This window comes from Bufo gargarizans, chromosome 1, assembly GCF_014858855.1.
Source record: "Bufo gargarizans isolate SCDJY-AF-19 chromosome 1, ASM1485885v1, whole genome shotgun sequence".
Lineage (NCBI taxonomy): Eukaryota > Metazoa > Chordata > Amphibia > Anura > Bufonidae > Bufo > Bufo gargarizans.
The window spans coordinates 506,348,096-506,492,274 of NC_058080.1; the positions used below are offsets into that span (position 1 = coordinate 506,348,096).

The 144,179-nt window shown below is 43.8% G+C and overlaps 1 protein-coding gene across 3 annotated transcripts; it reads right to left on the reverse strand.

Annotated features, from left to right (window-relative positions):
• Positions 1-1,756: 1,756 nt before the first annotated feature.
• Positions 1,757-109,493, reverse strand: MORC2 (MORC family CW-type zinc finger 2). Of its 3 annotated transcripts, none has more exons than XM_044275231.1 (27): positions 106,622-109,493; positions 105,929-106,195; positions 86,127-86,180; positions 85,992-86,026; positions 81,200-81,268; positions 76,367-76,457; positions 75,225-75,333; positions 65,347-65,506; positions 65,129-65,240; positions 57,375-57,500; positions 56,944-57,023; positions 53,490-53,572; positions 47,883-47,968; positions 40,365-40,505; positions 38,259-38,413; positions 37,846-37,974; positions 33,675-33,780; positions 32,884-33,016; positions 29,062-29,133; positions 28,628-28,990; positions 24,842-25,015; positions 16,569-16,680; positions 13,662-13,803; positions 13,103-13,276; positions 11,927-12,020; positions 4,355-4,543; positions 1,757-2,070 (listed from the first exon to the last, which is right to left on the reverse strand). In XM_044275231.1, the coding sequence occupies exons 2-27, from the start codon at positions 105,994-105,996 to the stop codon at positions 2,002-2,004; spliced, it is 3,126 nt and encodes a 1,041-aa protein (XP_044131166.1). In that variant the 5' UTR covers positions 105,997-106,195; positions 106,622-109,493; the 3' UTR covers positions 1,757-2,001. The 3 variants fall into 3 exon arrangements, with proteins under 3 accessions (XP_044131166.1, XP_044131174.1, XP_044131182.1); XM_044275239.1 differs by lacking the exon at positions 106,622-109,493 and adding an exon at positions 106,382-106,503; XM_044275247.1 differs by lacking the exon at positions 106,622-109,493 and adding an exon at positions 106,466-106,490.
• Between the last annotated feature and the right edge of the window lie 34,686 nt (positions 109,494-144,179).

Here is a 144,179-nt window from a genome sequence, read left to right on the forward strand (position 1 = left end):
TCATCTTCTTGATTGAGTTTTCCGCATAATCCATTGATTGTATATCTCTCACAGATTTAAAGCTGTATTGCATCATATTCTTGTGTTGGTTGAGTAGTGTTTTGTTGGTATCATATAGTGGTGAATTCTGGGTACTGCATATCATTGTATATTATTGAAATTTATGTTGATTCATTTTCGTTTGTATTTTAACCTATTGTATAATAAACCATTTATATTTTTGCATAGACGCTTGTACCCTGTTTTACTGATTGCACAAAATAATCAGGTTCTTGATTGAACTCTTTGAGATGTTTATGTCCATCTAACGGGTCAATATAGTTTGCATAATTTTTCTTTTGACCCGATAATTTTTTAAAAATATTTATATAAAGCATTTGCTTTATATACCCGACAGCTGGATCTCACAGGCTCTCCCGGAAGGCAGCATCAGGTTGCCTTCCCTGCCATCGGGTCCCCGTCACAGCAGCGCTGGGACCAGATGGCCACCCCGCACATCCGTGCAGGGGTTAATGCGCCAGCATCGGTGATTTCACTGATGCCGGCACATACAGCAGGGGTCCGGCTATCAGTATCTGCCAGACCCCTGCCGCTGATCGGGTGGGCGCAGCTCCTGCACCCGTCCCGATCACAATGACGTACATGTACTTATCTGGTCCTTAAGTCACGTCCAGAGATGACATACATGTACGTCATGGGTCCTTAATGAGTGAAAGTAATTAGAACTGTTGAGGCAATCCAGCTGGTTAAACACATGTCTGGTTTACTTACCTGACAAGTAGTTTGCCTGGTTTACTTACCAATCTTGGAGTATGTGCTGCCAAAGCAAGCACCAATATTGTCACGCAGCTTCTGCCAACACCTGCATACAGAGCGTTGGTAAGTAGAGGAGAAAAGACCCCATTCCAGCTGCTGACTTTTTCAGGCGCACTGAAGTGTGACCCTGCTGAACTCCACATGCACAGAGGCATGGTTAAGGAACAGCGGATCTAAGCTCCATAAACCCATAGCCTTCTATAGTGAGGTAACCACCAGCTACATTACTCCGCATAAGAGGTACCATTTATAGGGTAGGAAGGATATGGATGAACCCAACGATCGAACGCAGGTCATCAGAGAACCCACTTATAGGCTCAGACTCCACAGAGTCATGCAGCAAGCCATGCACCGCCAGGTGGGTTCTGGGCTGCTAAGGGACCTCTACCTCAACAGGTTTTAGCAAGGCTATTCGAGACCTGGAAGGGGAGGCCCAACACCCCCCGATCCTAGTGCCAGCCTTAAGTTCTTGTAGAGTCTCTTCAACCCCAGAGCAGGGAACCTCTCTGCGTCCTTCCAAGAAGAAGACCGGAAGAACACTGGTGAATGAAGGTGGGAGGGACCTTTTTAACCTCTCTGTTTCCTGTCCCAAGAAGGTCAAAGGGGAGCATCCTCCTGTTGTGCTGTCATGAGGGATGAACTCGAAAATACTGTCACTCTACCTGCCTTTTTTGGTGTCTCACAACCTAGAAACGATTGACTACACTATTTAATACACTCGCTCTCTATTCTACAAACTGCAATATTAGGTCACTTACCCTCTCATGTAAGCGTTAATTACACAACGATTAAATACATAGCACATAGTGGTAATGTAAAACTTTACTCTGTCTCAGTTCAATCTATACATTTTAGCATTTAACTTTTTTATAGAAGTTTGTAAATGTGTCAGATTATGTGCCAAGTCATACTGTACATTATAAAAGAGACAAACGACAAGTCGGATGGACCTTTTTTAATAAATCACCCAGGCTCGGGTGTTTCGGTTTCCAATAAAAAATAAATATTTATAAACAAGGGTTCAAGAACTACAATTTTTAAAACTTTCAGAAAAGCACATGCCTGTTAAGTAAAAACGATGGAAACATTTTACAAGAAAACATTGACTTGAGACGTATACTGGCTTCCCCCCTTGGTGAATCAACTTCTATCCATCAGAAAGTAGAGCAAGTTGTGTAGAATAATTCAGTCTCCTCTTGCAATAAGATCCTCAATATAAGCGTCCAACTCATCATCCGTATTTATATCAATATCCTAGAAAGAAATCAAGAATTTTGCAAACTGACATTTGTAATGAGACAATTCATTTTCTACATTGCTCTCTGAAGCTGGAAAACCAAATGCTCTGTTTCTACGAGTTGGGACCGATCATAAACATATTCTAGCAACATCTATTTTCAACCCCAAGAAAGGAATCCTAGGGATATCCAATTATGATATACACAGTGATCAGTTTGATCACAAAATATCCCACTGGGGATCCTCTCAAATATAAGTTAAAACTTAACCTTTATTTCCAAAAAATTATAAAATAAATAAATGCCCAAAAATAACAACCAATATAGGGGAAGGGGGAGTTAAAACTATCAGCTGAGTAAGACTACTTTCACACTTGCGCTTTCCCTTTCTGCTATTGAGATCAGTCATAGGATCTCAATAGCGGGGGAAAACGCTTCTCTTTTGTCCCCATTTATTGTCAATGGGGACAAAACTGAAGTGAACGAAACGGAGCCCCCATCATGCACAGAATAACGCTGCAAGTAGCGTTTTTCTGTCCGCAATGTGGTGTGGAGCAAGTCGGATCCGTCATTACTCACAATGTCAGTCAATGGGGACAGATACGTTTTCTGACACAACAGTCTTGGCTAAAGACAATACAACCGGATCCATTCATAACGGTTGTTTTATTATGACGGACAGTTTTATGAGGCTGTTTAGTATACAAGCACAATCTGTCAATATTAGTCAGCGGTCAGCTTTCCCCTATATTGGTTGTTATTTTTGGGCATTTATTTATTTTAACATTTTTTTTAAATAAAGGTTAAGTTTTAACTTATATTTGAGAGACTCCCCAGTGGGATATTTTGTGATCAAATTGATCACTGTGTATATCAAATATATTCTAGGCGAGGGTTATTCTTTTCATATAACTTACATTGTGATCTTCCTGAATTTCATCTATGTATCTTAATTAAAATGGCTGCTCATAAATATTCATTAGGGTCCAGCCCTCTTAGAATACATAATTAAGCAGCTAGCTTCCTCTACATGCAGTTTGCCTTGTCATGTGGCCTCACGTACACACTGCTGCTACTTAAAAAGGGTTGTCCGGTGAGCTAAAAAGAAATAGAAATATTTGTATTGACATCAGTGAAGCAACTTACCCACACGACTGTCATTTCAGTTTCTCCCCCACAGCTTACCACTACCCACAAGACGGAACATCTTTACCATGAATGCTAGATACATTGCCTGCCAGTTTCATCAGGGCAGTCTCTAAGGACATATTTATAGTGGCACTGGTGGTTATTGTACATGGGGAAAGGGGCTAATGCAGTCAGCAGACGTCTGACAATGCACTTCACCAGGTATGACTGAAGGACCTGTAAGCAGTTACGTGGTAGCAGGAGGTCACCCTGGCCTTCTTTGATCAGGAAGTGCTGGACAGTTCCTCGGCAATATTTAATTTTAAAAAAGTTACATAGTACAACACAGGAAATCTCCGTACACTGGATAGGGTAAAGTAAGAGCTGAGAACTCAGCAGAACTGAGCCCCATTGCACCAGGTCAGAAAAGGAGAGTTGGTCACACGTGTGCAGTTCTTTCCATTCACTTCAATAGCTCTTCCGAAAATAGCTGAGCCCTGTGACTCAGAGCACTCAACTATTTTCAGAACTACTACTGAAGTCAATGGAGCGCTATGAAGTGACCATCATGTTCATAATATACGTACATTTTGTATCTGCCAATTGTATGGCAATTTTGTTATTCCTGTACAACCCTGCTATTGTCTCAATGCAAACATGTTAAAAAAAATAAAATTAAAAACATCATTTTTGGGTGGGTCATCTCTCAATTTATTAATAATTTAAAAATAAATATGAGTGTCGAGATAACCCCATTAAGGTAGTTGTGCATAATTAACAATCCTTATTGTAAGCAAGGTCTACCCCACCATGAGACAAAATGTAGGGAGAGAAACCCAACAATCGGTTGAAATCTGGGGGAATGTGTCAGCAAATGTTTAATATCCCTGTAGTACCACTGCAGGAAAAATAAAGCATTATACAGCTCTCATCATAATCAGTCCATGTACAGACATGCTGGGCCTTCCAGACTGAGGATCAGACTCTGATCAACTAGTAGATGAAGGTCTTAAATCAGAGAAACTCCTCAATTGACCCAGAATTCCCTGAGTATCTGAATATGGCCTTTACCAACCAGAAAATCTCTTGATGCTGAAAGACCATTTTCAAAGAAAATAAAGCTCTCAAAATCCACAAAAGAAAACAATTCCTTACAAAACACCAGACCTCACCTCTTGTACTTTCTGTAACAGCGACACAATGTTGGTCCTTAATTTCTGCAGCTTTTCTTCACTTTCTTTGCATTTCTTTTCTGCAGTGCGCTGCATCTCTTCACAGGTTTTCGCACGAAGGTCAGCACGGCTCTGGTATGAGTTGCACAAGTTCTGCAGACCCACTTCATACTGCTTAAAGTAATCTTTCTAAAAGAGAAGAGCGGACAACTTAAGGAATCAGATACAGGATAGAAGCGGTCTGGTTCTTATGGATGCAGGATTGTTTTATTCTTCCTAGTGAGGCCCCATTCACATGTCAGTGTTCAGCATCATTGATTTTTATCTAGACATAGAATGTGTCGGCAGATAAGAACCATTTGGCCCATCTAGTCTGCCCAATATACTGAATACTATGAATAGTCCCTGGCCCTATCTTATATGAAGGATAGCCTTATGCCTATCCCATGCATGCTTAAACGCCTCCACTGTATTTGCAGCTACCACTTCTGCAGGAAGGCTATTCCATGCATCCACTACTCTCTCAAAAAGTTAATACTTCCTGATATTACTTTTAAACCTTTGCCCCTCTAATTTAAAACTATGTCCTCTTGTAGCAGTTTTTCTTCTTTTGAATATTGTCTCCTGTTTTACCTTGTTGATTCCCTTTATGTATTTAAAAGTTTCTATCATATCCCCTCTGCCTCGTCTTTCTTCCAAGCTATACATGTTAAGGTCCTTTAATCTTTCCTGGTAAGTTTTATCCTGCAATCCATGTACCAGTTTAGTAGCTCTTCTCTGAACTCTCTCCAAAGTATCAATATCCTTCTGGAGATATGGTCTCCAGTACTGAGCACAATACTCCAAATGAGGTCTCACTAGTGCTCTGTAGAGCGGCATGAGCACCTCCCTCTTTCTACTGGTAATGCCTCTCCCTATACACCCAAGCATTCTGCTAGCATTTCCTGCTGCTCTATGACATTGTCTGCCTACCTTTAAGTCTTCTGAAATAATGACCCCTAAATCCCTTTCCTCAGATACTGAGGTTAGGACTGTATCACTGATTTTATATTCTGCTCTTGGGTTTTTACACTCCAGGTGCATTATCTTGCACTTATCAACATTAAATTTTAGTTGCCAGATTTTTGACCATTCCTCTAGTTTTCCTAAGTCCTTTTCCATTTGGTGTATCTCTCTAGGAACATCAACCCTGTTACAAATCTTTGTGTCAACAGCAAAAAGACACACCTTACCATCGAGGCCTTCTGCAATTTCGCTGATAAAGATATTAAACAATATGGGTCCCAGAACAGATCCCTGAGGTACCCCACTGGTAACAAGACCATGGTATGGTTTCCTTTAATTTCCCCACTATTGATGTCAGGCTTACTAGCCTATAGTTGCACTTGTTGTGCAGATTTTAGGAACCTTAGCATGTCAATTGCGATTCAGCATTTTCAGGTGGTTTTCCCCATAAACTTCAATGGGTTGTTTACATAAACATAAAATCCGAATGATAATCCGCAACAAAAAAATGCAAAAAAATGCACAGAAAGACACACCAAAACCGTGATAAATAGTGCGGATCAGAAAGCCTACATAACACAAATGCTGTTTAGTAGCATTGAAAAAACCACCATCATTGTACATTTCGATAAAGTAGCCAAATGAGGCAGAATTAAAGGGGTTCTGCACTTTGTTTAAACTGATGATCTATCCTCTGGATAGATCATCCATAGATCATCAGCATCTGATTGGCGGGGGTCACACACCCGGGACCCCCGCTGATCAGCTGTTTGAGAAGACAGCGGCGCTCCAGCAGAACTGCGGCCTTCTCACTGTTTACCGCAGGCCCAGTGACGTCACGACTAGTATCACTGGCCTGGGCACGACTAAGCTCCGTTCCCTTGAATGGAGCTTAGCCCCGCCCAGGTCAGTTGATACAAGTTGTGACGTCACTCGGCCAGTGGTAGGAGCCATAAAAGAGGACGTTGGGAGCGGTAGAAGATATTTTACCCCCCCTGAGAAGAGATATGAGAGAGTACGCCAGGAGTGTGGATGTAATTGCTGCCAAACAGGATGACCTGGAAAACCGGGCCCGCCGGAACAATATTAGAATAGTTGGCATACCTGAGAGAGCTGAGGGGAACCAGAGTTTTTTTAAACCTGGCTCAAGAATCAGTTTGGAGCGGAGGTGCTGACGCAGTTTTTTGCTATAGAGAGAGCTCATAGAGTTCCCACCAGACCGTTACCGCCGGGGGCGCCTCCGAGACCCATGCTGGTAAAATTGCTGCATTACAGAGATCGGGACATTATTCTGAGGAAGGCCAGGGAGCTGGAGGATCTTACGATCGATGGAAATAAGGTGTCCCTGTATCCTGACTTCTCCCAAGAAGTACAAAGACGGAGAGCAAAATTCCTAGACATAAAGAAACGACTGCGATCCCTGAAGGTTGCGTACTCCATGATGTATCCTGCCAAATTGCGGATAGTAGCCCTGGGGACTACAACTTTCCATGACAATCCGGAAGAAGCGAGGAAATGGCTGGACCGGAAACTGATGGCCAAAAGAGGCGGTGATAATCGGCACAGTCATTAATGAGGATGTGTGGTGTGTTAGATGGTATGGGTGGCAGTATGACTGGCAAGACTGTTATTATTAATAGGGGTTCAAATGTATAGAATGTAATAGCTCCTGTTTAAAATGCTGGTTGATAATGGGGGAGACATCCTGTATTGGGTTCAATACCTCCTGGTGCAGGTGTATGTCGTATATTTGCTAAGTATAACGTGAATTGTTTTTTTTTTTTTGGGGCTGTTATTTCCTATAGATATAGGTGTTGCAGATACCGCCCTACATCTGGGGTAAATAGGCTTACTATTGGTGCTTAGCCTCGGAGGCGGGTGCCAATTGTATCCCACGGGCCTGATAATTCGGGTGTCTTTAGTGGGGCCCTGTTGTGGTGGCTAAAGTGCCCCTTTCTGTTGTTTTTTTTTTGGGGGGGGGGGGGGGGGGGGGGGTTAGTTGTCTGTTCAGTCTATAGAGAGGGGAAAGGAAGGGGGGGGGGGGGGGGGGCTCCTGTATCTGATAGTTAGAGTCTGTGAGGTGTGACCATGATTTCTCAAAGTTCTACAGTTAGAGTCCTAAAGCGTGAAAAGCGGAATATGTTATGCCCTTTAATAATAGAATCCCGAGGCTACATCCGATTTACTGACCTGATGACTAAACTATTATTATGGTAGGGATAGTCCACTTCCTTAGCTGGAATACCAGAGGGGTGAAGGAGTGTAATAAACGGAGGGCTATTCTAGATAGTGTCAAACAGCACTGCCCTGTGATATGCTGCATCCAGGAAACGCATTTACTGGAGGACCAAACAAAACTGCTCAGTCCGCATTGGGCTGGACATTGCTATCATGCTACATACTCTACATATGCGAGGGGAGTGAGTATTTTAGTACACAAATCCATAGCATTTACATGCATCTCGCATAGGATAGACAAGGAAGGTAGATATATATGCCTACATTGCACGCTGTATAATGTCTCATGTGTAATAATAGGGGTTTACATCCCTCCGCCTTACTCTCCGCAAGTGCTTAAGGCTATTCTAAGCTACTTGACGGAAGTACCGGACGTCCCGGTCATAGTTATGGGAGACTTTAATAATATTGTTAACCCTGCACTAGATAAGATGGGAGGGGGATCACAATCTCCTGGGTGTGGCCTCTCGCCATTTGGAAAGCTTCTGCAGGAGTCCCTCTTGTTGGATTTCTGGCGATTGAAAAATCCATTGTTGAAACAGTATTCATGTGTCTCCTCTACCTATGATTCTTTATCAAGGATTGACCTCATATTGGGGAATGCTAGTATGGGGCACTTTATCAGGGATATCAAATACCTACCTCGTAAACTATCGGACCACTCTCCAGTTCTGGCGGTTGCTGATTTTCAGCCCAGCAGGATAAGGAGAAACATGGTTTGGAAGTTTAACCCGCACTGGCTGTATGTGTTAACAGATCTGGGAGGAATAGGGGATAAACTTAAGGAATATTTTGACATTAATCTCCAATCGGCATCTAAACTAGTGGTATGGGACGCCATGAAGGCATATCTAAGGGGGCTACTAATAGTGGATATCAATGCTAAGAAGACCGTAACTAAACTGACAGTACAAAGACTGACTACCGCGGTGGAGCTCTTGGAGGCAGCGCATGTCGCTGCTCCAACAGTGGACACTGAGACGCAGTGGAAAGAGGCGCAGGAAAAGTTGAATGAAAAATTGCTGCAGAACGCAAAGAATAGGAGATTCTTTCAAAAGCAGTCCTATTATGAAGAGGGCGAAAAGGTGGGGAGAATGCTGGCCTTAATCTCCAAAGCCCAACAGCAGACATCATATATAGCGGCGCTTAGAGATTCCGAGGGTGTGCAAAGGGATGACCCCGACAAGATAGTTCATATTATGCAGTCCTTCTATTCCTCATTGTATAAATCTAAGATAACAGCCTCAGATGAGGAAATTCGAGAATTTTTACTGCAGTTGCCGCTGCGTACCCTGTCGGGAGAACACAGCTCCAAAGCCCTGGAGGAGGCCTTAGGATCCATGTCTAATAATAAGGCACCAGGGAGGGATGGGCTACCACCTGAACTGTATAAAAGGTTTTCGGCCATTCTCTTGACGCAGTTGCTGGAGGTTTGCAAGGAGGCGAAGGAAGCGGGACGCCTACCTGCCTCGATGAATTAGGCTGTCATTGTGCTTATCCCGAAACCCGGTAAAGATGACAAAGAAGCTGATTCCTACAGACCTATCTCGCTCCTGCAGACTGACGTGAAACTGCTGGCGAAAGTGATGGGTAACAGGTTATATCAGGTTATTACGATGCTTATTCACACAGACCAGGCGGGCTTTATGCCAAATGCCTCCACTCCTGTCAATGTCAGAAGACTTTTTATGAATATTCAGGCGAGCCAGGTCCACACCTCGTGTGCGGCGGTCGCATCTCTTGATGCGGCCAAGGCATTCGACAGTGTGGAATGGCGATATTTATGGCTAGTACTGGAGAGGATGGGCTTTGGACGCCAATACATTGAATGGATACAACTCTTATATGCATCCCCGAAGGCTGTGTTGTGAATTAGCGGGGCTTTGTCGGATCCCTTTGAGTTGCATAGGGGGACGAGACAAGGGTGTCCCCTGTCCCCGCTTTTGTTTGCGGTGGCAGTGGAGCTCTTGGCGGAGGCTTTGAGACAGGCGATCTCGGTGAGGGGTTTTCAGTATGGGGAGCTGATTGAAAAAGTCGCTCTTTATGCTGATGATCTACTGCTGTTCATGGAGGATTAGAGAAATTCCCTTAAAGGAGCCATGCAAGTTATTAATGACTATGGTGCAATGTCTGGTCTCCATATTAACTGGACGAAGTCTGTAATAATGCCATTAACTAACGGAGATGTCCCGATCCCGGAGGACGCCATGGGCCTGACGATAGTTTCATCCTTTAAGTATTTAGGTGTCCAAATAACCCCTGATACTAGGGATTACGAAAACCTGAACCTAACGCCTTTACTAAATAGATTCAAAGATAAGGTGAATACGTGGATCAAGCTGCCGCTTTCCATGGTAGGAAGGACCAACCTTATAAAAATGATTTTGATGCCCCAGTTACTGTATCTTCTCCATAATGCACCTTGCTGGATCCCGATCCGTTTTTTCGATAAAGTGAATGGCCTGTTTAGGGATTTAATTTGGAAGAAGGGGGTCCCTCGAATTAAACTTAGTACCCTAAGACGACCTAAAACAAATGGAGGTCTGGCTCTACCGGACCCGTGGTTATATTATTTGTCGAGTCAGTTACAGCATATTAGATAGAGGATGGGGAGATATAGAGAAGGTGAAAATAGTGAGATTTCTTGTAGGACGGACATGTTTGATGTCTGCATTGGAAGATGGCACCTTCCATACTAAAGGGGGTCAGTATGGTGTACTAAGCACCATCCACAAGGTGTGGTGGAAGGCCAGAGATATAACAAAAGTCTCTGGATATACGGCGTATACCCCAATTTGGCCTAATTCTATGTACAAGGAGTTGGACAAACTTACGGAATTACGGGTGTGGAATTCATATAACCTTAATAGAATGACTCAGCTGTACTCGGAGGGTATATTGAAAGAATTCGCACAGCTACAACGGGAATTTAATATCCCAAAGAAATTCTTATATTTGTACTTGCAGCTCCGACACGCCATAAAGACGCAAGACAAGTCTGAAAAGGTTGCCCCCGCACCAAAGCATAGTATTATAGATCTCACAGCGACAAGTGGTACTACTAATGGAGTTATTTCACTTCACTACAGTGTATTTATTGATATTCAAGTTAAAAGCGCACCTTTACAATAGTATGCCAAGTGGAAATCCAACATATCAGACCTCACTGAGGAACAGTGGGAAAAGGTGTTAGAATATTGCCCGTTGTTAGCTGTCAGTGAAGCACAGAGAGTCTCCCAATTGTACTTATTGCATAGGGTCTACAGAACACCAGTGGTCTTGAAAAAAATGGGATATAGGGACAATGACCTCTGCCCAAGGTGTGACATGTCCAGTGCAGACTTAATTCATCTCATGTGGAATTGTCCAAGACTAAGGCGGTATTAGACAGAGGTCATAGAACTAATAAACACTGTTTTTGAGGTAAGCCTTGCCGTTGCACCCTTAACATGTATATTAGGGTATTTTGAGATATTGCCGGGCATGGCAAAAAAGAAGTTGGCTATTGGGCGGGTGTTATATCAAGCTAGGAAAAGTATTGCATTCCACTGGATAGATATATTGCCGCCGACGGTATGGGAGCTGGAGGCTAGGGTACACAATCTGGTTAAAATGGAGAAATACGTCTATCAGAAGAGAGGGTCCATAAAAAAATTTGAGACGGTGTGCTTTTCCTGGATGCAGCATTACAGTGGTATATTTAGCCCATAGGCCAGTTATACTATAATGTGTTGTTCTGATATTTCTAGATATTGAAAGCAGGGAGGATATGAGTGTGGAGTGATCGGATGATAAATGCTGTTGGGATGAATGTGATTATGAGATAGGCATGTGATATATGACTTGGGATATAGAGCACGATGTATGCATGGTGAGTGTATGGTGATTTACTGCCGGACTCACTACCAGATCGGTGGACTCTGGACTCGATTGGTCACAAGACTCTGGGAATGGGAGGATGGGAGGGGGAAGGTAGGGTTACCTTTGTTCTTAATATGCTTGTGAAAATCAAATAAAAATATCTGATTAAAAAAATATATATATATATATATATATATATATATATATATATATATATATATATATAATAAATCAAAATGGGCTCCCCATTTTGTATCGGTCATTTAGATATATATGCATAGTTTTCCGTAATGAATATGGTGATGGTTTTGGTTGGTTTCGGCACAGCCCCTGCTGCACCCCATCTGGTGTACTTAGCATAAAAAAGTTTTAAGGAGACAGTTATAGGCAGTAAAAAGCCTAATATGTCCAACACTGTCCTATGTAAGAATGGATAAAAACTTGGGTGAATTTATTTTCATCACTTACCAGTGGGAAAGCTATAAGATCCTCAGCACTCATTGTACTCAGTTCACTCTTGGTTATAGGAAAATTGGGTGGTAAAAAATATCGTAAGCAGTTCCTGAAATAGAGAGAAATGACATTACATCACACTGCATTTAGATGAATTCCTTCACACACCTCTATTATAGATTTTATAAAATCCTAGCACTAAACACATTGGAGAGATTTATAAAAACTGGTGCAAAGGAAAACTGGCTTAGTTCACTATAACAACTAAATTTATTATTTTATTTTTTCAAAGGAGATCTGAAAAATGAAAGGATGAATCTGATTGGTTACTATCGGCAACTAAGGCTACTTTCACACCTGTGTTCGGTGCGGATCTGTCTTGTATCTGCACAGAAGGATCCACACCGATAATGCAAACGCTTGTATCCGTTCAGAACGGATCCGTTTGCATTATTCTTTTTAAAAAAAGTTTAAGTCACAACGGATCCGTCCTAACTTATATTGGAGGTCAATGGAGGACAGATCAGTTTTCAATTGCACCATATTGTGTCAGTGAAAATGGATCCATCCCCATTGACTTACATTGTAAGTCAGGACGGATCAGTTTGGCTCCGCATCGTCAGGCAGACACCAAAACGCTGCAAGCAGCGTTTTAGTGTCCGCCTCCAGAGCGGAATGGAGGCGCAACGGAGCCAAACTGATGCATTCTGAACGGATACTTATCCATTCAGAATGCATTGGGGCTGAACTGATATGTTTTGGGCCGCTTGTGAGAGCCCTGAAACGGATCTCACAAGCGGACCCAGAAACGCCAGTGTGAAAGCCTAAGCCAGTTTTCCTTTTCACTAGTTTTGATTTAAAATAAAATATCCCCAAGTACTTTTTCTACTTACCTCCACTTCATCCCTTCATACAATTATGTGTCCTCCTAGCTCAGGACTATATGTCATATTCCATAACTCCTTGCCCTATTCTCTCCCAGTAACCCATGTGAATTACGGTCTGTGAGACTATACTCTGCAGTCACAGAGACAGGAAGTGACGCTATATGATAGACAATTGTCAATCATTTTGAGTAGCACACAGGACTGCAATCAAGTTATAGGGAAGACTGTTTTTGTTTAATTAACCTAAAATTAAGCTTCAAATTAACGATGCAAATTTTAAAATGCAAAAAGGCTGTCGGCTCACCGGAGGACTTGTGTAAGTTGTTCCACAGGAGCAAGGCAGGCGCTGGGCTCTGTTGTGTCAGGCTCTATTCGGGAGTTCTCAGAGGTAGAAGGCTCTGCCTGTTGTGTATCAGGCATCTGATGTTCTGGTGATGGTGGCCTCATGAGTCTCACATCATCACTGTCTTTCTCCACCCTGAAATCACATACTATAATGTCAAGTGTCTACCAGTGTACCATATACCTTCACCTTAAGGGGGTTGTCTGAGATTTTAATATTGAAGACCTATCGTCAGGATAGGTCATCAATATCAGTTCTGAGAAGATCTGAAGAGAAGGCTGCCTTCTCTTTAACCAACTGATCTAGAGGGGGTGCTGGGTGTCAGACCCCGTCCGATCTGATATTGATAACCTATCCTGAGGATAGATCAATATTAAAATGTAAAATAGTGTGTATGTAAAATAGATATATACATCTTACTGCCTTTAAGTAACTGTGCATCAAAAGCACACATTGCCATGCTCAATCTTCTTAATACTTTAAAAGTCCATAAACTGAAAGTTTTTATAGGGTACAGTACCATCGATCACGTGGCGTTGTATCTGTAGGAACATAATCAAACTTCACTTTCCAGCGAACAGCATTTTTTCCAGTCTCTACAGTAGTGACACGTCCTGTGAACCACTCCTTGTTTACGCGCACTTCTACATGTAAGCCTTTATCTGCAGAAAAAAAAATAGGCTTATACATAAAGGGGTATCCCTGAAAAAGCAATGATCACCTCTCCAATGCCGAAACCCCTACCAATGACTAGAACAGGGGTCCTGTTCGCAAGGCATCTGAATGGAGTGGCGTTCACCCATTCATGCACATGCTCCATTTAAAGTTCATGGGACTGATGGAGACACAGTACAGCAATAGGCTATGTCATCAGTTTCACAGACTTTGAATGGATCAGCAGGGCACATGCATCACCACCATTATTTCAAATATAAAAGTAATGGGGGCTAGGGAATTACATTCTAATGACCTGTGAACTGTGTCCCAGTGCTGGAGCCCCCAGCGATCATATATTTAGAACCTATCCACAGGGTAGGTGATATCTGTGGTATATCGTCTAAGGGCCCTTTACACGGGCCGAGAATCTCATAGATCATGGCTAATGAGCATTCATAGCAACGCTTGTTTGCGATGATCTGCCATTGTAAATGTACTGCCAATTACCTGAAGAACGAGCGAAACACTCGTTCGGGTAATTGGATCATTGGTGTGAACACAAAAATCCTAATTTCACAACTGTAGATCCTGCTGTGAAAACATGATCCGCTGCTGGGAAACAATAATAGCTCCTCCCCATCTCTGGAAGAGATCTCCTCCTCTAGCGAGCAACAGATTGTCAGGAAGGAACGCTTCTCTCCCGACAATCTGCTGGTACATCATCCTGTGTAAAGGGACCTTAAATCTTTATAGATTACAAATAGGGATGAGTGAATCGACTTCGGATGAAACATCCAAAGTCTATTCACATAAAACTTTGTTTCAATACTGTACGGTGTGAGCGCTCGGTACTGAAACCAAGTTTAGAAAATGTTTTTTTACAGTAGAAATAAATTTATGAAGTTATTACGCGAAGTCTCGCGAGACTTCGCGAAGTAATAGCTTTGGCTCATTGGAACCAATACATTCTAATACTGTACGGAGCGCTCGCTCAGTACAGTATTGAAACTAAGTTACAAACTTACAAGGATTACTCAGGGGTGTGGAAGTCGTATCGGCTGATGCCCGGGACATGCAGTTCCAGGCGCCGGGCAGGTAGTTTGTTTAGTAGCTTAGCCCTGCTGTGGGCAAGTAGCAGGGCTGAGATGGCTTTGTTTACAGGAGCAGTGGACGCAGTGGATCGGCGACGAGCTGGGCGTGGAGAGGCATTCCCATGATGATAGGGACGCTTTAAGTTAAAATATACCATCGGATTGGAGAAAACTCAGATCCGATGGTATATTTTAACTTCAAGTGTCCCCATCACCATGGGAATGCCTCTGTGTTAGAATATACCATCGTATCTGAGTTTTCACGATAATTTTCCGTTATAACCATGTTATAATGGAAAATAATAAAGTGAAGTTCGGGTCCCCATTGACTTTAATGGGGTCCGGGTTCGGGGTCAAGTTCGGTCCCGAACTTTGACCTGAAGTTCGGCCGAACTTCACCGGGTTCGCTCAACACTAGCGGTGACCGAGCAGTAGGCGTAGAGCAGTGACGCAGCCCCGGAGACAGAGCGGGAGGGGGTGTTGTGTAGCGACAGCGTGAGGAAGAAGAAATTACAGAGCTGGAGGGGTGGAGCAATGAAAGGTCCTGTCACGTCTCCGGCTCAGGGGAAGGAGCAGTAACAGAGCCAGGGGCATTGATAGAACTCTCAACTCTGCCAGCATCCCTCAGAGGACCCCCTTTCTGCAGGTGTTGTCAAACTGGGAGGTGAGGGGGTTCCTTTCCATGCCACATCAGCAGCTAATTTGCCTGAATCACCTAGAGGTACAGGTAGTAATGTGCTAAGAGCAAGAGTGTGCACTAAACCAATTGCTGTGATCACATTAAGGCCTCGTTCACACCAGGCAGTGCGTTCCGGCCTGATTATGTCCAGAATGCACTGCACCGCATTGCGGCTGGCTAACTATATTGTGGGGCAGGAGGGGGCGTAGTGGTCTGTTAAAGTGACTGGCACCATAACCATGCCCAACCGCTGCAATGCGATCGGCTGCTAAGGATCGCAAGGCACATTATGCCTGCGGTCCAGTCCAAACAGACCAGATCGGACCTCAGGCATTATTGTGCCTTGCGATCCCGTGCATCCGATCGCCTGCGGCTACAGTGCCATTCACTTCAATGGATCGTCACGCCCCCTCCTGCCCTACAACATAGTCAACGGGCCGCGATGTAGTGCATTCTGGACAGAATCATCTGGTGTGAACAAGGACTAAACTTAAGAGTCATTTCACACCACAAAGACTGGAACGCAAGCCAGCCACCTCCCTACATAAGGAAGCGTGGAGGTGCATTTAAATATGGTTTTGGTTTAAAATAATTATTTCTATCAGGACAAGTAGATTGTCATGAGGGACAAGTAGATCGAGCCCCCGCTTTAGTCCTTCGACAAGTAGTTTTTTTTAAAATTTATTTCCACACCCCTGTTACTATATAGGTTCAGTCTGATCTTGAGTAGAACCTGTCACCACAAAATGCAGCGCTAACAATACTACTTGACCATGTGCAGATCTGACATCCTCTACCCAAACAGATTTTTTTCCTGGACTATGTTTTGATACCACCTTCAGCTGAATAGGTAGTCCAAGGATTGTCAAGTAAAGAAATGTTCCCAAGCATCAGAATTTTCCTAAATATTGCTGTCCACTTACATATTTTTACTAGACAAATGGGGGGGGGGGGGGGGGGGGGGGGGCACATAGCATATATGTAAGGTCTCATTAGTTACCTTTCTGAGCTGCTTTACTGGATACAACATCATCCACCTCTGGGCTGTCCAACTGCAATGATTTCAATGACACATTTGAGTCACGGGGAGTGTCAGAATGTGTGGGTAGATTCTGCTCCAAAAAATGGAAAAAATGATATGCGGATCAGCATTTATAAATATCACACATCCTCCGTAGTTTCATTACAATGCAAATAATTGTGAAATGCTTTAAATCACAATTCAGCGTATTGGTTAATAGACAGTACATTTTGGATCGTAGCGTTATTTGGCAATTATTCATGTTTTTCAACACATCAGGACACCCCCTCTTCCCTCCATTCAGAGAAAACAGTTAGGGTTATATAATAAGGGACTTATAACAATTTTAGTCGAAAAATAGTTGCAAGTACCTTTTGTAACCGGCCACAAAGCTGGTTTTACACAGTGTTCAGCAGTTGGGTGGGATGGGGGCCATGCTGGCACTCAGAAAACTTATGCCTGGAAACAGGTGTAAATGTCAGCAAAAAAAATTGTTTCTTCGACAGTTAAAAGGACTGCCACAGATGCACTTAATTTATGATGAGGATAAGGGCTATGCACAAGGCCGTATTTTCGGTGAGCATCAGATCCACGTTTTTAGAAGATTGGATGCAGACCCCAAAAATAGAACATATCCTGTTCTTGTCCGTTTAGCGGACAAGGATAGGACATTTCTAAAGGAGTAAAAAAAAATAAAAAATATTTATATTTATATATATATATATATATATATATATATATATATATATATATATATATATATATATATATATATATATATATAGGCAGACTCTTGGTGGGTATCAGTGTTTTGCAGCAGAAACAGATGGGGTCCTATGCAGGAGCCCTAAATTAGACGATTCTTGGAGGCAGCGCAATGGGAAAAATAAAAGTGGTGTAAAAATCATAAAAGCCATTAGAATTCCTTCACACAAATATGTTTTAGCTTTTAATTTTTACCACTAAAAAGTACAATAAAAACTGACTGCAGTTTTTTGGGCCTATTGTACTGGTCTTTTATTTCTAAGCAAATGTCCTATATTTTCAGACCTTTTTATCTATAGGGAAACAAATGGAAAAATAGCTGAAAAAAATTGCATTACTTCAGCAAGCTACATAATAAAAAAAAAAGCTAAAAAAAAAACAAAACACACCAAACACAAAAAAAACTAACAAATAAAAAAAAATTTAAAAAAAAGGAGCTAGCAACAAATAATAATAATAATTAAAAAAAAAATCTAGTATGTCTTGCATTTGATATTTCTCATATAGTATGTTCACATGGCGTACTTTTCTGCACAGAAAACCGCATGGCATCTGAGCTGAAACTGCCTCCAAAAGTATTCAATGGGAGTCCATGCCACCGTTCACATGTCCATTCTTGGCGCTTTTACCATAATGACACCACAGGAAACTGCAATTCAGTGGAGTTAAACCCGACAGCACAACACGGCAGAAATTGCCATTAAAAACCTGTGTGTGAATCCACCCTACTGAGAGTAAATGGATTACCGCCAATTGCTGGCATGCACCTCTACTTGCAACTTAAGCCTTCTTTCATACAAGTGTGTCCTGTGCGGAAATCACGCTCCCTGTGTGAGCGTTATTTCCTGTTATGGACACGGCTTGTTTCACGGGACCACAGGCATTCCAATGATTTATAATGCTGTGTGTCTCTGCATGACCTTACTACTACAGAATTTCTGCAACTGAAAATCTATTCCATGTCTCCGAATGGGGTTATTTCTGCAGCCTTCGAACAAACTCCAATGGCGAACTCTGCTATATGCAACTGCGTAGTAGACAGCCATCAATCAAAAAGGAGATTTTTGTATAACTTACCAGTTAAATCTCTTTCTCGCTCTTCCTTGGGGGATACAGACCTTGGGTATAGCTCAGCTCCCTAGGAGGCGTGACACTAAGTAAAACTGTTAAGCCCCTCCTCCATCAGCTATACCCTCAGCCTGGAGATAGAGGCTACCAGTTGCGTGTCCAAGTAGTGAAAGGATAACAACCAACAATGGAAACAACCAGCCAGCAACCCAACGGGGCGCCAGACCATAACCCCGTAACCAAACACAGAAGGGTGGGTGCTGTGTCCCCCAAGGAAGAGCGAGAAAGAGATTTAACTGGTAAGTTATACAAAAATCTCCTTTTCTCGCCCATTTTCCTTGGGGGACACAGACCTTGGGACGTTCAAGAGCAGTCCAAGAAGGGAGGGACCACAAACCCAAGGCGGACCACCACCGGAGCATCAGGAAACCGCTGCCTGCAAAACCAGGCGGCCCAAAGCAGCATCCGCTGATGCATGCGTATGCACTCTATAGAACCTTGTGAAAGTGTGCAGAGAGGACCAAGTGGCTGCTTTGCACAACTGTTCAGCCGAGGCCCGATGCCTCTGCGCCCAGGAAGCCCCGACTGCTCTGGTGGAATGAGCAGTGACGCTGAAAGGCGGAGCTCTACCCTTGGCTCGATAAGCCTCAGACACCGCCAGTTTAATGAAACGGGCAATAGCCACCTTGGAGACCGCCAAACCCTTGCGCGAACCCTCCGGAACCACAAACAGGGAGTCCGTGCGCCGAAAGGATCCGGTGACCTCCAGGTAAATCTTCAACGCCCTGACCACATCCAGACGGTGCAGTTCCCGTTCTCTGGGGTGGGAAGGAGAGGGACAGAGCGACGGAAGGACGATGTCCTCATTGATGTGAAAGGCGGAGACCACCTTTGGCAGGAAGGACGGGACAGGCCGAAGCACAACCTTATCCTGGTGGAAGATCAGGAAAGGTTCGGAGCAAGAAAGAGCCGCTAACTCCGACACCCGTCGGAGAGATGTGATGGCCACAAGAAAGATGACCTTGCAGGACAGAAGGCGAGGGGAGACCTCCCGTAAAGGCTCGAAGGGGGCTGATTGGAGCGCCGAGAGCACCACATTCAGGTCCCAGGATGGAACTGGAGGGCGGTACGGCGGTACAGAGTGAGCCACCCCTTGTAAGAAGGTCTTAATTGGCCCCAGAGGGGCCAGGGGACGCTGGAGAAGAATAGACAGCGCCGAAATCTGTCCCTTCAGAGAACTGAGGCTCAGCCCCAGGTCCAGACCCGACTGGAGGAAGGACAGGATCGTGGGAAGAGAAAACCGGAGAGGTGGGATGCTCCGGGACTCACAGAACCCCAGATAGGACCTCCAAACCCGATAGTAGATCCTAGAGGACACGGGCTTACGAGCACGGATCATGGTGCGGACTACGTCCGCGGAGAAACCCCGTCGCGTTAAGACGGCGGTCTCAATAGCCACGCCGTCAAACGTAGCGAGCCTAAATGCTCGTGGAAGATCGGTCCCTGAGAGAGAAGGTCTTCCCTGGAGGGCAGTGGCCACGGTGCGTCTGCCAACAGCAACATTAGGTCGGCGTACCAAGACCGGCGGGGCCAATCCGGGGCGATCAGAATCGCGGGAACGCCCTCTGCCGCGATCCTCCGAAGAACCCGTGGCAGGAGGGGGAAAGGAGGAAAGACGTACAGAAGGGAGAATTCGCGCCACGGAAGGACGAGCGCGTCGGCGCCGTACGCCTTCGGGTCCCGTGCCCTGGCCAGGTATCGGGGGACCTTGTGGTTGAATTTGGAAGCCATGAGGTCCACGTCGGGGCGACCCCAGCGAAGACAAAGGGCTTCGAACACCTCTGGGTGCAGGGACCATTCTCCCGGGTCGATGGTGGACCGGCTCAGGAAATCCGCCGCCCAGTTGTCCACCCCCGGGATGTAAATCGCGGATAAGGCCGGCACGTGCGCCTCCGCCCAGAGGAGAATGAGGGCCACCTCTTGCATCGCAGCAGCGCTGCGAGTGCCTCCCTGATGGTTTATGTATGCCACAGCCGTGGCATTGTCCGATTGGATCCGAACAGGGTGGCCCCTCAGTAGATGGGTCCAGTGTCTGAGGGACAGAAGAATCGCCCTCAGTTCCAGAATATTGATTGGAAGTCTGGACTCCGATAGAGACCAAACGCCCTGGACGGACCGGGGAGGGAAAACCCCCCCCCACCCCCGTAAGCTGGCATCGGTGGTAATCACCAGCCAGTTCAGTGGGAGGAAGGACCTCCCCCGTAGAGGGATATGCAACCACCAGCTGAGGGAAGCCCGAGCCAGGGGAGGCAGAAGAAAGGTCCTGTCCAGACTCCTCGGTGATTTGTCCCAGGCCGACAGAATTGCCCTCTGAAAGGTGCGGGATCGGAATTGTGCGAACGGCACCGCTTCGAAACAGGCAACCATCTTCCCCAACAACCGCATGCTGGATCTGAGGGAAGGGCGGTGATGACGGAGGAGACTGCGAACAGACCCGCAAAGGGCCAGACGCTTGTCCGACGGGAGGCGGACCTCCGCCAACTCCGTATCCAGGAGCATCCCCAGGAAGATCAGCCGTCTGGAGGGGGTAAGGGAAGACTTGGGGTGGTTGATGATCCAACCGAACCGCGTCAGGGTCTCCAGAGTGAGTCCCACACTGCCGGATGCCTGAGAGAAGGAGGGTGCCTTGACCAAGATGTCGTCCAAGTAAGGGAGAAGAAAAACACTTCTTGAACGCAGAAGGGCCAAGACAGGGGCCAGGACCTTGGTGAATACTCGAGGAGCCGTCGCCAGACCAAAGGGAAGGGCGACGAATTGGAAGTGATCGTCCCCCACTGCGAAGCGCAGGAAGCGGTGATGACATGGAGCAACCGGAACGTGGAGATATGCATCCTGAACGTCGATTGAGGCCATGAAATCCCCTCTTTCCAGGGAGGCCACCGCGGACCTGAGAGACTCCATCCGGAATCTCTGCAGTCGGAGAAAACGGTTCAGGCGCTTTAGGTCCAAGATCGGTCGCACTGAGCCTTCCTTCTTGGGAACCACAAAGAGGTTCGAGTAGAACCCCCTGAACCTTTCCGTCGGAGGCACGGGGGCGACGACACCCTTGTCCGTTAGAGAGCGAATGGCCGTGAAGAAGGCGGCCGCTCGTACAGGATCCCGCGGAGGACGGGACCGGAAGAAACGGTCTGGCGGAATGGACGCAAATTCGATCTTGTATCCGCAAGATACAACCTCGAGCGCCCATGCGTCTGAGATGTGGGCCCGCCATACGTTCCTGAACAGTAGAAGGCGGCCCCCCACCCGGGTGGGTGGGGGCGCACCTTCAGGCAGAGGGCTGCTGGCCTGTGGGAGCCCGTGTGGGCTGGGGCTTGCGCCAGGTAGATTGCGTCCGAAAAAACGGCTTCTTGCGTCTATCCTGGGCTGGGCCAGAGGAAGAAGAACCGGCCGCGGGTCTAGACCCGGTGGGCTTGCGAAAGGACCGAAAACGGGACGAACCAGCGCGACCACGGGGGGCGCCCCTCGGCCTGGACTGGGGGAGGTGAGTACTCTTCCCACCCGTGGCCTCAGATATAAGTTCGTCCAGACGGGTTCCGAACAAGCGGGAACCCGTGAATGGTAGGCCAGCCAAAGAGCGTTTGGAAGCGGCGTCCGCCGCCCAAACCTTCAGCCAGAGTTCCCTCCTGACAGAAACTGCCAGGGCAGAGGAACGGGCAATGAGGGCACCCGCATCAAGAGAGGCCTCACAGACAAATTTTCCGGCCTGGACAATTAGTTGGGCTAAGGAACGGAGGTCCTGTAGAGGGACGTCCGACCCTAACTCCCGTTCCAGTTGCAAACCCCATTCAGAGACCGCTTTACCAGCCCAGGCGGAGGCAAAGATCGGTCTAAGGGCCGAACCAGAGGCAGTAAATATGGCCTTGGAGAGGGATTCCGTACGACGGTCCTCAGCAGACTGGAGGGAAGATCCGTCTTGTACAGGAATAGTAGTGCTTTTGGACAGGCGAGCCACGGGAGGATCAACCTTAGGCGGGGACGTCCACGTGGTCACAGAATCCGCTGGAAAGGGATAACAAATGTCCAGCTTTTTGGGTGTAACAAAGCGGACGTTAGGCCGGGTCCAAGCCTTGGACACCACAGAAGAAAAATCAGCGTGGATGGGAAAGACCTTGGAGGCCTGTCTGGGGCGAAGAAAGGACACGCCGGCCTGTTCAGAGCTGGGGGGGTCATCGTGTATGTGAAAGGTATCACGGATGCTAGTGATAAGATGCCCCACCGCGGACGCCAATTTGGACGGAAGCTCTGAGTCCATGTCCACGTCCGAATCCGCCAGTTCTCCCTCAGAAGGCGTATCCCTTTGAGAGGATAGACTTGACTGAGCTCGCACGCATGGCGGAGAGAGCGAAGCATCTGGAGAAGATGTGCGCTCAACCCTTGAACGTTTCTGAATATGCCGGGCCCTGGAAGATTCGCTGGGAGGCAGGGAATCAGTGGGGGCGGCAGAAACGGTAGTCCCAGCGGGTGCGACAGGGATTGTGGCAGCCTGCGGGAGAGGCGGTCTATCCACGAGACGGCCCACTACGTGTGTAAGGCTTTCCACCGCCTGAGACAGAGACCTAGCCCAGTCAGGGGGTTCAGAGGCACCGGGGGGCGCAGCGGAAAGCGGGCCCTGCACCGGGGCCTGACATGCAAGGCAATGCGGCTCAGATTGCCCACGCGGAAAAAGTTCCTTGCAGGCGGTACAGGCATGGTACCAGGGTTTGGGGGCACCCGTGGGATCTGACATGTTGAAAAAGTGGTCGTACCCTGATACAGAGACCACAAGGGGTTGCAGCAGCTATGACCAGGAGGGTTAGGAGAGGGTTAACTGTCCTACCAGTGTCAGAAGAACGTCAGGAGTGAAGTCCAGATCAACAGCTGCAGAAAGGCAGCAACAGCAGAGAGCGTGCGTCCCAGAAACGCAATCTATGCACCAGGAGTCTCCCACGTGGCTCAGCTTCCAGAACGGAGTGAGGAAGCGCGGCAAAAAACCTCAGCAGAGGCGCGGGAAGAAGCTCCGCCCCCTACACGTTTGAATGTCTCCTGTGAAGGAGAACGTAACTCCGCCCCCAATGACGCGCGCGCGCGCGAAAAAGAGCACGCCCCCTGCTGCCGTGACTCTCAGGTTTATGCAGGAGCGTGAGAAACGAAAACCTTTGTCCGTAGAATAAGGCCCGCAGGCCCAAGTGCGCGGCGATATGCAGGTGGGTGACCTCACCGAGCCTCCTCTGTCACAATGTCCCCCGCCGAGCCCGAACCGCCGATGTCGGGCCTAAGCCCCGCCCCCCGATCACGCACGGAGCGGCGGCGGCGGGGAGGGAGAAGGATGTCAGGAGAGTAATCCGGGCCCTATAAACAGCGTGGGAATCAGCCATTGGGGAGCGGAAGCAGCCGCAGATGGGGAGATCTACAGAGCGCTCAAATGACGACCACGGGTGCCCCCCCAAACCCAGTGCAAATAGGGACAGGGTATGGGCTGGAAAAGCCATCTTACCTGTCTTCACCCTCAGTTCCTTCCAGCAGGGTCGCCCCTTCAGCTACTGGCACCGCAGTGGCAGGAAGCTGGGAGAGGGGCTTTGCGTGCGGGCGACCCCCTAGCTGGCGGGATGTAGGGGAGCCATTGCTGCCCAGATCCCCTATTGCTTCTGTGGGGGAGGCAGCAGTGCAGATAGTTGGCACTGGCGCAGCTCACCCCGGGAGAGCAGAGAGGCCCAATGCGTCTCTGGTATCCCTAGGAAAAAACAAAAATAAAATAACAAATTAGAGAAAAAATTACAACAAGGAGAAAACAGCCCTGCAGTAGCAGGGAGTGTCTTGCCTCCTTGGACACTAAGCTAAAACTGGTAGCCTCTATCTCCAGGCTGAGGGTATAGCTGATGGAGGAGGGGCTTAACAGTTTTACTTAGTGTCACGCCTCCTAGGGAGCTGAGCTATACCCAAGGTCTGTGTCCCCCAAGGAAAATGGGCGAGAAAGATGATTTTTGAAGAAGACATTGTTTTATATGGATTCTTAAAGACTTTTATATGGATGTTAGTGACAAACTGTTGAGGAAACTCCATTCACAAGCATTTAAAAAAAAATCTGCTGTGGAATCTAGGAATGCTGCAGATCAAATCCAAAGCATGCCCAATGGGTTACGTATTCTGGTCATGATTTTGCAATAGGTGAAATCCACAACCAAATCTGCAGTGAACACATTTAAACTATAGTAAGGATTTTCAGGCCAGTTCTGTAGCACATTTGATACCGAACACAAATTGCAAATGAATGTGAATGAAAAAAATTACACTTTAGAAACTGCAGCAATATAAAGACTTTTATAAAAACCAATTCAGGTACCTGAGGAAAGATCAAATAAAATAATAAGATGACCATTTACCTTTGCCTCTTCCTCTTCATTCAGATCTTTTTTCTCTCGTTTCACTAATACTATCTTTGATCGTTTAGTCTTTTCAGGTTTACGCGAAGAGACCAGTTCCTCCTCCTCCTCCTCTTCTTCCTCCTCATCATCAATTACTATCTGTTGTGAACTTCTTTTTCTCACACTGCTTACCTGAATTTGGAATCAAACAAATAATAAGCAACAATATCTTTATGTAAAAAATAATTTATGTTGTCTGTTCTTTATTCAGGACCAAAACAACTGGTCCAATCTGTACCAAATTTGGCATATAGATTATTCTGGTGCTTCCAAAGGTTTTAGACTGGGTTTCAGCTCTCTAGGACCTAGCGTTCTTGAGGTATTTACAAAAAAAATAATAATATGAAAGAAAATATGGCACAATCACATGACCAAATAGAAGTTTGCAGGTCCTTCATTCTTACCTTTAATACCATACAGTCACATGACCCCTATTGGCCAATAGAACCTTGCAGGTCCTTCATTTTTAGCCTCACTGACATACACACAGTTTAACACCAGGATCCCATACCAATCCAGCCATTTTTTCCAGTGTTCTGGGGCCACTGAGGATGTCAGTATAAGGTCTTATTCATATGTCAGTGTTTGGTCAGAACAGGAGGAAATCTACCTTATCTCTGTGTAGGCTTCATTTCTGATTTTAGTTTACAATCAATTTCACGCACGCTGTAGATGTCACCAGTATCGGGGGCTCTGTGCATGTCACTCTTATGGGGGCACTGTGCATGTCACTCTTATGGGGGCACTGTGGATCTCACTCTTATGGGGGCACTGTGGATCTCACTCTTATGGGGGCACTGTGGATCTCACTCTTATGGGGGCACTGTGGATCTCACTCTTTTGAGGACACTGTAGATGTCACACTGTTATGAGAACAATGTGGATGTCTTTTAACCACACAAACAACAAATTAAATATCACTGTTATGTGCTCTGTGGATGTCACTGTTATGAGGCACTGTGGATGTCACTGTTATGAGGCACTGTGGATGTCACTGTTATGAGGCACTGTGGATGTCACTGTTATGAGGCACTGTGGATGTCACTGTTATGGGGCACTGTGGATGTCACTGTTATGGGGCACTGTGGATGTCACTGTTATGGGGCACTGTGGATGTCACTGTTATGGGGCACTGTGGATGTCACTGTTATGGCGGCACTGTGGATGTCACTGTTATGGCGGCACTGTGTATGTCACTGTTATGGCGGCACTGTGTATGTCACTGTTATGGCGGCACTGTGTATGTCACTGTTATGGCGGCACTGTGTATGTCACTGTTATGATGGCACTGTGTATATCACTGTTATGATGGCACTGTGTATATCACTGTTATGATGGCACTGTGTATATCACTGTTATGATGGCACTGTGTATATCACTGTTATGATGGCACTGTGTATATCACTGTTATGATGGCACTGTGTATATCACTGTTATGATGGCACTGTAGAAGTCACTCCTATGGAGGGCACTGTACAAGTCACTGTTATGGGAGCACAGTGAAGCAAATTTCTTTATGTTACCACTAGCAGATTTACTCGGCTTCACATGGGTGTATTTCATTGTTGTTTTTGTGTGTGTAGTTAACCCCCTGTCTACCACTAAACTACTTTATATGTCATGGCAGTAAGCTCTTAACTGTAACCCGTGACGCTGCAGATCACTGTGACCGCGCTCTCATTAGACAGCTGTGGTCACAGTAAGGAGTGCCGAGACCTGTAGAAGCTCTCTCTCTGCGTGGCATCATTGTAGTACCCTGCTACAATGATCCATTGCAGTGTAAAATGTAGAAGCAGGCAGGGGAGTGCTCTTCTTCATGTGAGAACGCCCCCTGTTGGAAGTAAAATTAAATGTGAGCCTGCAGGCTTTGAATAAATCCCTTGCTGCTGTAACTGTGGCAGGAAGGGGTTAATCTACTTTTTTCATTTAAAAATTAAGAAGAGAATTTTTGAAAAAAATTAATAAAAAGTGAAATAAAAAAATGTAAAGTTATAGCTGTAGTTACTAGTTTTAGCAATAGTATTGCAGACTACGCGCACACACATTCCCCCCCCCCCTTTTTTTCTTTCCTATAAAATTTTAATAAAATATATTTATTTATTAGTTTCAGCAATGGTATAGCTGACTGTGTGTGCAAATTTTACAAATGTACACACTTTACTTTTCTGCTTTCTTAAAAACGCATGCACGACTTTTGTCTCCGCTTCAAAAATCTTCCTCTGAGCAGAAACCTAACGGACCCCATTACAGACTTTAGGGCCAGTAGGCTCCATTTGGCTCAGTTATGTGCTGAATCCGTCCTTTCTGTTAACGGAGCGGGAGAACGGAAAGGTAATTATAATAAAAATAAAGCCAAAAGAAAATACCTGCAGGTTGTTGTCTTAGTCCATACACCACAATAACGCCTCAGTGATACTTGTAAAAGCTTTGAAATCAGTGCGCCAGAAAGGCTGTGTGTGTGCTGTGTGACATCCACCACGGATTTGCTGCAAAAATTTCTGTATCAAATCAGCAGGGACATATACACCAGCAAATCCACAACAAAGCAAATGATCCATTTTGGATTTTCCTGCAGAAGCTTCTTCAGACAACCACGCTCTGTAATACATGCTGGCCATGCTGTGGTGAACCATCCAATGTCTGGTAATCATGCTTTGTGCCTTCTGGTGACTAAAACTTGTCTATTCCAACTTGGTGGGCAAAGGGACTGCTGGTCCTAAAATGACTGCAGAGTACCCAGCATACTTTCAGCAGCTACATGCGGACACTGGCCTCCCTTTGCATCAAGCAGTGGCACACAAGTAGCACGGGCAGCACCCAAGTGCAACAGGAGGTGGGACCCAGGGAAAGCATGGATGAGAAGTGCGGGGCACAATGCAAGGGGTGACAGGAGAAGGGCAGATGGCACTTAAGAGGAGGGAGAGAGGAAGTAAGCAGAGGGAATGTGCAGATTTTACTGTGCATTCACAGGTAATCCACAACAATTGGGTATTGTTGCAGAAATTTCACTTTCCTATTGGGGGGCAACCTGCAATATATTAGCATCCAATCTGCATTACAAATTGATATGCTGCAGAGTTAAAAAGATTTCCTCAAATCTCATTCACTTTGCCATTACTATATTCAGCTGGATTTTCTATACAAACTGTGAATGGAAAATCTGCAGCAGTTACGTCACATGTGAACAAGCCTGGGGTGAAAAATAACTTGCAAAATGCTGAACATAACCTAAGAAAAAAACGGTAATGTCTCCCATACATATTGCAGCCCTGCAACATGTCAGCTGTTACAGATGGACCTACTTAAAGCTTGGAGTTGGTCAGGATCCCCCACAGTTGAAGTCACAGTTTTATATCTAATATATATATATATATATATATATATATATATATATATATATATATCTCTCTAATGAGGACATATTTTAGCCACCCATCCAAGTAGTGAAATCTGACAATGTGGTCCTCAGGCAAAGGATTGTCTACCCTTGCAATAAAGCAAACCTGGCATAGCGGACTATAAACTTTCAGCAGTAAAGGATAGCTTTCCTAGAAAGAAATATGTATTATTTCATGTCTTCATTTACAGCCCACCCTAATACTCTCATCATCCTGCTCCCCGGGAACATAAATAATGCTGCCTTTGGAAGGATAAAAAGATTACTAATCTTTTAAAAGAAATAATTTTCAGAAATAACCTCCCCCTCCCAACCCGCCATAAAATTGGACAGTTTTGGAGCCTCACCATAGGGCTTTTGCTTGGTGCTGGTTTCTTTGCTGCAAGTGTCTTAGAGTTCTTCACGACTGGTGGTGTTGGTATAAATTTGGAGGTTTTAGCAGTTTGTAGCACAATAGGTTTTGAATTGGACACTGAAGATTTTACAGCTGATGTTATTTTGTTCACAGTTTTGGCAGTGTGACTAGATTTGACAAGTCCTGGGGATGGAGCTTTTGAGGTGCTAGCCTGCTCAGAGCTCAATATTCGCTTTATTTCGGTCCTTTTGACTGTGCTGCTAATCCGTGCAGGTGGAGGTTTAACAGCCTCTTTCAAGACCGCAGGAAGAGGTGGGGATCTTGGCCTCAATGGTCGACTTACTGCAACAGGACTCTACCAAGAAAATTATAGTCAAAAACTGTTCATAGACTTATGAAATGGAGAGAGAAGAGAGAGCTTCTTACCTCTGTGGGGCGAGTGCTAACTTCCAATGGGAGCTTTTTCAAATCTGCACCTGAACGAACAGTGGAGATTTTCTGCAAAGAATTAAGCAATTTGTGAATTATACCAGCGAATGAAGTAATTAACTACGGTAATTTATTTAACTGGAGCAGTTCCAATTATTACACTAAAGTATGGAACTGTTGTTTAAGTAATTCTTTACACATATATGTTAATGCCAAGAATGGCCTAGACCTATCTTGACCCAGGTATAAAGTGTGTATTAAAACTTCACTTTTAATTCGACATAATGATAAAACAGCTGTGAGCCATAACAAACAATTAAAACACTTGGTTTCCACCCCAAAAAGTTGACGACTAAGTTGCTGCCAGGGTGAGATGTGCACTATCTCCTATTCACCACAACTATATCTGCAGAGCTTGAACATGGGGGGGCAATGTGTGGATAGACTAATGTAAGCAAACTACCTGTAGTTGCCTGCAAAAACTGATTGTGCACATCTCCCTCATCCTGGCAGCAACTAAGTCGTCAACTCTTTGGGGTGGAAACAAAGTGTTTTAATTGTTTGTTATGGCTCACAGCCATTTTATCTTGATGTCGAATTAAAAGTGAAGTTTTAATACACACTTTATACCTGGGTCAAGATAGGTCTAGGCCATTCTTGGCATTAATATATACAGTGGATATAAAACGTCTACACACCCCTGTTAAAATGTCAGGTTTCTGTGATGTAAAAAATGACAAAGATAAAACTACCTGAAAATATTGGGCTACATTTCGAGATAACAACTAAATATAGGATGGTCTACGTTGTCCCTGAAGTATACACTTTAAAGGGATTGTGTCACTTCAGCAAATAGCACTTATTATGTAGAGAAAGTTAAGGCACTTACTAATATACAGTTATTATCCATATTGCCTCCTTTGCTGGCTTGGTTAATTTTTCTATCACATTATACACTGCTCGTTTCCATGGTTACGACCACCCTGCAATCCATCAGCGGTGGTCGTGCTTGAACACTATACAGAAAGCCTATGTGCGCTCCCACGGACCAGGCCACCAGAGAGTCCAGTGCTTTTTCCTATAGTGTGCAAGCATGGCCGCCACTGCTGGATTGTAGGGTGGTCGTAACCATGGAAACAAGCAGTGTATAATGCAGAGGGGATAGGATAGAAACTTTTAAATACATAAAGGGAATCAACAAGGTAAAAAAGGAGAGAATAGTTAAAAGAAGGAAAACTGCTACAAGAGGACATAGTTTTAAATAAGAGGGGCAAAGGTTTAAAAGTAATATAAGGAAGTATTACTTTACTGAGAGGGTAGTGGATGCATGGAATAGCCTTCCTGCAGAAGTGGTAGCTGCAAATACAGTGAAGGAGTTTAAGCATGCAAGGGATAGGCATAAGGCTATCCTTCATATAAGATAGGGCCAGGGTCTATTCATAGTATTCTGTATATTGGGCAGACTAGATGGGCCAAATGGTTCTTATCTGCCGACACATTCTATAATGTGATGGAAAAATGAATGAAGCCAGCAGAGGAAATAATATGGATAATAACAATACATTAGTAAGTGCCTGGCATTAACATCTACATAATAAATGCTAATTGCAGAAGTGACAACACATTTAACTGGTCGTTAACACATAGTTTAATAGTATCAGTCACAAAAATACGTATGGGCCACTCGTCCTGGATAACAATCTAGCTCTAAGGAAACAGACAGGAGCATGATGACATAAAAACATACGTACCCTCATCTATTCTCCGCCAATAGGTCAGGGATATACAGCTCTCCAGTCTTGTATGTAAGACCTGAGCATCGCAGGAGAGACTACCTTGCACAATGCCACTAATGTACAGATCAATGAGGCAGCCTTTCTAACATAAGATCAATTGACACCTCCATTACTGACTGAAGCACTGCGCCACCAATGATACGACTTTTCCTACACAGAGCGGCGCCTAGCGATATCCCAGCACTTACCATTATTCCTGGGCGCCGCTCCGTTCACCCGCTGTGCCTCATTAGTGTCTCCTCTCCTGCTCCATATGCTAATTATTATTGGAGCAATGGGGAGGAAACATCAGCTTCTCTAGTGGGCGTTCCTTCTCCCTGTGCTGCGATTGGACAGCGCTACAGCCAGGGAGAAGGAACGCCACTAGAGAAGCTGATGTCTCCTCCCCATTGCTCCAATAGTAATTAGCATATGGAGCAGGAGAGGAGACAGTAATGGGGCACTGCGGGCGAATGGAGCGGCGCCCAGGACTAATAGTAAGTGATGGGACATCGCTGGGCACTGCTCTGTGTAGCCTAATACTTAAAGTCTGGACCCAGAAAAAGTAGACTTTAACACATAATACAGGAGGCGGGTGCCGGCAGCAGAATCGCATTGCCGGCACCCTGCCCCTGACAAGGAGCTGCGATCAGCTGCAGTTAACCCCTCAGGTGCGGCACCTGAGGGGTTAACTGCCGCTGATCTGCCAGTACCCGCCTCCTGTATTAAGGCTGGGTTCACACCTGAGCGTTTTACAGCGCGTTCCTACGCGCTGTAAAACGCTCAACAAGGAGAAACCAATGCTTCCCTATGGGAATGGTTCTCACCTGGGCGTTTTACAGCGCGTACAATCGCGCTGTAAAACGCCTGACGCCCCAAGAAGTACAGGAGCTTCTTTGGGGCGTCTTGTCGCGTGTTCCCGTACATAGACTTTCGGGAACGTGCGACAATGGGCGTTCGCTTGTCTCTGTATGCGCGATTGCAAACGCCAGTACAATCGCGCATACAGAGCGCTCCATCGCGAACGCTCAGGTGTGAACCCAGCGTTAGGGGTAATTATCATTGGTGGCGCAGTCTCTCATCCCCCCCCCCCCAACCCTATTAAAATCATTGGTGGCACAGTGCGCCGGCCCCTCTCAACCCCCTCAGTATTAAAATCATTGGTGGCAGTGGTCCCCTCCCCCTCATTGGTGGTACAGTGGCAGCTTCTGATCGGAGCCCCAGCTGTGAAGCCCTGGCTGCCATCCTGTGTGCACAGAGCACAGAGCAGCAGGGACAGTGTGAAGTCCTATTCACCCTGATAGAGCTCTATCAGGGTGAATAGGACAAGGGATGAAAAAAATCCCAGGTTCTAGCCCCTAAGGGGGGAAATAGTTATTAAATATGTCAAAAAAATAAAAATAATAAAAAAAACCCCCACCAAAATATTAAGTATGAATCACCCCCTTTTCCCAATTTCACATATAAAATGTATATATAATAAACATATTACATATCGCCACGTCAGAAAAGTCCAAACTATTAAAATATTTTAAAAAAATTATGCAGAGAACGCCGGAACAAAACATTTTTTATAAAAACTGCGCGTTTCGCCATTTTTCAAAATGCGGAATGCACGTGGCTTTTTTGGTTTATTTTTTTCGCGTGGTATAGAATGGTATAAAGTATCGCAATACTTTTTCATGGTATCGAAACAGAATCAAACATTTGGTATCGCAACAACTCTAGAACGCACATTGCCGGTGTCCGTGTTTTGCGGATCCGCAAAACACATATGGACGTGTGAATGGACCCCAAGACTGGAGAGCTGTATATCCCTGACCTATTAGAGTATAAATGACCGTACATATGTTTTACGTAATCATCCTGCTGTCTCTTCTCTCAGAGCCTAATTGTTCGGTATCCAGGCCAAGTGGCCCATGCACATTATTGTGACTGATACTATTAAACATTCTCAGGCAGTTACAGTGTACATTTAAAGATTACGTTTACATGCCACAACTATAATAGGATTAATCATAACCTACTAATCTGTATTTATTACCTGCAAAGATTGTAGCTTCTCCTGTTGTTTTTGGATCTTTTCACTTAGAGTTTTTTTCTTTTCTTCCTGGGATACAGTCTCTTTCTTAAGCACTCCGACAGGAAGTTTCTGTTTTAGCTCCACATACTCACATCTGAAATCAGGACAGCAACGTACTTCCATATCAGAGAAATTAACATATTTTTCACACATTTAAAGCACACTTCCATATTTTTATACACATCTCCATTGGCCATAGTGAACCACTGACAGAAAGTCACAAATTTGAAGAGGAGACCGGTTATGCTTCCAGACAAATGTCTTAAGACTGGAATCATTACATTTTTCGTGTATTTATATATTTTTTTCAACTAAAGTTAGGACTAGATCCATAAAAATACAATATATCTAATGCTGAACTAAACGGATGTGTTCTGGTGATTTAGCAGTTGCACACTTGGTGACTTTCCTAACACCCTCTTCTTCAGTGATGGGTCCTAAATGTAGAACATGACAGCGAGTAAACTGCAAGGCACTAGGTAGTAGAACTAAAAACCCTGGCAAACAAGGACTGACTGAACTACACCAATTGCTCACGTTACTATGTGTGTTATGGTGGCATTCAATGCTTGCATTGTGAAAGGTTAAAAAGGAAATAAAGACAGTTTGGGGCAGAGAAATTGGTGATAAAGCCACATGCACAGACATTTTAAAACCATCTAGTCATCACCATATTTATGTATCTATCGTCATACCATCTACCACTATGATTGTAGTAAATGCTAAAGAAACAATTGTATCATTGTACGGACCTATATTGATCTGTGTCAGGATTCATTGCGCAGACCCATGTATCTGGGTATTCCTTCTCTACAGCACTAAGCTGGAAAGGAAGAGTCCGCCATTTCAAGCATAGATCTGGAAGAAAAATAAATAATTGGCAAGGAAAAGGGTCAGTAATTAAAAAAATATATATGCCCAGAAGAGGGGTCGCCAACAAAAAATACATTTCAAATACATGTAATTTTAACCTATGTACAGATGGAATAGTTACATTATACATTAACTTTGGAGAGGTTAGGGTACTTTCACACTTGCAGCAGGACAGATCCGACAGGCTGTTCACCCTGTCTGATCCGTCCTTCCGCTATTTTGCTGTGCCGTCCCCATTGACTATAATGGGGACAAGGGCGGAGCTCCGGTAATACTTCCTGATATTACCTTTAATCTGGCAGTGCACGGCGGAAGGCCGCCGGACTAAAAGTACTGCATGTCTGACTTTTTAGTCCGGCGGCCTCTCACTGCGAACTGCTGTGCTGCTCCTGAACTCTGCCCCATTATACTCAATGGGGACAGAGCAGCGGTCCGGCAAAATAGCGGAAGGACGGATCCGACAGGGTGAACAGCCTGTCGGATCCGTCCTGCTGCAAGTGTGAAAGTAGCCTAATGCAATATACATGACTAGTCATTGTTGTAGATTTTCCCAAACTCCAAAAAAGCTAAAGAGGTTCACCTAAATTTTGAAAGGGGTTTTCCAGATGGTAGAGATCAGGTAAACCTGTTAGAATGGCTTATACTCACCTGACCAAACCCCTGCAGCTCCCATTCTGATGCTTCCCGAGTGCCCCACTGGTTGTTACTGCCTGGTTCCGCTCAATGCATAACTGTGACAATCACTGGCTGCTGCAGGTCACTGCTCTGGCCAGTGATTGGTCGAACGGTCACATTTCCTGCGCCCAAAAGGAAGCAGAAACTGGCATGGGGTAGGGCTGCAACGATTCATTGATGTAATCGATGCAAAAAAAAAATCCTCCATGCAGTTTCCCTTCATCGAGGATTTGTTTAAATCACATGATCACTGAGCGTGAGTGAAGAGAAGCCTCTCACTTACCGCTCCATGGCCTCCCGTCCGCACCGCGCTGCCAGGGCCTTACGTGCACACATCGTCAGCACGCTGGCTGACGCTGTGTGTGACATTAGGTACTGCCCAGTGCATGCCGGGAAGTGGGAAGAAGATGCGGTCCGTCTCCTGCGGACTCCATGTTAGCGCACTGCCAGGAAAGGCAAGTATAAGTTAGCAGGGAGACAGATGGCATGGAGGCACTGGGGGAGGAGGACATGGCAATGGATGGCATGGAGGGGCAGATGGCACTGGGGGAGTGGGGGACATGGCATGGAGGGGCTTATCTGATGGCAGTGGGGGATATCACATGGCAATGGATGGCATGGAGGCACTGGGGGAGTGGGGGACATGGCAATGGATGGCATGGACGGGCTGATGGCACTGGGGAAGTGAAGCTGAAGGCACTGGGGTGGGGTAGAGCTGAAGGCACAGGGAGAACAGAGCTGATGGCATGGGGGGAACGGCGCTGGTGGCACTGGGGTGAACTGATGCACTTGGGCTGATCGCACAGGGGAGAACGAAGGGTGTTGGGGACTGATGGCAGGGGGTCTGATAAGTTTTTATAAAGGAAAACAGTCTGTTAATTAATTTTTTTCTTATTAGAGTACTCGATTAATCATAAAAATAATTGGTAGAATACTCAGTTGCTAAAATAATCGTTTGCTGCAGCCCTACATGGGGGCACGGAAGCATTGAGACAGGAGCAGCAGGGAATTGGTGAAGCATTACTTTACTTTTAAAGGCCATTCAGACAACTCATCTAATATAAATATGATTCAACATGACAAAACTCCTGTCCCTCTCTGAAGGCCTGATTAATTTGGCACTGGATAAATTGCTAGGGGCCAATAAAAAAGACTGTGGTAGTTAGACAGTGTAAAACAGGTCAGACTAAACTGGATTTACCACTGTTCAGAGATTCATTTTAGAAGAAAATATTTCAATTTTTTTTCTAGAAATTAGGTCCCACTGATAGCACAAATGTTTGCTACATTTAGGCCTCATACAGTTCGCAAAGCATTGGCACCGACCACCGACCACCCTCTGCAGACACGGACCTATTCACTTAAATGGGGTCTGTGATCCGCATCCAACGGTCCGCACTGCAGAAAACTAGGGAATGCACTACTTTTTTTGTGGTGCGGAGGCACGGACAGAAAACCCATGGAAGTGCTTCCGTGAGCTTCTGATCCGTAGCTCCGTTTCACACCACACTTTCCAGATTGCGGACCCATTCAAGTGAATAGGTCCACATCTGTGATATGGTGTGCATACGGCCAGTGCCAGTATATTGCAGACCCACTGTTTGCGGGCCCCAATACAGGCACTGACCTGCTGTGCATGAGGCCTTAGAATGAGATTACATTAGAATATATAAAGTGGTTTAATCTTGTATTTTGTTCTTTTTCAGTCTGGGCTACCAGTTAATCCACACACCGCTTCATATTAGAAGCTGTAAATATGATGTCTCTGTCTGGCAGCTGAAAGAGAAGGCCCTCAAATGCTGCTGCCTCAACCTGATACGCATTGAAGAATTTAGCAAATACACAAATAGCACGGAAGAAACTTTTAGGAGTTTAAACCAACTAAATGTCAGATGCACAGACAGAAGACTGTTAAATGTAATATTTATTTCTAGATAAATTTGAAGCCAATACTCAACATCCAAATTAAAATCCATTAACGTTTAAAAAAAAAAAAAACGTATACGTTACATGGATGCGCCAACAGATGCATCACAGGATTCCATGGTAAGAAAAAGTATACATTAATGTATACATTTTTTGCTGGATGCTGCAGGATGGAAAAGTATAGTGCAGGCTAGGACTGGCCCACAGGGGTACAGGTGAATCCCCCGGTGGGCCCCTGAGCAAGGTGGTCCCCTAGTCTCTGATCCCCTGTACAAGTGGCACATGACACAGGAGACTTACTGCACTACAAACATATATTCAATGTACAGCACCTCAACCAGCTTATGTTCATATAAAAAAGTGATAGATTATTAAAGACACTACTCAGTTTATTATTATAGACACGATCAGAGCTGAGATGACTTCTAGTTATAGAGGAAAGCTACCAGTGTCCTCTTCTCCCCAGGACCTACTTTCTCAAAGTTGCTGCAGGGCCCCCTATATTCAATCATCTGGTAGCATCTTGCTGCTGTGTGAGCAGGTAATATTTGAATGTATCCATACGGTGGGCCCCCAAAATACATTTTACTGGTGGGCCCTAGGCACCCCAGTCCGACACTGGTATAGTTTACTATGTTTCTGCACCCCCCCCCCCCCCCCCCTCAATGTATATGTTAAACATAGGGCAAAACCATGATGTAGATTCAGCCTTAAATGATAACTGTCACACTTGGACCCTAATTTCAATTTTCATATATGTAGTTACTAATAGCATGATGTTCCAGAATCAGTTACTATTAGACTGACTTACCACACATTTAATAAGATTCAGCCCTTAGCAACCAGTCTGCATAAAACTGCAATTTCACTATTCAGTTAAGATGGCCGCCACTGCCCTCACCCCGAGGCTAATCCCGCCTGCCCCACTAGCCAGTAACAATAGCCCCCCAAAGGTCTCCCTTCCCTGGTCTGCGCTGCTTCAACTCTACTTCTCCAGCTCTACTAAGTGAGAGAGCGTCTGCCAAGCGCAGGGACAGGGAGAAGTGCACAAAGCCCAGGCACTGTTATCAGCTGCTGGGGAGGACCTGGCTTTAATCATTTACTTACAGTCCCTGGCTGTCTGTAATCTGACCTTGCAAGCAGCCTGCTTCTGCGTCCTCTGTCCTTCAACAGATAGACGGACCATGCCTAGCAACCCTATTTTAAGCACAGGTAAAAATAGGCAGTACAGGGAACAAAACTGTGGAATCAAGGGGTAATTGAATACACAGTGAAAAGTTGAAATAGGGCCACCAAGGAGATATTAATCACCACAATCCAATACTCCAAAGAAAACTAAATACGACAGTTATCCTTTAATGGTTATGTAGTTGTTGATATCGCCAATCTGAGTCCTACTTCTGAATTAGTAAATCAGACTAAGCAATAACTAGAAACAAAGGTACTCACCGCACTGAATAGTGGTTGGGATCTCCATGGCACGTCTTCGCTTATACCTTAGCTCAGTAGACGGAGGCTGATTCCAGTTTGCAGATATGTAACCAAATTCATCCCAGAATTTTACAATGCCCTTCTCAGCTATGGGAGAGAATAAGGAAAGCAAGGTAGTCAATTTTTGCAGTCAGTGAAAGCAGACAATGAAGTTGGAATTCACCAATGGGAACAGACAGGGGAGTATAATAGGTTTATTTTACTCAGACTACAACCATAAAACTAAGGAGTTTGATGCCACAGGATACGGCTGGTCCAGCAATGTGCAAGGTTTTCCCTTATAAATGAAAACATGACACATGTGTGATTTAAACAACACTATTCTATTGTGTCAAGACAAGCTAACACAGAGTTTTACAAACATAATTCACCTATGCCAATATCTTTCCAGTACTGCGCTAAGTGCTCCCCCATAGCTTTCAGAAGGTGTCGGTACTCCTTAGCATCAGCGAAGTCTTGTTTGTTGTGTGTGGGCTCCAGAACAAGATAAGGAACATCAACAACCCCTACTACTCCTCCACAGGCACTAGAAAGAGAAACAGTCAAAATGATTATATGTATGGCCTGCAGAACATATGCCAAAAAAAAAAAAAAAAAGCTTCCGAACAATCAGCAGCAAGGATGTTAAACATTAAAGGGGTTGTGCCACTATAAAACATTACATTTATGTAAATCAGCACGTTAAACGGGTTACTTTTGTAACTTTGGTTACTTTCTGTTATAAAAATGCTTCAGTAGTTAGATATTCTATTTACTTCATTATAATGGTGCCCCTGGTGGTAAATCTGTATAGTTATGTTCATGTCCACATACTGAGGTTACATCCTTCAGTCACCAGTCATATCTATTGTTAGAAACTGTGACAGTTACAGGGAGAGAGCTGCAGCAGAAAGGAAGAATTAGTAAAGCTTGTAATTTATACATTTATATTTTTGCTTTTTCTACCTCCTATGAACAGCTATAGGTACAGGAGGGAGGAGTTACCAGTCACTGACAGCTATCCCTGCATGCACACTTATACATACAATGCTATCACTCATTGATAACACCTCCCTCCTGTACCAACGCTGTTCACAAAAGTTATGGGGGGTCATAATAAGGCGATGAAAAGAAAAAAATAGTATTTTTCCCAAAGTATTAAAACACAAGAAAAACTATATAAATGTGCTATTGCTGTAATTGTATTGACCCGGAAGAATGAAGGGCATCGCTCAGTTTTACCACATAGGGAACACCATAAAAACGAAATCTATAAAACTAAAGTGAAATTGCGTTAGTTTTTTTTTTTTTTTTTTCATTTGGAATTTTGTTCCCAGCTTCCCACAATATTTTATGCGACATTAAATGGTGCCATTAGAAAGTACAATTTTGGTCCACAAAATACAAGCCCTCATATGACTGTGAACAGAAAAGTAAAAAATGTATGGCTCCAGGAAGTGAAAAATGGAAGTGCAAAAACGGAAGATCACCCAAGGCTAAAAGGGGTAATATTGATGGCTTTTCCTCAGAAGAGGCCATCAATATCTGATTGGTGGTCCAACACCCCGCACTCATGCCAATCAGCTGTTTCAGAGTAACCCTGGAACCAGAAGTCAGCGCCAGAACCTCACAGCATTGTCCATTGTGTAGTGGACTAGAACTGGTAACTGCAGAGCTGTACACTGAATACGTGTGGGGTGTCAGAACCCCGCCTATCAGATATTGATGACCTATCCTGAGCCTATTAGATCAGTGTAGGTCTGACTACTGGCACCCCCACAATCACATGTTCTGCAGTAACTATGGCGCAAAAACCACATACAGCTCTGTCCAGTGCTAATTAAAGGGAACCTGGCACCATGAAAATACAGTCTAATCTGCCAGCAGGAGAAGCTGAGCAAATTGATATATAGTTTTAAAGAAGAAGATGCAACATAACTTGTATTTCATTTATTGAAATTCCGGCTCTGTCTGGGCTTTGAAGTCCAGGAGTTGGTCCTATCAGTGACTGACAGTTATCCCTGTATACACTGTGATAGGGAAGACCGTCAATCACTGATAGGACCGCCTCCTTAAACTTCAAAGCCCAGAATGAACAGGAATTCAAATAAATTAAATATAAATTATACTGAATCTTTTCAAATTATCAATCTGCTCAGCTCTTCCTGCTCTATAGTATGCTGCCTGCAGCTCAGATGCTACATTCCATGTGACAGGTTCCCTTTAAAGCCGTGCTGCTCCCACTGAATAAAATGGATGGAGCCGTGTAGTTTAGCCACCAGAGCTACTGTAGGAACAGTTGATGGGCAAGGTGTGCCAGGAGTTGGACACCCCACTGATCTAATACTGATGACCTATCATAGGGAATCAATTTAAACATCTCAGAGAGTCCCTTTTAACAATTAAACTTCATCTATGCTTTTCTTAAAGAATATAAGAGTCCCGGAGAACCCCTTACAATATATTAATCTGGTTTGTAAATACAAAGTAATACTTACATTCCTCCTTCAAGCTGAGGTCCCACCTTTTCATACATTTTTATTAACCGACTACAGTTGTACACAAACATGCCATCAAGTTCACGCTGCTCGATATTCACTCCAAAGATAAAATTTAACTCCTTTGGTTCTTTCAGGGCCCTAAAAGCAAAATATGCACAAAGTGCTTTAGTAGCCTATCACTTCCCCTTCTTAATGGCACATTCTTTCAATTGGCAGAACATCAGTTGTGTGCTCTTCCTTCAGTAACTGGAGAGAATTTGCAGAAATAGAAAGCAAATAGGAAGCCATTTTTAACATTGTCAGCAAATGTCATCTGTCAGAGAATACAGAGATATATAGATGTATGCACATAATTCCCTCTTTCCCTTACACAGTCCACACCTAGACTTGGGGTCCATGTCACCATCATAGCCCCTCTCTTATGTTTTAAGTGCTACTTATCATGTGCTCTTTATGCAAATTACTTCTGTAAGGCTCAGTTTCCACATTCAGATTTTTTGATGGTTTTTTAGTTTTTGAGTTAAAGGGAACCCGTCACCGGGATTTTGGGTATAGAGCTGAGGACATAGGTTGCTAGATGGCCGCTAGCACATCCACAATACCCAGTCCCCATAGCTCTGTGTGCTTTCATTGTGTAAAAAAAACGATTTGATACATATGCAAATTAACCGAGATGAGTCCTGTCCCTGACTCATCTCACGTACAGGACTCATCTCAGGTTAATTTGCATATGTATCAAATCGTGGTTTTTTTACACAATAAAAGCACACAGAGCTATGGGGACTGGGTATTGCGGATGTGATAGCGGCCATCTAGCAACCTATGTCCTCAGCTCTATACACAAAATCCCAGTGACAGGTTCCCTTTAAAGCCAGCAGTAGGTTCAAAAACAAGAAGACTGTCTTTCATTTATACATTTCCTCCATTTACAATTCATTCCTGGCTCTGGTTTTAAAAACGACAGAAGCAAATCTGAATGTAATTACATGAATTATGGAAGAATGATTTACAAGGTATAGTGCGAGATGAGATATACTTCACTGAGCGATTCCCTATGACTGGCAGAGATTGATGGTTGGAAAGGGAAAGGTATCAGACTGGCACATAATGCGGTAGAGGGTACTGTAAAATATGTTGCACAGCTCAAGGAGAAGTTCAGACTTCCTCACTTGAACTTTTACAAGTATCTTCAGTTGCATTATGCTTTTCCTGTGGGAAGTTAAGACAAATTGCAGGGAGATACTGGGCCAATTGAGGAGCAGCACTGTGTGGACATCTTTGCAAGAATATGTCAGATGTCTGTTAGTGAGGGGTATAGACTATCCCATTTGTATTTAATTCATACTGGTTAGGGCTCTATGTAATATTGATGTGTGTGCTGATTCACTGTGAGACTTAGTATAGGGGACCTTAGATCTGTAAGAGTTACACAGTTAGGGCTCATGCATGCGATCGTTGTTGTTTTGCGGTCCGCAAATTGTGGATCCACATAACACAGATATCAGTCGTGAACATAGAACAGTCCTATCCTTGTCCGTACAATAATAGGACTTGACGGAATCAGTTCCATTTTTTTGAGGCCCCACTGAAGTGAATAGTTTCATTTCCGAGCCACAATAATAATGGAACGGACACAAAAAAATATGTTTGTGTGCATGAGCCCTATGTGTGTGGAGTTTACCTCTAGGATTGCCTGGATATGGACAATGCAGACAGAGTTTGCAGGGCTTTGCAATTTATTGGACTTGGATTCATATTGGACTAAGGCCCGGAAGAGTTGTTAAAGGGGGTTTATCGGAATGGGGTGGGTGAGGGTTGTTATGGTTTGTATCTAAAAAAAATAAAAAAAATCTGTAAAATCTATAATATAAAAATCTATAAAAATATGCATTTGAAAAAACAAGATTTTTGTGAACTCACCTGTAAAATCTCTTTCTCGCATAGTTAATTGGGGGACACAGGACCATGGGTATAGCTGTTTTCTGCCACTAGGAGGCGACACTAAGCTGAAAACTGTTAGCTCCTCCTCTGCCAGCTATACCCCCTCCAGCCTAGAGAGAGCATATCACTTTGTGCCCTAGCAGTAGGAGAAGTAGAAAGTAAACTGAAAAACAAACTAGAACCGCACACCGCTGTAGGACCAAATCAGGACCGAGGTCCCAAACGGCAACCGACTACCTCTACATGCTGCACTAAGAAAATTGGGTGGGTGCTGTGTCCCCCAATGAACTAAGCGAGAAAGAGATTTTACAGGTGAGTTCACAAAAATCTCGTTTTCTTGCTCGTATCATTGGGGACACGGGACCGTGGGACGCCCTAAAGCAGTCCACGGGGAGGGAAAACCAGAATCCCATGGAAAACAATTCCCTTGCGGAAGTTACTACACTGCAGCCTGCAAGACCCTGCGGCCCAGAGCAGCATCCGCCGAGGCCAGAGAATGCGCCCGGTAAAATTTTGTGAACGTGTGCAAGGAGGACCAAGTCGCAGCCTTACACAATTGAGACGACGATGCATGGTGAAGGTGAGCCCAAGAAGCCTCGACCGCTCTGGTAGAGTGGGCCGCGATCCCAGGGGGAGGTGCCTTGTCTAGGAAGCGGTATGCCTCGGCAATCGCTGACCGAATCGCTGGCAATCGTCGCCTTGGAGGCCGCCAATTCCTTGCGAGGACCTTCAGGGACTAAGAAACAGAGTTCGTACGCCGAAAAGGATCAGAAACGGACAGATAGATCCTCAAAGCCCGCACCACATCAAGCCGATGGAGCATGCGTTCTATCGGATGAGAAGGCTGCGGGCAGAACGAAGGGAGAACAATGTCCTCGTTGACATGAAAGGCCGACACCACTTTCGGCTGAAAAGAAGGCACTGGGCGGAGCACCACTTTATCTTGGTGAAACACCAGAAAGGGCTCCTTTTAAGAAAGGGCTGCCAGTTCCGACACCCTCCTGATAGACGTGATGGCCACTAAAAAGGCCACTTTCCAGAAGAGCAAGCAAAGAGACCTCACTCAAAGGCTCGAATGGAGCGGCCTGGAGTAAGCCCAAGACCAGGTTCAAGTCCCAAGAATGGGGGACGATAAGGAGGCACGGTGTGAGCCACCCCCTGCAGAAATGTCTTGACGGGGCCTAACCCAGCCAGGGAACTCTGGAAAAATATGGACAGGGCTGAGACCTGTCCCTTCAAAGAAACTAAGCACAAGTCCAAGTTCAAATATGGACTAAAGAAATGCCAGAATAGGAGGAAGGGAGAACCGTCTGGGAGGGAGACTGCGTTCCTCGCAGAAACGCAGGAAGGACTTCCAAGTCCTGTAATAGATTTTTGACGACGTGGGTTTTCTGGCCTTAATCATCGTTCGAATGACCGTTTCAGAAAATCCTCTCCGCCTTAGAAGGAAGGTTTCAATAGCCACGCCGTCAAACGTAGCGTATCTAAACTCTGGTGGAAGATCGGACCCTGCAAAATAAGATCGGCCCTGAGCGGAAGAGGCCACGGTGTGTCCCCTAGAAGGAGAATGAGGTCAGAGTACCACGCACGGCGAGGCCAATCCAGGGCGATCAGGATGCCCTCCATCCTGATTCTGCACAGAAACCGAGGCAGAAGAGGAAGGGGTGGGAAGACTTACAGGAGAGAAAAGCCATCCCATGGCGCCACAAGGGCGTCTACGTCGTACGCCTCGGGTCTCTTGCGCGAGAGAAGAAGCAGGGAATCTTGTAATTGAGTCTGGACATCATCAAGTCCACGTCCGGTCGGCCCCAACAGAGACAGATGACCTTGAACACTTCCGGATGGAGGGACCACTCCCCGGGGTCCACCGTCGTCCGGCTGAGAAAATCAGCCGTCCAATTGTCCACTCCCGGGATGTAGACCGCTAAGATCACCGGAACGTGTAGGATCTTTGCGGATTCCCCCTTGGTGGTTGATATAAGTTACAGCCGTGGCATTGTCCGACTGTACCCTGAGTGGACGGGGGTCCAATGCCGAAGGGACAGATAAATGACCCGGAGCTCCAAGATGTTGATGGGCAGTTTGGACTCCGATGGAGACCAAACACCCTGGACTGTCTGGGTGGCGAAGACCCGGCCCCAACCTTGAAGGCTGGCGTCAGTGGTGATGACCGTCCATGTCACTGGGAGAAAGGACTTCCCCACTTCCAGGTGCGATCCACCAACTGAGTGCTGACTGTACCTGTCGAGACAGGTGAATACTCCAATCCAGGGATTTGTCCCAGGACGACAATATGGCACGTTGAAATCACAGGGTGTGAAATTATGCGAATGAAACTGCCTCGAAGGAGGCTACCATCGCACCCAGTATCCGCATGCAATTACGAATTGACTGGCTTCGGCGCTGGAGGAGCAGACGAACCGACCGCTGAAGATTCAGCCTCTTGTCCAGGGAAAGGCGTACCAACGCAGCGCCCGAATTCAATATCATGCCAAGGAACCTGATCTGCGTGGAGGGACGCAGGGAAGACTTCTGCAGGTTCACCAGCCAGACGAAGCGAGAGAGCGTGTCCAAGGTGCTCCGTAGACTTCCTTCGCACTGAGCGACTGTTGGAGCCTTGATCAGGATGTCGTCCAGATAAGGGAGCAGAGTAATGCCTCTGGAGGAACTGGAGTTATCACACCCCGTGCGAGGAGGGATTGAACCGCCTGGAAGAATGCCGCAGCCCGAACTGGATCCCTGGGGGGTTGTGAGAGGAAAAAGTGGTTGGGAGGGGTGGATGTGAACTCGATTTTGTAACCTGAGGTTACGACGTCAAGTGCCCATGCGTCCGAGATGTGAGCCGGCTAGGTCTCCTGAAAAAGGAGAAGACGACCCCCCACCTTCGTGCGGAAGACTGTTTGCCGGAGGGGGAACGTTGCACGCGGGCGCCAGGCTGGTTTGGGTTTAAAATACTTTTTTTTCGCCCTAGGACGAAATGTACGCTATGTTTTTGGCTGTGGAAGATGGGTGCTCTTTCCATGATTTCGTCCAGTCGGGTAACGAAGAGTCGGGACCCAGCAAAAGGAAGGCCCGAAAGTGATCGCTTAGAGGAGGAATCTGCCGCCCAAACTTTAAGCCAGAGTTTTCAGCGGATAAATACCACGAGGGCCGAGGAGCACGCGACCATAGCCCCAGCGTCCAGGGCCGCCTCACAAAGATATTTCCCTGCCTGAGAGATTTGAACTGCCAAGGATTGGAGCTCAGCTGGGGGGAGATCCGCCGCCAAGTCCTGGTTCAAACGGAGGGCCCACTCCGAGACCGCCTTGGCCACCCAGGCAGAAGCGAAAATGGCCCGTAGTGCTGAGCCGCTGGCTGCAAAGACGGACTTGGCGAGAGACTCTACAAGACGGTCCACAGGGTCATGGAGAGAGGATCTGTCGGCTACCCGAATCGCCGTATTTTTCACAGGCGAGCGAACTGGGGATCCACCTTTGGAGGAGAGGACCATTTCGCCACGCACTCAGTGGTAAAAAGTATAGAGCAGGTCCCGCCTCTTTGGGACCAGAAAGCGCAGACCTGGCTGGTCCCATGCCTTGGCGACAACCATAGAGAAGTCATCGTGCAAGGGGAAAGTCTTGGGGGCATGCTTCGAGCGCAGATAAGAGGGAAGGTCGTCCTGCACCTGGAAAGTGTCACGGACGGCAGATACCAGGCTATCCACCATGTATGCAATTTGGGAAGACTGTTTCGGATCCACCTTAGAGTCTGAATCTGCAATCTCCCCCTCAGACATTGCGTCTTCCAAGAGGGAGGATGCCTGTAATTAGGAACCGGGAGGGGGGAGGATGCTGAGGCGTCATAGGAATGGTGTTCTGCTCTGGGACGCTTGTTAGGAGGCCTGCCCCTGGAGTGGACGCCCTGAGACAGTGCGGACTGCACAGGTGGCGATTTATCAACCAAACGACCCATGAGAGAAAGGGTGGCTTGGGATATCTTAGATAGGTCCTCCACTGCCCGGGACAGGGCCCATTCCCAGTCTGGTTCCACACTGACAGATTGGTCCAGCACTTCTGTGGGCTGGAGGGGGGTAGGGGATTGGACCTGCATGGGCGCATAGCATGCCAAACACAGAGAGTCTGCCTGTCCACGAGGGAACTTTACCTTGCAAATAGTAGGTGGCCCTGCGGGTGGCTTGAGGGGAAGTACTGATTGGGTCAGACATATGTGCTGCGATAGCGCTCAATGCTGGAGGGGGTAGCGATATTCCTACCAGAATGGCCGCAGAACCCAGGTCCTGTGTTCCCCGATCAGAGAGCTGCAGAGATCCGCGGAAGGAGGGAACGTCCCCGCCCCCTCAGGACGCTGAGGAGCATGACTGGCGCGAAACCGATGAGCGTCGCACGCTGCCATCTAGCCACGCCCCCCTGCCATATTTCGCACTCTGCGGCGCGTCTCCCGGTATAGCGCATGCACCAGGGCCTAGCGGCGGGGGAGGTGAGGGCAGATAACGATGCGCTGGGACGGAAAAAACAGCGTCCCCGGTGCCCTCAATAGCAGAGCCACCAGGCAGCTGGGCTCCACTTAAGACCGGACCCCCAGTTAACCCCCGCAAGCCAGCAGCGGCGTAATGGCGTCTGCCTGAAGTAGTGGAATCGCTACCCCCTCCAGATGACCCCCCGTTATGTCTGCTGTCCAAATCTGGGACCAGGCAGAGGGTTGAGAGTGGAGAGGGAGGTGTGCCTTCATCTGTGTTCTTCGCCCTTCCATCATAAACCAGCAGGGCCACCTCTACAGTCGCTGGCACTCAAGTGGCAAGGGAATGGTGAGTGAAGGGGCTGGAGAACAGGTGGCCCTTGCACAGGCGAGAGGCAGGGGAGCGAGGCTGCCCTGGTCCACCTTTTCTTCTTGGGGGGGGGAGGCAGGGCGGTGGGACAACCGAAACCGGCCAGCCTCCCTGGGTACACAGAGCGGCAATGCGACTCTGTTACCCATCCAGATGTTAAATTTAAGAAAATAAATAAATAAAAAAAATCAATAGAAGCCACTCTGCTAAGCAGGGAGGTCTGCCTCCTACGACACTAAGCCAAAAAATGGTATGCTCTTTCCAGGCTGGAGGGGTATAGCTGGCAGAGGAGGAGCTAACAGTTTTCAGCCTAGTGTCGCCTCCTAGTGTCAGAAAACAGCTCTACACACTGTCCTGTGTCCCCCAATGATACGAGCCAGAAAACAAGGAAACCCAGCCTTACAGTTTTCAGCTATTTCAATGCAGGCAGCGGTCATAAAAGCGGTAAAATTCAAGGCAAATACTACAGACAGGCACACTCGTTATCATTCACTATAGAAATCTTTATATAAAATACATCTAGATGTCTGTATTGGTATGTAAAATGTCCAATAAGGAAGATCCTCTCTCACTGTCATCACTGTCTCACTTGTTACTGCTACGGCTAGCCACATCACACACCCAACTGGATATGCCTTCATGTTCCAGGTACTGTTTCATGCTGAACAAATACATGGCATGAAAAACATTACAATATAACCACTAAGCTCTGTACACACTAACCTAGGTAACAGGTTTAAGTGCCTTACCTTTGCTTTGCCTCCTTAATACGCTTCTTCACATCTGCCTCCCGACGGGCAGTTATTGCAGCATTCTGTACCTGCCGGAGAGTAGCCTGAAACAAACCAAGGAAAAGCTCAAGAATGCAAAACCCTTGTTTTATATATGCAAGATCACCAGAGGATACACAAAGGTGAAGATACTGTGATAAATACTGAAGGTGATGGGTGATAAGAGATTTAAAGGAGGATCAAAGCAGAATTATGTAGGAGGTTCTTGGTTTCTCAGCTCCATATGCATGGAAATGTTTTGTCAGTGGTAATGTAGTTTTCCATAGACACAGGTGTAGTTTCTAGAGCTATCTTTATACTGTACAGTATTTGTTTTTACGCTGTTGTGGTATCTTTTGATGAACTGTAGTACTTGGTGCTGCTACAGGGGTTATATATATATATACAGGTCCTTCTAAAAAACATTAGCATATTGTGATAAAGTTCATTATTTTCTGTAATGTACTGATAAACATTAGACTTTCATATATTTTAGATTTATTACACACCAACTGAAGTAGTTCAAGCCTTTTATTGTTTTAATATTTATGATTTTGGCATACAGCTCATGAAAACCCAAAATTCCTATCTAAAAAAATTTGCATATCATGAAAAGGTTCTCTAAACGAGCTATTAACCTAATCATCTGAATCAACTAATTAACTCTGAACACCTGCAAAAGATTCCTGAGGCTTTTAAAAACTCCCAGCCTGGTTCATTACTCAAAACCGCAATCATGGGTAAGACTGCCGACCTGACTGCTGTCCGGAAGGCCATCATTGACACCCTCAAGCAAGAGGGTAAGACACAGAAAGAAATTTCTGAACGAATAGGCTGTTCCCAGAGTGCTGTATTAAGGCACCTCAGTGGGAAGTAAAAAGTGTGGCAGAAAACGCTGCACAACGAGAAGAGGTGACCGGACCCTGAGGAAGATTGTGGAGAAGGACCGATTCCAGACCTTGGGGGACCTGCGGAAGCAGTGGACTGAGTCTGGAGTAGAAACATCCAGAGCCACCGTGTACAGGCGTGTGGAAATGGGCTACAGGTGCCGCATTCCCCAGGTCAAGCCACTTTTGAACCAGAAACAGCGGCAGAAGCGCCTGACCTGGGCTACAGAGAAGCAGCACTGGACTGTTGCTCAGTGGTCCAAAGTACTTTTTTCGGATGAAAGCAAATTTTGCATGTCATTCGGAAATCAAGGTGCCAGAGTCTGGAGGAAGACTGGGAAGAGGGAAATGCCTGAAGTCCAGTGTCAAGTACCCACAGTCAGTGATGGTCTGGGGTGCCATGTCAGCTGCTGGTGTTGGTCCACTGTGTTTTATCAAGGGCAGGGTCAATGCAGCTAGCTATCAGGAGATTTTGGAGCACTTCATGCTTCCATCTGCTGAAAAGCTTTATGGAGATGAAGATTTGATTTTTCAGCACGACCTGGCACCTGCTCACAGTGCCAAAACCACTGGTAAATGGTTTACTGACCATGGTATTACTGTGCTCAATTGGCCTGCCAACTCTCCTGACCTGAACCCCATAGAGAATCTGTGGGATATTGGGAAGAGAAAGTTGAGAGACGCAAGACCCAACACTCTGGATGAGCTTAAGGCCGCTATTGAAGCATCCTGGGCCTCCATAACACCTCAGCAGTGCCACAGGCTGATTGCCTCCATGCCACGCCGCATTGAAGCAGTCATTTCTGCAAAAGGATTCCCGACCAAGTATTGAGTGCATAACTGAACATAATTATTTGAAGGTTGACTTTTTTTGTATTAAAACACCTTTCTTTTATTGGTCGGATGAAATATGCTAATTTTTTTAGATGGGAAATTTGGGTTTTCATGAGCTGTATGCCAAAATCATCAATATTAAAACAATAAAAGCCTTGAACTACTTCAGTTGTGTGTAATGAATCTAAAATATATGAAAGTCTAATGTTTATCAGTACATTACAGAAAATAATGAACTTTATCACAATATGCTAATTTTTTTAGAAGGACGTGTGTGTGTATATATATGTGTACTAGCTGAAGGACCCACTATAACAGTGACATCTACAGCACCCCGCCCCCTTAACAGTAAACCTCTACAGCCCCCCACCCCTTAACACTGCCCCCCCCCCCCCCCAACAGTCCCCTGTTCCTTCAAAATTGGACCTCCACAGCAGCCCATCCCCTTCACTTTGACCTCCACAGCAGCCTGCCCCTTCAACAGTGAGTTTCACAGCACACCACCCCCTTGACCATGACCAGTGGCCTTTCCAGCAATCTGCCCCTTAACATTGACCTCCATAGCGGACCATCCCCTTAACTGTGACCTCCATAGCAGCCTGCCCCTAGGGTGGCCAGAGGTCAAGTTTTAGGAAAATTGGAGTAAAACGGTGTATGTGGAGGCTAATGGCTGATAAGGGTCATGTGACCAAGCTTCTATTGGCTAATGCAGTTTTTCGAAATATCTCAGGAACGGTACGTCCTAGAGGGCTGAGACCTGGTCTAAAACCTTCCCGGACACCTGATGTACCTCTGGGCCAAATTTTGTGATTGTAAATGCGACGGTGCAGATTCCAATTACCAAGGATTGGCTGCTGGGGAAGAGTAGAAAGTTTGAGAAAACACTATGGCTATTTACTTACATCTTAGTCCCTTTCCTTTCTGTAAGTCACCCACCCCATGCAAAAAATAAGTAAGGCCTCATGCTCACAACCAAACCCATTTTGCCCTCTGCAATCCGTGGATCCGACAAATCCAGAGACTGATCTAGTGCATTTCGTAATTTTCTCACCCAGATCAGTAGAATTGCCTATTTTTGGCCGCAAATCAGACAAGATTGTGGACATCACACGAATGACATCCATGTGATGTCCACATATTTTTGCGGACCCATAGAAATAAATGGGTTAGAGTGCGATCCACAAACAAAAGGGGGGGATTGGACCCGTAACAAAACTACAGTCGTGTGCATGAGCACTAAAGGTAACTACATACTGCAAACAGATCTGTTGGACTATGGTAATAGAGGAAGGATAAACTATAAATAATCACAATGACTATAGTAGGGGTACTCAACCGGCAAACTGCAAATGCCAGATGTCAACAACCCTGCATATCCCGATTTCAACTGTATCTGGGTCCTCAGGATTTGGTAATAAAATAAGGTATGTTACATTTGAATGCTAGGAGTTTGAATAAACCTATGCCAAGAAATTTCTAAATTTTAGAGTCATAAAATGGTTGGTCGGTTCTGTTTTATGTAACTCATATACATGCAGTTTGGTTGCATCTTTTATGATTGTGTAATGCTGATTGCTCAATAGCACCAAACAGCAGGTTAGTAGCATGCTTGGTTATTATGCAGTATATCAAGTAATGCACAGGAAGTGTGGAATTGATGTAGTTTGTGACCTTCCGTCTTGAAATCAGGAGAAGATAGCCAGGCAACATATACCCTCGGCAGAATACTACATTAACTGTTATTACTGTGCAAAGTGTGTTTGTTCAGTGGATTAGAAATATAGATGTATTTAAAGGGGTTGTCCTCACCTTTTGTATTGAAGGGCCATCAATCTGATCAGCCAGCTCCATCCATTATGTACAGGATGGAGCTTGTAACTGCCATTGAAGCAAATGAGAGTGGATGGAGCTGTGTAGATCTGGCGCTAACGCTACTTTGAAACAGCTGATCACTGGAGGTGCGTGGTGTCCCGAGGATCAGCCATCAATATGAGTTCTAGGTTAACCCATAGTTTTGGTTGGGATGTGGTGGTATTACTACTTTTTGTCAGTCACAGACTTTTGCAGCCAAGCATCCAAGTAATAAAGTCTTGACACAATGATCATGGCTCCAGATGCAATTCTTCAGTCACAGTAACATTTTGGAGCTCGCAGGGGACAGAGCTGTGAAAGCAAGGGGCAGGATCACAGCCTGTCACTGTAATCCTGCCCCTGAGAATTCCTCTCTGGGCTTAATATATAGTAATATATATATTCAACACCAGGGATGCTCAACCTGCGTCCTTCCAGCTGTTGTAAAACTACAATTCCCACCATGCCCTGCTGTAGGCTGATAGATGTAGGCAGTCCGGGAATGATGGGAGTTGTAATTTTGCAACAGCTGGAGGGCCGCAGGTTGAGCATGCCTGTTCTACACTATCCTTAGGCTAGTTTCACACTAGTGGCAAGAAACTCCGGCAGGCTGTTCCTGCAGGTGAACAGCCTGTTGGATCCATGCTGCCGCTAGTGCACGCACCCCCCTGGACTACCGCTCCAGCCCCACTGACTATAATGTGGGCAGGCCGGAGTTCCGGCGGCAGCACGACAAACATGCGGAGAGGCGGCCAGAATAAAGCTAGGACATGTCTTAATTTTATTCCGGTCGCCTCTCAGCATGTTTGTGGCGGCACACGTGCTCTAACGGCAGCACGGATTCGACAGACTGTTCACCCGCCTGAGTTCCTTGCCACTAGTGGGAAAGTACCCTCATCTAAGTCCATAGGAAGTATTCAGTGTCCTCTGATCATTTTCCTCTCAATACCCATCACATGTTACAATCATCGCTATAGGGATTATCGCAACAAAAAAGGGCAACAAATTTCAGATTTCCATCAGTCAGTAATTATGCTTTTTTATGCACTGAGAGCCACCAACTAGTCTAACTAGATGAACAAAAAAAATCTAGAACAGATTTAGGGGTTTACAATTAGGGACTATAACTATAGTGGATTGGAAATGATATAATGATGTAAGTTAAATTTAGCTTTTTATTTGTTGTGCACAAATTTGAATAAATAAGTGTTTTAGTTGCAAAGATGAAAAGTTCTGTTTGAAAAAAAAATCACTGTAATATATAAAAGTGGTCATATCTCTACACAGCCTATGTGATTTTCTATGTCGTTCCCTTAGCAGACTTTGCTCTGTGTGTGAGATCATTTTCCATCTACATGGGAACAATCCTACCATTCCTTCTACCTTGCACTGCTTTTTCCTACTGACCTTACACTGCACAGGCTCCCATACAGACTGAGCAGACTATCAGCAGATGACGCACAAGTCAGGAGCAACGTGGTGACAGCGACTGTATCAGAACCAGCACCGATGCCAGCCATATAAAGGCACTGCACAGGCTCTACAGCAACAAAATGGAAGGGTAGCTTTAATATAGACTGCCTAAAAAATTGCTTTCTATTAAAAGGGTTTTCCAGGACCTTTATACTGATGACCTATCCTCAGGATAGATCACCTATATCTGAACGGTGGGAGTCCCGGGTGTTGGTGATCAGCTGTTTTGAAAAGGCAGTGGCGCTCCTGTGAGCGCCGCTTACGAAGCACAGCACTCTATATAGGGGGCGCGCTCAGGAAATGCGGATAGCACACTGTGTGCTGTCCGCATCCATTTCTGCCCCATAGAGAATGAATGGGTCTGCACCCGTTCCGCAGATTTGCGGACGTGAGAATAGATCCTAAAGCTTATACTTGGATCAGGCTTGTAATCAGACACTTGAAATTTCATATTTTGCAATCACTGCTGCAAATTTGCATGAAGTTGTCAATACTAACTTCTAAAGTAACTTCTAAAGTAATCCAGATATTTTAGCCTCACCCTGGATTCCCTGGTTAAGTCCTCTCCAAGTCGACACTCCAGGGCTCGTGCTTTACTTTCTGCCTCCCGTGCTTTTTCCTCCGCTACCAAAAGATAAAAGTCAGTTTAGAGGCCAAATGCAAACTCTTAAACTAAAATATCTTTGTTAATTTTTGGGATAAAACAAAAAGCTTCATAAATAGTTTTGACTGGAAATTGCATGTAAAGCAAATTTGTATATTTATATGAAAGCACAAAGAGTAGATTGGTCAGCCAGAACAATAAAAACACTCATCTAATAGTTTATATGCAACCAAAACAGCTCTAAACTGTTGAGGTATGTGCTCCACAAGAAGTCGGAAGGTATCCTCTGATATTTAGCTCTTTAAAGGGATTCTGTCATGAGATTTTAGCCCTATAAGCTAAACATATGCCCATGTCCGTACTAATAACATGAATCCTAAACTGGCCTTATTAAACCTGCTTGTGGCTCTATTAGCCCAAAAAACAGGTTTTATACCCTGTCAATCGCCTACCCAATGGGTGCCCAGCACCTCCTTCCCAGTCTTAATCGCCGCCCTCCTCACCTCAGCGCCACCTCCGCAATCCTCCCGTCCCTCTGCCAGATCCGGCGCCTGCGCACTATGCTCAGCCTGATGCGCCGCGGGATCCTGGCAGCGGCTTCATTGAGCGAAGTGCACATGCGCCCGGCCTGATGCGTATGCGCACTTCGCTCAACGAAGCCGCGGCCAGGATCCCACTGCGCATCAGGCTGAGTATAGGGCGCTGGCGCCGCATCTGGCAGAGGGACGGGAGGATTGCGGCGGTGAGGTGAGGAGGGCAGCGATTAAGACTGGGAAGGAGGCGCTGGGCACCAGACAGCCGGGCACCCTGTATTAACGGATGTCAGATTGGGCACCTTAGGTAGGCGATTGACAGGGTATAAAAATAATTTTTTGGGGCTAATAGAGCCACAAGCAGGTTTAATAAGGCCAGTTTAGGATTCATGTTATTAGTACGGACATGTTTAGCTTATAGGGCTAAAATCTCATGACAGAATCCCTTTAAGTACTCTAAGGGCTCATGTACACGGCCATAATTCTGTTGCATTAAAGGGGTTCTCCAGGAATAAAAAAAAATTTAAATACTTAAATATTATTTTATAATAAATATATTCACAAATACTTTTCATTACTTAGAATGTCTCATTTTGTCTAGGGAGTAATCATTAGGAGAAATAAAATGGCCGCCGTCCTATCAATACACACAAAACCTGTCCTAATCACACAGCAGGATGAGTTACTTCACCACAATGAGCCATAGTGCTGCCTCATCCTCCTCTCTGCTTGTCAGTAATCATGATCCTGAATACAGGGGAATCTCTATGGGAATAGAGATGATGAGGAGACATGAGAGGAGGGTGAGGTGTGGCTAATGAGCAGCAGCACTTGTTTACAGTCTCCATTACCACAGTCTGTCCTGTCCGTCCTCTCTGTACTTCATGTCTCCTCATGAACTCAATTCCCCAGAGATTCAGCTAAAGTTCTTATCATCTGTATTCAGGATCATAATCTGACAAGTAAAGAGGAGAAGGAGGCAGCTCGTTACCTAAGTGTTGTAAAGTAACTTGTCCTCACGTGTGATTAATGGGTTTTGTGTGAACTAATGGGACAGCGGCCATTTTGTTCCCCCTGATGATTGCTCCCCAGACAAAAGAGCCAATATAAATAATGAAAGATATCTGAGAATATATTTATAATAAAAGTAATATTTAAGTATTTTAATTTTTTTAATTCCCGGAGAATCCCTTTAAACATTCTGAATTATGCCCACAAATTCTGTGTGAATGCAGGTCTAATGATCTAAGGTAGTAGCATCATTGAGATCTATGTGCTACAAGTTCGGGCCATTAGACCAACATTTGGGACTGAATATTCCGGTGTAAATCGCCCCATATTATACGCCTAAATTATGGCAGAGTGCATAAGCCCTAAGTGATAGGATTTGTTTTTCCTGCACAGCCCACAGATGCCCAGGGTTGCCACTAGGCAAGTTAAAAGCCAAATGTCCACATAACCAAAAAAATAAATGTGACTTAGGCTACTTTCACATCTCCGGCACAATGATCTGGCCGCTAGATCTTGCAGAGAATGCTTGGAATCGGCCGGAGACAAGCCGCAACGTGCAGTGGTTTGTGTCCGGGTGATTCTCAGCATATTTGCTGGATTGCGCCTGGATCTCCACCGGACCCCATTACAGGGGGGCCAGTGGGCATTCCAGTTGCATCCGGCATGGCCAGATCCAGAGAATTCCTGCAGGCTGTTCTCTGCCAGAACATTCTGCTGGAATCCATGTCGCAGGTGTCAAGTTATATATTAATATGTTGTGTTTAAAACATCAGAGTCATTATTTAAAACGGTAGCTAGCAATCCATCCTAGAACGTACTTGGGGTGCCTCCTCTTGCACAGCTTTCTAGTTGCGTAAGGAGGCCTTACTACACACTGCACTCTGGCACCTGCATGTACTTTACTTTGGTGAGCGTCTCTGTCAGGCAGGAATGCTGTTCTACAATAGATAGTAATGATGCTATCCTGTGTGTGATACGCGTCATAACTGAACAGCCTGGCAGAAACAGGTAGGAAGGATGCGATCTAGCCCCTCATTCCTGTCTGGCTGCTTAGCCATAATGGCTAAATCATAGCACTGCATCATTACTATCAACTGTATAGCAATGTTCTTATTATACAGCAGATGGTAATTGAACAATCCTATGTGCAGTATGCAGTCAGGCTTAGCAGTCAGACAGGAATGCTCACCAATGTGGAGTATATTCAGGCCAGAAGCACAGTGTGTAATGAGGTCCCTCGTCACCACTCTACGCAACTCTGCAAATGGAGGCAACCCTTCTAATCTACAGTTTGCTTGTAAACATTTTAAATAATTCCTGGAGAAACCCTTTAGCTCAGTGCCACCTTTCCCTGGCATGTTTCACAACTAACCTAGAGTCTTCAGGGCTTGTATTCGAACACTTTCTATCATAGTCAGAATTAACATTGCTGCTGTTAAATCAGACTACACAGGCTAGCCTTCGATCCCCACACACATCAATGAGCCTTGTGCTCTGATAACACTGTTGCCAATTGCCCTTCTTTGGACCATTTTTGGAGGGTACTAACCACTGCAAAACATTAACACCCACACATGTTCAGATAATTACGCTTGTCCATTTTTCCTGATTTAAACACTTAAGTTTTAAGAACCAACTATTCATTTGCTGCCTTCTATATCCCCTTAAAAGTGCCACGGTATCGAGATAATGTATATTTCAGCTGTTAGCTGGAGATGAATGTTATGACTGATAAAGTGTATTTAGCATGTAATTAAGACAATATATAACAATGTTATGTAACAAGAAATAAAAAATGCACGTTCACATTTTAAATGCAACAAGATCCCATATGGCCCCCACAATACCAATTTTTGCCATGTGCTCAGCCTTCTTCACCTCCTGTTCAGCTCTTGTTTTGAACCGATTTGATGTATATCTGTACATTCTGAAGGGAAACAATACGTGTAAAAATACTATAATACAAAGTCACATGCTAAAAAGTCAATTTTTTAAAAAGAATTTCTTAAAAGATCATTTTGCCTTTGTTCAGACTGGCATCATGGTTTACATTTTTTAAAAGCTAAGAAAAAAAACAAATAACTTTCTTTGGAGGTATATCGACGTTCCATCATCTTGACTGTAAGCAGAGCATAGCAAGCTGCGCTTTTCTTACAGTCAAAATTGATGGAATCTGTGATGAAAAGCCCAAACACACAAAATAAAACATGCATATGCCTGAATGTTGGAAAAGCCAATTTTCTACTTTCTAAGTCTAACTTACAGTATCTTTTCTCACCTGGGCTTGTAAAGACAACAAGATAATCTTTTTGTTTGAACCTTGTGGTCATGGATAAAAATTCTCATTCTTGGATCAATATAAAGAACAGCAGCATAGGCTCGAAAGGAGCGTCTTTCAGGTTTCCTAGAAAATAGATACATTTATGAGAGGAAACAAAACCATAAGTCCACACACAGGGACGAAACATGTTAAACACTTGCAAAAAACACCAAAGCAAAAAAGAACCTTTGGATTGCTGGCAGCAGTCATATGCTGCTGATGTGCAGTCAGCGCTGCAGCCCTGTAAGCAATGGCCACTGGGAAGACCAGATCTGTAGCGCTTAAGAAGCAAGCAATTCAGCAGGTAAGTACTGCTTACTTTGTTAGGGTACTTTCACACTAGCGTTTTTCTTTTCCGGCGCTGAGTTCCGTCCTAGGGGCTCAAATCCGGAAAAGAACTGATCAGTTTTATCCTAATGCATTCTGAATGGAGAGTCCGTCCTTCAGGATGCATCAGGATGTCTTCTGTTCAGTCTTTTTGACTGATCAGGCTTTTCAGAAAAACGTAGCATGTTGTATTTTTATCTCCGGCCAAAAAGCCTGAACACTTTGACTGAACGCCTGATCAGGCTTTTTTCCCATTGACTTGCATTAACGCCGGATCCGGCCCCGTGTGTTCAGTCAAAACGGATCCGGCTTTTGCATGTTAAACCCGAAAAATGTGAAAAAAAAGTTAAAGTCCATAAATGGCGGATCCGTTTTTTCCAATGCATTTTTCCATTGTGATCGAAAGCCTGATCAGGATTCAAATGTAATCCGTTTTCACACGTTTTTCCGGATCCGGCGGGCAGTTCCAGTGTCGGAATTGAACGCCGGATTAAAACAACGCTAGTGTGAAAGTAGCCTTAGCTTACACAGTGTAAACAGTCCCAATTCTCAGAGTTTGGTTATCTGATCTTGGAAGGACTGTTACACCAATTTGCATAGGTTCCTCTGCTAAGGATGCAGTAGCATGGAGCAGGAGTAAATTACCACACATTCCCTCAGGTATCTGGCCGATCTAATGTCTAGAGACACGTCCTTGATGAAAAGGCCATGGGCCTGAACTGCAATATTCCTCTACAGTACGTCTTCCTTGACAAAAGTTTACTCCACCATTTAGTACCATCATCAGAATCGCCATAAAAAAGGTTTAGGGTTGCAAAACAGCAATCCACAGATGACAATTCTTAAAAACCCAAGAGGTAAGAAGAACCTCCACATTTAAGTATACCCCTGAAGCAAGGGAATTACCAGTCCTGATTTCAAATGTATGTGTGTCTTGAGAACTCAGAGACAGTTAAATGTACCGATTCCTGGTCACCAACCTTTGCTATCCTGCACAGACAGGCATAACACAGTGACGTCACTGCGCCTGGTAAGCAACAGACAGCACAATCTGGAGATCATGTGCTCCATTCATTGGGGGATTGGGACTATTTGTTACGTTTTTATTTGATTAAAAGTACAGGGACAGCACTATAGTGAGGGGGGCACTAAGGGACAACAATAATGTGAGGTGGCACCACCGAAGCCAGTGACAGAGAAGCAGGAGACTATGCCCATGTCTTGGAGAAAGTAAACATCCAGGCATGAGCAGATGGACACAAGGGGGCCAGCATGCAGGACCAGAGCAATGAGAAACAGTTAAGTACAAGAGATAGCACAAAGCAAGTCGGACCCTGTGACTGGTCAGCCTAGCAGCCTCCCGACTGGCCATTGGTGACTGTCAGAATAAGAAGGGCAACATGAGACCAGAATGAGGCGACCTTAGGACCCATCTACCAGAGCTAAGTTCAGGACACCCCTAAAACAAAGAGATGAGGACACTTGGAAGAAAAGATGGATCCTGTTCAAGACCAAGTGCATGCTGTGGAGAATGTTAATAGATGACATGGCCAGAGTCACCTGATGGCTACCTTTCCTGATAACAGTGAAGGAAGGGGCTGCCATCTTGGCAAGGTGCTGCTACCATTTTATAATAAAAGGGAACTTTGTGTCTTTTGGAGGTTTGTAGGGGAAGATTGATATATTATCTCAAATGTACTGGAAGAGGGAACAGATTGCATTTTCGATAAACTGCTGGGCTTATATAAATTTTAGGACTGGAAACGAAATTCCATAGGGAGACCAATCCTTGTACCCACCACCCTAGCCTGAGTTAGGGATAACTCTCAAGAGACTTGGGGAGTCGGTAATGAGCCCAAACTGCATTCAAAGTCGCCTCCAGAGGAACAAAGAATAAAAGTAATAGGAGCTTGATTTTTGGGAGCAGTAAAAAGTGGGTCTTTGCACCAGAACAAATAAGGTTCAATAAATGATTTGTGAAAATTAGGCAACGAATAGCCCGCTAAACATATAAGACAATACATTAACTTCTGACAAATACAAGGCCTTTTTTGGGCCCAAATAAAATTGGGCGATTGCCTTTTGGAAGGCTGTGATATCTCAAAATGTAAGTGGAATGGTATGACAGGAAAACAAGTATGAGATTTTAGGGAGTGCATTGATCTTTAAAGTATTAATTTGACCCACCCAGGATAAAGATCTCTGAGTTTAAGTCACCTGTAATTTGTTGGATAAAGGAAGGATAATTTTGGTCATATAAGGTATCCAGGGAGGGGGTCGTTTTCACTCCTAAGTAATGTAGGTCTGGATGAGTCTGGAATCCAAAATCAAGATAAATTAATTTCTGGACAAGAAAATAGCAGTAAATTTTTAGGGGAAGTGTGACCCTTGAGCTTTGAGATAATAGTAGACGTCTAAAAAATACTTTTAAGAGTATTTGAATGCACCTTGAAGAATGCTATTAAAGAGGGAAGTTTTTTGTTTTTTTTACTATACATAGCCGTTAGGCCATCTGATCCAGGAGCCTTTCCTAATTTTAGTTTTCTGAAAATATAATCTAGCTCTTTGGTAGATATAGGGTCATTTAAGTTGGACATTTGGGTAGTTGAAAGTTTAAGTAGAGTTAGTGAGAGTAAAGAGATGTATGAGTTACCCTGCTAGAAGTCCATAGCAGTACGATGAATATGGTTTGTTTTAGGTTAGAAGGGTTGAGCAAATAAAGTGAACTGTATTAATCTGTTTGGTAGCTCTCGGTTTAGCTTCTAACAACCTGTCTGTTTTGTTTGACCGTTTAACCCCTTCTACATCATGCTGTAAATGTATGGCATGGCAATTTTCACGTTGAGGCACCATGCTACACATTTACAACATAGCGATGGAGCTGGCTCAGGAATTAAACCAGCAGCCAATGTCAGCTGTAAGTGTGTCTTATAGTCCGAATGCTAATAACTTCCTTTATGGAGGCACGGGGAGGTGAGGGAAGCGCTATGCTGGCTGTACTAGTCTTCCTTGGTCTTCTTCCGGGTCCTCCTGTGCACCGTGTCCTAACCGCGCACAGCGTCAGGACACAGTACAAGTAGGCATGCACTATAACCTGATGCTGTGCTCAGTCAGGCTCACAGTACACAGCAGGACCCAGAAGAAGCGATGAAGCGGTGTGTCCTGGATACCTGGCACCGTCTGGAGCAAGCAGTGCTCCAGACAAAAAAAAATATCAAGGAGCCATTGGCTCCTAACCTGAAAAATTTAGGAGCCAAATGAAATTTTTATTCGCCAAATTTAAAATACATATAATATAGCTGGGATGCTTAGGAGCATGAGGTTTTCTAAACTACAGCCCATGTTTAAGGAGTTGTACACTCATTTCCATGACCCGTCAGACTAGCCAGATTTGCGTTGGTAATCCCTAGGTGCTGGGTCCTGGCACATTTGCTTCCCGGCCTCTGCTGCTTGTCTTGGGTTTCTCCATGAAAATGTTTGGCTGCAGTGGCATCAAGACAATCTCTGGCCACAGTGGAGATCTGCTCCCCTTGCATCACATGACCATTTAACATAATGCACGGGAAGCAGTGGTCAGTCATTGGCTGGAACGCCGTCAAACAGGAGGTTTTCATGAAGGGACTCAAGACAAGCAACAAAGGCTGGGCAGCAAACGAGCCAGGACCCTGCACTGGGCATCAGGCAAGTATGGTCACCAACAAAGGTCCTGCCATTCTCAGAGGTCCAGAAATTAGTGTATCCAAACCCTTTAAGGAGTAATTTTTATATTTTTCTTTAAGGGGTTTCAAACCAGTATTATTATACACAAGCTTTACTCTTTATTCTCAACCCCTCTGCTTGCCGGTCAGTGAATGACAACCTCTTGTTTGCTGTTGTTTCTTGAGGAAAGATTGCCCATATTCTAGTGCTGCTCACTGTGTAACTGTGGCTGGACATGGACATTCAGTCTGTGAATGTCAACCTTAAAGGTTTCCATTCACTGCCAGCAAGCAGAGATGTAGGAAAGCTAGGGGACCTCCTCTGGCAGCTGAACTAGCCTGTGCTTAACACCTTATAGGCTGCTTCAGTGCCATTTTCCCTCTTTTTAACTCTACCACGTCTTTGGCACAGAAAGGAGCAGTTAAGGGCTCTCTGCCCATCACCCCCGTGTCAGTAAGGAGCCGTGCACGGACATCGCCCTCCTTTTCTAGAACGTGCGCAGTATAGGCGGGAATCTCTCCTTATCAATCTGTGTGCCTTGGGACTGCTGAGCGAACCCCTAGGCCAGGGGAGTCCCACCGTTTCATCATTCTGCCAGCAGTAACACGGACTGACGAGAAGGTTGACATCCGATTGCTATTCCCTATGTGGAAATGAATACTGGTCTTGTGAAATAAGGGGAATAGATTATATGATTTATGATCAGAAATGGTTACTAGTCTGCATTGATAGGATTGCGCTGGTTTCACACCGGAGTCTGTCTGCAGGAGCTCTGTACTGCCGGGGTCGCATAGCATTATATTGATTTATGATGCTATGTAACCCTTACAGTTCAGGAATGTATTGGATAACACTGACCGCAATAGGTCAGTGTTAGGGTCCATTCACACGTCCGCAAAATGGATCCGCATCCGTTCCGCAATTTTGCGGAACGGGTGCAGACCCATTCATTTTCAATGGGGCCGGAATGTGCTGTCCGCATCCACATTTGCGGATCCGCACTTCCGCATCCGTGCTTCCGTTTCCGCAAAAAAATAGAACATGTCCTATTCTTGTCCGCAATTGCGGACAAGAACAGGCATATTCTATTAGTGCCTGCAATGTGCGGTCCGCAAAATGCAGAACGCACATTGCCGCTTTCCGTGTTTTGCGGATCCGTGGCTCCGTGTATCCGCAAAACACATTGCGGACGTGTGAATGGAGCCTTATCCAGTACATTCCAGACCTCTAAGGGTTACATAGCATCATAAATCAATATAATGCTATGCGACCCCGGCAGTGCTATGCAAACCAGGACAGCAAGTGTTAAAGCAGCACAGCCAGTGTTTATACTTGTTCTTACGGATCTCTGCCTTCTCCTCGTGACCCCATAAGGACCCTCCCAGTCCTATAAAACACACTAATAAATCTGCATACGGGTGACTCGCCTCGTGTTATCAGCCGTGGACTGTGCGGCCCTAGTTGAAATGTCTCCAGCAGCTCAGCGTCACAGCACAGACTCAACTCCAAAACTTGCCAGACTGCTGGAAGCGGGAGCACAAGCCATGCCCACTTTCTATGCCGGGTAATCTGAGGGGCGGATCTTCACCCAGCAGACATCTGCAGCGTGTGTCTGTCTGCTGGATGAAAGCCTTTTTTTTCTTCTTAGAGGCAGAGCAGCGAGCGGAGAGTCTAGGCGCAAATGGCGACAAGACTACAAAGTCTTGTCACCATTTAGCAGTTCTAAGTCGCATTGGTGACCATTTTGGTCGCCATCTGGAGCCCTGGCAAGCAAGGTAAGTTTATTTTATTTTCTTTGTAACGTCTGATCTGAGGTTTGATAAGGGCTAGGGGATCCGAATTGAGGCCGAGTGGGGCTGGGGGTGCGATCTGAGGCTTATAGGGTCTGACTGGGGGGCTGATCTGAGGCTGATGGGGGGCCTGATCTGAGGCTAATGGGGGCTGGGGCATCCAATATGAGGATGATTGGGGCTAGGGGGTCCGATCTGAGGGTGATTGGGCCTGATCTAATTCTGATGGGGGCTGGGGGTTTGATTTGAGGCTAATGGTTCTGATCTGAGGCTGATGGAGGGTCTGTTCTGATGCTGATGAAGGTTGAGGGGTCTGATCTGAGGCTCATGGAGCTTAGGGGTCTGATTTGGGCATCTAATGTCTGTTGAAGAATGGGGGTCTGATTAAGAATGGAGGTCTGATAAAGAATGGGGGGCCTGATTTAGGGGTCTTTTTTTCCTCCTCCAAATCCTAGGAGCGTCTTATAGTCCAAAAATATGGTAGCCTGTAATTTTTTATTTTCATGCCCCAATGCTAATAAATTCAATGAAACACATGTGTGGTAAAAATGCTCACTGGTACCCCACATTAAAAGGGGTTGTCCAGCCGTTTATATTGATGAGCTATCATCATGACATTACATGTCGTCTCCAGTGGAGCTCTGTTGTAGCGCAAAACAAGCACTCGCTAAATTTGCGGGGGGGGGGGGGGGGGGGGGGGGCATAACGGGGTGCAGGAGCGCTATATTTAAAAAAAAAAAAAACTGCCAGGGTGGCAGCATCAGCGGGGGGAGGGTACCCCACAGGTCTAGATATTTATCTCACTCACTACAAGCCCATGAAAGGTCCTCTTTAGTTCCTTGAGGGGAGTAGTTTCCCACATAGGTCCAGGAGAGGTTTCTTATGTTTTAACACCACAACTTGAAGTAGCGCCTGAAAACTCCCTAAAAAACTGAACTTAAGGGAACCACTGTATTTAAAAAAACTGCATCAGGATAATAAATTTGGATTATTAGTTCTATTCTATCACCTGCTGTATTCCAAAAAACGGATTAAAGGGATTATCCAGAGCAGTGTCCGTGATCAAATTTTAACCTGAGATGTGGCGGGCAAGAGTGACCATGGCATCTGAGCAGTTAGTTAAAGAGAGAGAGAGATAGAGAGAGAGAGAGACGGCTCCCTCTGACCACCAACTGCCAACCTCTGCGGTGAAGTTGTGGAGTGCCAATGAGTTGTCATGGCATCCCAGGCCTAGTGAAGGCTTCCTGCCACTGTAATTCTCCTAATAAGCTCTGCCTGTGGCATGGCTTAAAAAAAGCGACATGACATTACAACTCAACACAACAACATCCTCAAAGACTGTATAGAATATTACAGTCTATGATATCCGCGATTGAAGCAAACATTTTTAAAATCCCTGGGGGTACTGTACATAGAGTAAAATTTGAATAGTTCAAAATTTAAAATCCCAATTTTACATATGATAATTAACATTCATATGTAGTCGTACCCCCAAATAGTACCAATACAGAAAAAAAGCTTTTTATTAAATTAAAAGCAGTAGATCATAATAAAAACTATATACAATTGGTATCACTGCAATAGTGCTAACCTGCAAAATAACGGTAATGTTTTTGCCACACAGTATAAACTCTAAAATTAATGACAGAATTGTGTTTTTTTTCAATTTCACCCCTCAAAGAATGTTTTCCCCATATGATATTGTAGTGTAACTGGTGTAATACAAGTTGTCCTGCAGAAAACAAGCCCTTATATGACTGTGAATGGAAAAGTAAAAAAGTTAAGGATTTTGGAAGAAGGCGAGGAAAAAAATGAAAATTGTTTATGGCGGGAAGGGGTTAAAGTTTAGTACCTTCTAACACACAATTTCACACATACTTTCAGCTTTTCACTTACGCTCCTTCAGGTGGGGTCCCAGCCATCTGAATATCTTTTGGATCAGACACTACATCAAGCTCTGGTTCCCCGGAGTCCATTAACTTCAAATTAAAAATTACAACCAGTGTACCTAAGACGATCATAACAAAATATTTTATCTTTGGTTTATAGTGCACTTCGTAAGAAAAAAAAATTTAACGATTCCATACAGCCCGATTATTAACTGTGTATATTACCTGCATCTCCGTTAATTTTTCTGAACTGTTCCATAACTTCTTTGTGAGAGTGAAACGGAGAATACTTGTAGATTAGTTCTGTTTCAATGGCAAATTTTTCCATATTTTCTGCCAACGCCTCACCAGTTTTTGAATTCCATGTGGGGAGAGGAACGATCACCTATAACAGGGATAAAGAAAAAACACAATGAGATTAGTATGTGGGATTATCTATTAGCATATACATCAAACCTTTTTACTTTTCTTTTTAATGCACATTAAAATTAAAAGGTTTTTTTGTAGCGTGCTCCCTCTGTCAAACACCTTAGATGTAGTGGCCACTATGCTTCTTTCACTATTGACTGAAGCATCTAAAGGGTTAACACGATCGGTCTACAACTTTATTGATCTCCTACCAGCGTACAATGCCTAAAACTGTTAGTAACAGACCCAGCATCAGTACTGCAGAGCAAGTAGCACTATTTTCTGCTTCGGAAGAGCTGCTGTAAAAAGGCAGCATATCAGAATTAGTCCCCTTAGCGGCCGCCGTATAAATATGATATGGCGGTTGTTGAGAGGTTAAAAATACTTGCCAAAATTCCCAAAACTAAATGGTTGGTTCAACTCTCCTCAGCAGTGCCTTACAAATACACCTCTTTGCCATAGCACTGAAAAAACCTGCCTACTACTGTACAGATAAACCCTCCAGACACAAAACAACTGTGACCTGTCGAGGTGTGGACTCTAAGGGTGCATTCACACGACCGTATAAATGGATCCGCATCCATTCCGCAATTTTGAGGAACGGGTGCGGACCCATTCATTTCAATGGGGTCGCAAAAGATGCGGACAGCACACAGTGTGCTGTCCGCATCTGTTGTTCCATTCCGCGGCCCCGCAAAAAATATGGAGCATGTCCTATTCTTGCCCACGGTTGCGACAAGAATAGGCATTCTCTATATAGAGCGGGCCATATGCGGTCCGCAAAATGTGGATCACAAACGGCCGGTATCCGTGTCTTGCAGATCCGCAATTTGCGGACCGCAAAACACGGTTGTGTGAATGCACCCTAATAGTAACTGGCTTGCTCAGATCCTTAAACTTGACAATTTTTCCTGCTTTGAACACATCAACTTCAAGAACTGGCTGTTTAATTGAAGCCCAACATATTCTACCCCTTAAAGGCATGTACACCTTTTGGGGGCAATTTTATTTATTATTGCATTGTAATCATTTTGGTCTTTATTAAAAATATGGCTTAGTAGCTGCCTGTGGATTTTCTGTCTTTTCCGTCATCTGGGGAGCTGACGGCTCCTTATCTCTGCTCTCTGAGCTCCTAAACACTCCTTATAGCTCAGTCCTTATCTTACTGATAAGAATGTGTCTTAAATAAGTGTTTATGACCTCTTAGGCTGAGTTCACATCAGCGTTCAGCCTTTCCGTTCTCCTGCTCCGTTATAGGAGCAGGAGAACGGAAAGGACGGATTGGGCACATAACTGAGGCGAACGCAGCCTACGGACCCCATAGACTATAATGGGGTCCGTTAGGTTTACGCTCAGAAGATGATTTTGGAGCGGAGACGAAAGTACTGCATGCAGGACTTTTGTCTCCGCTCCAAAATCATATTAACCCCACAAAGACAGCATTATACTCATGTGCGCAGTGGCCGCCGGGCGCTCCTTCTTCTGTCTCCTTCTTATAGCATTAGCAATGCGCCGCACAGACCTATGAGAAGAAGGAGCGCCCGGCGGCCACGGCGCACGCGAGTATAATGCTGCTCACTAACATACCATGGCAGCCAGGGCTTCAGTAGCGTCCTGGCTACCATGATAACCGATCAGAGCCACGGCATTACACTGCTGGGACTCCGATCGGAACTGCCCACTGCCACCAATGATGGGGGGGCGACCCTGTGGCCTCCAATGATTAATACTGGGGAGGGAGGGAGGAGGGGGGGCCCACTGCCACCAATGATGGGGGGACGACCCTGTGGCCTCCAATGATTAATACTGGGGAGGGAGGGGTGCACTGCCACCAATGCAGGGACTTAAGAACATTCACCTGAGGGGTTAATTGCGCGGATCACAGCGTCCTCTCAGAGGTCGGGTGCCGGGAATGCAAATCACAGAATTCCTTCCCTCCCCCACGCCGGCCGAACTGCTAAGAGCGCCGCCGCAAGCGGCCAGCAGGTATCGGGGACATTCGCACGAGTACAAGTACTCTGCAAATGTCCCGTATCGGTTCATGCTGGGGCGGGCGGCCGCAGATTTAAAAGTGGTCAGCGCACATGACCGCTTCTATGACGTCACGAAATACAGCGGTATTTAGGAAACAGCGATATCGCCGTTTTTTTAATACCGCGGTATATCGGGATACCGGTATATCGCCCGACCCTACTCTGAAGGTGTACATAGCCTTTAAAGGTATGTTGACTTCAGAACATTTTTAACTCTGAAACCTGCAGCAAAGACACGTCACATTCCATAGATGTAAAAGAGAATCCACACTATAGTTTCTATGGAATTGGATTAAGCCTACTGAATGGGGCTAAATCAAAAAGGATCTGCATCATGTAAACTGCAACACTGCAAATACACATTGGATTTTTTTCTGCAAATGTAACCTAAATAGGGACATAGTAACAAGACTGTTATTCACTTTAATGTTATGGCTGATCAGTGTGTATCTTTCTATTTTGATGTTAAGTTATGATGTGAAGGTGTTCCAAAAAGTATATTGTGGTGTTGAGGAGTGCAGTCCATAACAGCCAGCAGTTCTTTACATTTAAGCTAGTCTCTGAAACCTTTGGTGTAAGGCTACTTTCACACCTGCGTTCAGGTGTCCTCTCGTGAGCTCCGTTTGAAGGGGCTCACGAGCGGCCCTGAACGCAGCCGTCTGGCCCTAATGCATTCTCAGTGGAGGCGGATCCACTGAGAATGCATCCGCCTGCCAGCGCTCAGCCTCCGCTCCACTCAGTAAGCGGACACCTGAACGCTGCAAGCAGCGTTCGGGTGTCCGCCTGGCCGCGCGGATCCGTTCCGACTCATAATGAAAGTCAATGGGGACGGATCCGCTTGAAGATGACACCATATGGCTCAATCTTAAAGCGGATCCGTCCCCCATTGACTTTCAATGTAAAGTCTGAACGGATCCGCTCAGGCTACTTTTTCTAAGTTATAATGCAGACGGATCCATTCTGAACGGAGCCACCGTCTGCATTAATATGAGCGGATCCGTTCAGAACGGATCCGATCGAACGCTAGTGTGAAAGTAGCCTAAATTTTAGGTTATTATCCTGCTGGATTATCCTTCTCCACAATGATGCAAGCATGTCTCATAAGAATGGAGTTGCACTTTTCTGCTCAGGAGGCAGTTGAAGGATGAAACTGAGCATGTGCGGCCATCTCAGTCAGCAGGACAAAGAAATGAGAAAAAGAACAAACTGCAGGTGGCGCTAAGCAGATACATTTTATCGAATAACTCAGTGGCTATGCTACATTTTTAATTACATGCAATTACAAAAGTATTCAGATCCAGGGGCTGGTTTGAAAACTGTAAATTATTTTTTGTGGGAAAACCCCTTTAAGTATGTCTTCGTTACAAGCCATTCAGTTACGAACATGAGAACTATTAACAAAAAAAAAGACATTTATTAAATAATTTCCTGCCAAATATGTACATGTTAAGCCATAGTAGGCACTACAGACTACTGCTTGTCATTTTAGACAGCTACAAGCTAACCTTTTGTCAACTGTTATTGAAGGGAATGTGTCACCTATATATTTTCTGCCAGTTAAAACCAGTGACACTTTTTTGTAATCTGTTTTTACATTTTCTTTTTTTTTTTTTTTTTTCCCTGAACGTAAATATGCAGGTTGCCATCTCGCCTGACCTGTTCATAACAGTATTTAGAAATGTGCTTTAAAGCAGCCCCATGGGCCATGAACACAATGGTCAGGACAGGACCCTATTGAGTTCTATGCACGAGTTTTCTAGGCATTATCTATGACCTGTACAAAGGACATTGTACAAGGAAGGAGTAGATCATCTCTGACATCCACCTATTGTGAATGGTAAATTCTGTGTTATCTATATATAAAATTGATATCTGTAATTGTAATCCTGCCTGTGACACTAATGACATGACTGCCAAAACGAGATTTGTAAAAGGCAAAAGAAGTAATGCCTATTGTTAGACTTAGTGGCCGATGCAGGATTTTAGGATTTAATTATTTTCTTTTTACATACAGTGACAAGGAAAACTCAAAGCAACATAACCAAAATTCTTTAATTTTTTTTTTAACCCTTAGTGACTAATGATGTACTATGTACATCATGATGTAGTGTGAGTTACTGCATCATGACATGCACACTACATAATGAAATTAAAGTGTCACTGCAATTTGCAGTGACACCGGCATCTTAACAGGTGTCACGGACAGCATAGCTGTCTGGGCACCCGTCAGGGGACGAATCACAGCGGTCCCTGTTTCCCGGTCGCTGTGATTGGTCACTCAGAACACTTCAGGAGATCAGAGCTGCGCTGCCCTGGTCTCCTGTCAGAGTGCCCCCAAGTAAATTACCACACCACACAGTGCCCCAAACACATTGTTCCCCTGACACCCAATCCTCCAACCACCCTTCCTCCCCACTAGAACTTTAGTGGGTTTTCTTTTTTTTTTATAAAATAGAGTAGTATATAGGTCAATAGGTAGCTTGAAATAGTTGAGGTTAGTGTTAGAGTTAGGCGTTTGTAAAAAATAAATAAAAATTATAAATGAAAAAATATACAAAAATAATATATATAAAATTACTGGTAATTAGCCATAGTTAGTTAGCCTGAGTACTGGCAGTTAAGTTAGTGGTTTGAAAAATAATAATATATATACTTAACAAATGACGAGGCAGCACTTCCAGCTTTAGGTGACAGGGTGAAGACCCCAAAACTTTAATCCCAGCAACGTTTCGGCATACTCAATGAGGCCTTTATCAAGCTTTATCAAGGCATCATTGAGTAGGCCGAAACGTTGCTGGGATTAAAGTTTTGGGGTCTTCACCCTGTCACCTAAAGCTGGAAGTGCTGCCTCGTCATTTGTTAAGTATATATCGTGGAGGAGAGGCCGACCTCTGTGAAGAATTGCACCCAGTGCACAACGTATGACTGTGCTGCTGCGATATTTGTGATTTTATATACATATATATATATATATATATATATATATATATATATATATATATATATAATGTAGTTTTCATCATATAAGGCTACTTTCACACTTGCGTTTTGGTTTCTGTTTGCGAGATCCGTTCAGGGCTCACAGATCAGTTTTGCCCTTAATGCATTCTGAATGGATAAGGAGCCGCTCAGAACGCACCAGTTTGCCTCCGTTCAGTCACCATTCTGCTTTGGAGGCGGACACCAAAACGCTGCCTGCAGCGTTTTGGTGTCCATTTGACGAAACTGAGCCAAACGGATCCGTTCTGACACACAATGTAAGTCAATGGGGACGGATCTGTTTTCACTGACACAATATGGCACAATAGAAAACTGATCCGTCCCCCATTGACTTTCAATGGTGTTCAAGACGGATCCGTTTTGGCTATGTTAAAGATAATACAAACTGATCCGTTCTGAGCGGATGCATGCGGTTGTATTATCTGAACGGATGCGTTTGTGCAGATCCATGATGGATCCGCACCAAATGCGAGTGTGAAAGTAGCCTTAAATGGCTGAGCGTATTTACAGTGGATATAAAGTCTAGACACCCCTGTTAAAATGAGTTTCTGTGCTGTAAAAAAAATGAGACAAAGATGAATCTTTTCAGAACTTTTTCCACCTTTAATGTAACCTATAAACAAACTGTACCACTCAATTGAAAAAAAAAACTAACTGAAATCTTTTCGGTGGAGGGAAGAAAACATAAAAAACTAAAAAAAATGTGGTTGCATAAGTGTGCACACCCTCTTATAACTGGGGATGTAGCTCTGTTCAGAATTAAGCAATTACATTCAAAATCATGTTAAATAGGAGTCAGCATACACCTGCCATCATTTAAAGTGCCTCTGATTAACCCCAAATAAACTTCAGCTGCTCTAGTTGGTCTTTCCTGAAATTTTCTTAGTCGCATCCCACAGAAAAAGCCATAGTCCACAGAGAGCTTCCAAAGCATCATAGGGATCTCATTGTTAAAAGGTAGCAGTCAGGAGAAGGTTACAATAGAATTTCCAAGGCATTAGATATACCAGTGACGGCGAACCTTTTACAGACCAAGTGCCCAAACTGCAACCCAAAACCCACTTATTTATCGCAAAGTGCCAACGAGGCAATTTACCCTGAATACTACAGTCCAGTACAGTGCATCTTCCATGTACTTTATCATTTAGCTATAATAGTCTGCCTACATTCAGTGCGCTGCCTGTGCTGTTCATAGCGCACCCAGCACTGATGAACAGCAGGAAAAGTCTAAGACATATTGGTACACCATAGACTTTTTCCAGGGTGCGGGTACCCACAGAGAGGGCCCCAAGTGCCGCCTCTGGCACCCGTACCAAAGGTTCGCCACCAATGAGATATACCATGGAACACAGTGAAGACAGTCATCATCAAGTGGAGAAAATATAGCAAAACAGTGACATTACCAAGAACTGGACGTCCCTCCAAAATTGATGAAAAGACGAGAAGAAAACTGATCTGGGAGGCTACCAAGAGGCCTAAAGCAACATTAAAGGAGCTGCAGGAATATCTGGCAAGTACTGGCTGTGTGGTACATGTGACAACAATATCCCGTATTCTTCATATGTCTGGGCTATGGGGTAGAGTGGCAAGACGAAAGCCTTTTCTTATGAAGAAAAACATCCAAGCCAGGCTACATTTTGCAAAAACACATCCGAAGTCTCCCAAAAGCATGTGGGAAAAGGTGTTCTGATCTGATGAATCCAATGTTGAACTTTTTGGCCATAATTCCAAAAGATATGTTTGGCGCAAAAACAACACCGCACATCACCAAAAGAACACCATACCCACAGTGTAGCATGGTGGTGGCAGCATCATGCCAATGGGCTGTTTTTCTTCAGCTGGAACTGGGGCCTTAGTTAAGCTAGAGGGAATTATGAACAGTTCCAAATACCACTCAATATTGGCACAAAACCTTCAGGATTCTGCTAGAAAGCTGAACATGAAGAGGAACTTCGTCTTTCAGCATGACAACGACCTAAAGCATACATCCAAATCAACAAAGGAATGGCTTCACCAGAAGAAGATTAACGTTTTTGAATGGCCCAGCCAGAGCCCAGACCTGAAAATCTGTGGGGTGATCTGAAGAGGGCTGTGCACAGGAGATGCCCTCGCAATCTGACAGATTTGGAGTGTTTTTGCAAAGAAGAATGGGCAAATCTTGGCAAGTCAAAATGTGCCATGCTGATAGACTCATACCCCAAAAGACTAAGTGCTGTAATAAAATCTAAAGGTGCTTCAACAAAGTATTAGTTTAAGGGTGTGCACATTTATGCAACCATGTTATTTTATGTTTATATTTTTTCTTCCCTCCACCTAAAAGATTCCAGTTTATTTTTCAATTGAGTTGCACAGTTTATAGGTCACATTAAAAGGTGGAAAAAGTTCTGAAATGATTTATTTTTGTCTCATTTTATTTTATTTTTTTACATCACAGAAACCTGACATTTTACACCTGACACAGGGGTGTGTAGACTTTTTATATCCACTGTATATGGCAGAGGAGGCATACACATTTATCTGTTCTGATACAGAAAGTACAAGCAATACAGAACAGTTTCAAATTTCGTCATCGTCCGCTAACACTGGTGATGACGAGCCACAGCAAAGTCTTAGACGAGACTCTTTGCCTGGCACTAGCGCCATTGACCCCGAATGGATGCCCGTGGCACAAATACCACCGTATGTAAGCCTGTCTGCATACAGGATTACAATAAATATATGGGTGGGGTGGATCGTGAAGACCAAATGCCGAAGCCCTACAGCGCGGTCAGGAAATCCTGCATTTGGTATAAGAAACTTGCAGCCCACCTTATGCAAGTAGCCCTGTAGAATTCTCTTGCCATGTCCCAAAAAGTAGGAAACCAAGGAACATATCTTGATTTTCAAGAACAAATCATTAAAAATTTAATATTTGGACAGCAGCGCCAGTATAGCAGTGGGATAGAGTCATCTAGAATTATCCCAGGGCAACATTTCCCATCAGAGTTGCCCCCTACTGCGAAAAAAATCAGAGCCCAAAAGAGATGTAGGGTCTGTTACAAGAATGGGATACGGTGGGATACCATATATTAATGTGACACCTGTCCAGATAAGCCTGGGCTTTGCATTAAGCAGTGTTCTGCATTTACCATACTTACTTAGATTATTAATGTAATCAATTTACATTTTTTTACTTCTTTTATGCACTTTTGGTCATTTTTAATTTATTATGCAATCCACTTCATTACATTATTAGTCAATTATAATTTGGAAAATTAGATAAACTCCAAAATTTAAAAATAAATTCTCATTATACCCCTAGATTAATATCGTAAAATAATAAAATTCTCACTACACCTCTAGATGAATACTTTAGAGGGTATAGTTTCCAAAATTGGGTCACATTTTTGGGGTACCTCAGGGTAACTTCAAATGCAACACAGCGCCTGAAAATGATTCCCGTGAAATCTGCCCTTCAAAAACCATATTGTGCTCCATCTTTTCTAAGTTCTGCCCATACAGCAGTCGACAACCACATATGGGTTAATGCCGTATTCAGGAGAAAATGGGTAACACATTTTATGGTGACTTTCTCCTGTTACCCCTTGTGACAATGAAAAACTTGGGCCTAAAATGATATTTTTCAGCAAAATATGTAATTTTTATTTTTTTACAGCCAAGGATTTCTAAATTCTATGAAAAGCATATTGGGCCAAAGTGCTCACTACACCCCTTGAAAAATTCCTTGGGGGGTGTAGTTTCCAAAATGGGGTCACTTTTTGGGGGTTTCCACTGTGGGGTACCTCAGGGTACCTTCAAATGCGACACAGCGCCTGAAAATTATTCCAGTGAAATCTGCCCTCCAAAAGCCATATTGTGCTCCATTTGTTCTAAGCTCTGCCGCACGCCCATACAGAAGTTGACAACCACATATGGGGTCTTACTGTAAACTGCAGAATCAGGATAATAGATACTGAATTTAGTTTGGCTGTTAACCCTTGCTGTGTTACAGGAAAAAAATGATTAAAATGAAAAATCAGCGAAATTTTGAAATTTCATCTCCATTTTCCTTTAATTCTTGTGGAGCATGGTTTGTGGAATTAAATATGGCCCTGGCCGTGTGTATGAATCCTAATTCTGAGCATGTTAAAACAAGCAGTTGTGAAAAGTAAAATTAAGAAGTACTCCCAATTTTACCAGATTTCTAAGTCACTTTTAGGCAAATCTTCAAATATTCATCATGAAACCCCCTAACTGTTTTGCCCCAGTCCAGCACGAGCAGTGGGAAAAGTAACGTATTTTTCGCTTTATAAGACGCACCTATGTTTTAGAGGAGGACAATAAGAAAGAAATATTTTTCATTACACCTCAGGTCAGACCACCAATCAGAAACCCCAATGTTAATCAGACCTCAGCTCACAGCCCCAATCAGACCCCAATGTTAATAAGACCTCAAATCAGACCTCAGCTCAGACCCCAATGTAAATGACCCCCAATCAGACCTCTGATAAGAGCGCCCATATCAGCCATTATGTCTCTCAGCATAAAAATAGCAGCTGAAAAATAAGGATTCGGGCATGAGGCCTTATAATATAATCTATTTATTTCAAGTTTTAATTCCACATTAGGAATTCCACTTTAGGATTAGGTATATATGAGTACATACATGTATAAGCTACAAACCTCATCAATTCCTTCTTCTTCGTGAAAAGTACGAGACATAAAGAGGCAGGTCATTGTATCTCCCTTCTTCGTAAAAAGAATGAAATCTTTTCCAATTCTCATAGAGCCACTAGATAAAAACAGAACTGGGTAAACAGCAAATATATATAAAATTTCATGCGTATTAGATCATATTTTCTTCAGGTTGTCCATATGCTGCATCCCTGATTATATGTTTGTAGCATACTTTAAAATGAGATTGTAAGTAATCATGTAAAAATGTATTGATGTAAGAATATAAAATACTAATATGCAGGAAACATAAAGAAAATAAAAGCTTACAAACTTTTAAAGAGGCAAAAAATAGTAAGGAATAAGCTGCTTAAACGGCCTACCCCACAAATTTAAAGGGGTTATTCAGGTAAAGATAATGATGACCTATTCTTAGGGTCATTATTATCACATCGGCAGGGGCCCAAGTTCTGGCACCCCCTGCTGATCAGCTGTTTCAAGGAGCTGCTGCGCTGGAAATCTGGTGAGCGCTGCAACTCCCGGCAACTTTCCAAGCACAGCGCCATACACTGTATAGTGCTTGGTACTGCAGTTTAGCCCCATTGACTTGAATGGGGCGGAGCTGCAAATAGACCATGTGACCAATGTACGGTGACACCACATGATCTAGGAAGAGGCCGGAGAGCTCACAAAGGGATAGGTCATCAATAGTAATTACCGGTTAACCCCTTTAAAATGTTGTGTGGGTGGGCAGAAGCTCATCAAGCATCTACATCTAACAGGATAGATTGCAATTAGTTCTTCTTAACCCCTGTTCTTGTTAAAGAAGCAATACGGACAATAACAATATATTAGTAAGTGCCTTGTATTCACTTTCTCTACATAATCAAGGCAATTTGCTGAAGTGAGACAACCCCTTCAGGACCAGAACCTGCCAGAATAAAAGTTAATAATTCTCACTATTCTTGTTAATAAAAGCTCCACAAAAGGTATATTTGTACTACTCTCTGCAGACCCTACCTGATGCTAGTTTAGCATGGTCAGAACTGGCGAAGGATTCTTTATAAGGCATTTTTTTTAGCTACCGTAATTATTTTTGCACTTTGTTCTCAATGCAAAATCATTAACAGCTGCTATAAACAGATACTTACGATTTCAATCCATTTCCATACTGTCCAATTTGAATAGACTCCGGAGTTCTTTTAGCAGAACGTCCAAACTGGATTACGCTGGCGGCCTCACCTATTACAAAATAAGTGAATTATAATAAATTTAACATGATTGCACATAATTTACTACTTGAAAAATATATAACAGCAAATATGACAAAATATTTGACTATACAAGTTCAACGTGTTATAAAAACTTAAAGGGAGTCTGTCACCTCCAAAAGTGGTTTCAAAGTAAGCATACCACCAAGTAGGGCAGGAACCCTAAAACAAAACCATAACTTTCTTGTGAAAATCCGTGAGAAATGTTTTTTATTTTTATGCAAATAAGGTTTACAGAGCTCTGTTTGGCACACTATCGCTACACCAGTAAGGCTGCAAGACTCCCCTGTCTGCTCCCTGAGATTTCAGAGCCAGTATTGATGACGCTGCAAAATCTATGGCCCAGTTCATGGTGTACTTCTTAAAAATAGAAAGAAGCATTTCTGAGGATTAGAGGACTAGATTTTTCTTTGCAATCGGAATTGCAGAGAAATCCCTTTTGTAATATGGAAATTAGGTGCTCGGAGCACTGCTCCACTTCTGCCTCTCCCTATTGCCACTCCTCCTCCAATTGAGATTAACAGGGTCGGGCATCCTCACTGCTCTATTGTCTGGCCCTGAAATCTCGCACATGTACTGGCACATTTAAGATTTCGGAGTAAGTGTTCCTGCACATGGTACTGCCACCAGCACATGTGGAAGATTTCAAGGCTAGGCATCGGAGCAGTGGGAATGCCTGGCCGTGTCGATCTCACAGGGAGGAGAAGTGGCAACAGGGAGTGGTGGAGCTGAAGCAGTGCTCCGAGGGACTATGACAGCCCCTCTGTGCTTCGGGCACCTTTTTATATATAATGAAAAGTAAGAAATTTGCTGCATCTGTAATTCCGATTGCAGAGAAAGAGAGCTAATTTTAGTCGCCATGATCAACCCTACCAGGCCTGGTTTAATAGAGTTTACCATGGTGACAGATGCTCTTTAGAGTGAATCTCCTCAGAGCAAGCAAAGCAGTGTAGAGACTCACAAGACATTCTATGAACCTCACTTTGACACATCAAAAGTTTCATGAAATTATGATAGGTGCACTTAAGAATTGCTTTCAGTTATTACATAAAAATTACAAAGGCTATTTCCATCTTACTAATTAATAGTATATCTCTAGTCTATAATCACGGATCCTGAGAATGAAGGGCTATAGCGCTGGATTACCACTTGCATTCCCTTCATTGTTCTTCCCTGCACAGCAGCCACCCAGCTGAACACTATGCAGGGAATAGCATTCTCCATTCTAGAACTGGTGGAGGTCCCAGAGGTTGGATTCTAGACGATCATGAAGTGATGGCATATTACAGTGGTACGCCATCACTTTATAACATAAGATTAAAGTGGCTGTGTCACTTCAGCAAATCGTATTTATCATGTAGAGAAAGTTAATACAATGCACTTACTAATGTATTGTTATTGTCCATATTGCTTCCTTTGCTGTCTGGATTCCATTTTTCCCATCACATTATACACTGCTCGTTTCCATGGTTACGACCACCCTGCAATCCAGCAGCGATGGCCATGCTTGCACAATTTAGGAAAAAGCTCCAGGCTCACAGGTCTGCACATAGTCCAGCCTTTTTTTCTCTAGTGTGCAATCATGGCCACTGCTACTGAATTACAAGGTGGTCGTAACCATGGAAACGAGCAGTGTATAATGTGATGGAAAAATTAATCCATCCAGCAAAAGAAGCAATATGGACGATCACAATACATTAGTAAGTGCCTTGTATTAACTTTCTCTACATGATAAATGCCATTTGCTGAAGTGAGACAACCCCTTTAACCCCTTAAGGACCCTGACATTTTTCACCTTAAAGAGGACCTTTCATCTGGCAAAACATTGTGAACTAAGTGTCATGATCTGTACAGCGGTGCCCAGGGATCTCACTGCACTTACTATGGCGACTGGCAAGCGCTACAGCCTAGGAGAAGGAGACGCCCAGGAGAACAAGGACAGTCTCCTCCTACTATAACCAAGTCCTCTAAGTCTCCTCCTACTATAACCAGGTGACCGAACATACCGGAGGGCATAGCAGGAGAACGGAGCGGCGACCAGGGATAATAGTAAGTGCAGTGAGATACCTGGGCACCGCTGTACAGATCAGATGAAAGGTCCTCTTTAAGGACCAGGCCATTTTTAAAAAATCTGACATGTGTCACTTTATGTGGTGATAACTTCAAAACTCTTACTTATCCAGGCCATTTGTTTTCTCGTCACATATTGTACTTCATGACAATGGTAAATTTAAGTAAAAATATTTCATTTTAAAATTGATACCCCCTAAAATAGTTATTACTTTACATTTCCCATATGTCTACTTCATGTTTGGATCATTTTGTAACTGACATTTTCTTTTTTTGGGACGTTAGAAGGCTTTTTCAAAACCCACTTTTTAAGGACCAGTTGAGGCCTGAAGTCACTTTGTGAGGCTTACATAATAGAAACCATCCATTTTAGAAACTACACTCCTTTGTAAACTTTCTTAACCCTTTAGGTGTTCCACAAAAATTAAAGGAAAAATGTAGATGAAATTTCAGAATTTCACTTTTTGGCAGATTTTCCATTTTAATCCATTTTTTACAGTAACAAAGCAAGGGTTAACAGCCAAACAAAACTCAATATTTACTGCCTTGATTCTGTTGTTTACAGAAACACCCCATATGTGATCGTAAACTGCTGTACGGGCCCACGGCAGGGCGCAGAAGGAAAGGAACGCCATATGGTTTTTGGAAGCCAGATTTCACTGGGATAATTTCCGTTTGCCATGTCCCATTTGAAGACCCCCTGATGCACCCCTAGAGTAGAAACTCCAAAAAAGTGACCCCATTTTGAAAACTATGGGATAAGGTGGCAGTTTTGTTGGAACTATTTTAGGGTACATATGATTTTTGGTTACACTTTTTGTGAGGCAGGGTAACAAAATATAGCTGTTTTGGCACGTTTTTATTTTTTGTTATTTACAATGTTCATTTGGTTAGATCATGTGGTATTTTTATAGAGCAGGTTGTTACGGACGTGACAATACCAAATATGACAACTTTTTTGGGTTGTTTTGTTTCAGTTTTACATATTAAAGCATTTTAAAAAAAATTATAATTTTTTTGGGCTCTATATTCTGAAAGCCATACATTTTTAGACTTTTTTTTGGGCAACTGTCTTATGTAGGGGGCTCTTTCTTTCGGTATGAGATAACAGTTTGATTGGTACTATTTTGGGGTGCATATGACTTTGATTGCTTGGTATTACACTTTTTGTAATGTAAGGTCACAAAAAAATTGCTTTTTTGACACACTTTTTACCTGAGAGGTTAAGTCATGTGATATTTTATACATCAGGTTCTTACGGACGCGGCGATACCTAATATGTATACTTTTTTTATTTATTTATAGAAGTTTTACACAATACACAAGCGCCGTGACTTTAAGACTTTGTTGGTTGCCCTTTGCCCCCCCCCAATTGACTTGCCCTGTGTGCTCCTATGTGTCCCTCTGTCCCAGGACCATGTTACTTGTCCACCTAAAGGGAAATGTGTTGTATTTCTGTGTATCTCCCCCCCCCCTACATATCTGAGAGATAAGGAAGTCAGAAAACTGAAGCTTCCCTATCTGTCAGACTCAGAGGCACCAGGGAGTGGCTACAATGTTTTATCTCTTTGTGCCCTGCTGTGTCCAGGGTTATATAAGATGTGTGGTTTTTAATAAAAGGGGAGCATTCTGCCTGATTCAAAGAACAAAGGAAGTTGTGTGCACTTATTTGAATCATTACAGCAGGGATCCAGACTGGCTCGTCCTGAGAGAGCTAACCAAGGAAGAAGAAATACAGGGAGCCATCCAGGTTGGAGGAGAATTTTTAAAGGCACAGTGTCTGTACCCAGACAATTGAACCCATGACAAATATCATTTTTGAAACAAAATTAAATAAATCAAGTTTTAGTGTCTCCATAGTATGAGAGCAATATATTTTTTTTGGGCGATTGTCTTAGGTAGGGGCTCATTTTTTTGCGGGATGAGGTGACAGTTAGATTGGTACTATTTTGGGGGGCATACGCCATTTTGATTGCTTGGTGTTGCACTTTTATGGATGCGAGTTGACAAAAAAAAGTTTTTGTAAGCACAGTTTTTATTTTATTTTTTTGACGGAGTTCACCTGAGGGGTTAGGTCATGTGATATTGTTATAGAGTCGGTCGATACGGGTGCGGCGATACCTAATATGTACTTTATTAAAAATTAACTTTATTTTGGGAAAAGGACACTTTTTTTTTCACTTTCTCTTTCTTGTCCCACTCGGGGACTTCAACTTTTTGGGGTCTGATCCCCTTTACAATGCATCACAATACTTCTTTATTGTCATGCATTATCTGTAAAGAGTATTACACACTGTAATACGCTTACAGCCTGCTTGCCTATGAGGGGGGGCTGGATCTCACAGGCTGTCATGGAAGGCAGCCATGATGCCTTAACGAAGGCATTGGGCTGCCTTCCTTGCATCGGGACCCCGTCACATGGAAGCTCCCTCCCTCTACAGATATTGTGCATGCCGCGGCACATCAAGGGTTAATGTGCAGGCATTGGTGTTTTCACCGATGCCGGCGCATACAGCAGGGGTCTGGCTATCAGTGACTGCCGGACCCCTGCCGCTGATTGTACAGCGCGGGTCCTTATGGGGTTAAGACTTCAATACATGGGTTACTAAAATACCAAAAAAAACATGAAAGTATTTATCTTACTTGGGTCCATCCCTGTTCCATCATCAAGAAAGCAAAGCATGAAACCTCCTCTCAATTCTTCTCTTGGCACTGCAGGTGACACATTTCAACATAAAAATGAAAAATCACAGCACACAGAGTTTGCAAACAAAAAAAAGGCAATAAATAACTTTAAGGTTAAACAAAAAATAAATGAACACTTCCTGACAAAGTTGATGCAAAAGACATTTGAGACATTGCCAGGCGCTGACTGTCCAATTAGTTCTAGCGATAAGTCTTGGCTCTTAGTGTTTCCATTGATTCTAGTGCAGAGGATTTGAAACTGCATTGTACACACCAGCCACACTGTGATTTATAACATTACACTATTGTTGGCAATGAATGTGCTGTGGATTGGAATATTAAGATCAGGTAATTGGGAATTTGTTTAGAATGGAAAATATTGTTTGTTGTAATATAATAATTACTTTTTATCTTAATATTTACTCTAACTTGTATCTAAAGTGTTTTTAAAAAAGAATTTAGTTAATTTTTTTCTTTGTGTCTTTGTTTTTTCTTCCCTTCTCCACTCAGTGTTTTCTCTTCTCTTGTTTTGCCTGAATTTGCTCATACTCAGTGTTCAATTGCCATGCTGTTACACTGGAGCAAAATCTCATCTGTTGGGTTTATGAGCTTCTTTGTGTTTTTGTGGGACATTTTGGTTGACTTTGCGTCTAAATAATTACCATTTTTTTAAATATAAATACGGGGAGATTTATCAAAACTAGTACAACTGAAAACTGGCTTAGCTGCCCAAAGCAACCCGATTCCACCTTTTATTTTTCAGAGCTCCTTTGGAAAATGAAAGGATCAATCTGATTGGTTGCCGTGGACATCTACATCAGTTTTCCTTTGCACCAGTTAAATACATTTCCCCCATAGATTTTACTTTGAATGTATCTTGGTATGCAGGTGAAATGTATTCTTTTGCATTTTGAGTGTTTAAAAAAAAGCATAAATAAATATAAAAATTTTTAAAACATTATGAGATTAGAACTCTTGTGATGTTTTTGGTAGGTCTGCATAATCTACATGAAAACCTAGAAAAAGACCTTTTAAGATTTAAATACAATCACAATCTTCCATAAAAGTTGCAGGTTTCCATTTACGTGCTGCTTTGTGCTGTTGCATATAGTATGTGAAGTTTACAGTTTGGCAGAGGAGATTATTTTAACCAAGAAAAATCCAGATCACCAACAGCTTCCTCTAAAATATGAGCAAGGCTAGGCAGGGACTTTCAAGATGACTTTTCTTCCCCAAAAGCATGGGAGATCTTAAGGTACCAATTCTGGGCTGTTGAAGAGGGGCGTGCCTTGTCGCTTCAATCAGCACAACCTTCACAGTAGCATCCTGTGCACAGAGGCAGACCTGCTCCCTCAGGCTTGTGCAAAGAACATCAGAGCAGGGAAAGAAGCTGACATCAGATGTCATGTGGCGTTCAGCTATCTAGGAGAACGGGTCCACTGTAGATGAAGTAAACTAATTGAAAACGCCTTACATTTGCTTAGTGAGAAACATAGAAAGAACAAAAAATATAACTTGGACAACCCCTTTAAGCATACATGTCCACCAGCAGTAAGTATACTTTGAACTCCAGGTGCCTCTAGTCTATGTAAGTAAATGTCATAATTCTTTACTGGATTATTATTTGCATGATCTATACAATAAATACATTTTTAACCCTTTCACTCCTGGAGTTTTTTTTTTAAAGTTTTCGTTTTGCGGAGGCAGGGTAACATTCTTTATTTGTGTGTTCACATAGCCATATGAGGGCTTGTTTTTTTGCAGGACAAGTTGTACTTTCCAAAGCCACCATTTAATATTGCATATGATGTAGTGGGAAGCGGGAAAAAAAAAATCCAAATGGGGTGAAATTGCAAAAAAAAAAGCAATTCATCCACAGTTTTACGTTTTATTTATTTACGACGTTCGATAAAACTGACCAGTTACGTTTATTCTACAGGTCAGTACGAATCCGGCGATACATTAGGCTACTTTCACACTTGCGTTCGATGCGGATCTGTCTGGTATGTGTACAGACGGATCGGTACCTATAATGCAAACGCTTGCATCCGTTCGGAACGGATCCGTCTCCATAACAGCTTTTTCAGATCCGAATTTTCACATCGTGAAAAAACTCAGATCTGACAGTATATTCTAACACAGAGGCGTTCCCTTAGTGATGGGGACGCTTCAAGTTAGAATATACTAAGAACTGTGTACATAACTGCCCCCTGCTGCCTGGCAGCACCCTATCTCTTACAGGGGGCTGTGATCCACACAATTAACCCCTCAGGTGGTGCTCCGGCTCCCCCGTGTGGCGATCGGAGGAGCTGGAGCTTGTGTGCAGCAGCCCCTGTCTTTGTGAATGAGCACCACCAAAAGCACGCACCTTTGGCTTTCAGCGCGTTCAGATGCCGTGGTCAGGATTGACCATGGCAGCTACATAATAATATAGTATATTAGGCCGAAAAAATAAATTTGTCCATCCAGTTCGGCCTGTTATCCTGCAAGTTGATCCAGAGGAAGGGGGGGGGGGGGGGGGGGGGGGAACTGAGGTAGATGCCAATTTTCCCCACTTAAGGGGGAAAAAATTCCTTCCGACTCCAATCAGGCAATCAGAATAACTCCCTGGATCAATGAACCCTCTCTAGTAGCTATAGCCTGTAATATTATTACAGTCCAGAAATTCATCCAAGCCCCTCTTGAATTCTTTTATTGTACTCACCATCACCACCTCCTCAGGGGTTAAATGTCTGCGATTGGCATTACTGCCGGTTGCGGACATGAGCCGCAGGTGTCTGCTATAAGAAACAGGCGGCCACCCGCGGCTATGGCGACCGCAGCGCTCAGGAGCGGGCGCAATCTTTAAAGACCCGACCAGCGCTGTACTATTACTGCGCTGGGGGTGAAGGGGTTAAGGAGGCTTGATCACCAGGATCAACCCTATTAAACCAGACATACTGCCTGGTAGGGCTCATCGTGCTGATGAAAAAATAAAATGATACCTTTCTTTTGTCTGTACGATAAATAGCTGTAGAGAAGTTTGTGTTTTTATTCATATGCAAATTAGAAATTGGAGCACCAGCCGCCACGGCTGAATTTTTGGAGCACTGCTATGTAACACCCCCTGCACTCTGCACACTTCCACCTCCTAGAGCTGTATGCTAGCAATATCATATCACTATGTACTATAGCTTCACCACACTGAGATCTGCTCAGAAAGCTAATCCACATATTACTGCTTTAGGCCTTTTGCACACGACCGTATGGCTTTTTCAGTATTTCGCGGTCAGCCAAAAACGGATCCGCAAAAAATACGGATGACGTCCGTGTGCATTCTGTTTTTTGCAGAATGGAACAGCTGTCCCCTGATAGAACAGTACTATCTTTGTCCGTTATGCGGACAATAATAGGACATGTTCTATCTTTGAACGGAACGGAAAAATGGAAATGGAAGGCATACAATGTACCTTCCGGTTTTTTTGAAGACCTATTGAAATGAATGGTTCCATATACAGTCCATATATGGAACGCAAAAAACGGAACGGAAATGGAAAAAAAAAGTTTGTGTGCAAGAGGCCTTATTCACAAGCACAATGTATGATTAGAAAGACACCAGTAATATGTGATAGCGTCTAAGCATAGAAAGAAATGATACATCTATGTGGTAATGCTATAGCTTAGTGGTCTACCATGCATGTAGAGATCCTAGGTTCAAGTCCCTGAAGAGATGTAAATTTTGTTACTTTATTTTCTCTCATTTAAAACCATATTAAAAAAGCTAATAACAATAGTAATAATAAAAATAATAAAATACCTTACTATATTGTGAATATTTGATTTTTTTTGCCAAAACATAATACTGGTTTATTCACAGACACAAAATATGATCATAAAGAAACAAGTAATATTCATTAGCTTTCTAAAAAAACAAAAAAATAAAAATATTCTCAATATGATAAGGGAATAGACTTTGGGATAAAGGTAGAAGAAAAAATATTTGATGTCTCTCCCAAGAGTCAAACCTGGGATCTCTACATGCAAAACCTAACCATAAAGCTATAACATTACCACACAAAGATCTATGTTTTTGCCGTGTTTATAAGCTAATACACATTACTGATGTATTTATAGTCCTATATTGTGTGGGAATAAAGCAGTTATATGTGGATTAGCTTCTGAGCAGATCTCAGTGTGGTGAGGCTATAGTACATAGTGATATAATATTGCTAGCATACAGCTCTAGGACACAGCTCTGCCCTCAGCCTGATTTCTAGCCCTGTCAATCAAGGGGAAGGGGGAGTGTGCAAAGCGCAGGGGGTGTTATAAAGCAGTGCTCATAGAATTCAGCCCCGCCTCCTGGTGCTCTAAAATATGAATAAAAACGCAGATTTCTCTGCAGCTGTTTATCATACAGACAAAAGAAATGTATAGTTTTAATCAGCATGATGAGCCCTACCAGCCAGTATGTCCTGTTTAAAAGGGTTTATCCAGTTAACAAAGCCTCTTTAATGCTGGGACAGGACAACTACAGATAAACATTTGTGGGTTTGATTCTTCTCAAATTACAGAGATAACAATCCAAACATGTAATTAATAGGTTTTAGTTCGCCCTGATATGTACAGCCATCTCTGAACAAAAAAAAAAAAAAAAAACAGTGATTCAAGCTAAGGAATATGATTACTACAGTCAAATTAAATCCCATTAAAAATATATATGCAATTAGAAAATAAACATCTAAATAAGTAAATTTATTTTATCCCAACATACCTGTAAAAATATCAATTCTTGTAGCATCAGCATCTCTGTAAAAAGACGAAGCATTAATAATTTACTGTATAATCACATATTGCTCCAAGAAACTAATTTAACAAAATAAAAACTTGAACTTTAAAGTAGACATACCTTGCATTATCAACTAGTTCGGACAGTGCTCCAAACAGGAACTCGTGTGTTGTCCTATTTAAAAATGAAATAATATAAGTATATATAAAAAAATAAAATAAATACATGACAAGAAGCAGGCTTGCGATGTAATCTAGCTGACAAATTGACAACCAACAGGTCAGCTGCCCAAATCTAAATGCTCTACAAATCAACAGGAAAATAATTCTGGCTAGTAGCTCTACAAACCTATACCACTATATATACCACTTATACCGATATTCTGTGCATTTTCATTTTAGAATTATTTTTTTTATGTTACCACATAGATTTATTTTATTTTAATGGTTTGGACTTTTCGGACGTGGCAATATATGATATGTTTGTTTATTGTTTATATAGTTTATATGTAAAATTGGGAAAAGGGGCGATTTATACTTAAAGGGAGTCTGTCACCACATTTGAGCAGATTAGACTGATCAAATAGCGTTATATGTGCCACAAAGAACTTAAAAACTGTACCTTTTTTGTATCTAATGGAGTTTTCTTTCAGCCAAAAATGAACTTTTAAGGCTACTTTCACACTAGCGTTCGGGTGTCCGCTTGGGAGTTCCGTTTGAAGGGGCTCACAAGCGGCCCCGAACGCATCCGTCCAGCCCTAATGCATTCTGAGTGGACGCGGATCTGCTCAGAATGAATCAGTCTGGCAGCGTTCAGCCTCCGCTCCGCTCAGCAGGCGGACACCTGAACGCTGCTTGCAGCGTTCGGGTGTCCGCCTAGCCGTGCGGAGGCAAGCGGATCCGTCCAGACTTACAACGTAAGTCAATGGGGACGGATCCGTTTGAAGATGACACAGTATGGCTCATAAAAGTCTGGACGGATCCGTTCAGGCTACTTTCACACTTAGAATTTTTTTTACAATATAATGCAGACGGATCCGTTCTGAACGGATCCACTGTCTGCATTATATGAGCGGATCCGTCTCAGACAGATCCGCTCTGAACGCAAGTGTGAAAGTAGCCTAAGATTCTGTAAATGCGCCCTCTCAAGTGCCCAGAGCGGCGTCGCAATCGTCCAAGCCCCAGGCAGCACCTCCTCAACGGCTCATAACCCTGCCCTCCGTGTGCCTCTGCCTGCCCGTTTACTCTCCTCCTCTCTCCTTTTCCACTGCGGCTGCTAATATTTTGGTGTTTTTTTTACTTTTTATTTAAAGGGATACTGTCACTAAGTTTTGGGCTATAGAGCTGTGGACATGCACGGCTAGATCGCCGCTAGCATGTCCGCAATATATCTGTCCTATAGGGCTGTGTGGTTTTAATTTCTTTAAAAAAGGATTTTATAGATATGTAAATTAGTCTTGTATGTGTCCAAGGGGCTGTACTAACCTTCCTGGAGCCCAGCCGTGCCCAGCCACGCACGCCTGTGAAGGAGCCCAGCACCGCCTATGTCCTACGAATCTCCTCCTTTCATCAACTATAGAGTGCCGTAATCTCGCGATGCGCGAGCTCGCGCATGCGTATTTCCTTCCCCGAGGCTGATGCCAGCACAGGGAAGGAACACTATACCGGCACTGTGCATGCACGAGCTCGCGCATTGAAAGATGACGGCAATCTATAGTTGATGAAAGGAGGAGATTCGGAGGACATAGGCGGTGCTGGGCTCCTTCACAGGCGTGCTTGTGGCTGGGCTCCAGGAAGGTTAGTGCAGCCCCTTAGACACATACAAGACCCATTTACATATCTATAAAATCATTTTTTAAAGAAATTAAAACCACACAGCCCTATAGGACAGATATATTGCGGACATGCTAGCGGCAATCTAGCCGTGCATGTCCGCAGCTCTATAGCCCAAAACTTTAATAACTATTTCCCCCCTTGGGGGCTAGAACCTGGGATCTTTTAATCTCTTGTCTTATTCACCCTAATAGAGCTCTAATAGGGTGAATAGGACTTCACACTATCCCTGCTGCCATGTGCATAGTGCACACAGCAGCAAGAGCTTACCATGGCAGCCAGGGCTTCAGTAGCGTCCTGGCTGCCATGGTAACCAATCGGAGCCCCAGGATTACACGCTGGGGCTCCGATCAGAAGCTGCCACTGCCACCAATGAAGAGGAGGGGACCCTGTGGCCACTGCCACCAATGATTTTAATACTGGGGGGTGGGGAGACGCACTGTGCCACCAATGATTTTAATGCTGGGGGTGAGGGCACACTCCGCCACCAATATTTTTAATACTGAGGAGGGCGCCACCAATGATAATTAAGGTTTAATACAGGAGGCAAGTGTGTTGGCGGCAGAATCACACAGCCTGCACCCTGCCTCTGACAGGGAGCTGCGATCAGCGGCAGCAGTTGCCCCCTCAGGTGTGGCACCTGAGGGGTTAACTGTCGCTGATCACAACATCAAGTCATATAGGCTAGGCACCGCCTCCTGTATTTGTATAAGGGTCCATTTACACGTCCGTAAGTGTTTTGCAAATCCGCAAAACACTGACACCGGCCATGTTCACATGGCCGGAACTAATAGAAAGTGCCTATTCTTGTCAGCTATTGTGGACAAGAATAGGACATGTTCTAATTTTTTGCGGAGCCGCAGAACGGAAGTGTGGATGCGGACAGCACACTGTGTTTTGTACGCATCTTTTCCGGCCCCATCGAAAATTAATGGGTCTGCACCCGTTCCGCATAATTGCGGAATGGATCCGGACCATTCACACAGACATCTAAATGGAGCCTAAGAGGTTAACTTTCATTGGTGGCACAGTGCGCCCGCCCCTCCTCCTCCAGTCTCTCCTCATTGCCAGCAGGGCACAGGGGGGAAGGAGAGAGTGACTCCTTCTCCCCTGTGCTGCCGAGGGTAATGGCGCGCTGACCGCAGAGGGCTCATGTTCTGTTATAGCACGCTGGACGCATTATTGGCAAGGTTAGATGCTGATACCGATACCTTAGAAAATCATGAATATTGGCCGATAACATCAGTAAATCCAACAATTCGGTCGATCCCTAGTGCACAGTCAACCAAACACTAGTGGATTTTTGTTGTCCAGGATAAAAGAGTTCAACCCCTTATTCCCACTAGAGATCCTTTCTTTCCTAACACCTACTGTAAAGAATTCAATCTGACAATTTTATGGTAATTCTCAAATGCTGTCGTCGGCAATATTTGAAAAGATGTTCACCAAATTATTAAAAGACTAGCCTGGGTTTCAGACCAAGGAACACTACCAGGTACTAACTAAGCTCAAGGCGAATTCATCAACAATTTGTAATTTAAACTTATGGCATTGTTGTCCAGAAAGATGATCTTCACAGATGAATTGTGAATGGAAAAGCAGTTTTTCTTGCTGGATGCCACAGGAGAACTGAATCATCATCTTCTCGACAAGTAAATGTCTGATCATGTAAAACATTGGCCTGGCCATTCCATCAAACCATGAAGTAGTCCTTCTACTATCTGGCTCATAGAGGGGGGTTCCAAGCAGAAGACATCAGTATGCCATGACATCAGTATGCACTAATAGAGTTTACCCTTGACAGACAACCCTTTTCAGTCCCTGCATTTTTCTATGACAGAAAAAAAAAAAAAAAAAAAGTAATAATGTATGTATAATACATTGAAACCCCTTTCTTTTTTTGGTTGGAGATGGGGAATAGAAAAAAAAGCTATTCTAACTGTGCTTTGCTAAGGAGAGTGTCTTCAGCGGTTTACTGAGCACTAAAGACGCCCGAGTGTAACATGCAGAGGCTTCCAGTCTGCCCCTTGTCACTACCCCAGGCCCTGACCATGTACAAATGCCCTAACTATTACTGTCCATTTCCCTATCTGACTTCTTACACATATTCGTCTTCAGCACTCAGTAGAAGACTTAAAGGCTAGGTACACCTTTGGTTGCAATTTGTATTATTGCATTGTACTTATTTTGAGCTAAAAATAATTTTTTCAATTGGTCTTTAGTAAAAACATGGAATACTTTTTTGTGAACAGAGCTGACATGCTCTACTAGATGCCTGTCAATTTTTTTGCTATCTCTGACATTATAAAAACACTCATTTTAGCTCAGTACTTATCTTACTGATAAGAATGAGGCTTAAATAAGTGTTTATGACCTCTTACTAGTTTAGAGATAAGGTTTATTAGATGACCTGTACTAAGTGAAAGTACCAGTCACATAGTAAGAAAAACAATTAACCCTTTGTGACAAAACGGCTCAATATTTTTAATAAAGTCCAACTGAAATTATGATTTTTAGCCCAAAATTTGTAAAATGCAATCATAAACAAAAATTACCTCCAAAGGTGTACATAGCCTTTAAAGATAGACTCTCCTTAGTGTTGTAGAAATATTAATAGTTGTAATCAGCTGGCATCAAAGTTTGTGTAAGGAAAAAGGTAAATCTCTCTGCCCTCAGCCGCAGTCAGAGCAAGACCCAAGTGTTACCATATTGACTGAATTCTTGCTGAGCACTCCTCTCCTCCCTGCTCAACCTGTTCCTTTTATTTACTCACAAAAGGTGTAAAAGGGGCTGGCCCAAGACAAGGATACAAGAAGTGATAACATACAGGAAGTGATGACATATCAAAGGACAGGGAGGGGCAATCAATGTGGCTGGGCAGACAATGCACACACCCCATCCCTGTATAAGGAAGGATGAGTCATGTCCATTGTCTGACCAGCCAGGTGGCCGCCCACCCCCCCATCACTGTCAGCATGGACCTCATTCAATACTGCTCAAAAGTGATCAGTATCTAATAAAGATCATTCTACTGGTTCTTATAGGTTTGAGATTATCTGCGAGACATTGCTACGGCTATTGTCAGTATCCGGTACGAGTATACCGACAGAACGACCACCGATGCTAGATTGCAAGGTGGTCTTAACCATGAAAACGAGCAGTGTATAATGTGATGCAAAAATGAATCCAGCCAGCAAAGGGGACAATATGGATAATAACAATACTTTAGTAAGTTGCTTGTATTAACTTTCTCTACATAATAAATGCTATTTGCTGAAGTGACACAACCCCTTTAAATACTAATTCTGTTCTGTTAATTCATCATTCATGGCAGTGATACTGAAGAATACCAAATTCTTAGATGGGGCAATAGCTAGAAGCACTCTTTTACTGAAGCAGAATCAATCTGTGCTATATTAAGACTGCATGGGACACTAAACAGGCCAGAGCTTAGCAAAGGATTAGCTAGCCTAGGTGACAAATCCATCCCAATATGTTGCCATGGAGCATCGGATACAGATAAAAGAAGGAGCAGGCATCTGTATAGGAGACTTGTTTTGGGCACATATGACAAAGGAAGCAACAACATCTGGGAGGCCACCCATAGCATCTGGAAATTAGGACTTGCATATTACGAGATCTGGGATATCCCAGAAATATAAATTTATCCCCCCATGCAATAATCTGATTTATTTTGGACACAGGAACATGTCTTCCCCCGAGGAATGTCCTTGACCAGGACAAGGCTCCACTGAGATGATTTTATTGGGATCAACAATGGGACAGGGCTCCTCCACCCAGTTTGCAGTCAAAAGAACAAGAAAGGGCATCTGCTTTGATACACTTCCTGCCTGCAGGAAGTGTAAGATGAAATCAAATCAGGCAAAAAATGGTGACCATCAGGCCTGACAGTGATTAAGTAGCCATTTCTCCAGAGCCATCTTGAAAGCAAACAGTTCTCTGTCTTCAACTGACTAATTCCCTTCCGCTGAGGATAAGGATCTGGAGAAACAAAAATGCAGGTGACCCTCTTACCGGAGTATCCTTTCTGGGTAAGGATAGCTCCCACTCCCACAGAGGACATGTCCATCTTCAGGAAGAACTACTTTGAGACATCTGGACGGTGCAGAATAGAAGCTAAAGAGACCTGCTTGAGAGGCAAAAATGTTCAGCCTCGGGTATCCATTCTTTAGTGTTCACCCCCTTTTGAGTAATGGCAGATATAGAAGCAGTAAGGGCAGAAAAGTCAGAGATGATTTGTGGGTTGTAATCGGCGAAGCCTGGAAACTGCTGTATGGCTCACAGGCCCGTTGGACGAGGCCAGTCCAGAACTGCAGTTCTCAGGGTCCACCTCAATACCTTGATCTGAAATTAAATCTCTCAAACAGCAGGGATTTTTTTTTTCTCCAGAAAATGTGCATTTGGTAGCTCGAGGCACTACCTGCTGCCCTTGGATTGGCCAACACAGCTCACATGAACAGTACTGGCTAATTCAAGAGCAGGGCTGGACAAGCAGGAAGTGTCTTGGGTTACCTATGCACAACAAGTATCAGATCCTGGATGGTAGAATAGGAGCCTGAGATTTGGAGCATCTGCAGGTAAAAAAGATGAAATGGAGGTCACCAGGTAAATGTCCTGTTCAGTTCCCCATATAATGTAAAAGGTTGTTTTTTCCCCCTAGAACTGCAGGGTTGCTTTTCAACAATGACTTATGGAACACATTATGAATCTTCAAAGCCTGAGACAGTTCAAGACGAAAGGCTACCGGCCCGGGTTAATAATGGCAGTGATTTTATACCCAACTTCCAAGAAGGTACTTTCAACTTAATGTTTCTTGTGGACAGCCACACAGAATCACCACTCTCAGGTCTGGACCATTCATAAGTCTCTTGTCAGCCATATGTTTATACTTGTTTCCCATATTTTTTTAGATTACTTCAACTTAATGTTTCTTGTGGACAGCCACACAGAATCACCACTCTCAGGTATGGACCATTCATAAGTCTCTTGTCAGCCATATGTTTATACTTGTTTCCCATTTTTTGTTTAGATTATTTTACATTTTCTGCCAAATAGATGAAAATTGTTCCTTTTCAGGTATACCAGAAGTCCCCGTACTAGAAAATGTGCCAAATTGCGGGTGGCATCCATATGCCACAAAAATGCTGACTTATCAGTGGACTCCTGTCTATGGTTATTTATGGAAAACTCTGCTAAAGACAAAAATGAGGACCACTCCTCCTGGTTCTCTGAGACAAAAAATCTCAAATAAAGTCTCCAGATTCTGGTTAGTGCATTCAGTTTGTCCGTTTGACTGAGGATAAAAGGCCGACGAGAAGGACAATTGTACCCCCAGACGAGTACAGAACGCCTTCCAGAATTTGGAAACAAACTGAGTCCCCCATTAGGAATACCATGTAATTTCACAATGTTAATCGACAAACACTTGTGCCAGAGTTTTAGCATTAGGTAGACCTGGCAATGCTATAAAGTGCGCCATTTTACTAAAGCGATCAACAACCACCAGAATCAGTTTTTCCTGCAGAGTTTGGTAAATCTGTGATAAAATCCATGGATAAATGAGTCCAAGGTTGGGACGGGATAGGCAACGGATGTAAAGATCCGGAAGGCCTAATATGTGTCACCTTAGCACATGCACAAGTACTACAAGCTGACACATAGTCCTCAACACACTTACGCAACCCCGGTCACCAGAATCTACGAGAGATGAGATCGACAGTGGATCTGCTCCCCGGATGTCATGTGACAACTGTAAAGTGATGTTCCTTGCACACCTTGTGACATAGCTCAGAAGGAAAAAAAAAAAAACTTCCCCGGAGTGCAAAAATCCGGTGCATCTCCCTGGGCCTTCAACATCTCTGCCTCAAGGTCGGGATATAGGGCGGATATTACTACCCCTTCAGACAATATCGGACCAGGATCTTCCGAATCACCCCCCTCCCCCAGGAAAGCTATGTGACAAATCATCCGTCTTGACGTTCTTAACGCCAGGGCGATAGGTGACAATGAAATCGAATCTGGTAAAAAAACAACTACTATCTGGCCTGCCTTGGGTTCAGTCACTTAGCCGACTCCAAGTAAGCCAGATTTTTGTGATCAGTAAGCGCAGTATTAGGATGAATTGCTCCTTCCAACCAATGACGCCATTCCTCAAAAGCCGACTTAATGGCCAACAATCTCTATTACCCACGTCATAATTCCTTTCTGCAGCCGAGAGTTTCTTAGAGACGAATGCACATGGGTGCCATTTACTAGGTGAAGGACCATGCGACAAGACTGCTCTTACCCCTACCTCGGATGCGTCACCTTCCACAATGAATGGCTGTGTCACATCCGGTTACACCAGTATAGGAGCAGAAGCAAAACATTCCTTCACCAGTGAAAAGGCTTGTAATGCCTCATTAGACCAAACAGACATCCGATGTGATGTCCGCTAAAGGTTTATCCACAGTCGAGTAGTTAAAAATGAATTTACGGTAGTAGTTGGTGAACCCCAAAAACCGAATAAGCGCTTTCAGATTTTCGGGTTGATCCCAGTCCAACACAGCACGGACCTTCTCTGGATCCATACGAAAACCTCAAGATGAGAGTAAGTAACCCAGGAATTGCACTTCCTAAACTGCAAATACACACTTCTCCAACTTAGCATACAATTTATTCTCTCTTAGGATCTGTAACACCTGTCTTACATGTTCTGATGAGTCTCCATGTCTGGAGAATAAATTAGTAGGTCATCCAGATACACAACAACTTTCCCCACCAGATGAGGAAAGATATCATTAACAAAATTTTGGAAAACCGCAGGAGCAAGAAATAAGGAAAAGACACTTAACTCCAAAATATTCAGACGAGTAGGAACTCAGAGGAGAACCAGACACCAGCTCTTCGCAACCAAAAGGAGCTATAAAGCGCATTGCCTGATGGGTGAGGTCAGACTAAATAGAGGAGTAGGAATTACCACTAAAGCTACACCTGAGACAAGAGGTGTAGTCAAACCCAGTAACAACACAGAAGATTGAAACCAGAGAGGCTGTCAGATCACATCACGTGCAGCCAGTCTCCTAGATCTTCTGACCCCTGTCACAGAAGAGACCGTGATTTTCATTGGTATCGTTTTGGAGTAAATTACGCTTTTTGATTGCTTGCTAATAAGTTTTTTCTGTGGCAACTAAGTATAAATGATCAATTCTGTATTTTTTCTTTTTACAACGTACACAGTGGGGAATAATTTACATGATATTTTTGTAGTATGGGTCGTTACGGACGTGGCGATACCAAACATACGAGGGAGATTTTTATTTTGCATTTATTTTTTCATTGCATGTATTTTCAATGGGAAAAAAAAAATGCATTTTTTTTTTTTTTTTACTGGAAGGCGTATGGGTGGTCACTAAGGGGTTAAGTTGCAAGTGACAACAGGTAGGTAAGGCTGTCCTTAGCAGTTGATGTTTGGCTGAAATGAATAGCATAATGCGGTTTCAAATGCTTGTTTATGTCTTTGTGGTTTTTGATAGTAAAAGAACCACTGCTCTGTGTTGCCTTACCCATATACATGTAATTAATACAGCTATACACCCATTGGTAATGTGGAGTATACAATAATAAAATAAAGTGCAACTTCTTTCAATTGTATAGTTTTACATAAGGGCATAATAAAAAACAAAAACACCAGGTCTTAAAATTAGGTGAATACAACCTCAGGTAAACAACTGCACATCAGCAAGTGTGACCACCTCTATAAATAGAGGACGCTTTGGCAGTTTGCGGGTCTGGAGCATTCAGGCATGTGTGTTGATACAATGCCTAAGGAGAAAAAACATGAGTAATGATCTTAGAGAAGCATTTGTTGCTGCCATTAATCTAGGGAGGATTATAAGGCCATTTCTAAACAATTTGAAGTTCATCATTCTACAGTAAGAACGATTATTCACAAGTTAACATTCTAATGTGTGTATCGAGGGAGATGACAATTGGGTGAAATTTATATTTTCACCAATCTTTTTGTTCTCCTGGAAGGTGGCCAAATCAAACATGTAGGTGTATGGGGAAGACGGGAAGGAGTCATGAGAGATAGCTGTCGGCCAAACAATCATGAATGTGTATGGCCACCTTAAAACTCTACAGGCCTCAGTTGGCATGCTAAAGGTTCAAGTATATGACAGCACAATCAGAAAAGTGAACAAGTATGGCTTGTCTGGAATGGTTGCCAGGAGAAAGCCTTTTCTTTTTAAGAAGAACATGGTAGCACTGCTTCAGTTTGCAAAGTTGCATGTGAACAAACTCCAAGACTTCTGGAACAATGTACGTTGGGCAGACCAATGTTGAGATGTCTAGCCATAATATACACAGCCACGTTTGTTGAAACCAAATAGAGTATCAGCAAACACCTCATACGAACTGTTAAGCATGGTGGTAGAGGGTGATGATGTGTGATTGTTTTGCAGCCACTGGACCTGGGCACCTTGCAGTTATTGCGTTGACCACAAACTCATCTGTATACTAAAGTGTTTAAGGGTCAAATTTGAGGCCAACTATCCAACAGCTAAAGCTTGGCCGAAACTGGGTCATGCAACAGGACAATGATCCCAAGCACAGCAGCAAATCTACAATAGAATGGCTGAAAAATAAAAGAATCAAGGTGTTGCAAAGGCCCAGTCAAAAATCCGACCTCAACCCAATTGGAATGCTGTGGTGAGACCTTAAAGGGATTCTGTCACCAGCGATTTTCCTATCCAACTGTTTGCAAAGCCACATAGCTGTGGTTCACCTGATTAAAAATATATTTTTCTTTAGTTGATTCGAGGTTCCATTCCCAAGGGGCTGGCCACAGAAAGAGCAGAGCTTGGGTGAAACAAGAGCAACAGGAACGCCCTTATTGTACCACAGGCCTATTATGCATATTAAGAAAAAAAAGTCAGAAGTCGGGAACAGAGACTTGGATCTACGCAAGAAAGAAAAACAGTATATTAATCAGGTGAACCTCAGTTATATGTATATGAAAATAGTTGGATAGGGAAGTCGCTAGTGACAGAATTCCAGCAGCATTGGCTGCGACGGCTTCGCAAAACCAGTATAACCATGTAGCTGTACCCTTATAGAACTGTGCATAAACAAATGCCTATAAACCTCAATGAGCTAAAGCAATGTTGTAAAGAAAAGTGGGACATAATTGCTTCAGAACAATGTTAGACATTGATAAAGTTGCAGTTATTTCTGCAAAAGGTGGTTCTACAAGCTATAGATTCACGGAGTGTAATTAGTTTTTCATACATGGCTTTTCCATTTTGGATACATTTTTGTTGAATAATACAATCATTCGAAAAATGAAATTGTGGAACTGGTTAAATTTTTAAAAATTCATTTGAGGTTGTTTTTACACAATTTTAAAGACCTTTTATGGACCAAGGGGGACATTTATTAAGACCGTCAATTTTCATTCCGGTCTCTCTGCGCTGGAGCCCGATGCGCCAAAGTTATGTAGAGGCACAGGCCTCTACATAACTTCGGGTCTTGCTGCCACCAGCCATGCTTTAAACTATGCCAGCTCCCTTGCTGGCATAGTTTAAAGTCATTTTCCAAGCCATAAATTGGTGTGGGAAATGATGAATGAGAGTGGCTGGCCCATCCCCCATTCTAACCACGTCACGCCCCCCTTTTCCGCCACTTCGGAAAAGTGGCGTGAGCAGGGTAAAGGCACAGATTTTGTCGGGTAAATACACCATAAAGTGACGTAGTAAAAATAAATATTTGGGCGGGCATTTATTTATTATGTCACAATTACAGATGACCTTTTAGGGGAAGATGTCTGCTATTGTTTATACACACACACACAGTAGTAATTGGAAGAAGCAATAGTTTGCTCTAAACAAGTGTTTGGTTCTGTAGGGGGTAGTAATAGCGGTAGCCAAAGCAGCACAGTATGGACCTTTTCAGACAAGGCAAGAGATGTACAGTTGTGTAAGGTATAAAGTAATCGAGGCACCAGCAGTACAGTAAGGGACCTGACAGACAAGGCATGAGATGTGTAGCTGTGAAGGCGCAGTAGCAGGGGTAGTCGCTCCAGCAGCAGTACAGTATGGAACATGATGGACATACAGAAATCAGCAGTAGCATCATTGGGCTTGTGATAAATAGACACTGTCAGCCATGGCATATCTATTTATTAGCATCAGTCAGAGATGCTGAAAATCCTCACAGATCCATTTTTTACAAATGTAATATTTCTAAACTTGGGCAATTTTGCCCACTTCGGTGTGATGACACCACCTGCTGCACTGAATCTCTCTCTCTGACAGTACACTAAAGGCTGGAAAAGACAAGTTTACTGATTAGATAACAAGGTATTTGACAAAAAAAAGAGAACAGTTCAGATATGAGTAAACCTGGTTGTTCAAGCGATTTCTATCACTTTGCTGATGTTTGCCAGGTTAGTGTGACCCTTGAATAAACTGTTTAATCATGTTCAACAAACTGTATTCACTACTGCAGCATCTGATAATTGTTGCAGTGGTAGCGATGACGAGAGGGCAGCGACTCAGCGGTGGGCAGATAGAGGACTCCTGGTCAGACACACGAGCAGCCGACATTTCTTTGGTGAAAGCTGCAGCTGAGTACAGAGTATCCTGGTAATAAGTTTTGGATCCTTTTAAGTATCAAGAAAACATTCCCCATTCTGCTTTTATACAGAGAGTCTAAAAGCTTGGCTAGCCAATAGTCATCACTGTGCTTGATGCGAACGATATGCTCGTCAGCACATAAGGAACAAAACATACAGCTTGCCATGCTCGCCAGCATGCCCAAGGACCTAGTTGTTTAAGGTTCTGTCCTGCAGTGCAATGGATGGTCATGGTCAATGTTGCCATCATCATGTCTGCCATAACAAGTGTCAGCCTTGGCCCCTAGCTATCCTTGGGAAAACTCCAGGTCTTCTTGAAGCAACTTCTCCACTTCCTCCTCCATGCGACTTTGTCTTGGTCCTTAACAGACAGAGCGGAAAGCAAGATGTGGATGCTGTTCTTCTTCATCTTTTGGAGCTATAGCGTGTGTGGTCTAATTCAAATATCAGGGGGATGACATCATTGATCCCACTGATGTTCCTACTCACAAAGGGCTTCTTCAAAGGGGCAGATAATCATTAGGATTCAAACGCAAGCAATGAAAGATTGCATGTAAATGTTTCTAATGATTGAGCGATCATAATTTGTCGTTAGTGATTTGCTTTATGTAAATGTGCATTGAGTGCATTGTTGACGAGAGAGAGCCCCATGTAGGCAGGCGTATCAACGATTATACGATCGAAAAAAATCCTACATTTTACACAATAATCCTGTCATTTAAATACTAGTTGTCTGCTAGAACGTTTGGTTGGTAGTCACTTAGTATGACATACATCCCTGATGAGTTTCCACTGCCTGAGCTGAAAAATAGCACATGCTATCTGCTTTGGTAGTCTGCTGCATGGTATAATAACTGACTGCTTTACACTGCTTTTTACAGATGGTCCAGCATATGCAAGGTGGAATACCAGAGAGTTTCAACATACAGATCAAGGAGGGACAAAGGCTGACCGTTCTGTTGCTATAAATCCCCTAAAGCACATGAGGATGTCTGAAATCTACATACCATCTCCTGGACATAGCCAGCATCTTATGTATAGAATATATTTTCAAGAAGCACTGCACCAAAATAAACTGATCAGGTGACCCAATGGAAAAAACTGCTCCTTGGTGCACATTAGCAACTGATTTGCTGTGCAGCTTCTCTTGCCCAGGCACATCAATTGTAAGACAACATGGCAACGCTTCAGTTTATACATACACTACTCACAAAAAGTTTGGGATATTTAACTTGCAGGTGAAATTTTAGGATGAACCTAAAATGCAATCTCACTTTTGAATGCAGATGTCCAACTGTTCAATGTTTCAGTACTTTTTGCAAGACTTACTGTTCTCTAACAAGGAGCTTAACGGCAACATTCACAACAGGTGTTTAATCCATGAATTGCCCAATAAAGTTCCTGGTTAAATTAGAATTGGTATTAAAACAGTCCTCCTCATCACGCTGTTCACATTTTGACATCATGAGACCAAAAACAACAACGAACAACTGATCAACCGTACCTTGCAATTGAGAGGCTTCAAGCAGGATGTTCTCAGACGGAAGTGGCCACTGAGAGTGTCGCAGAGTGTCATCAGCAGGTTGCAACACAGACCCAGGGAGACTGGAAGAGCCACAGGAACGCATAGAAGTGGATGTCCTTTGGCCACATCCCACACTGATAACTGCTCTGCGGAACCGGATGATGAATGCCACATAACTCCAGGCACATTTAAGGGAGACGAGAGGCACCAAAGTATCACATCAGACCATTTGAAACTGTTTACATCAGCATGGTCTACGTGAAGATGACCTGCAAGGGTACCTGACCATACCGCCAGGCACAGGAGTCATCACCTTGCATGGGCCAGGGAGCATCTATGCTGGAAGAGGGACCGGTGGGCCTCAGTGATGTTCACAGATGAATGTCGATTCACGCTGAGTAGAAATGATGGCCGCCAACAATGTTGGAGACATCAAGAAAAGCTCTGTGCATCAACCACTGTTTGTCTTTGGTGGTGGTGGCGTTAGTGTGGGCAGGTTTGTCTAGTCAATACAGAACTGCCCTAGACTTTGTGAATAATACAGTGACTAATCCATACTACTTGAATAACATCATGAATCCAGTCATTGTTCCTTTGCATGAATAACACAGGCCTAGTTTCATCTTCATGGAAAACAATGCACCAGCTCATGGAGGTCATATCATTAGGGAACAGCTGCTGGAGACAGCATGTAACACATAACCTGACCCAAGAGAGAGTCAAAAAGAGCCACCCCATAAATGCACATCCAACAATAAGAGAATATTAAAAATATATATAAAGTTTATTAGACACAACAACAGACACGCATTAAAAAATTGTATACAATATAGAACAAAGTGCGGTATGCAATAAGATAAATGTAACCGACACACACAGGTCCACTGGGTTACCACAAATAAATGTATGCGTTATCAACCAGCATATACAGCAATACAATGAATCCCATAAAGCAAATGTAAGGTAAGACCACTAGAGATGAGGATAAGGACAGACCGACATAAGGTCAAATATCAAGAGCCAAACCCCAAAGTGTGGGAGTCACATGATCGGCGGGTGGAACGCATATGCGTTCCACCAGCCAAATCACAGCCTTCTGGCAAGATAGGAGGCGGGGGGCAAAACTCTAATGAATAGATATATGGTAATGCAATTATATAGGGCCACAATGGCAATCCCAGACAAGCTGGTGAGCAGTGAGGACGATATTAGAAAACAGGAAGTGGAAGGCACGTGTGATTTACTGTGGAGCGCACTATGCGTTCCATTGCGGCACCTGACTTCCGGTCACGTGCCTTCCACTTCCGGTTTTCTAATATCGTCCTCACTGCTCACCAGCTTGTCTGGGATTGCCATTGTGGCCCATTTGCTTTATGGGATTCATTGTATTGCTGTATATGCTGGTTGATAACGCGTACATTTATTTGTGGTAACCCAGTGGACCTGTGTGTGTCGGTTACATTTATCTTATTGCATACCGCACTTTGTTCTATATTGTATACAATTTTTTTATGCGTGTCTGTTGTTGTGTCTAATAAACTTTATATATATTTTTAATATTCTCTTATTGTTGGATGTGCATTTATGGGGTGGCTCTTTTTGACTCTCTCTTGGGTCAGGTTATGTGTTACACGCAGTTGCACCACCCCTTGCACTCCCTGAACTATTTGGTGTGCCCCCTGTCTCATTAAATCAGCTGCTGGAGACTGGGGTACCTCCAATTCTCCAGACCTGAATCCTATTATAAAACTATGGGATCAGCTCAGTTGCCGTGTAGAGGCTCGTAACTCTGTACCCCAGAACCTCAATGACCTGAGAGCTGCCCTTCAAGAAGAGTGGGATGCCATGCCTCAGCAGACAAGTCAACTTGTGAAAAGGCATGAAGCGTCGTTGGCAAGCTGTAATTGATGCTCAAGGCCACAGTCATGTGCTGGAGACCCAAGGCAGACCTCCGGGACGTCAGGGAAACAGGACACGGCAACACAGACCAGCAGCAACAAATAGCAAGAGCTGCAGCAGGACCTACAGACGTACGCACAGGCGCACTACACAAAACAGCGGGTCTGGACCCACTGTGCCATTGACTGGCAATACTCTGGAGGAACATAACTAAGCAACTCCCTGGTATTCACTAGAGCCTCAGATGGTGAGGATAGACTTGAGCCAGTAAAGTAGTTGCCAGGGGCTACTCCAGAGCAATCCCTGAGTCAGTGGCAGCCAGGAAGACCAGGAGGTACCTAAATAAGGTATAGGTAACAGCAGGAAATGTAGATAGGCAGACAGAGACAAAACCAGGAACAACGGCACAAAAAGAGAGAAACACAGATCAGGGAAACAAGGCACAGAACAGGCCAGAGATTCCCCCTCTGGGAAAGCCAGGGACCCTCTCACGAAGGCAGGACACAGAACAGATAACAAACGGAAGCAGTTAAGCACTGCCAGTCTATCGGATGCAGTTACGCACTGCTAGGCGAACAAGGAACAGAACAGGAACAAAACATGACATACTACAGGGCAGGTACAGAGCAGAACAGGACATGACAAAACACCAAAACAGAGCAGGTATAGACGAACAGAGACTAACAATGCAAAACCAGGTGACACCACGCAGAAGGTTAACTGAAACCCCAGGACAGAAGCGAGGTGCTTCACCTAGCCAGGCACAGACAAGACTGAACCAACCGAACAAAAACTACCAGAACCCCACAGCCACCAGCAGGATAAGGCTGGATAACGAGGGCACCGGGAAAGCCCCACCCAGGCACAGGCAAGGGGAGTTAACCCCAACAAAACCAGAGAACAGAACAAAAGACACACAGGCTGCTGCCCCCGCAACAAGCATACATGGAGACCACCGCAGCCAGTACGCCAGAACACAACCAACCTGTGACACCACAATCAGGGAAGCATCACGGGAACAGCAAGCATCCCGAGACACAACAGACACGGGCAAGTTCAAGACACCGCAGCCAGCACGCAGCCCCAAGCAACCAGCCTGCACAGTTTACGGCCTGCACCAGTACGCAAGGGAGCATGCAGCCAGCCTACACGGAAAACTGTCACAATGAACTGCACTGTGACAACCAAATGACAAGTTATTGAGACATTGACATTTTCTGTGGGGGTATACCCACCACTGTTGTTGGCTTTTGTTTTAATAAATTGGTTCAGATGAGGAAATCACCACTGCGTGCTTCTATAAATTTCACCCAAAAGCCAAATATCCCTAACTTTTTGTGAGTAGTGTATGGAAGGAGGAAGGTGGAGTGGAAGCAATGCTCTGTTTCTGTTGCGGATAGGAGGGTTTCCATTGAGGAGTTTGATAAGCAACTTGTGTTAATACCAGAGCGGCATATATGTGGAGGTGCCAATAACACATAACTTCATTGCTGTGGTGCAACATGGCCACTGCCACACCAGCACCTGGATCTGAATACTTCTGAATACTTCAGTAACTGCAGGTAAATTTTGTATAGCCTCAGAGTTATTTAATAAAATGTATCTTTATAGCGCCTCATGCTTTTTGTTATTTTTCTTATTTCTTTGTCCAGCTAACTGAGAAGTCCCAGAATGCTCAGTTTTATCCTTCAACTGCCTCCTGAGCTGTGATAGGGAGAAAGCTCCAGCAGAATGGACATCCCCAGGAGCTGCAGCAGAACAGACACACCGCTTGAGCCATATAAATCTAGCAGAGCAATGAATGAATGAATGGGGAGATCTCTGGATCCATGCGAGTACCTCTGTTAACTGCATCCCCAGCAACTTGGCCAGGTGGAACTTGCAGTTCTGTCTGCATAGAAACTGATTACTGAGTGCATTGTTTCTTGCCCACAAATTCCATTATGGAGGACGGTTGATGGAGTGGAGGACAAGTAGTCTGAGACGGAGAAGCAGTAGGTGATGATGCTGATGACAACAATTACAAAACTATACTGCTCATGGATGTGACCTGACTGAAAGAAAGCAGGCGATGATGCCTCGTGAGCTGTATGACAACTATAGTTCTGACATTTGTGCTAGAACGCCCATGGCTAATTTTCAGCTTGTACAGCTTACACAGTGCCTTGGTTTTGTCTGCAGGCACTTTGGAGAAACATTCCCATACAGGAGATACATTCACAGAGCCACTAGCAACTTAGTTTGCCTAATATCTGACACATTTTTAGCCAAATAGCATCAGCTGTTCCTGAGCTGACCAGAAGCAAAATTTACATTGGCATTGTTTTGTCCATACGTTGCCTTTGCTCTTTATTGACATAACTACGCTCCCCTCCTCATCATTTTGATCTGGTTCTCAGGCACTGTCTAACATACAATCCTCATTAAAGTCATCATCCTCCCCACCACTTTTCTCAGACTGTGCTATTACATAAAGTCCTTGCCCAGCAGTGAAAAACTGCTGACAACAGAGGGCTGGGAACAGCAAGACAAACATACCTTCTGTGAACTTTCGCATCAGGAGTAGTGAGAATATTAACTTTTATTCTGCTGGGCACAACGCCTGCAAGAACCCTGTAGGAGGTGCTTCACTGTGAAGAAAACCCTCTACTCTCAGCTGTTTCACAGCCCCTCCCTCTATGTGATAGCTGTAGTGGTCTCCTGGTTAGATCCTGACTTGCTCAATCATTTGTTCGTAAGGAATATAAGGCACTGCCAGAGATGTCTAGCCACAACTTTCACCCTATTGACAACATATACATGCTCGGGTTGGGGAAATAGGTTGGAGAGCTAACTATGGCTATTTTAACATCTCTGGCTTAAATTCTGGCAGGTCGTTTTAGAAGAGAACAGCCTGGCAAAATTCTCCGGGCCCGGAGAATTCTTAAATTTAAATACAGAAATATATGCAGCTAGAAATACTATCAAACAAGTTGTCTTTACACTCCTGACCAGCCAAGGGGATCCAGGTTTTCCTTTTTCTATCACAGGGGGAGATTTATGCCATTTTTGTGGCGTGAAAAAGTAGCAAACTGCACATTTGCGACTTTTTCCACCGGTCTCACCAATTTCCCTAAAAGGGAGCTTGGCAAAGGAGGAACTGTTGGCCCTGCCATATTTAACATCTTTTACGCCAGTTTCTGGCGTAAAAGAACACTGAAATCTACTCCAACCAGGGACTGGTGTAGGCACCAATATAGGTGCAGCATCCAGCAGAGCACGGTCTATGACAAATCTGGCCAATAATCTTTTAAGGCTAATTCATTCAGAGGTTTTGGGCTGTATGGGACTGATTAGCAAGTGACCCAAAAACTTCCATAAAGGTGCCCATACACATTAGATTTAAAGGGAACGTGTCACCTGGATTTTGTGTATAGAGCTGAGGACACGGGTTGCTAGATGGCCACTAGCACATTTGCAATATCCAGTTCCCATAGCTCTGTGTGCTTTTATTGTGTAAAAAAGACCATTTGATACATATGCAAATTAGCATAAAAGAGTCTTACTTGTGTGACCAGAGAAGAGTCATATTTTCAAGCTCTGACTCATCTCAGGTTAATTTGCATATGTATCAAATCATTTTTTTTACACAATAAAAGCACACAACAGAGCTATGGGGACTGGGTATTGTAGATGTGCTAGCGGCCATCTAGAAACCCATGTCCTCAGCTCTATACACAAAATCCCGGTGACAGGTTCCCTTTAAGCTGACCAAACTTACCGTTTTTCCTTTCCGTGAGGCCAATCAACTAACACATATGAAGGTGTAACTACTCTTTCCCAACATAAGATGTAGGAGGAAATGCCCATAGCAGGCACATCACTATCGGACGAGCCTAGCAGTGGATTATACAATTTTTCCATTGAAAATATATACACAATATTTGGAATATCACATGGAAAGACCTGAACACCAGCAAACCAAACTGATTTCTGATGCATGCAGAGGTCAATAAGAAAGCAGACAGTTCTCGGCATGAGAAATACTCACGAGTTAGTGTGTAGATATTCAAAAGTCAACTGAGCACGGTTTAGACTACTATAGTTCGTAAAGGCCATGACTTCAGCTCTCCGCAACAAAGTCGCCTAAATATAAAAACGCGTCAATGGCTGGTCTTTCAAATCACATAAATGGACCTCGCTGCAATCGTACGGTTTTCTGAAAGCTCTTCTAAGGGTCAACAGTTACTGGTGGTGGATCTCGCCATAGTCGAGACCCATAGTGGCAGATCTATGTTTTACACCAGGTCCTTGGTATCTGCAAATAAACAGAATTGGTCAAAGTTACCAATAATATTCCATCACTTATATCTACTTGACATTTGCAAACTGGCAGAAAGCCCTTCCATCACTGTAAATGTCCAAACCCTGCCCTTTCATCAGTGATATGCTCTCAGCCCTGATGAACGTTTCGGGATGAAATGAAAAAATAAAGCACACCCACCTTCCACCTCACAGGTGCTCCTAAAACCGAGCGTCCAACTAAACTCTACGCTGCGCCCTTCTCCATAAACCCTATTACACTCACGCTCTCACAGCTCGGTTTCCGGCGAGAATGCCCGCCCCTTCCGCAGTGCGCAAAGTTCGGCAGTTGCCGCCCAAATGCTCGCGAGCGCGCTCCCGTTAGAAGAAGGGAAGCGTCTGTACTGGGCTGACGTAAACGCGGAAGAAGACAAAGACCTACAGCCGTCTCCGGTCAAAACCTGCCTCTTGGCTTTAGGGGCAACGTTCTTTCACGTTGGGCATCCGTGAACCTTCCAGAAACGCTTCACCGTCTCCACACAACGTCTCTTAAAGGAATGTGAAGAAAAGAGGACGACCGAGCCAGGAGCTGCGTCACCGGGACTAGACCACGCCCAGCGGGGCACGTCACAGTCAGGAGACCCCGTAATTGGGGGAGGGGGAGTGTAGAGTGCGCGCTGTGCAGGGCGGTTGTTGGCGAGCTGCTGGCTCACGGCTCGTTCTCCGGCGGGATGTACCGGGCGAGGGGAGGCAGTGTTCACGTTATAGACCCGGCGTCTGTGTAGGCTTGTATAGGCGTGTTTTCCGTGAGGTGATTGAACTAGCGGCTCTGTGCTTTCCTGTAGGCGAGATGACTGCTACGTGTCTGGTATCGCTTCATGCCGTGTGTCTATAGGGGAAACATGGCTTTTATAGGCGTGTTTTCCGTGAGGTGATTGAACTAGCGGCTCTGTGCTTTCCTGCTACGTGTCTGGTATCGCTTCATGCCGTGTGTCTATAGGGGAAACATGGCCGACGCTGCAGGAGCGGGAGGAGGGGTTAGTATCTGTGAAGTTAGGCGGGAGGACGCCTCTGACAGGAAAGGCAGTGTCTGTCCAATGCTTTTCAGTAACTCAGGAATGAGTGGAGGTTTTGTGTCGTGGAGGCGAGCAGGGTTAGTCCAGTTTTATGGCTTGAATTTAATATTGTATTTTTCAGAATTGATGTACGCTCTTTGTTAACTCGATGTGAATATATAGTGTTTAGCTGCAGCGTTTCAATTGCCTAAAGTACACTTTGTGAAGAGAAAGAAATGGAAACCTGTTTTACTAGCAGTGAGCCCCAGCATCCAGGAACAGTGCATTTTACAGCAGTGATTCCCAGGCTGAGATGCCAGAAAAGTCTCCAGATCATGAAATATGCCCCGCTATGGGAGAAGGTGAACATGGTGTCTGGGTTTTCCAGGATGGCATCGCCTAAATGTTCGCCGCAGACATCGGTTTTATGGCTTTTAGAAGCGCTCTCAAAACTAAGGCTTAAAGAGGTTATGCCATGATTGATTGGGGGAAAAAAAAAGAAAATCGGACAGTTATATAGTACACGACTATACCTTTCTAATAAAGCAAGAACCAGCCCTGTACCTCACCTGGATCCAGAGATCTTCACTTTTGCTGCCTGAGCTTCAGTCTGGCAGCTCAGGGTGTGTGTCCTAACTGCTGCAGCTCTCTCCCTGTAACTGCCACAGCTTCTAACAGAGCATATGGCTGGTGGCAGTTGAAGATTTAAACTGAGCCCGTTGGGCCAGCTCAGCAAGACGGACAAACAGCAGGTGGCGCTATTCAGATATATTTTATTGAATAGCTAAGTGGCTATACTAAAATTTTAATTATGCAATTCCAAAAGTATTCAGATCGAGGTGCTGGTTTGAAAAATGTAGAATATGCTTCGTTACACAACCGATTTAATAGCGAAGAAAATGATGGATGATTTTCCCAATTCTTACGGATAATGGATGCTTTCTGTTAGCACTAAATATGCTTGGCCGGTTCATGGCATTTAAGTCTAAATAGGGCTTCCTAGCACCGAAGCCTGAAATGATTAGTTATCACAAGCTTTCATATATGTATAGTGGTCCCTCAAGTTAGAATATGAATTATATTATTTGGTTTCTGGATGACCATTGTATTTTGAAACGACTAGCTTGAGTCAAGAACTTACTGGAAAACTGGTAATTGGTTACCCAAAAATTGTGCCATCCTCACCTGTTGGCTAAAGGAGCAGGTTATCGTTGCACAGAGAGCAGTACAGGGCATGTAGTACTGCACTGTAAGGAGGAGCTACTAGACACCAGTTTTATCAGAGAAAAGGTTGATTGGTTGGATTTGAGTCTGAGGCTTTGTATGTTAAGTCTAGTTTTAACTTAGTTTGGACCAGAAAAGACCATGGTATGTTTAAAATATTGTATCCTGAGGCCATTGTATCTTCAGGGCCCACTGTAGATACATACATTTATCTTATTTACCGCATTTGATCTCCTTGACCCTTACTTGATGATAGAAGTTTACTGAATAATTGTTCTACAACAACAGAAATCAAAACTGATGAAAATATCCAGAGTGAAGATAGACTGACCAAAAATATGGTATCCTAATGAAGATGCTTGGAAGAGGATTGAGTGCTATACTGTTACCAGAAATCTAGCACGTGACTTGATGCTCCATATCCTTGTGGCCGCTAATATTTTTATGGCTGAACCAAGATGCACGACTTGAATAGTAAATCGTCTGACAAATGATGACATACAGTAGTTAACCTCCTGAAACCAGCTTTTCACAAAACCAATCCCAGTACACATAGACAAGATCTACTAGATATTTTGGAAGGGATAAAATTGCTGTTTCACTAATGTTCACCGTTATTACTGGAGGACTGTTGATAAATTGCCAGCTGATTTAAATTGTATTCAAATGTAAATTTAATCCAGCCATTTTGAGGTTGTCTGTATTCATAATATTAGTTTTGGGAGCCTTGCTTAAAACTGGATAAATCACAAGATATAACATGCATAAGTAATAGAAAAAGTGAAAGATGTTCAGTTGAATTTCATAGATGAAAGCACTGACTTCAATGTAGGAATAAAATTGGTCATTACACAAAATGCTTCCTTACTATTTTGCAGTTTTTGCATTATCAAAAGTTGCAAAGTTATTTGCAATCACTAACTTGTAAACTAGTACCATAAAAAGTAATCATTACTTACATCACAATTCATGTTTTGAAAGCTATATATATATTTTTAAATAAAATATCTCCAATAAGATCAAAGTAGATTGCCACCTTTTAATTCTGTATAGCAATTTCTTCATGTACTTTTATTAGAAATGTTTCATTCACAGTTGAGTATGCTAGTGGTAGGTAAAAACAAAAGAAAACTCCCACAAGCATGTACAGTCAATATCTCAAAGCTGTTGGTCCAAATGGCATGGACTACCCACTAGGAACTGGGGTATAACATTTATTCAAATGTTACTTCAAAAGCAAAGATAAAAACTCCCCAACTAAACAATATATGCAAGAAAACTGAGCTGATTAAGAAGCACAATTCACCCAGAAAACTTCTTAAAATAAAAAATATGTATATATACACTTACTGCTTGATGTTAGCTTAAAATTTACAGTAGCTTTTAAAACAGTCCCACTTGCACACTGAGATGTTTTTGCTTTGTCGCATGCACACTGAAAAGATGATTGCCTTCTCTACATAATCTAGATAGCTGATCATCCACATTGTTGCAGTGCTGCAATAATGGAGGACCGAATGTGTATTTCTCCCAACGCACAATTCTCGGTTTACAAATCAAGTCATTTGAAAAACAGTGTCCTGGAATCTTCAAAGCTAAAATAAGCAAGACCCAACATACCATAAAACCGCAACAAAGTTTAATCAGAAAAAAATGCTTTATTATACTCCCAAAAGTAGAAAACTAAAAAGGCTGATAAATTGCGGTGGGAAGAGTTTACATCAAGTTTAACATTATTGTGGTGGTGCAGCACAGTGGATTATTGTATACCGGTATCTACTCCGGGTGGCTAAGAAACTTTTTAGTCTGCAGTTGGAGAAATCCTGAATGCTACTGTGAATTTTACGGTTCAATCTTTGTTTTATTAAGGCATAAAATTATATGATATAACAAGAATATCAAGTACATAAGTATAAATAAGGAACAATTATTGGCCACATATGGGCCTTAGAGATAGTAAAATGTATGGTAAGCCAAATCATGTATGACACAACATAAAATAGGCTGATGGAGCCAGTCAGGTTGGTATAAATAAGGCATACATTTCCAATTAATTGGCCAAACATTCACATTAACAGGGGGAAAGGACAAGACAGACAAGGGCACAACATGTACATGAGGTGGGGGAAAAGGGTAGAGGAATGGGCTTAATATATCCTAGTCAGCCTTTTAAGAACTACTAAAGGGTATGGTGCCAGTTGTCAACCACCTTGAGAAAGAAGTAGAGGTGCGGAATTGGTTCCATGGATCCGAGGTCCTCCAGAATGCCGAGGTAGCGTCTTCTTCAGAGGCACTTAACTCTTCCATATGAACTAAAGCATACATGGCACTAGACCAGGTTACTCTTAAGAGACTCTCGGTTGACCGCCATTGGCAGGGAATTATCTGTCTCATTGCCAAAATGAATAATCGTAAAGCCCCTTTCTTAATCTGAGAAATTCGCCCTGGGAGTATCGATAGGAGAGCTAGAGAAGGATTAGGTATAATAGCAGTTTTGTATAGAGCAAAAATGTCACGCCATAAAGGAGCCACTCCAGGGCAATCCCACCATATATGTGTCATTGTGCCCGTTGCTGCGAGACACCTCCAGCAGACATCCGTTACCGAGGGATAAAACTGGTGTAATCGAACTGGGGTCCAATACCATCTGGTGAGAATTTTATATTTGAGCTCCTGCAAGATACAGGACACAGTTAATTTATGCGTAAAGATAAGAGATCGAGACCATTGGTCTACCAAGAAGGTGGAGCCCAGTTCTGATTCCCAGTCAGACATGAATTTAGGTTTAGCTCCATGGGAACCCGTGGAAGAGCCCTCAATCTCCCCAGAGTTCAACATGGCATATAAAAGAGATATAGCGTGTCTGGGTGCAGAGCTAGCCGTACACAGCTTTTAAAACTCTGTTAAGGGTGGGCAAGACTGTAATCCGGGCATCAGGGAGTTAACATAGCTTCGTAACTGAAAATAAAGGAGCCAGCGCCCAGGAGTCGAAGGTATAATATGAGAGATGTCTTCTAAGGGGAGTAGGCCGGACTGCGTGTATATGTCAATCAATTTAATTGTGTGGCTACTTCGGGGCCCAAGAGTCGGAAGTTGGTTAAAACCGACGGGTAGGCCTGGATGGCCTGTAAGTACTAAGGACCAGGGGCCTGTATAAGGTTGAGTTTAACGGCAAACTTGCTACTGTGAATTTTAAACTAACATTGAGCAGAGAGACTCTTATAGTTTTGAGTATAGTTGTGTGGACTGGTTTTAGGGCAGCTATGGCTGGATAAGTAATAATGTCACTGGAACAGCGGGGGCATATATATATAATATATATATATATTTAGTCTCCTGCTCTTATGTATCAGTTCTTAAAATGGACCCTTGACTGTGCCTATGTCACTTATGTAGTATGTAAAGGGAATTCTTCAGGGTATTATTCTCTGAGAGAAAAGGGTCTCTCCTAGTGACATACTCCCTTTATTCAAAGTAGTGGAGCAAGTCGGAATCTTAAAACACATTGTAATAAATTAGAAGTCTTTTGGTATGCTTTGGAACTGTGGGAGACAGACAGCATAATTACAAGTAGATGCTATGTAAATGTTACTTCTGTTTTTGTTTGACTATCTTTTATGTCAAAGTGACAATTTCCTCAACTGTATGTAACAAATTAAAGATATAATTATAATTCCATCAGCAGTACAGTAATGACAATAACATAGTCATAGCATTGCATTGCAGTTGCAAAGCATACAGCCATTTCCGATCTGTCGTTAGGCTATGGCTCTTTTCACATTGTATTATGTACGGAAGACAACAGTCAGGTAAGTATAGTTTTATTTTTTTCTAAGGGGTGGGGATTTGTTAATGAAATATATTTAGAAAAATGATCACTGTTAAATCATTAACAGATTTAACAGTGATCATTAAGATCATAATACCCCTTTAATATATATTTTCATGGGGCAAGACTGAAGATATGACACTTTGATACAATGTAAAGTCGTCAGTGTACAGCTTGTATAACAGTGTAAATTTGGTGTGCCCTCAAAATAACCCACCACATGGCCATTAATGTCTAAACTGCTAGCACACCTAAGAGCTTCACACAGTTATTTCTTAGTCAGGATAATGTTTGCCCACACACAGCAGGCTTTCCCAGAAATGTCTCTGCCAGATTGCAACACTTCCTTGGACTGCCCAAATGGCAGATTTATCCCCATTTAAGCATTTATAAGACCAGCTGGAGTGTGCAGGATCTACAGGCCTAACTGCAACATCTATGGGCAAATATGCAGCAGGATACCATATAGAACCTGTATGCCTCCATGCCAAACTGTATTTCATGTTGTGTCCAGGCTAGAGGTAGCCCAACAGGGTACAGGGCCTCCTTTCAATTATAAAAAAAATGTCCCCAATAAACTTATACTTTCGCTTCAATATTGTAAATATATATATAATTGTATTCACACATATAAAGTTTCATTCAATTACAGTGACCCCTTGGTGCTAATGTGACTTGTATTGTGATTATGGGAAAGTCATATGTAACAAAAAATCCAAGTGTGTCACATTTTTGCAATTCACATTTTGACCCTATTGACAATAATAAAATGTGATGCTGACTGACTATATGCCCATAAGAACGATGCAAGTTCCAAAAAACACAGTTTGACAAATTTGGTATTGAAGAACGTAATTTGCCCCAAATGCCTTTGGAATAGAAATTACTAATTGTGCGCCAGACCTCCTGATTGAATATTGATGCCTGACCTCACAAATGCCCTTCTAGCTAGATGGGCAAAAATTCACACTGACATATAGCAAAATCTTGTGAACATCCTTCCAAGAAGAGCTGAGGCTTTTGTAAGGGTAAAAGGGGCCCAACTCTATAATAATTAATGCTGGGAACAGGTTCCCCCCTGAATTTATTTGTTAGTCTATTAGGCCGGAAGCCTATGAGGCAGTACAAAAAGGCAGGCAGTCACAAAGCGATAATATCACCGAGATTGCCTACGCCGGGTCTCGCGTGGAAAATGACATCTGGGATGCAGGCTGAAAGAGGTCTGCAGCCTGCTCCATGGACAGCATTAAGGAACAGGACCAGGGTGTATTAGATTAAATTTTTTACCTAGCCACTTGGGCACATGTCTAATACTGCAGGACATTACTGGGGTGCCTGTAGGGATGTCTAGTAACGGGAGAACAATAGAGGGCATTACTATTTTTATTGGGGGATACTATAGGGGCATTATAAATATTTGGGGCATTATAACTGGGGATATTTTAGGGAGCACTATTTCTAGAGCAGAGTGGTGACATTGGGGAGCACAGCGAACACAATGTTGGGGGGGGGGGTTGAGAACGTAGGGAGTATGATGTAAAAGTGCAGAATCTAAAATGTCTATAATAAACTCTGCAGAGATGAGATGTTGCTGAAAGAACTCATTGTGTCGGTCTGCTATAAACAGGGAAGATAAGAACATGGAATGTCAATATTAGAGGAGATATCACTGGATATAAGAGTTATATAGTGTTGTATTCTCCTGTATGACTAGGCAGCATGCTGAAGGTAGGAATGTGCAGGGAGGGGTTGAACAAATGCAGGATGGGCCCACAAAGCTTCCCTGTATGGAGCCTTTAAATTCCTGATGGCAGCCCTACCTCCAAGTATATGAACTATGTAAATTTGTTAGTGAGACCTCTCTGCTTCATATGCCAGAGTACTAGGTAAATTGTTGCATTTAAACTGTGACCTCCTGCCATTTATTCTGCACCATCCAATGACCATGCAGGCAGCACTGAAACCATCCGACATGTTGAACGTCTGCATGGATTAAATACAGCTCCATCCTACTGTGCTTTCTGCTTTGAAAATTGGCAGGTTTTGTAGTAATGCTGTAAATGAATGAGGTTACCAACTTTTTTTATTGATTGAAAAGTCTCATGCAACTACAGTCCACTCCATAGGCAGATGCCTGCTTATTCCCTCTGTTCCTTGCTTGGCTCAAAATGGGTCAGTGCATACACTGTAATCCCTAAGGCACATTTTCCTAGAGGAGGGTGCCTGGGCAATAGGTTGTAGTACTCTAGTGTCCCGTTAAGGTACCATCTCATCTACTGATTTCTGTTAGTTTTCATATTTTGACCTTTCACTACCTGACCTCTGCCTGTTCTCTGTACTGACCATTCACTGTCGGCCCTGACCTGACTAATTACTGGATTACACAAATTCTACGTACCCTGACCTCTGTCTGTTTCCTGACTGCGGTTTTGCCTGACCCATTGGGGTTCGGCACCAATGTCTCTAGACCCCTGTAGTTCGGCCGTCAAAGCAACAGAGACTACTTCAGGTGGTGGTGGCTCATTTTTGCCCTGCATGCTACTCATTTTTGGCAAAAATAAATAAATATTCAATTCGCCTTTATTAAAAATATTGAGCTGTTCTGTCACAAGGGGTTAACTGGTTTTCTTTCTGACTTTCACTTTCATTTTGTGCCCGTCATCTAATAAACCATATCTCTAAACTACTAAGAGGTCATAAAAACTTATTTAAGATAAGAACTGAGCTATAAGAGTTTAACAGGTCATAGAGCAGGGATAAGGAATCCGTCTGCTCCTGGTCTGACGGCAACGATAGATAATGCAAAGGGTGTTTCTAAAGAATGTCGGCTCCCTACAGAAAAAAGGAAGCCATATTTTTAATAAAGACCAATTAAAAAAATATATTTTTAGCTTAAATCGAGTAAGATGCAATAATTAAACAAAATTGCTCCCGAAGGGGTACATAGCCTTTAACCTCTTAAGGACACAGCCTTATTACACCTTAGGACCAGGCCATTTTTTGCAAATCTGACCAGTGTCACTTTAAGTGCTGATAACTTTAAAACGCTTTGACTTATCCAGGCCGTTCTGACATTGTTTTTTCGTCACATATTGTACTTCATGACACTGGTAAAATGAAGTAAAATTTTTTGAAAAATTAGAAAATTTCAAAGTTTCAGTTTCTCTACTTCTGTAATACATAGTAATACCCCCCAAAATTGTGATGACTTTACATTCCCCATATGTCTACTTCATGTTTGAATTATTTTGGGAATGATATTTTATTTTTGGGGATGTTATAAGGCTTAGAAGTTTAGAAGCAAATCTTGAAATTTTTCAGAAATTTACAAAAACTCAATTTTTAGGGACCAGTTCAGGTCTGAAGTCGCTTTGCGAGGTTTACATAATAGAAACCACCCAAAAATGACCCCATCTAAGAAACTACACCCCTCAAGGTATTCAAAACTGATTTTACATACGTTGTTAACCCTTTAGGTGTTGCACAGGAGTTATTGGCAAATGGGGATGAAATTTGAGAATTTCATTTTTTTGTCTAATATTTCATTTTAGCCCATTTTTTTTCACTAACAAAGCAAGGGTTAACAGCCAAAAAAGACTGTATCTTTATTGCCCTGACTCTGCTGTTTACAGAAACACCCAATATGTGGCCGTAAACTACTGTACGGCCACACAGTGGGGCGTAGAGTGAAAGGTGCGCCGTTTGGTTTTTGGAGGGCTGATTTTTATGGACCAGTTTATTTACACCGTGTCCTGTTTCAACCCCCTTGATGCACCCCTAGAGTCGAAACTCCCTAAAAGTGACCCCATTTTGGAAACTACGGGATAAGGTGGCATTTTTTTGGGGAGTATTTTTCGGGTAAATATGATTTTTGGTTGCTCTATATTACATTTTTGTGGAGGCAAGATTACCAAAAATTGAAATTCTAATATTTCATCTCCATTTGCCATTAACTGTTTAGGAACACCTAAAGGGTTAATAAAGTTTGTATAATCAGTTTTGAATACCTTGAGGGGTGTAGTTTCTTAGATAAGGTCACTTTTAGGGAGTTTTTACTCTAGGGGGGCTTCAAAAGGGATATGGTGTCAATAAAAAAGGCCATCAAAATCGGCCTTCCAGAAATCGATCCTTTCCTTTTGCGGCCTCCCTTTTACTGATACAGCAGTTCACGCCCACAAATGTGGCGTTTCTGTAAACTGCAGTATCAGGGTAATAAATTTTAACTTTTGTTTGGTTGTTAACCCTTGTTTTGTTACCGGAAAAAACGGATTGAAATGGAAAAGTGCCAAAAAATAGCGGTTTTGGCACAGTTTTTTTTTTTTTTAACCGTGTTAATCTGGGGAGTTAGGTAATGGGATATTTTTATAGAGGAGATTCTTACGGACGCGGCAATACCTAATAATTACAATTATTTTTTGACTATTATCTTTTTGATACAATTTTTTGGGGGGTATCTCTAAAGTGTCATATTTTTTTATTTTCTTTTATCCAATTATCTTATGTGGGGGCTAATTTTTTGCGGGATGAGCGGACGGTTTTATTGGCACTATTTTGGGGGCTATATGACTTTTTGATTGCTTGCTATTAAACTTTTTGTTATGTAAGGTGACAAAAAAAATATTTTTTTGCACCAATTTTTTTTATTTTTTTTGACTATGTTAATCTGGGGGGTCTACTTTTTGCAGGATGAGACGACGGTTTTATTAGCACTATTTTGGGGGCTATATGACTTTTTGATCGCTTGCTATTAAACTTTTTATTATGTAAGGTGACAAAAAAAACTTTTTTTGCACCTTTTTTTTTTTTTTTCTGGACCGTGTTGATCTGGGGGGGTTAGGTCATGGGGCATTTTTATAGAGGAGATTACCGACGCGGCAATACCAAATATGTCTACTTTTAATAAATTATTTTAGTTTTTTTGGGTGTCAAGTCTGAGAACCAGTTTTTTTTACTCCGATGTCAGTGCTAAATTGGGATATGAATTTAGTACTCCATGGAAGTGTGATACTCCCTGAAGCAACCGTCAATGCAGAGGCCCGGATGATCGGGGCACGTGTCGCACTGAGTAGTCGTGTCCTTCCGTATCCCCCTCCTGCGACACACTCTGCACTTTTTTTGGGTACTGCTCTTTCCCGGTCCGAAAAGATCAGGGCCTTGAGGACTGCCTCATAGAACTGGAGGAATGTTGCTGTGCTGCCAGCGCTTCGGGATAGTACAAAAGAGTTGTACATGGCAACCTGTACCAAGTAGACTGCAACTTTTTTGTACCATGCCCGGGTTTTGCGCATGGCATTATATGGCTTGAGGACTTGATCCGAAAGATCAACTCCTCCCATATACCGATTGTAGTCGACGATACAATCGGGCTTGAGGACCGTTGCCGTGGTACCTCGCACAGGGACAGGGGTGATGCCGTTACCATGAATTGTGGACACCATAAGGACATCCCTCTGGTCCTTATACCTGACCAGCAACAGGTTTCCAGTGGTAAGGGCACGGGTCTCACCCCTGGGGATAGGTACCTGGAGGGGGTGGGCAGGGAGGCTGCGTTGATTTTTCCGCACGGTCCCACAAGCGGACGTGGATCTGGCGGCAAGGGACTGGAACAAGGGGATACTGGTATAAAAGTTATCCATGCACAGGTGGTAACCCTTATCCAGCAGTGGGTGCATAAGGTCCCACACAAGTTTCCCGGTAACACCCAGAGTGGGGGGACATTCTGGGGGTTGAATCCGGGAATCTCGCCCCTCGTATACACAAAATTTGTAAGTGTACCCTGAGGTACTCTCACAAATTATGTATAGCTTCACACCATACCTCGCACGCTTGGAAGGCACATACTGGCGGAAAATGAGTCTCCCCTTGAACGCAATGAGAGACTCGTCAACCACGACCTCCCTTCCAGGTACATAGACCTCTATGAATTTGGCCCCAAAGTGATCGATGACCGGCCGTATCTTATACAGACGGTCATGGATCACCTCGGGAAGGGGGGGGGGGGGGGGGGGACATGCTGCATTATCGGAATAATGCAGACATTTCCGGATGGCCTCAAACCGGGAGCGTGTCATGGCCATACTGTAAAGTGGGGTCTGGTATAGGACGTCCCCACTCCAGTACAGCCTGGCACTGGGTTTCTTGACCAGGCCCATATGCAGCACGAGGCCCCAAAATGTCCTCATTTCGGCTGCACTGACCGGCGCCCAGCCACAGGGCCTGGCCAAAAAGGAGCCCGAGTGTTGAGCGACGAACTGTTGGGCGTACAGATTCGTCTGCTCCACCATCAGATTTACCAGTGGGTCACTGAAAAAATGACAAAAAAAAGTAATATTCAGTGTAGCCCACTGTGGAAATCTGGATTCCTGATTGGCCTACAAAATCAGGAATCACGGGCTCGTATCGCTCTGGGCTACACCAGACTATTTCACCGGCAGGGTGCTCTGGTGGATTTAACTGGTGAGCTGGGAAACCAGTACGAGCCCCAGAGCTGCTCGTACTAGTGTGGGCCCTAACATGGCGGTCCCCTTGCTCCACCTGGCAGTGTCTCTGCCGCCTTGAGGGCTCATCATCATTGCTAGATGATGAGGAGGATGCGGATGACAACAGGAATGTGGGGTCATCCTCACTGGGACTCTCGGAGTTGGAGGCAAGCTGGGCGTATGCCTCCTCGGCCGAGAACATCTGGCGGGCCATAGGGGAGTGTGTGTAACTCTTTATTTGGTGTGTGTGGGGGCACGGGTGTTCACGAACTCACCCTAAAACTAACAGAAAAAAATAAATAACCTAACTAAAAAAAAGGGCAAAAAATGTGGGGGAAAAAATTCAAAACCGCTGATCAACCGTGGGGTGTGCGATGCGCTAACAGTGGCCGGACGCTAAGTGCTGGCCACAGTCAGCGTACAAAAAAAAAAAGCACCCCATAAAAGGTGTGGGAGGGGGGCAAGTGGCAGCACCCCTGGGGGGGGGGGGGGTCTAGGGTCACACAGCTGTGCTGTGGACCCCAGACACCCTAACTTAGGGTGATACAATCAAAGTTCAAAAACTACCTTTCCCTTTTTTTTTCCCCTGCCTAACCCAAACTTTCCCTATGCTGTCCCTATGTACCTGATGGGGTGCTGGGGGCACAGATCGGGTCCTGGGGGCACAGATTGGGGTGCTGGCAGCGGTGGCAGACACGTGCAGGCAGCTCCCCTGGCTCCGGAACACAAATGGAGGAGGAGAGGAGCGCCTGCCTCTTTTGAATATCGCGCCGGACCGCCCACAGACCAATCAAAAAGCGATCCTGAGTGGTGATGTCACCATCGCCACTCAGGATCGTTGGATGGTGATTGGTGGGGTGAAATCACACCACCATCACCATCCTGTTCCGGGTTATCTGGTCTTCAGAGACCCGAATAACCCGGAAACGCAGAAAACCGCAGGTCTGAATTAACCTGCGGTTTTCTGTGATCGCATACATGGGGGGTCACCGGACCCCCCCGACGCATTTGCCCCAAGTGCCTGCTCAATGATTTGAGCAGGCACGGGGTTCCGATCGCCGCACGGCGGTGATCAAAAATACACAGGGCGTACGTGTACGCCCTGTGTTCTTAAGGGGTTAAGAGTAGCCCTAAGCCAAATCTTTTTGGACACAGCAGACCCACATCCACAATAGTATGCTCAGGCAATGGATCCTGCAGGCCCACCAAAGTTGTGATAGCCTGAAGTATTTTAGTTAGGTGCATATATATTTGGACACTGACACAAATTTTGTTTTTATCTGTTTACTAAAACATATTCAAGTTATAGTTAGACAAAGTCCAAACTTTTAGCTTTCATTTGAGGGTATCCACATTAAAATTGGATGAAGGGTTTAGGAGTTTCAGCTCCTTTACATGTGGCACCCTGTTTTTAAAGGGGCCAAAAGTAATTGGACAATTGACTCAAAGTCTGTTTCATGGGCAGGTGTGGGCAATTGCTTCATTATTATATTCTCAGTTAAGCACATAAAAGGCCTGGAGTTGATTTGAGGTGTTGTGTTTGCACTTTGAAGATTTTGCTGAGAAGTAAACATGCGGTCAAAGGATCTTTCCGTGCAGGTGAAACAAGCCATCCTTTATCTGCGAAAACATAAAAAATCCATCCGAGAAATTGCTACACTATTAGGAGTGGTAAGATCCACAGTTTGGTACATGCTGAGAAAGAAAGAAAGCACTGGTGACCGTAACAATGCAAAAAGACAAGCACTTTGAAGATTTTGCTGAGAAGTAAACATGCGGTCAAAGGAGCTCTCCGTGCAGGTGAAACAAGCCATCCTTCATCTGCGAAAACACAAAAACCCCATCCGAGAAATTGCTACACTATTAGGAGTGGTAAGATCTACAGTTTGGTACATGCTGAGAAAGAAAGCTGTGGTGACCTTAACAATGCAAAAAGACCTGGACGCCCACCGAAGACAACAGTGGTGGATGATCGCAGAATAATGACCATGGTTAAGAGAAATCCCTTCACAACAGCCAACCAAGTGAACAACACTCTCCAGGATATGTGTATCAAAATCTACCATAAAGAGAAGATTGCATTAAAGTAAATAAAGAGGGCTCACTGCACAGTGCAAGTTACTCCTAAGACTCAAGGCTGGATTGGACTTTGCTATAAAAAAAAACATCTTAAAAAACCAGCACACTTCTGGAAGAACATTCTTTGGACAGATTAAACTAAGATCAACCTCTACCAGAATGATGGAAAGTAAAAAGTACGGCGAAGGCATGGTACAGCTCATGATCCAAAGCATACCACATCATCTGTAAAACACAGTGGAGGCAGTGTGATGGCTTGGGCATGCATTGCTGCCAGTGGCACTCGGTCCCTACTGTTTATTGATGTGACAGAGGACAGAAGCAGCCAGATGAATTCTGGGGTTTTCAGAGACATACTGTGTGCTTAAATGCAGCCAAACTGATTGGTTGGTGTTTCATAATACAGTCACCTGATCTGATCCCAATAGAGCATGCATTTTATTGGTTCAAGACTAAACTTCAGACAGAAAGTGTCACTGCCTGCCCTGTGAGAGGTCTGAGAAGATCAGATAGACTTGCAGCACGTGAGTCTATCTGACAGGTCTTTCTGTTTTTCCTTGCTGTCTGTTGTGAGTAGGATCTCACCTGTCCACAGGTTCTGCTCATTTGCTGTTTAGGGGCTCTATTTTAGCCCGCCTCTCACCTCAGACCTTGCGGTTGTTATTTCCTTCTGGAGTTCCAAGCTGGTTGTTAGAAGTTCTACTTCTTACTTATCTCCAGCTAAGTCCTGTTTCTACTTTGTGTGTGTTGTGTCTAGGTCTCAGGGAGACACTGGTCCCTTCATGATGGAAGGTTCCGGCAGTCTCATCCCCGCTCCCTAATTTAGGGTTTGTGTCAGTTTCAGCAGGTCTTAGGTTCTTGTGTATGAGTTCTTCCACCATTATGATTAGCTCATACTGTTAGCAGTCAGGGAGAGGCTCAGGGATAACTAGAGGTTACCTCCCCCCTCCTCACTAGCTTTGGGGCCTATTCTGTGTTGCTGTTGTAGTTTGTTTATTTGGTGTTCTTCCTTTCCTCACCTACCATGACATTAACAACCCTCCTTACCGTCATTATTTTCATTGCTCTGTGCAGATATGGATATTGTTAATGCACTAGTTGATCACATGCAGGGATTATCTTTGGCGGTAGCTGACTTCCGTCATGCTGTTGCACAATTTTAGGATTCTCAGGCGTCTGGTTCAGCCAGTGGGAACCAGGTTAGCCTTGAACCTAAGGTCGCCCTCCCAGACAGGTTTTCTGGGGGAAGTGATCATTTTGTTCGTTTCAGAGAATCTTGTAAATTGTATTTTTGTCTGCGTCTGATCTCCTCTGGGGACGAGAATTAAAGAGTGTGGATTATTATTTCTCTGCTGAAAGGTGATGCTCAGTCCTGGGCCTTTTCTCTACCGATCGGTTCCCAGTCCCTCCGATTGGTGGATGAATTTTTCAGAGCCCTGGGCCTTATTTATGATGACCTAGACCGGGTTTCTCTGGCCGAATCTAAGCTGCGTAGCTTGAGTCAGGGAGAACGTTCCGCAGAGTCATATTGTTCTGAATTTAGGAGATGGGCGACTGATTTGGAGTGGAATGACCCAGCACTCTGTAGTCAGTTCTGTCAGGGGTTGTCTGAGAGACTAAAAGACACCCTGGCATTCCACAAAACCCTGATTCTTTGGAGGTGTCTATGTCCCTGGCCATACGGATTTATAGACACCAGAGAGAGAGATGCAAGGTTCCCCTCTCTCGGGATGCACTATCATATGGGGAAACAATCTCTTCTTTCCCTCGGGGTACTGAGTCACTTAAGCTAGTGTCTGATGATGAGCCTATGCAGTTGGGACAGGTCTCTTCAGGCCCTGGTAATGGGAACTTCAGGGTTCAGAGAAGACTTTGTTTCTTATGTGGAAAAGAAGGCTATTTTTATTAACGTTTGTCCTTATAATAAACCTCAAGGTGAAAAAGAAAAAAGGGGGTTATCACTAATAGATCTAGTGCTCTTACTCTTGGTAGAGTGGATGGGGAGTCAGATAAGGTATTTTGTCTTTTACCTGTAGTACCCTATTTCTCCTGCCTGCCATGGTGGTGCTAGACTCCAAAAATATTGAATTAGAAGTGTTGACAGTGGTGCAGGGGTTAACCTTGCTGATTTATCAATTTGTTCAGACTCATGGTTTTAAAACAAGTGCATTAAACAAAGGGATATCTGTGTTTGCTATTGATTCCGCTCCTCTCGCAAAAGTGTCTGGCTCATATGGTGCAGGAAATTCATTTGAGGGTGGGTGATTTTCATGTTGAGTCCATTTCTTTTGTGCTGTAGAATTTGCCTGCTCCTCTAGTGCTAGGTTTACCATAGTTGATCAGACATAATCCTACCGTAGATTGGCAAGCAAGACAAATCAGTAATTGGAGTGATTTGTGTATGGACAACTGTCTCTGTGCATTACTTTCTGTTGTATCCACTAAGGTGTTACCTTACGTTTCTTTCTGATTTTTCAGACGTATTCTCTGAGGGTGGAGATCAGGAGTTACCCCCTTCATCGAGAGTATGGTTGTCTGGTCACTATTATTCCCAGAGCTCAATTGCCAAAGTCTCGGTTGTATAATCTTTCTCAACCCAAAAGAGAAGCCATGCGAGAGTATATTACCGAGAGTTTGGCAAAAGGACATATTAGACCATCTAAGTCACCTATGGCTGCCAGCTTATTTTTTGTTAAAAAAAAAGATGGGTCCCTTAGACCGTGTTTGGATTTCCGGGAGCTAAATCTTATCACTGTCCGGGATCCTTATCCCCTTCCCTTGATCCCTGATTTATTTGATCAGATTGTTGGAGCCAAGGTATTTTCCAAGTTGGATATAAGGGGGGCTTATAATCTGATAAGAATCAGGGAGGGGGATAAATGGAAGACGGCTTTTAATACCCCTGAGGGCCACTTGGTCATGCCCTTTGGTTTGACTAATGCTCCGGCGGTCTTTCAGCACTTTATCAATGACATTTTTCAACATTTGGTGGGGAGGTTTGTTATTTACCTCGATGACATACTAATTTACTCACCCGATATGGAGACTCATCAGGATAATTTAAGACAAGTATTATTGATCCTCCGGGAGAATAAGTTGTATGCTAAATTGAAAATGTTTGTGTGCTGTTCAAGAGCTGCAGTTCCTGGGTTACCTGCTTTCTTCCTCAGATTTCTGTATGGATCCCGAAAAGGTTGTTGCGGTATTAGACTGGGATCGACCTGAGAATCAGAAAGCGCTGATGCGGTTTTTGGGATTTACTAATTACTACAGAAAGTTTATCCCAAATTATTCCACTATTGACAAACATTTGACTGATATGACCAAGAAAGGTGTGGACTTCTCAGTCTGGTCGGAAGAGGCATTACATGCGTTTTCTGTAATAAAGGAAGGTTTCACTTCTGCTCCCATTTTGGTGCAAGCCGATGTGTCTCAATCTTTCATTGTGGAGGTTGACTCGTCAGAAGTGGGAGTCAGAGCAGTGTTGTTGCAGGGTCCCTCTCCTGGCAAATAGCGCCCTTGTGCTTTTTTTTTTCTAAAAAAAACTCTTTTCTGCCGAAATAAATTATAATGTTGGTAATAGAGAGTTGCTGGCCATTAAATTGGCCTTTTGAAGAATGGCACCATTGGTTAGAAGGAGCGATTCATCCCATTACAGTAATTACTGACCATAAGAATCTGGCTTACCTGCAATCAGCGAAGCATTTGAACCCAAGGCAGGTCAGATGGTCCTTGTTTTTTTTTACCAGATTTAATTTTGTGGTTACTTATCACCTTGGGGCCAAAAACGTCAAAGCGGATGCTTTGTCGCGTAGCTTTCCTGGGGGGGGGAGATTCAAGGGATCTTGCTCCAATTTTGGCTTATGGGGTGGTGGTATCCACCCTCTATCCTGAATTTGAGGCGGAGGTGTTGGGAGCTCAAGGTGAGGCACCTGATTCCTGTCCTCTAGGGAGGTTGGTTGTTCCTTCTGGGCTTCGACACAAGGTATTCAAGGAGCATCATGATGCTGTCCTTGCGGGACACCCGGGGAGCAGATCAACTGTAGATCTTATTTCTTGGAGATTCTGGTGGCCAGGTTTACATAAAAGTGTGGAGGGCTATGTGGCAGCTTGTGAGACCATTGCACGTGCCAAGGTGACTCATACTCAGCCTTCAGGATCTCTTCTTCCTTTGTCCATCCCATCCTTGAACGCATTTGTCCATCGACTTCATCACTGATTTACCTAGCTCTTCTGGGAAGACTGTGATTTTGGAGGTGGTAGACCGCTTCAGTAAGATGCCGGACTTCATACCATTATCAGGTTTGGCAATGCAACTCTCGCTCAAGTGTTTATTGATAACAATCAGGAAGAATGGTCTTCATTTTTGTCTGTGGCTGAGTTTTCCTAACCGTAGACAGGATTCAACTGATAAGTCACCATTTTTTGGTGCATATGGGTTTCACCCTCAGTTTGGTACTTTTTCTGGGACTGAGTCCTCTGGTATACCTGAAGAGGATAGATTATCTTCCTCATTGTCATCTATCTGGTGGAAGATTCAAATCAATTTGAAAAAAATGGGCGAAAGATTTAAACGTATATCTGACAAGAGAAGTATGACTGGTCCGGACCTGTGTGTGGGTGATTTGGTGTGGTTGTCCACTAAGAACATTAAGTAGAAGGTACCCTCTAGGAAGTTGGGCCCAAGATTCATTTGTCCTTACAAGATCTCTGCCATTATTAATTAAGTTGTGTTTCATCTTGAACATCCGCAGGCTTGGAAGATCCATAATGTGTTTCACAAATCTTTGTTGAAAAACTATGTGGAACCTGCTAAACCATCTCCCTTGCCACCTCCTCCTGTCATGATGTATGGTAATCTGGAGTTTCAGATCTCCAGAATAATTAACTCACGTATTCTTCGTGGTTCCCTTCAGTACTTTGTACATTGGAAGGGTTACGGTCCAGAAGAAAGAATGTGGGTTCCGGCGACTGATGTCTGAGTTAGTCGCCTTCTGAAGGCCTTTCATGGGGCACACCCGGATAAGGTCTGTCCTGGGTGTCCGGAGGTCACCCGTAGAAGGGGGGGGGGGGTACTGTCACTGCCTGTCCTATGAGGGATCTGAGAAGATCGGATAGTTTTGCAGAACATGAGTCTATCTGACAGGTCTTTCTGTGTTTCCTTCCTGTTTGTTGTTGTGGGCAGGATCTCACCTCTCCACAGGTTCTGCTCATTTGCTGTTCAGTGGCTCTATTTTAGCCCGCCTCTCACTGCAGACCTTGCGGTTGTTATTTCCTTCTGGAGTTCCAAGCTGGTTGCTAGAAGTTCTCCTACTTCTTACTCCTCTCAAGCTAAGTCTTGTTTATACTTTGTGTGTTGTGTCTAGGTCTCAGGGAGACGCTGGTCCCTTCACGGTGGAAGGTCCCGGCAGTCTCATCTCCGCTCCCTAATTTAGGGTTTGTGTCAGTTTCAGCAGGTCTTAGGTTCCTGTGCATGAGTTCTTCCACCCTTAGGATTAGCTCATACTGTTAGTCAGGGAGATGCTCAGGGATAACTAGGTAACTTCCCCCCTCCTCAATAGCTTTGGGGCCTAGTCTGTATTACTGTTGTAGTTAGTTTATTTGGTGTTTTTCCTTTCCCCACCTACTGTGACAGGCCCACAAACAAACAGCAACTGAAAACCGCTTCAGTAAAGGCCTGGCAGAGCATTAAAATGGAGGAAACACAGCATCTGGTGATGTCAATGAGTTCAAGCCTTCAGGCAATCATTGCCAACAAAGGGTTTTCAACTAAGTATTAGAAATTAACATTTTATTTACAATTATTTAATTTGTCCAATTACTTTTGAGTCCCTGAAATGAAGGGATTGAGTTAACAAAAATGCTTTAGTTCCTCACATTTTTATGCAATCATTTTGTTCAACCCACTGAATTAAAGCTGAAAGTCTGAACTTTAACTGCATCTGAATTGGTTTGTTCAAAATCCATTGTGGTGATGTACAGAACAAAAATTAGAAAAATGTCTCTGTCCAAATATATATGGAACTAACTATAGGAGCTGACTTATCAGTGCGGTTGCTGGAGCAACTACAATATTTGAAAATTATCTCTGCTCATATAGACTCCTTGGTCTTTTCCACTTCACACCACCTCCACAAGCCAGCTTCCTACTATGAATGGTCTGGGCTGCATCTGTCTCTGAGGGAGCACTCTGAGTGGGATCCCAAGTCCTATTGCTGGTTTTTAAACCAGTGTACCATAAACTTTGAGTTGCTGGCTCATTAGTTCTCCACCAACTGGTACAAGGTCACCTTCCTGGTTCCCTTCTGTCTGGAGAAGCTTTCAGAGATGGCTGGGAACAACGAGGGCCTGGTGGCTACCTTCTGGGAGAGTGTGTCAGGTTGCATCAAGTACGAACTACCAGGTCAGAATGTACAAGCTAGTGCTCAATCCAGAAAAAATACATATTATCTGTAATCAGCAAAAATGTAGACAACACATTCCCTTTAAACACAAACTAAATAAATTGATTGTAGATAAAAAGAAAAGAAGGCAGCACTAGAATAGTACGGTAAATCTTTATTTTTCCATATGGATACAGATGAAATCGGGGTAGGGCGGACTTGCTATCTCACAGAACGCTAAGTAGCGACGGCCGTTAGGCACTTCCTCAGGCCACTGACCTGCGGGGTGTACACTGGGCGGTGCCGCCCTTGCTAATTTTCTCTATTTTATGCTACAAAATAAATAAAACTAAATCAAGAAAGGTTATTGCACATTTGAATAAATTTAAAATAAGTTACCATACAGTAGGGCCCTGCCAAAAGAGTCTATCTTGTTATGGTGGCAGACTTAAAAAAAACTTTTGGGCAAAACAAAAGCTAATGGTTTTGTATGTGATATGGTGTAGGATGGGAACTATTAATGTTTGCTCAGGGAAGGATGCAGGTGCAGGGCAGTGGTGGAGCCAGGTTGGAGTGGCAGGATCAAGGGGGCCCACAAAATTTGCCTATATGAGGACTTTAAATTCCAGACTGCAGCACTGTGTGGAATCCATGAAGGGTCAAACTGTCTGAGGAGGAGCGTCAGCATAAATTTGTGTCTCTTATGTGGTGGCAAGGATTATTATCTGCTACATTGCCCACTGAAGCCGGGAAACTCCAGTGCCTAGGGAGACTACCCTAGGTGAAGACAAGCGCTCTCCAAAATTGACAGTTTCTGTGTCTTCTGAAATCCTGTATCAGGAAGTGAAAACTTTAATCTTACCCCTGAAGGATCTTTCAGTATACCTCTGAATGTGTAATTCACTAATCACAAACACTTATAAGTTATATAAAATAGGCAAGTATATGATAACAGAACAAAATTTATATGCACCAAATAACAATAATGAAGTATAACAATACTAATATCAAATTTATACAGAAACAGATAACATACAATAAGGAATATGAAAACTTAGTCACTAATAACAACAAACTGATGTTACTTAGCTAAGTAAAGCTTTAATATTGTTACCTAGCTGACCATATGGGCAATTGTATCCTTCAGCTTGGCTTTTCTATTCAAGCTACTACAGCAGAGAGATGTCGATGTCCTAGGAGCACAACGTCAGTTGGCCCGTAGACCAGACTCAATTCAATGTTGTATGGTGTGCCTTTTTATACAGATTTTCTTATATGTGCTCACAGTGTCTATTTCCTAGTGAGCTATGCCTAGATAATGGCACATATGTAATTAGGTTTTCCATAACGTACTTTCCTCGGAATCTGAGAGGCTCCCATCATTGTTACATCTTGGTGGATCAAATACTATCTGCCTCTGATGCATTATCCATAAATATTTGCATATAGATGTAATTCCTGCTATTTATGTATATATGCACACTACCTATTAAAGGGGTTTTCCAGGATTTTTTTTTTACTGATGACCTATCCTCAGTATAGGTCATCAGTATCTAATTTCCAGGTACTGTTGGTGTCCTTCTCTTCCCAAGGACATCTGAGACTTTGTTGCCTCCTGTGTCTCAAATGCCCATAATAAATCTCCTATACAGAGGCCTGTAGGTTTGCTCGTTTCTTTACATGCACCTCATGCTCCGTGGCAACAAAATGGACCTCCAGATGAATGGTAAGACAAGTTGTCCCTTTTTGGTCCTCTTTCCACAATTCAACTGGCTAACCTGTTTATCAAGCTCATATTCCAGCTGCATCTCCTGCTTCTACACATTGGGGCACATTTATTAAGACCGGCGTTTTAAATGCTGGTCTTAATAATGCCCTGCATTGGCGCCGGCCTCTGCATAACTTTGGTCCACCACCATTTCTATATGTAAGACAGCTTCCTTGCTGTCTTACATTTAGTCCCCTTCCCCGCCCACTTTTTTAGACCTGGCGTGAGCGGGAAGAGGACCCTTGTGCGGCAATCTTCTCCAGGAATATGCTAATTTAGGCGTATTTCTATTTAATAAATGACCTCCATTGTCTTTGACAGAGGAGTGCAATTTACAGTAAGATTCTGGAGGTCTTTTAGACTGTCACCATTTTACATTGTGTACGGTCAGCGTCTGTGTATTCCTCTTCACATTACCACTGCCTCTGATTTACCATCTGGGGTTTCTTCCAGATTTAGCAATAGAGTAAGGGTTCCATGGCCAAGGCATCAATTTCTCTAGAAAAGTCTGCAGACAGAAGATGAAAAAGTCTGCAGAAGCCACCTTGACGCCTGGTAGATGGGCCCGACACATGTTTGATCAAAAATGTGTGCAAAGAGCTTCTATATATATATATATATTTTTTTTTCCATTTATAGTAGGTATAATACCGCTTTAATTTAGTATAATCCCTATTTCCCAGTTTTATTGTTTGCATGTGTAATGTTGTGCTGCCATACCTGTTTTTGTTTGCTTCTTACATGCTAGCTTTATGGATGTGCACCTGCGATTATGAATGCGCTAGTCTAGATTTTCTTGTTGCAGACAGAAGATATCATAGCACTTCTCTCCCAGGAACAATTATATTTGTTTAAAGGTATCCTCCTACACATTCGCTTTGTGGGTCTATTTGACGTATTTAGACAAATCAATCCTTGCACAATCAAGGCCCTGGATACCTGAAGGACTTGTTGCAACTGCATCACACCCCCAACAATCTTAGAGCAAAAGGATCTTCATAACTTGATCACCCCCAGAGTCCACCTCAAAACCTTTGGAGACAGAGCCTTCTGTCATGCCGCCCCAATACTTTGGAACTCCCTGCCACACCCAATTAAGACATCTCCATCCATGGAAGCATTTAAGTCCAAACTGAAAAGCCACCTACTATTTCCTCTGTAACACAGTCCAGCCTACAACCCTGTATTGATCTGAGACATATCTGTGCGCTTTGAGTCCTATAGGAGAAAAGCACTTTACAAATGTTATTGTTATTATTGTTGTTTGTCATAAGCTGCAACTTCCACCATTTCATTGCATCCCCAAGTGCTTCTATGTGTCTCATATCAAAACTTTGGTGTTTAATAGATACTCCAGATCCTCTGTCACTACCCCCACTCCCGAGGATGAGTTTGAACTAAAGAGCATCTTGGATGTAAAGAGAGTTAGAAGAAGAACCTACTATTTGGTAGACTGGATGGGTTTTGATCCAGAGGAGAGATCCCAGGAACCTACTGAATTATGTACCAGCCATTCTAAATTTTATTTTTACGACAGTGAAGACTAAAGAAGAGGGGGTGTAAGAGGGATTACTGTTCTGGCAGCCATCCATACCAACCAGGCACAGCCACCATATTGCCTCCCCACTCTCTTGTTCCAGATCTCTGGTGGCTCTTACCTCCCAGAATCCCTATCCTGTGGCCCGCCCACCAGAGCAACATTGCTGAGTGCACTCCACAGGATAAGGCCAGCTTTCTGCCACTGTTTCTTGCCCATAGGGTGCATGCTCGCTCCAGCTCTTAAAGGGCTAGCACACACCCTAGTCCTCCCCAACCAATGGCTGGCCACCCTGAGATACTTAAGGCACCTTTCCCTATGGGAGGGTGAGTGAGCAAAAGATTCTTGTATTCTAGTATCCTGTAAAAGGTATTATCTCACTTATTTTTTTTTTAAACAAAATTTTTAATTTTTTTTGCAGGAAAAGACATGTACAGATTAGGTTCAAAGCATAACTTATCGGTTACAAATCATTCCCATAAACAGACATTGCTTACATGGAGAAAGAATATAGAATAAAGATGACTATTTGACCAATCAGTTAGAAAGTAAAAGATTCATACAATTCGATCCCCATTGTCAATTATTCATTTTTTAATTTTTTATTTTTAATAGTCCCCCTCCCGGATCTGAGAAGACCAACTCCCTCCCTCCCTCCCTCCCCCCATCCCTTCCCCTCCCCTAAACACGAACTAACCCTAACTTTCATCCTGCTAGGATACCAAACTGCCGATTCGGCATTTACCATACAGCTTGACAGACATGGGCTAGAGGTATTATGTCAAAATATGAGTAACGTCTTGTTCAGTCGTAAAAAAATGTCATTGAGCCAAACGGCCTAACGTCCCTTTCAGCTGCTCCTTTAACTACCACTTTGTTAGTGTAAAAGGTTTCATAATGCTCTCTATTTCCAGGACGTCCCCATGACAGCACATGGGGGAGGATGTCCAATCCAATCTCTGTAGGGACAGGAAGTGAGACAGGTTAAAAGACCCCCCCCCCCCCCCCTTCCCTCCAATCTCCAGTGTCTTCCTGTCCCTACAGGGATAGGATGGTGAGACAGGATTTCCTGCTAGGATTCAGGGTGCTTACCCAGGCACCAGGGGCTAGGTCTGGTCGGGGGTCCCGCACTCTCCTCACAGCCCAGGTTGGGCGGCGACCCGCATGGCCCTGCTAGCTCCCCCTTCGGGGGTTCTCTAGCTCTGTCCCGGCCTACCATGGACGGCGGTAGGCGGGATGCTGAAGCCGCTTCTCCTCCGGGAGCTCTGGGCTCAGCGGCGCGCTCCTGACCCGGCGACGCGGCATCACGTGACGTGGCTATGACGTCACTTCTGGGGTCAACCGGAAACAAGATGGCGGTGCCCAGTACAAGCGCTAGAGGCACGGAAACCCGGTCTCGCGCTCAGGGGTCGACTCCCTCCCTTTGGGGGTTGAGTCACCCTTATAAGATTGGAGCAGCGCGGCAGCAGAGGTGGAAGGTAAGCCCCAGTGGGGAAGACTAAGCTGCTGTGTGTTTTCCTTGGCCACCATGGAGCCCCAGGTGTCAGCCAAGTCTGAGATTGTGTCTGACTCCTCTGCTGCAGCCCATGTAAGTGTTCTTAACCCTAATTCCTTGGTGTACTTCCCCCAGTCATTAAGCACGGCTTTCTTGGATTTTTTCCTAGGATAAAAAAAGTTCAGGGCAGTCGGCTCTCCAAGATTCCAAAAGGAAACCGAGAAAATGTGCGACTTGTGGGGAAAAGATGCATATATCATACAAAAAACAGTTGTGTGCCGATTGCATTGCCAGGTTAATGAAGGATGAGCAGCCGTCCTTTCTCACAGAACTTAGAAATATTGTTTGTGAAGAGGTGCAGGCTACGGTTTCTTCTCTAAACCCTCCGCCACCTCCTTCTCAACCCGACTCCCCTCCCTCAAAAAGAAGGAGGACTCAGGAGGACTCTGATTCTGATAATCAGGAAGTCTCAGACGGAGAGATTGAGGAAGACACCATCTCTGCTTCAGGTTCTTCAGATCACTCTAAAAGATATCTATTTTCTATTGAAGACCTAGACGCCCTCCTCCATGCGGTTAGAGATACCATGCAAATAGAGGAAGCTAGCCCTCCCATATCCATTCAGGATGAAATGTTTGGGGGGTTAGGGGCAAAAAAGACTCGCCTATTTCCAGTAAATTCCCATCTGAAGGAAATAATTCTGGAGGAATGGAAGGAGGCTGAAAAGAAATTAATTATACCTAAGGAATTTAAAAATCATTTGATATTTAATCCTGAGGATACTAAATTATGGGATGAAGTTCCTAAGATAGACATTCAAGTGGCTAAGGTCACAAAGAAGACCTCCATTCCCTTTGAGGATTTCTCAAATCTAAAAGATCCTATGGATAGGAAGGCAGAGGGTCTACTTAAAAAAAGCCTTGGAGTGTTCGTCTGCACTTATTAATATCAATATTACTGCCACCTCGGTAGCCAGGTCTATGGGGTTATGGCTGAATCAGCTAGAGAACCACCTCAGATTAAAAACCCCGAGGGAGGACATATTAGAATCCATCCCCCTTCTTAAGATGGCTACGGCCTATCTGGCGGATGCTTCGGCCGAATCTATTAGAGTTTCGGCTAGAAACAGCACCCTGGCAAATACAGCTAGAAGGGCCCTGTGGCTAAAAAGTTGTTCAGGGGACATAGCTTCAAAAAATAAGCTCTGTTCGATCCCTTCCTCAGGTTCACATGTGTTTGGCCCAGTCTTAGATACTATCCTTGAAAGTGCTGCGGACAAGAAGGGTTTTCTGGAGGAGAAATCTAAGAAAACTCAGTCCTTTCGGAAAAATTCAGGCCAGGGACAGACACAGAATTTTTCAGGTAGAGGGAAAGCCAAGTCGGGCAGATGGAGCTACCCCAAAGTTCGGAAGGGGAGGGGGTTACTTCTCAAACCCAACACTTCCTCTTACCAGAACAAATGACGCCAGACCAGTGGGAGGGAGACTTCAGTTCTTCAGTCATCAATGGTCTCTAGTAACTCAGAACCCCTGGGTACTTCAGACAGTACGAGAGGGGTACAAAATAGAGTTCAGTCGTCTTCCTCCTCAGAGATTTTGTGTTACCACACCCCAGTCTCCGTCACTAAAGAACCAGATGGTTCAGGACTTAGAGAAACTTTGCACAATGGAAGCAATAGTTCCTGTTCCAAGGCCCCAACAGGGCAGAGGCAACTACTCCAAGCTGTTCTGGGTAAAAAAAACAGACGGTTCGCTGAGAACTATCATAAACCTGAAGTTCCTGAACAATTGGATTCAATATTTCAGGTTCAAGATGGAGTCAATACGTTCAACAGTTCCACTGATTCCAGCAGGGGAATTAATGTGCACCATCGATCTCTAAGATGCCTACTACCATGTCCCCATACATCCGAGCCATCATCAGTTCCTCAGGTTTGCGGTGATGTTAGATGGCATGGTTCATCACTTTTAGTTCCAATGTCTTCCATTCGGGATCTCAAGTGCTCCACGCATTTTCACAAAACTAATAGTAGAGATAATGGCTTTCCTGAGACAGGGAATAACAATAATTCCGTATTTAGACGACGTCCTCCTGACAGCATCCTCAGAGGTCCTTCTGCAGAACCATCTACAGACGACTTTAGAGGTTCTACAAAATTAGGCTGGATAATCAACCTAGGGAAATCAGATCTCAGCATGAGCGTAAAAAGATCTTTCTAGGAACCCTTCTGGACTCCCAGAAACAGGTGTCTTTTCTTTCAGAATCAAAATGCAACGCATTCATAGAAGAAATATCCTCCTTCCAAAGAAGAAACATCTGCTCCATCAGAGAGAAGAAATAGACAATAAGACAGCACTACTCACTATTATTATAGTTACTCCAGTACGTGGTGGTGCCTGCAACATTAAATCCTGGTCCTAGGATTCCAATAGTTAACAGTGTAGAATAAGCCACGGCACTCCAGAGGGATTCCAATCGATTTCTTTTTATTACACCTTGTGCAGCAACGTTTCAACCTAACGGTCTTTATCAAGCTCCCAATACACAGGTAACACAGTGAACATTAAATACAGTCCCATAGCCCCGCATTGGTTCCTGCTAGGCCCTTCCCATTAACCCTCCCTTTACTTTCCTAAAACAACATTCACATATTGCCCACTCCATAATCTATCTAAAACAACATATACTTTTGTCTGTCACATTACCATGCTGCAGGAGATTCTGCCTTCTTTATTCGGGTGCATATTCATGCTTTCGTTTTCCCATGTGTTCTCGGCGTCCCTGTATGCCTACTGCGCCTGTGCGGCATCGTCACTTCCGCCCTTCCATGCGTACTTCCGCCAGGCTATGCCCAGCTTTCGAATCATGTGATTCTGTCGCTCTGGTGACGTATTATCATATGATCGTACATCGATCATTTATCTAAATGTCATTAGATGTTCAGGCTCAGTTACCCTAGATATTTAAACATTATAGGCAGGACGAGACCTGTGGTTTCATGGTGCGGGCCGTCTGGTGCATATCAAATACAAGCCGATGTTTTATCAAACTATCAGCTGTACCATTTCACTACTATTCAATTGCTATTAAGAGGCTGCAGCTATCGGGTCCATAATTACATCCCTAATGCATCAGCATTTTCTTATTACATCTCCAACACTTCAGAATGAATCTCATGGCGTTCTATTCCCAGGTTATTCTTGCAGGTTTGCCATCATTCATCCAGTGGCTGGTGTATAGAGCTAGCGTTCTAGGGGTGGTTAGCCCCCAGTCCACCGGCTCATCCAGTCCCATACTGTCATTCATTCTTATAGGAAAAGTTCCAATGGGAGCACATAGGGTAGCCCCTCCTTACGGGGAGTCACCCTCATCCTCTCATGACTTCCTGATATTTTATGGCTAATCCTGCTACATTTTTAATAACCTCCAGCGCCATTTCACTCAATTTACAGAGAAATTCTCAATTATAGGATATCAAGGACTGGGTCCTTCTAGCTGCAGTCTCAAAAGGCATAAAAAAAGACGTTTTATATATGGTGCAAACCTTGACAGACCCGCATCACCACCAGAGGACCCGTTCAACTATTTCCCATGCTTCCTTATCAATTATAGGCCTTTCATTTAGAGGCATCGCAAGCGTCAAGAGGCGGTTCTCCCACAGCATGTATGTAGACACCATCTATAGACAAACACCGAACTGCACCTATCCACCTTAAGAGAGTATTATAAAGCTGAACGTATTCCGAGAGGACTGAGGACACATCTGAGACCAATTCTGTTTCCCAATAATCCGGAGTTCCTGACCAAGTTTGCGTTTCTGGCGGATAGATTCTCCATGGATATGATGTTATTAAACATGGATTTTCTGCAACAAGATATGTTAAAAATACAAACTAGAATAACAGAGTATGAAAGACAACTACAATCCCTTCAAACAGAACAAGAGTATCAAATAATAAAAGAACGGATGGAGCAGGATTTAAAGAAATATCGTGATAACATCGAGACAACAAAGAGACAAAAGTGGAGCAGGGACCAAGACGACTATAGTAAAGGGAATATCTACAAAACAACAACAACAACAAATAGGAACAGAAACCAGAGGCCTCAAAGAAAATTCAAGACACAGATACCAAGAACTATCCGTGGGAACTTGACAGATACAGAGTCTTCAGGCGAACAAAGTGAAGCTTTTTTAGGAGAAAGAACAAGAGAAGCACACGGAGAGGGGGACGAAAATGCCGACACAGGGGAAAAGGGAGAAGAAGCTGCGAGAGTCACTCGATCAAAGAGGCCACCGACGGGAACCAAGTCCATCAAGAAATAAATGAAGAACGGGACAATACTCTAGTGGTAAATATTTCCTCTTGTGAACTATCTAGAAATGAAGTATTGCTCCTGAATAAGGGACTAACGTTCAGTCCAGAGACCGAGATCGACTGGTTCCAGATTGAAATGGACTTGCATAATTTCTTCAGGCGTATTAAACTTAAGGTACACTTTTGCGAAATGGCGCCTGTAGATGATAAGGAGATACATAACGAGATCCTTTCACTTAAAAGCGTGGGCCTCTTTCTCAAAAGTGACTTCCAACCACCAATGTATAATAAAGCTATTGAGACCTTTGTCTCCCTTGTCAGACTGGAGATTGAAAAACTTAAGAGATCGAAAATAGATCCTAATGTCACCAATCTGACAAGGGGAGAGAAAGTAGCTTTAAAAACCCTGAAAAATAGAAGGGAAATCACTATCAAAAGGGCAGATAAGGGAGGAGCCACCGTGGTAATGGACACAGAGAAGTATAAAATGGAGGTGATGAGACAAGTGAATGACAAGGAGATATACAAACCTCTAAGTCAAGATCCAAAATGGACCATTATACGCAAGATCAGACTATTGGCGGATAATGCATTCGCGAATGACCTGATTGATGCAAATTTACATACTTACCTTGTGCCTCAGAACCCGGTGACTCCTCTCTTATATATCCTCCCTAAAATACATAAAGGGTTGATAGACCCGCCAGGTCGCCCCATTGTGTCGGGCATGGGGTCAGTCTTTTCCAATGCAGCAACTTTTTTGGATAAAGTTTTAAGATCCTATGCAATGGAAGCTAAATCTTATGTGAAAGATACCACAGATTTTCTGTTAAAAATTGATACACTGGAATTTCAAGAGGGAGATTTTTTGGTTTCATTTGATGTAACCAGCCTCTATACCAGTATCGATCATGAACTGGGATTGGAGGCAGTCAAATGGGCCCTGGAAAGGTCGGATTTTGGGTCTGACACTAAATCATTTTTAATCTCCCTACTTGAAATTCTACTGTATCATAATTATTTTTTGTTTGAGGACGTGTTTTATGAGCAATGTCGGGGCACCGCGATGGGGTCCAACGTGGCCCCGACATATGCGAATATATACATGTCGAAAATGGAGGAGACGTCTATATACCCATCCACCTTCTACAGTAATGTGAGAGGGTGGATGCGGTATATAGACGATATTTTCCTTATATGGAATGGTACAGAAGAAAAACTACAGGAATTTCATGGTTACATTAACCAGTTGCATGATCAATTGAAATTTACAAAAGTGTATTCAGTGGAATCATTACAATTTTTAGACACGTTGGTCTATGTAAGGGAAGGTAAATTAGAAACCGATCTCTTTATTAAGCCAACGGATAGGAACAGCATGTTACGCTTTGATAGTGCACACCCTAGGAGGTCGGTGGAGTCTTTACCGTTTAGCCAGTTCCTGCGAGCGAGAAGAATAGTGTCTGAAGAAAGTCTGGTAGATGATAGATTGGAAAAAATGGGACAGAGATTTAGGGAAAGGAAATATCCCAAAAAATTGATAGATAGACATTTGGAAAAAGCCAGAAACACCAATCGACAGCAATTACTAGTCAATACAACAAAGAGAGAAGGAAAAACAGGCAGGATTCCATTTGTATCAACCTACAGTAAAATAAGTAATCGCATCTCAGGCATATTAAGACACAACTGGCATATATTGACACATTCTTTCCCTAATGTAATTGAGTTCCAATCCCCCCCACTGATGTCATACAAGAGGCCTAGAAACCTCAAGGATAGCCTGACATCAGCGGATGTTAAAACTAAGAAAAAAGAGGTTGGCAGAAGGGGGTGTTACCCTTGCTTGGGTTGCTGTAATTGCGGCAACCTAATCAAGGGTGACTCCTTCTGCCACCCTAGAACAGGGAAGAAATACGACATTAGAGGACACTACACGTGTAACACAGATTTCGCTATTTATAGCTTGCAGTGTCCATGTGGCCTTCTTTATATAGGCGAGACGACGCAGCCCTGTAAGAACAGGATAAATCAACATCGGTACACTATACGCAAGCTACTTAGCGAAAAAAGAAAAAGAAAAAAATCAGCTAAGTCTAGACTGTGATGAGGAAACGGAGCTACCAGTGCCTGAGCACTTTTGGAAATATAGACATAATGTCTCTCAATTGAGATACAGGATCATTGATAATGTTCCAACTTTAAGGAGGGGTGGAGATAGGGAGAAGGCTGCTAAAACAAAAAGAGCTAAGGTGGATTTATGAGTTGGAAACAATGGAACCTAAGGGCCTGAATAGGGAATTTAAGGTTGGTTCCCTTTTCTGACTCTCTACTGGGTTGTGCGTAAAAGACATTAGGCTGAATAGCCGGTTTTATGTATACATATATAGATGTACAATATCTAACTCCTTTTTTCTTTTTATTTGCCTATGTCTCCATTTTTATGGTAAGAGTTCATTTAATAAAACCTTTTCTTTTGTCTATAGATGGTGTCTACATACATGCTGTGGGAGAACCGCCTCTTGACGCTTGCGATGCCTCTAAATGAAAGGCCTATAATTGATAAGGAAGCATGGGAAATAGTTGAACGGGTCCTCTGGTGGTGATGCGGGTCTGTCAAGGTTTGCACCATATATAAAACGTCTTTTTTTATGCCTTTTGAGACTGCAGCTAGAAGGACCCAGTCCTTGATATCCTATAATTGAGAATTTCTCTGTAAATTGAGTGAAATGGCGCTGGAGGTTATTAAAAATGTAGCAGGATTAGCCATAAAATATCAGGAAGTCATGAGAGGATGAGGGTGACTCCCCGTAAGGAGGGGCTACCCTATGTGCTCCCATTGGAACTTTTCCTATAAGAATGAATGACAGTATGGGACTGGATGAGCCGGTGGACTGGGGGCTAACCACCCCTAGAACGCTAGCTCTATACACCAGCCACTGGATGAATGATGGCAAACCTGCAAGAATAACCTGGGAATAGAACGCCATGAGATTCATTCTGAAGTATTGGAGATGTAATAAGAAAATGCTGATGCATTAGGGATGTAATAATGGACCCGATAGCTGCAGCCTCTTAATAGCAATTGAATAGTAGTGAAATGGTACAGCTGATAGTTTGATAAAACATCGGCTTGTATTTGATATGCACCAGACGGCCCGCACCATGAAACCACAGGTCTCGTCCTGCCTATAATGTTTAAATATCTAGGGTAACTGAGCCTGAACATCTAATGACATTTAGATAAATGATCGATGTACGATCATATGATAATACGTCACCAGAGCGACAGAATCACATGATTCGAAAGCTGGGCATAGCCTGGCGGAAGTACACATGGAAGGGCGGAAGTGACGATGCCGCACAGGCGCAGTAGGCATACAGGGACGCCGAGAACACATGGGAAAACGAAAGCATGAATATGCACCCGAATAAAGAAGGCAGAATCTCCTACAGCATGGTAATGTGACAGACAAAAGTATATGTTGTTTTAGATAGATTATGGAGTGGGCAATATGTGAATGTTGTTTTAGGAAAGTAAAGGGAGGGTTAATGGGAAGGGCCTAGCAGGAACCAATGCGGGGCTATGGGACTGTATTTAATGTTCACTGTGTTACCTGTGTATTGGGAGCTTGATAAAGACCGTTAGGTTGAAACGTTGCTGCACAAGGTGTAATAAAAAGAAATCGATTGGAATCCCTCTGGAGTGCCGTGGCTTATTCTACACTGCTCCATCAGAGAGGTTATGCGGATACTAGGCTTGATGACATCCTGTATTCAGATGGTCCAGTGGGCTCAGATCCACTCGAGGCCTCTACAAGGTCTAGTTCTTACCAAGTGGAACAAAGACCAAAGGTCTCTAGACAGAAAGATCAAGATTCCAATGTCCATAAAGGAGTCCTTGAACTGGTGGATAACTCCCGTGAACCTGCAGAGAGGGGTACACTGGTTGAGAAGACCTTGCTTGACAGTGGTAACCAATGCCAGCATGTCCGGTTGGGGTTCACACATCATTTTTTTCAGGGTTCATGGTCCCTAGCAGAGAGTCAGCATTCCTCAAACGTAAGGGAATTAATGGCGGTACTAAAGTCTCTCCAAGCAGCAGAACTTCTCCTAAGAGGAAATCATGTACAAGTACTATCAGACAATATAACTACAGTCTGTTATATAAGACATCAAGGGGGGAGGTCGCAGAAAATAATTTTCTTTGGGCACAGGAAAATATTCTATCTATCTCAGCCCTCCATATCAGAGGGAAGGACAACGTTACAGCAGACTACCTGAGCAGAAGAAGATTCCATCCGGGAGAATGGATGCTGAACAGGCAGGTCTTTCATCAGATCTGCAGGAAATGGGGGTACCCCCAGTTGGACCTTCTAGCCTCCAGAGAAAATGCCCAGGCGTCTCAGTTTTTTTCCCTAGATCCCAACGGAGATCCTCTGGGGATAGATGCCATGTCAAAAACATGGGATATGGATCTAGCTTATGTCTTCCCGCCAATCCTGCTTATCCCGGCCACCTTGAGAAAGATCAGCGAGTGTTCGGGGGAAATTCATCTTCATAGGTCCAGCTTGGCCGAAGAGGAGCTGGTATCCCCTGTTAGACAGGCTAAAGATAGAAGAACCGATATCACTCCCTCTGAGGCCAGACCTTCTCACTCAGGGGTCCCTTCTCCACCTGAATCTGGAGAAATGGAATCTGAAAGCCTGGATCCTGAAAGGAGAATGCTGAGTAGGCAGGGCTTGTCACATGCAGTGATCTCCACATTACAAAAAAGTAGGAAACCAGTGACAAATGCTATTTATAAGAAAATCTGGAGCAGATTTAATTCCTGGCTGGAAGATACACATCCGTCCAGATCAACTCCTTACATCGCTCAGATTCTTGACTTCCTACAGAGGGGCTTTGACTTAGGGCTACGTCCTAGCACGATCAAGGTGCAAATATCAGCATTGTCATCCTTTCTGGACTACCCGCTAGCAGAGCATCATTGGATGAAAAGGTTTGTAAAGGCTATATCCAGACTAAAACCCACTCTGAGACAGACTGTCCCTCCTTGGGACTTATCTGTAGTTCTAGATACCCTCTGTAAAGTGCCCTTTGAACCATTGGACACCATCCCGTTAAAATTACTCTCCTGGAAGACGGCCTTCTTAGTAGCCATCACTTCAGCACGCAGAATTGGTGAACTTCAGGCCTTATCTATGAAGGAACCTTTTTTAAAGAGGACCTTTCATCAATATAATTTTATTTAAATGACCCCCCTACCTAATAGTCCGGCATCCACTGATGTTCCCCCTTTTTTTTTTTTTTCAAATCGACCCCCGAATCTTGAAATAACAGCCTTTTTCTTCTGCTGCAGCGTCTGTCAATCAGACGCTTTTTTGTAGGGGGCGTTGCTCAAGTCTTTTCTTTGCTATTCTCCTTGGCTGAGAGCGCAGCCAATCGCAGCGCTCTCTCTCAGCCAGGGAGAAGGAGCTCAAGTTCTCGCGAGAATCGCGAGAACTTGAGCTTCCTAACATCCGGTTCCAGCGCCATCTTGGATTCCCCTGACGAGGATCGCGGCGGGTGAGGAAGCAGCGCAACGAGCGGCAGGGTAAGTATTAGAATATACCCCTAGACATCGAGCAAAAGGGGTATATTCTAATACTTACCCTGCCGCTCGTTGCGCTGCTTCCTCACCCGCCGCGATCCTCGTCAGGGGAATCCAAGATGGCGCTGGAACCGGATGTTAGGAAGCTCAAGTTCTCGCGATTCTCGCGAGAACTTGAGCTCCTTCTCCCTGGCTGAGAGAGAGCGCTGCGATTGGCTGCGCTCTCAGCCAAGGAGAATAGCAAAGAAAAGACTTGAGCAACGCCCCCTACAAAAAAGCGTCTGATTGACAGACGCTGCAGCAGAAGAAAAAGGCTGTTATTTCAAGATTCGGGGGTCGATTTGAAAAAAAAAAAAAAAGGGGGAACATCAGTGGATGCCGGACTATTAGGTAGGGGGGTCATTTAAATAAAATTATATTGATGAAAGGTCCTCTTTAAGAATCTTCCCGGATCAAATAAATCTACAGCTAGACCCATGGTTCCTCCCAAAGGTCGTATCTACCTTCCATAGAGAACAAGAAATATTCTTACCCTCTTTTTACGCCTCTCCTAGAGATCCGAAAGAGGAGAAATTCCATTGCCTAGACGTCCGTCGGGCAGTCCTTGAATATCTTCGCCGAACAGAAAGAAAGGACTCAAATCTTTTTGTACAGTTCGGTAAAGCAGGAAGAGGGAAGAAAGTGACTAAGAGGACTCTGACACAGTGGATCAAGTCAACAATTGAGGAAGCATATCGCCTTCAGAATAGTCCCTGTCCTATCTCTATCAGAGCACATTCCACTAGAGCAGTCGCAGCTTCCTGGGCGGAGAAAGCAAACGCCTCTATAGATCAGATTTGTCAGGCAGCCACCTGGACAAGTTATAACACCTTTTGTAAACATTACAGGTTGAACCTGGCGTCCAATCGTCAGCTTTCCTTTGGGCGAAAGGTTCTACAGGCTGTGGTCCCTCTCTGATGGTTAAGTTGGTTACTCTCCCATGTGCTGTCATGGGGGACGTCCTGGAAATCGGTAGTTAGTCTTACCGGTAACGTTCTTTCCAGGAGCCCAACATGACAACACTCCTAATTCCCTCCCTAAATATGTGGTGCAGTGTGAAGTTAACATTGTTTATCACAATTGAAATAAAATTGAGTTGCATCCATCCGGTGTAGTAATTTAGAAGACACTGGAGATTGGAGGGAAGGGGGGGGGGGGGGCTTTTAACCTGTCTCACTTCCTATCCCTACAGAGATTGGATTGGACATCCTCCCCCATGTGCTGTCATGTTGGACTCCTGGAAAGAACGTTACCGGTAAGACTAACTACCGATTTCCGAATCGGAGAAGAACTGTGTCAGGAAGCCTCTCCATCTCTTCAGGAATTGCCTCCCTTCCCTTATTTATGTCTTTCTACCTCCCTACGCTCCAAGGCCAGTAAATCTTTGAGATAGGTTAAAATGTCATCTCTAGAGGGGACTGAGGGCTGAAGCCAGTGTTGCAGTATGCTCCTTTTAGCTACCATGCATAATGCATGGAAAAGGGCTGGCAATCTACGTTCCAAAAGGACCCCATCCTTCAGTTCCTCCCAGTAATGAAACAAAAATGCCACAGGGCTCAAAGGGACTGTCAGATTCCAGCTATCTTTTGATATCTGAGCTACCTGGTTCCACAAGCTTTGGATTTGAGGGCAGGACCACAGACCATGGAAAAGGTCAGTGTACATTGTCTTACACTTTGGACAACTAGTGAGCCTGTGCGGCCTATTGGGAGCTGCCGGGAGATTGAAAGCATAGATGGCATGATGCATTAGCCTAAAATGTGTGTCCCTCCATGTTTCATTGACAATGGAGTTCCTTAGAGCCCACCATCCTTTTAAGATCTTCTCCCCTGCCTCATTGTCCTCCAAGATACGGGCCCATGGGCGAAACGCCAGATGTGGCAGACCATCCCCCAAAATCTCACATAATTGGGAGTACAAGAGAGATATGGACTGTGAGCCTGTACCCTTTAGTACTATCTTGTCGAATTCATTTTTCGTTGATTCCTTTGAAACATCCCTCAACCTATCAGTCAGGAATTTACTGACCTGGGCATATTGAATAATTTGAAAAGGACTCAGTTGGAAAATTTCCTTATCTCTTGATAAGACAACCACCTATTCTCGGCTGTATGTAACAATTGTTGGGTTGTTAGTATTCCCTTCTGTTTCCATTCCTTAAACAGAGCATTACTCCTACCCTGCTCGAATTCCAGATGCC

What these genes read in the sequence shown, in the direction of transcription:
- MORC2 (XM_044275231.1), bottom strand. Translation starts at nt 105,996, where the DNA reads ATGGCCTTTACGAACTATAGTAGTCTAAACCGTGCTCAGTTGACTTTT. An exon ending in AAGAATTGATATTTTTACAG is followed by an intron (nt 81,269 to 85,991) that starts GTATGTTGGGAT and finishes TGTCACCTGCAG; the next exon opens with TGCCAAGAGAAGAATTGAGA. An exon ending in ACTTAACCAGGGAATCCAGG is followed by an intron (nt 47,969 to 53,489) that starts GTGAGGCTAAAA and finishes GGTTTGTTTCAG; the next exon opens with GCTACTCTCCGGCAGGTACA.